The following is a 108,697-nucleotide window of genomic DNA, read 5'->3' as shown; positions in this document are numbered from 1 at the left end:
ACACCTCTCTTTGGGGCAACTCAGAGACCAGGGGCGGCAGCAGCGGCTGTCCAGAAGACTCCCAAGGAGAGAGGAGAGGAGACAGAGGGAATACTCAAGGGAGGATGTTTGAAAAAGGGTGAGAGGCTAAAAGCCTCTGATATATACAGATATTAGCCTAGTTCACAGTTGTAGGATTTTTGGGGTGGTGGTGGTGTTGCAGTGTTTTAATCAGGGTTTGGTTTCCTTAGAAATTGACTGGAGTTTTTTTTTCAAATTTAATTTTTTTAAAAATACATTTTTTTATTGGTTTTTATTGAGAGCCAGTGTGGTGTAGTGGTTAAGAGCAGTAGACTCGTTATCTGGGGAACCGGGTTCGCGTCTCCACTCCTCCACATGCAGCTGCTGGGTGACCTTGGGCTAGTCACACTTCTCTGAAGTCCCTCAGCCCCACTCACCTCACAGAGTGTTTGTTGTGGGGGAGGAAGGGAAAGGAGAATGTTAGCCGCTTTGAGACTCCTTCGGGTAGTGATAAAGCGGGATATCAAATCCAAACTCTTCTTCTTCTCTTCTTTTCACAATTTTATACATTTTAACTCTAACAATTTCAAACATTAAAATAAAGGGTTCTTTTTGAACCTTCGGACCTCCTTCCCTCCTTCCATGGGTTCTATATTTAAAATTAAATTTACTGCATCTTTTACCTTTGTCCATCTGTTGTATATCCATAGTTACCATAATTAATTCCACATTATAAGTGTCATTACATCCCTGCCAATGTTTTTAACTGTTTACAGTGGTCTTTTAAATAAATTAAAATTTTACTCCAGTCTTTTAAAAATACTTGATCTTCCTGGTTTCGGATGTTCCCCGTCAGTTTCGTCATCTCTGCATACTCCATCAGTTTTGTCTGCCTTTCTTCTTTTGTTGGTACTTCTCCTTCCTTCCATCTCTGGGCTAGTAGCATTCTCGCTGCTGTCATTGCATACATAAAAAGTATTTTATCCTCTCTTAGTATCTCTTCACCTATTATACCTAACAAAAAGGGTTCTGGTTTTTTAACAAATGTATTTTTAAACATTTTCTTTAATTCATTATATATTAATTTCCCAAAAAGCCTTTACCAGTGTGCATGTCCACCACATGTGATAAAAAGTACCTTCCTTCCCTTCACATTTCTAAAATAAATTTGAACTTGTTTTGTACATTTTTGCAATTTTACTCGGTGTTAAATAAATTGACTGGAGTTTTTGAATCACACACACACACACACACACACACACACACACACACACACACACACAAATGTGTGTGTGTTGGGCATAACTGGAGATCCCAACCTATTTTCATGGGGATTTGCCAACTGCTGGATTGTCTGTTGTGGTGGTGGTTAATTAAATTTGTATACCACCTTGTACCCACAGGTCTCAGGGCAGTTCACAGAATAAAAACACAGTATGAAAATACAAAATACATAATCAAAATAAAAACAAGAACAACCCAATAACACACACACCAATTTTAACAGAACATTGAATGTCAGTCATCCCAGGTATTTACAGGTATCTGTTGCAAAATGTGACAGAATTTAGGATTTATTTATTTAGTGGGTTGGTAAACATTTTCAGCAAGGCTGGATTATAAGAGGACACAACAGCGGGTGGAAAATGAGATCATCCCACATATGAAGAAACTCAAAATTGCCAGTTAGACTCCTGCTGATGCTCAAGAAGCCGTGGCAGTGCACTGGGATATGGAGCCCAGTTTGTTATCCGTGCGTATGTCAGACTCAAACTGAGGCTTACTAGGAAGAAGAAAGCAATAGTATAAATTGGAAAATTGCCCGCAACCCAGCTAGCTAAGCTCTTTGCACAAGCATAGTTCAGATTACAGTAATTAGAAGGAACTAATTGCAGACGTTCCTCGTAATATCTCCAGATGGGGTTTTTCTTTAGCTTTAGTGATTTTCAATTTTGAAACCACAGAGGAGATGAAATGCTTATTAAGAGGACATAATAAAAGTATCACTTCTCATAATGTGCAAAGCCAAAGAATAACCTAATTCCGCAGATGTAAGATGCAAATAAATTCCTTCAATACCTGTGCAGTGCTGCAAATATCTAAGGCGGGGGGGGGGGAGGGGGAAATAGAGTACAGCAAAATAGGACACTCAGTGAATATTCACATATGTGGACTTTGAAATCCCTTTCCATTGCAGAAGCCTGCAGAATGTCTAACGCTGTCATTTGTATCAAAGCTGCAACGTTGAATTGAATTGGGGTGGGTGGTGAAGTAGCTATTCTATTATCCCAACATGGCAGTGGAAGTTCTTGCTGTCAGTGATCTCCAAAGTATGCTCCTGATTACATTGTAATTTTTCCGCAAGCACCTCCTGATGAAACACTCAGCCCCAACAAGAGAGCAAGGCTTGCTGTGGGCAGAGCTGAGAGGAGATAGAGTGTGCTTGGGTACTTCCACAATTTTCTATCCATACTCAATTTTCAGTGATGAACATAGAGGTGAATGCTTTGCCGGTAATCTAAAATACTCCATACCTGTGCTCCTGTCCACTTGCATCATAGGCAGTGGAGTATATAGCGCTGCTCTAAGAGGCTGTCATTATAATGTGCACTCTTTTGCGTGGGTGGGTGTTTCCTGCTCTGCAGGGAGCTTTGTGTCAATGTATTTTGCATTAGCAATGTGGAATTCATACGACTGTTTATAAAAGGGGGTGGGGACCCTAAGCAAATCACCAGTGAAGAGGAATGAGACTTGCAAGTGGCACTGAGACAAACCACAAAACCATATTTATTTTGTAAAGAAAAATATCTGACATAGGTAGCCCAATGTTCATAGCTTTGGTTTTCTGATAAGCACTTCTGCCCTTCAGCAGAACAATGAGATTCTTCAACCTCTCAGAAGTGATAAAAAGTTAAAAGTAAAGGACCCTTGACAGTTAAGTCCAGTTGTAGACAACTCTGGGGTTGCGGTGCTCATCTCACTTTACAGGCCAAGGGAGCTGGCGTTTGTCCAGTTTTTCTGGGTCATGTGACTAAGCCGCTTCTGGCGCAACAGAACACAGAAACCAGAGCAACACACGGAAACGCCATTTACCTTCCCGCCAGAGCAGTACCTATTTATCTACTTGTACTTTTTGGCGTGCTTTCGAACTGCTAGGTTGGCAGGAGCTGGGACCAAGCAACGGGAGCTCACCCCGTTGCGGGGATTTGAACCGCCGACCTTCTGATTGGCAAGCCCAAGAGGCTCAGTGGTTTAGACCACAGCGCCACCCGCGTCTCTCATTCAGAAGTGATAGGATACAGCAATAAAACGTACACAATGCAAGACAGGTAGTAGTGCAGTGATAACCTTCATTACTAATGATGTCTTCATTTATTGGATTTGTATCCCACTTTTTTTCCTCCAAGCAGCGCAATACATGGTTCTCCCCTTCCTCATTTGATATCCACAACAACCCTATGAGATTGCTTAGGCTGAGAGGAAGTGACTGGCCCAAGTTTCATGACCAAGTGCAGAATTGAATTGTGGTCTCCCAGGTCCTAGTCTGACATTTTAGCCACTAACTTGACAAAGAGGAGTATATAAACTGGATTCATCATCACCACCCTCATTCAGCTCTTTACTCTGATATTCACAAAACCCTATTACATATAGCCAGTGCTTTTTTCTGGGGGGGATGCAGGGATACACATACCACTAAACATTTTGTGAATCTAAGTTTGGCTTCATTGAGGGGCAGTATTTCAATATGAGTAGGAAAATGAGTACCCCTAAACATTTTTTAAGGAAAAAAAGCACTGCATATAGCCCTGATTATCAGAAAAGATAGCAGAAGTTAAACTTTAACCAGAATTGTAAACTTCTGATACCTGAACAAAGCTTCCTGTTCAATCCTTGCAAAAAAAAAATGTCTAAAAAACTTTAAATGTCTATTTGTGTGGAAGATTGCTTGGTTGTTGTCAATGTCAAGAGCTCATTAAAAAAGCAAGAATGGTAAAACATATATGTACTTTTTGTGCTTTTGACATTTACCATGAACATAAAAGCCTGCAACTCTGAGGTCTGCTTCTATAAATCTGGCTCCATAACCGTTATGGTAGCTGCAGCCAGGGATTTTGTTGGCATCTCAGCCTTACACTGGGCATTTAAGTATTTTAGATGGGAAATTTGTTTGCCTTAACTTTTCCCTGCAGGATTCTATGATTGCTTTGCAGAGATTTGCACTGGAAAAGAAATGTAATGGTTCAGCTGTTACAAATGCTGCAGTTAGTAGTGATATTTGCAGTTCTTTCATAGGTATTTTGCTGTATAGCTATTATGCTACGGCACCTATTCATAAACAAACAAAAAAGCACTTGAAAAGCTTTGATTTTCTGTAGGATTAGTTGGAGGGGATCTGCAGCTGTTCTGCTAATTAAGATTCTAAAAGTAGATTCCAGTCCACCTTTTAAAGTACCGGTAGCTCCTTAATGAGGCATTGTCTGTGTTGCAGAGGTGCTGGAATCAGATCAGCACTGAGTGAAAGGTGTAGTAAAAGCACCAACACTTACTTTGCATTCATGTCATCAAAGCAAGAAGTGGAAGACACAGCTGGTTTCTAGCTGATGGGGAAACTTCCTTCTTAAAGTCCTCTAATGTTGGTCCTCTTTTGACTAGAGTGGGCCTGGAGCCTTCTTCTCCCAAGCAGCTCTGAAGGTATTGTGCAGGGATCTAACCTCTTCCCTCCACTCACCCCCAGGAAATTATAAGCAGGTTGTTGTTAAAAGATCCTCTAATCCCCCTCCATCGCTGTTTGGATGGCTGCTGGAGACCTTTCCATTTTGCCAGACTCTTATGAGGCAGACAATGTATTGGGGCAACATCTAACGCCCATCTGCTTGCACAATGGAAGCCCACTTGCTCAATGGGACTTCTGGTTTCACTTCTTTCCCTGCTGCAGGGAAAGTGATGAAGAAGCCTCACTGTGCAAGAAGATCCCTCTCTCACCACACTGGATCTGACCCTTCATGATTTTTTAACTGTTGACCCTGTCTTGTAATCATTTTATATAATTGTATTTTGTATGCTGCCGTGACTAGTGTATTTACATTAGGGGTCACATTAATGCTCTAAAATAAAACAAAATATTTTTAAATGTAATTTCTTCAATGAATCACAAACAAGGGGAAAGAGGAAGAATAATCCGTTATACAAATAAAATAAACGTTAGGAAAGGGGAGTAACAATACCAGGGAGGGAGGGAGAAGTTATGTTTAAGGCACATAAAATGGAAGAAACATTTACAGATGACACACACCCTTAGGTTAAGGCCTTTTGAAAGGCAACAGAACAGCATTGCTATAGTTTCCTATTACATTCCTCACAGATATGTCTACCTTATATTTGTCCAAGAACCCTCAATATAAACCAGGCTGCTTATCTAGGCAGATCCAGCTAGTCTTCTCAAAGATTTGAGGATACAGATGCTCTACAAATGGTTAGTCCAAAATGCTTACGTTGCAAAAACTGCTCAGTGGCTTGTTTGGTAAGCCAAAATCCTTTTGTACGTCTTGATCTCCTATGCTGGGTCCCTTAATAGCAGGCTTTTTCATTCGGGACAGCATTTAAAAAAGCATGACACCCCACCCCTGACTGCTTGAAGAGCAGCATGAAAGTGGCAATCTATTCTACCACCTCTTTCCACTATATCCGTGTAGGTTCGACCTCTGAGAGATAAATCTTAGTGGAGAGAGAAGACTACAGTAATTAGAAGTGCAAACCAAACATGTAAGACTATCCTAGTAGCTTCTGTATGTTCTCTAAATATTGATTGAACTTTCCTTCCTGGTTGAAATCACTTGGATATATAAACATATATATATGTTTACCAGAATAGAAGGCATCTTGGTTTTGTTGTGCTTGAAAATAATCTATGACTCAAGAGATTCGTGCATATAATTGCTAAGCTGTATGCAGTGTCTCTATCCAATTTAATACTAACAAAATGTCAAGTTTATATAGAACAGAATTCCTCAACATGGTGCCCCAGTTGTTTTGAACAACTCCCATCAAACCCAAAACCTATTTGGCTCTTTCATACAAAACATTTGGAGAGTGTCAGGTTGGGGAAGGCAGGTGTAGATGTGTGCCTTGCACTTAAATTGCCCAGAAGAGCCCCTTATTCTGTTAGCAGTGGCCAAATGGTTGCATGCTAGAGTCACAATGCACAAATATATGCTCAAAGCAATGTTTATGTAAATGATTTCAGACTTTATGCTACAAACACAAAAGTATCCCAGGCTCCAAGGATGATTTTTGAACCATAAAACAGTTGAGCTGTTAGAGAAACAAATTATTTGTTCTCATTGAAACATCTCACAAATTCAGCTGGAACAGAAAACCCAGCCTCTAAATAATTGATAGTTGTAGTGTGTGGGCTGGAAACAATTGCAACAAACTCTCTAAAAAGATGCATTTGGTAGCCAGAAATAAAAGGTGGGAGATAAAATATTCGCACCAATATTTCCAGTGTTGTTAGGCCAATACATAGCTGTGAGAATCAGGAAGTAGAGATGTCTTGTACCTGACTGCCATCTTGAAAGCTAACCAAACATGTGCAAGTTCTCTTCTAACTAAAATGTTAAATGCTGTACTTTTCCATGTATAAGACGCCCCCAATTTTGGGGTACTCAAATTTAAGAAAATGGGGGGGGGGGGGAAATGGCAGAGAGTTGTTGAGCTTTTTTGCGGAGGATTGCCCAGAGTAGTTGAGCCAATCAACACCATCCATTTAGCATGATTTTTAAAATAAAAATACCTAGTCTTATACACAGAAAAGTACGGTACTTAAAGAGACCAAGTATCAAGGAATGGTGTATTTTAAAAGTAGCTTGATACCTTAGAATTGGGAATGGCTGCCCTGAACCCAACAAAGAATGCCTCAGCAGCAGATAGGCCTCCGATCTCACCACCAGTGTGAGAATAGAACTATCAAGTCTAGCAACTTGTTTTACTTTGTGGCCAGATGCTTATAGGAAGTCCACAAGCAGGATGTGACAGCAGCAACTATCTCCTGCTGTTGGTAGCCTGCAACTGATACCGGTATTTCAATTTCAGCAATTTATAAAGCTCTACCCCCCAAACCATGTAAATGTTGAAACAATAATTGGAAGGAAACCAAGGCCTGTTCAAAGCACCAAACCAAGGGTCCAAGTCTATGGTTATATTTGCATGTTGTCATGATGTATCATGATTGCAGCAACTCAAAATCTTTCATGCGCCAATAAGTATTCAAGCTTCAAGTTGTTAGTTCCACAAGCTGGCTATATTTAACTTACATGGCTTATGAAGCCACCACTCAACACAGTTATCTAAAGAGTATTTATTTTATTCTTCACCGTGACTGCCTCCAAGAAATAACATTGGAAAAAACCCCAAAGAGGAGTACATACAGCGACTGTGGTAAAGCAGAATTGAACAATCCCAGGAGTGAGGAACAAAAATAGAACTGTCTATGCAAAGACAATTAAACTAATTGACCTGTGGAAGGCATATCCTTTCTTCTTTGAGTTTTAAACTGAGAAAGTCCCTTGGAATTCTAACAGATTTTGTCTCAGATACAGGCTAACAAGAATGAACAGGAGGACTACAATACAAAACTTTCACTACAGAACGCTGTACACACCTGTTGTCAAAACCCTTCCCTCAAAACCCCCTTAACCATGGTGTCTATTTGCTTGCTTGTTGAGCTTGTCTGCGGAGAAGGACATAGATCTTCTCCTTTATCCAGTCTTTATTGTATGGCTGGTATGTCTGAGTATCAGCACGATAACTAGGAGGGGAAAAGAACAGGTCAGTTAATATCGTTCATCATGCATTTCTTAAATGTCACAAAACCAATCAGCCTCAACCTCACAAGTTTTCGAACAGCAGCTTATATAACAAAAGGATGCTAGAACAGTGTCTGCCAGGAGTCAAAATTCAATAGTTTCAATCCAGCAGGGGTTTCCACACACACTCCTGTTGCCCATCAGTGCCTGCTGCTTCAGAGCTCTCATTTGCCCTATACAGATGGTAAGGGTACCTCAGCCATGTCCCATTTGCTGAACCAGAATATTTGTAAATAAAGAATACAGTATGTGAGGCTAAGCCAAAGTCAGCAGGTCAAAAATTCTTCTAGAATGAACCAGAGATTTCTAAGTGGAAGAGATACCTATTATCAGGATCCCATTTTCCAAGTATCTTGGAGGAATTTATATATTTGTAAGAGCTTGCTTCCAAAAGCACAGCCCAAATTGGTCTCCACTTGCTTCCAAATGCAATTATCTTGTGATGCTGGAACAATGCCTTAAGTGGTTACCATTAACACAGCACTAGTAACAAAGTTTCAGCCAAATATAAATCTCAAGTCTGTACCAACTCTGCGTCTCAACTTAATGAAAGGTATAATAACTGCAAGCTAATAAGCAGGTCTAAAAATGTCTGGCTGTGCTGAACTCAGTTGTGTGCCATCAGCATGTCTGTATGATTTTAATTTGTCATTGATAATATGCCATGGAAGGGGCAGTAGCAGAACCACCATCTAGACCTCTACAGCTAAAAAACACAAAATACTGTATGCTCAAAGTATGCCCTCTGGTGGCTTTATAAAATCTAAATAAATATTAATAACTATGATTTAACTGATTAATACTTCTGATCTAATATGCTCATACAGGCAAGGAGGGATGCGGCCTAACATTTTTTTCCCCCTAGACCCATACCCTTCATAGTTCACAACCTCAGCCTGAACTGTGAGACTGTACTTCCGGTTGGGTTCAAAAAGGAGATACCCTGGACACAAAGAAGGAAGTTGCAACACTACACCGTAAAATACCTGCCCTGAACCCAGAGGATTACAATAAATATCAGTTAGTGGCACAACTCCCATTTTCAGGCAATGTGCTTTAACAGGCAGTAGCCATGCAACTCCAGACACCATTTGATCAAACCAGAGGTTTCCAACCTTTTTGAATTCACGGTTCCCTTGACCAACTACCTTCTTTCTGCGGCACCCGTGTGGAGCTCAGGAGTCCTGTTAGGTCACCCCTTGTCTGCAGTTGGCAGCCTCTCACGCTTTTTCAAACACCTTCCCTTGTGGAGTGTTCCCTCAGCCTCCTCTCCTCTCCTCTCCCCTCTGCTTGAGAGTCCTCCAAGCAGTTGCTGCTGCAATCCCTGGTCTCTGAGCTGCCTCCCCACCCACCCACCCACAGAGAGATGCCTCCCAGAGGCACCATTCCCTTGCGAAATATGTAGCCAGGGCTGCTGCAATAAACAGCTTTGGGGGGCAGCAACGCGAGAGGGCATCAGAGGAGGGCGGAAAAGAAAGAGGGACGGAGGCCAATGTTGTCCACGGCACCTCTGGCCATCATTCAAGACACCCTAGGGTGCCATGACACACTGGTTGAAAACCACTATACAAATCCACTTCAATTCCTTCTTAGATGTAGCATTGAAATTGCATTGGTTACACAGCTGGATAACTGAAGGGGAAATCACTGGGGAAGTTGGTCCTTCCACAGCTCTGTAGCCTTTGATATCAGTCACACCACCTTTGGAATTGTCTGTCTTTCAGAAATAGGACACACAGCTCCTATTTTAGTTCTGTGGTATTTGTGTGGTTGTATTCCACAGGATCTTTTCACTAGCCCAGGCTTGTGTATAGCACCTCCTAGACAGCAATAGCCTTGAAAAAGTTATCCAGACTCTCGTGTTATCAAGGCTTGTTATACATAGGGCTACCCTTGAAGACTGTTTGGGAACTTCAATATAGCAGCAAGAATGTTTAAACATTGATTTGTCTTTTAAAGTATTATATAGCTTTGAACTAGCAGTATTTCTCAAACTTGGGTCTGCAACTGTCGTTGGACTACACTGCCCATCATCCCTAGTTAGCAGAACCAGTGGTCAGGGATGATGAGAGTTGTAGTCCAACAACAGCTGCAGACCCAAGTGTGAGAAACACTGTTTCTTCTCCAATCCTCTAGATGGAGCATCAGCTAGAAATAAAAGAAATCAGGCTAAGAAATGCTATTTTCACACAATGCAATACACTACCAATGTATTAGTATAATGTTGAATGCTACAGAAGAGTCAGATTCCATTGTTACAGTGTTTATTATTATTTCTCTTAAAAGTTTATCTGTATTTCCCCAACCAAGTAATGTTGAAATAAGAATGAAATCCAACTGAGGCTGCACTCCAAACTCCAGCTGCAATCTAAGGCTGCAATCCAAACCGCAGCTAAGGAGCAGGGTTGCTTAATGTGCCACCACTACACCCATAGCTCTGTTTGTGTTGACTGGTGTGAAGGCAGGGGGAAGTAAATTGCTGTACCAACTTGGACTTAGCAATGATCGGGTTCCGTGCTTGCCTGGTAGCTTGCTTTGCTTCAAAGAGCACTTTTGCAAAGGGCTTTAGCCCCCACCCCCCAAACAGGTGACGAGCAGTGATTAAATTCTGCTGCCTTGGCTACACAATCCTGTTCTCTGCTAAGAATACGGTGTGCCACAGATGCAAGATTAAACCTTGTTCTCCTGCCAATCAGCTGACATCACCAGTTATGCCAGCAGAGGGTGGGCAGATGATATTTGGGAAAATAGCCTCTCAGGCCAGAAGTTCCCCTTCCCTACCATAGGCCATTTGTACTGCTGCATTCCAACTGATTTCATTGGGACTGCAACTGTGAATAGTTTTTAAATTTGCCCCATATACGATGCAAGCCCTCTGTATGGTTTTGAAAAATATGGTGCCGTCATTCAATAGATCAGAGACAGGATTTGGGCTGCTACCACAGAATTGTAGAGTTGTAAGGAACCGAAGAATTGATGCTTTTGAATTATGGTGCTGGAGGAGACTCTTGAGAGTTCCATGGACTGCAAAAAGATCAAATTTATCCATCCTTAAAGAAATCAGCCCCAAGTGCTCACTGGAAGGACAGATCCTGAAGTTGAGGCTCCAGTACTTTGGCCACCTCATGAGAAGAGAAGACTCCCTGGAAAAGACCCTGATGTTGGGAAAGATGGAGGGCATAAGGAGAAGGGGGCGACAGAGGATGAGATGGTTGGACAGTGTTCTTGACTTCATGGTGACCCCAACAATTCAAGCACTCATTCTGCAACAGCTGATAAAATTTACAGGTGTTCAAAGTAGAAATGTGAAGGGTGGAAGGAATCAGAAAAGGGGGGAGGGATTGGGCAACAACTGGTGTTCCTCCATCTTTTCCCACCAACCTTCACATCTCTACCTCCAATGTACGTTCTGTGTGCAATGGAAATCCTTTTGTCCATCTCAAAATCATGTTACATTTCAAGTAACACTGATTCCAGGTGTATATTAACACCAAAAATACATGTTGCCATAGCTAACAGAACTTGCAGAGCTGTTGAAGAACATAAAAATCCCACTGTAAATATGCATACTTCAGAATACATGTGTAAGCCAATATATGCATCTTTACAAATAATAAGCTATAAAATACTTACACAAGGCAGCTGAGGTCAGCCAAGTCATCAATGAAATCAAATAACTGGCTAATATCATATGTAATTGAAGGGCTGTTAGGATTCATTCTCTTCAGATGCTCTTCATACATTTTACAGACTCCTAAGACAAGATTCAGGACTTATATTAGAAACATTTAAGGTTCCAGCTTGCTAAAGTTCTTAGATGTCAAAAAACATAGGAAAGGGGGATCAGTGTGGAAATAGGCTATCACAACAGCTTGAAAGAAGGTAGACTTTGGTTTATGTGGATACACCTACCAACAATGCAGCATTAAAATGTCTTCATAATTTGGTAAAAGTAATTCTTCAAATACATTCGGTACAGCTTAGGCCAGTAATCACTGTATCCTCATGATAATGCAAGAGCCCAAGACTTTTACTGGGTTGGGATTCCTTCTGCCCCACACAGTAAATGATTGAACTGGCCCAACCCAAGGATCTAAGCAGGTACTTGTTTGGCTTTCCATCTAGAGCAGTGGTACTTACCTTCCATGCATTCATTCACAGATTCATAATCAGCATAAGTCCGGCCTTCTGGTCGTTTGGTAGGTTGAACGAGCAAAATTGTGTGAGACTATAAAAAGAAAGTTAACATTTACACAGAATTGAATGATCTTTAAAAAGGGGTCAGGTGAAAAAAAAGATGATTTGTTTATGTGTAAGGAACTTTTTTGTATGGAAGCTGGAGAGGAGGGCTCTGTTTTCCTCCTGCAGGTATCTCTCCAATTTACAACAATGAGGGCAGGGAGAGAGAATTTGTTACACCAGCTCCAGTTTTGCTGTCAGTTTGTGGGCACACTGGAGAAAATAGGATACTTAGGAACCTGAAAGTTCATGTCCTTCTTTTACATGCCGCTGAAAGGCTCTGTTGTGGCTACTGCTGCATGTGGTTGGGGTGTTTCTGCCTGAAGATCAGCAATGGAACAGAACCTTCCATCGTCACACCTGGGCACTTGAGACTGTAAGTAGGGACTATGCTCATGTGATCAAATGCTCCTTCACGCAACAAAGGGGGAAACAAGCCCTCCATACAGGGATTAGTGTTCTGGCTTTGGATTCTCCCTAGCATGCTTGTTTTTTCTCATTTGTGCAAGGAGTTTATCTGTAAAAAGTATATTACGCTCCATCCAGTACCCTCAAATGATACAACTTCAGTGTGAGCTTCCATTCTCATCCACCACAGCAGTGACATCTGTGTGATCTTGGGGAGAAGGGTTAGGTGGGAGAAAGAAAGCCCCTCATAAAAAGAAATACGGGTGAGACAAGCTTGAAGCTGGTGCTTGAAAGTTATGTGAGCACTAAATGGCCTTTGTCATCAGCTAAAACAACTCACTCAAAATATACTTTTAGAACTCAGCTGACATTGATATGGTTTTTATAGAGCTATTTTTTAACATCACTGCTTCTTTTTACTTTGTTGTTAGGATTGCTGTTAGGATTGTTTGTTGTGATTCCTAGCCTTATTTTCCCGCCTTATTGAGTTTGCTTTTTATCATAGAAAGCATGCCAAAGGAAAAAAAATAATGAGAACTCCATATCATGCACTGCTATCTCCACGCACCAACTCGAGGCGCATCCCAAGCGCATAATGGAAAGCAAAGCACGGCTTTATGCATTATTAGCTCGAATTTGTTTGAGCAATTTTGGGGGGGTGGGGTGGGGGTCAACTGCGGCTGTTCCTGTTCTTCCTGAGATGGGAGCCTTCAAGAGAAAGCAGGCACTTCACATGGCGGCAGCCCAGCAGCCGCCTAACGGAACTTACTCCGGGGCCATGGCCATTTTAGGCCCGAAGCATAGAATGAGCGCGCCGGGAGACGCCATGCGGAGCGCCTCCCTCTCCTCCACGCTCTCCAAGCAAACCCTTTGGCGCTCCCGCCTGATGGAGACGAGAGGGCAGCTTCTCTGCCTTAACTCACCATGGCGACTCGTTCCGTTCGGCTCAGGCGCGAAGCACAAAACTCTCAACGTCTTCTCGACCACAATGCACCGCGACCACCGGAAGCACTACACCTACCTTCGCCCTCACACCCACCAGCACCTTAATAGTGCCATAGACGTGATTCGGCTCTCGTTCGGGTACATAACGAAAGTCTCGCGAGACTGTGGCTCGCCGTCATTTCTCTCCGCGCGGGAGACGGAAGTTTTGCAAGAACTCAGAAAGCGGCCATCTTTAGTGAGGGCTCGCTCGTTCCGTAATAAGCAAAAACCTCGGCCGTCTCATTCCGGGCAAAAAAAAAACCCAACAACGCATGGCCGCCCGTTACAGTGCCCAGCTCGCCTCCCCTTTCTCCGCCATCTTAAAATTGGGCAGGGAAAACGAAGCAGTCAAATGCAGCGTTGCTTGGTCAACGGGCCTCCTTTCAACTGCCAAGTGTCCCGGAAGTCGAGTGAGGGAAGAGGAAGTCGAGTGAGGAGCTGCCACTTGGCCTTCATGGCAACAGCTGAGGGAGCCGGGCATATGCTGGCGGCAGGAATGGTGGCGGGAGGCTGAGGCACAGGCCGTTTCTCGGGCTCCCTCGTAGCTTTCTCGCTCTGCGTTGGGAGCTGCGTGACGGGAGCCGGCCGGCCGGCCTGCCTGCCTCTCCGCTTGCACCGCAAGGGCGCCTGTCCTTCGAGCTGCCGGTCCGAGGGACGGGAGGCAGCCTCCAGGGGTTGGTTCAGGGCCTCCGAGCCTCTCCGCGGCGGGCGCTTTGGGGGAGTTTCCGGCGTCCCAGGCGCGCAGGTGTCTCGCGGGGTCTCGGCCTGTTCCGGGCGCGGGAAGAGGCGCCGCTGTCCCGCTCGCTGCTTAATGCGGTCCCTGAGGCTGGCTCCCTTTCCGCAGCCGGGAAGGCGAATCCTCTTGTGAGTCGGAGCCCCAGCGAGCAGCTCGGCCGAGGAGCAGAAGCCGGCCATGGATGACTTCTTGTCGATCAGCTTGCTCTCCCTGGCTATGCTGGTTGGCTGCTACGTGGCCGGGATCATCCCTTTAGCGGTGAACTTTTCCGAGGTAAGGAGGAGGCTCCCGCGTAACTGTCGGCCCGCTTCTGTAAGGGAGACGCGCAGGAGCGAGCTCGTCCGGTCGGTGTATGTGTGTGTGAGAGACAGACAGATAGAACCGTCTGCTTTTTCAAAAAGAGTGAGGCAGCAAATGAAAAACGTTGAGAGGAAGCAACTTAATAAATGGTAAACGGACGGCTAACCTGCAAACTTAGCCCACGTTTGAAATAGGGTACACGTCCCAGCTACCTCTGATCCACACGTCACGGTTTCCGTGCTCTGCGATGACTAGAGGGAAAGAACAGGTGGCAAAAACTGGAGATTTTTAGAAAAGGCAAAAGCATCGTTTTGAGTTCTCTCTGTGATTAACTGTAATTTTTACTTGACTAAGTTCCCTCTGATTTTTAAATCCCTCTGCTAAGTGTGTGTGTGTGTGTGTGGTGGCGGCAAATGTTGGTAAAGGTAAGTAGCTTTAAAATTTGTATTGTGTGGCTTGGTTTGTATAGCTTGCAGAAATGTCTTGTGAGATCCAAATTACTGAGAATTTGGTATTCTTTATACTAAAAATGTTGATATATTTTTATCGCTTCGTTATTGTCCTTTACTGGTAACTCAAACTTGAACAAGGAAACTTTCCCCCATAACCTCTACCTGTTGTCTCACATCGGTCCATTTGACAGACTATCTCTGATTCTTCTGATCTTATATGTAAAAAGTAAATGCATACATAGCACTAGGGTTGTGTTGTGATAAAAACTTCCTGAAAAATACTTTTTGAAGCTTCCATGTTTTTTGGGGGGGTGGGGAATTTGATGCTAAAGGTTAAATGTACAAGACAAACAAACACCCAGTGTTTCATGTATTAAAGGCAGTACTTGAGTTCTTACATGGGCTTTCATTTCTTCAGAAATGGCAGCATATTTAAAGGAAACATATATGCTAAATATCACTGTATTAGAAAAGTTTTCTATAGTATGTGGCAACTACTGTACTGTGTAATACATGAATGGCAGGGTTGCTTTTGGATACTTTTTACTGTACTGTTTTTTCCTGGTGGGAGAATAGACTGTGAAGTGCTGAGCTATATAATTAATTTGAAAATATTGCTGGTTTAGAACAAGTAGTTGGAGTAGGCAGCTTCCTCAGTTGTGTAATTTTTGTATGCCCACATTAGATTTTGGAGATTTGTAGGGTTTCTGTAGATACCTATGTGAATCAGTCCCTGGTAAAATGCCAGTTAAAATACATGTATTCAAAATTTCACTATTCGGTGTATCTTTTTTAAACAGTTATTTGCATTTTTGCTTTCCTGTTTTGCCAAGGTAAAAGGCAATGAGAGGAGGCCCACCCTTGTTTTCTAGCTTAGAGCTGGCAAGAAGTGACACTGCAATTGTACTGTGTTTCAGAATGCACATTGCAATGATCCATCCTGCTCCTATCCTGCTCCAAGCTACAGACAAAAGTTGGGATAGCCATTTTTGTGGTAAGGTGTGTAAAGTGCCACCACTGTCCATCACAAAAAAGTCCCAGACTTATTCTCCAGCTCCAGAGTTTAAGGATGGGGTTGGCAGTGGGCAGGCAAGATGCTTGAAGTGCCACATCTGGCTAGCACCAAAACAAGTTTCTGTTCCCCTCTCTCAATACTAATATCAAGATCTCAGGTGTATATTTGAGCAAACAATATTTATCCAAACATTATTTGTGTGTCATAATTTTGGTTCTTATGAAATATTCATTCTGAATTTTATTTGCAGGAAAGGTTGAAGCTGGTCACAGTCCTTGGTGCTGGACTTCTTTGTGGAACTGCCTTGGCTGTCATTGTGCCTGAAGGAGTACATGCACTTTATGAAGATATCTTGGAGGGTGAGAAAACAACACTATTATTCTGGTGCAGAGTATGTGGGTTAAACGAGGTAACTGTTAGATGCACTAGTAGCTGGTTGACTGACCGAACCCAAAGAGTACTCATTAATGGTTCCTCATCATCCTGGAAAAAAGTGACAAATGGGGTGCCACAGGGTTCTGTCCTGGGCCCGTTGTTGTTCACTGTCTTTATACACGACTTGGATGAAGGAATTGAGGGGATGCTTATCAAATTTGCAGATGACATCAAACTGGGAAGGGTAGCTAATGCCGCAGAAGACAGCATCAGAATTCAAAATGACCTAAACGGATTGGGGACAAATGTAAGGTTCTGTACTTAGTCAGGAAGAACCAGATGCACAAATAAAGGATGGGGGACATCTGGCTTACTAGCAGAACATGTGAAAAGGATCTAGGGGTCTTGGTGGACCACAAGCATAATGTAAGTCAACAGTGTGATGCAGCAGTAAAACAAGCTAATGCTATTCTAGGTTGCATCAACAGAAGTATAGTGTCCAGATCAGGGGAAGTAATAGTACTACTGTGTTCTGCCTTGGTCAGACCACACCTGGAGTACTGTGTCCAGTTCTGGGCACCACAGTGAAAGAACAATGTTGACAAGCTGGAATGTGTACAGAGGAGGGCAACCAAGATGATCAAGGGTCTGGAAACTAAGCCTTATGAGGAGCGTTTGAAGGAGCTGGGTTTGTTTAGCCTGGAAAAGAGGAGTCTGAGAGGAGATATGATAGCCATGTTCAAATATCTGAAGGGCTGTCACATGGAGGAGGGAGGATGCTTGTTTTCTCCTGCTCTGGAGGGTAGGACTCGAACCAATGGCTTCAAGTTGCAAGAAAGGAGATTCCAACTAAACTTTCAAAAAAAACCTTGCTGACAGTAAGAGCCGTTCAGCAGTGGAACCTCCTCTGATGAGATGTGGTGGACTCTCCTTCCTTGGAGATTTCTAAACAGAGGTTGGATTGCCATCTGTCATGGATGCTTTAGCTGAGATTCCTGTGTTGCAGGGGGTTGGACTAGATGACCTTTGGGGTCCCTTCCAACTCTAAGATTCTATGATTAAAAATTCAAGCACTGGTTACTACAGAAGAGAAACTTAGTTTGTTTGCAGTCCCAAGTTGTTGTCTTATAGACCATGAGGTATTTTGAATTGTAACAGTTGTAGAACAATTTTAAGCTTTCTATTTCCATCTTAATTAAAGGTCCAAAATAGATTAAAGATAATAACCAGGATCCAGACAACTTTGAAACTTAATTCTGTGAGCCCAAGGAGGAATTTTGATTTGTTTTTCTTGACTAACAGCACCTCTTGCCACATGGCAGTCTGTTCTTGAAATGGAGGGGGCTTTCAAAAGCAGCTTGTGATATACCATGGGGATTCAAAGATTATGGTATAATGTGAAAAATGGTTAAAATTCCGGACAGTTCTATGTGCTTAATAGGTTTTAATCTTATCCTTCCTTTGAGAAGACTGTACCTCACAGTGTGGTGGTGTTATTGCTGCTGCTAATTTTTTTTTTTTTTTACCTGCCCTTCACCTTAAGGTCCCAGGACAGGAAACAATATTAACAAAAATTTAAAACAACTTACAACCATAAGATTAAGGTGTTAGGCTGAGAGAACCAGCCTTCTTTGCACATCTCATTTAAATCATAATTTTAAATAAACTATGGTTTAATGTAAATTAGCATCATGCTGCTGCACCCTTCTCAAGAATTCCTTTGGAGCTGCTCCCTTCTGCCATGCAGAAGATGAAACGAGCCAGATTCTGACATGTCTCATCTGAACCTGGGCTTATAATTTGTTCTGGAGAGGGAAGGAACAAACCACAAGTTTGGGTTTGGATAACAGGACAAGCCAGCATCTGGCTTGTTTCATTTGTGGAGAACGTTTGAACAGTGTGCATCACCATGCTGCTCACCATAGCTTAGCTGTACAACAGCAGGATCCCAAAGCAGAGCAAGAGGATATTAAAACCATCTAAAAATCTTTACCTTTGCTAGCATAAAGACTGCATAGTTTCTCTTTATTCCAAGGAACCTATGTGTTTTGTCTGAGGATGGAGACAGAACTGTGTAACAGCTGGTGTTTGTATTTTCAGAGATGAGGAGTTGAGCATTATGTGTCTTGCCTTCCTAAAGTGTATTGGTGCAACCTGAAGCCTGTGTTACACATAAAAGAGTATTTTATGTATCTGCTGCCTCCTTCCACATCCCATTTTTAGACTCCTACCAGATATAGACACAGATGGTTTTACCATCAGACAGCCTCGCCAACCCCCCAAGCCATCTGGAGAACTCAAAACCTTGCACACCATCTTGCGACATTTGAGTTTGTCTAATAAAGAAATTACCTTAATAAAGTTTTTGGCATTCTGCTAATAGGGTTATAGGACTACCTTTACCTTAGATGAATGCTTCACTTTCCAATTGTTAATGGTTTGGAAACAGATATATTCACCCTGCAAATAAGGGTGAATAAGAATATATTCACTGTCCTCTTTGTTGCTCATTCCCCGTCTCCTTAACTGTCTCCTCTTTCCGTTTACTAACTCTTTCCATGTGGAAAAGGTGATACAGCTCAGAGAGCTGAGGAGGCAGATGACTGAGTCATGCTGGTGTTACATCCTGGGGCAGCCTTTTTCAACCTTGGGTCCCCTGATGTCGTTGGACTACAACTTCCATCATCCCTAGCTAGCAGAGCCAGTGGTTAGGGAAGATGGGAGTTGTAATCCAACAACATCTGGAAACCCAAGGTTGAGAGAGGCTCCCTGGGCATATAGTAATCTCTTCCTGGGATATAAAGAACACCACATAGTTATCCTGATTACCTCAAATGCTAGAGAGAATTTGGTTATCATTGCAGTACTCTATTTCCAAAAGGAGGAAGGAGTGCTTTGGGACTAGTAGGGCAAGAAATTGTTTAACAACTTTGACAATTAAAAATAAGTTGGGAATGTAATGTTTGAGGCTTCTGTGTTATAACTCCAGATTGTCCTGTTTTTGTTTCTTCTAGCAAAGCACCACCCAGCTAGCGAGACTCAAAAGATGGTTGAATCAGAAAAAGCAGCAGATGTGCCCGTAGTACATGACCATGTCCACAGCCATGACCATTCAAGGCTACATGCTTATATTGGTGTTTCCCTGGTCCTTGGGTTTGTCTTTATGCTTCTAGTAGATCAGATTGGCAGCTCTCATGTCCACGCTACAGATGGTAAGTCTTAACTTTTATGGACACATAACCAGAATAAATGACGAGGGCCTTGAAATATTCAAGTAACTGAATGAATATTCTGGTATTCACTCTTAAGTAAAACAATTTGTTAAACACTCACTGATGTAAAGAAAATGTTTCATAATGTTCCAGATTTTTACAGTTAAACAAAAAAGTACACAGAATCACAGGTCAGTTTTAAAGTACTGGGTAAATGCAGTCTTAATTCAGGAAATAATTGCAGTCAGTGAAAATGCAGCTACTGGTATTTTATTTATTTTAATAAATTTATATCCCACTTTTCAGAAAATGTCTATGCTAAACAAACAAATAACAAAAAGTATATGAAACAGTCCAATGAAACACAGAAAATTGATTTAAAAACCCATAGGTAAAATACTAGAAACAACAAGCAACAATTAATATCTATCCAGGGCCAGCTGCAGCAAACAGACCCATCACATAAAAACAGGAAGAGAATGGGCAATAGGAAAACTAAAGTTTAATGTCTCTCAAAGCTTTTTGGAATATTCCACCTTCCCTTAAGTCTAAACATAATCTGAAATAAAGAAACAGGTGCCCTTTTAAGAAGTTGTAGTTTGGTTTCAGTTGAAAAGTTGTGCCTTAATGCCTGTAATATATTTCTTTAGGGTTCTCTTCCTACTTATTTGTATCTTATTTGCTTAAGATTCCTTAATTATTTCAGACCCAGAAGCAGCAAGGTCGGGCAATTCCAAAATTACTACCACACTGGGACTAGTTGTTCATGCTGCAGGTGGGTTACTGTTTTTCATTTCTGCATAATGCCAAAGACCTTAATATATTGTCAGGTTACCTGGGTTAGAATTAGGGTTGCTTTTCTAAATGCGACACTAGTAATTAGTCCTTTGTATCCTGCTTGCTATAGCCAGCTCCAGGCTAACTGAACATTTTCTTGTATTGAATAAGAGAACGGAAAGAGAAGACTGTCATGAAGCTCAAGGAGATGTACCTAATGGGTACATGCAATTCAGTGCATAAGCAAGAAGCATCACATTTGCTTTTAATTTACATTTTTTCTGAGGGTTGGGGGAAGCTTCTGGTTCAGGTCTCTGGAGTGGAATAAGAGATGTGTTGGTACGCTTGTTCCTTGTGTAAATTGGTCCCAGTAAGCCTTCGATCAATGGGTGTGTTCACTTTTGTGTTGTTTGTTTTCCCCCATCCTCATTAAGCTGATGGTGTTGCCTTGGGTGCAGCTGCTTCCACCTCTCAGACCAGTGTCCAGCTAATAGTGTTTGTTGCAATTATGTTACATAAGGTAAGTTTTGAGTCTCAAACCTTTACATATTTCTTGTTTGCATGTTAAATTTATTACAGTTCTATAGCACCTTTCATCTGAGCACCACAGGGCAGTTTACAACACAAAAATGTGTAAGATAGTAAAAAACAAAAACAATACCCGCTACAGTTTAAAAGGCCATAGATTGGCTCACTAGCCAAAGGCCTGGGAGAAAAGTTGTTTTTGCCTGGTGCCTAAAGATAGGTAATGAAGACACCAGGCAAGCCTCCATGGGGAGAGCATCCTACAAACAGAGCCACCACAGAAAGGGCCCATTCTCATTTTGCTGGCCTCTGGATCTCTCATGGAGGAGACCTCCAGATCTGATCATATGGCAAGAAAAGGTCCTTGAGGTACTGCAGTCCTGAGCCATTTAAAGTTTTACTTCAAAACCAGCACTTTGAATTGGGCCCAAAAACTAATTGGCAGCTAGTGCAATCGGACCAGGATTGGCATTATATGCTGGAGCTATCTTGTCCCAGAGAGCAAACCGGCCACTGAATTCTGCACCAGTTGAAATTTCTGAACCATCTTCATGTATAGCGCAATGCATTAATCTACATATTTCACTATCGGCTATTGGGGATTTGAAATTGTAACAGAAATTCTCTCTGGTTGTATAAATTTTGATTCAATAAACTATGTGTGTCTTAAAGACATCCACACATTTTCTTAATTTTTCTTTAGTTTGCATACAATTATATATTGCATCCTAGTAGTAAATATATGCAGTTAAGTGTGTTGTATCTGACAACATTCTGATAGCCTAGGATGGAAAAGGAGTGATAAAAGGTTGAAATCGGAGTCCTTTCCCTGTGAGGAGTCATTTTAGCTTACTTTAAAAAGCAGAAAAGGGGTGTCATGCTAAAAGGTTCTAAATCTATGAGTTGAGAATTTCTCCTCTGTACTCCAGGTCACATACTGAAACTTCCTTGTTGGTAAGTTAGGAATAGAAGTGCATTTTCCAACAGAAACTCATGATTGATGCTGCTTTGAAGTTAATAAATATAAAAATGAGGGTGGAAAAGACCATTTATAGCTTACTTAATGTGATTTTGATGATTATGCAAACCTTTGAGCTGTGAAGTGCTAATAGCATGCTTTTTGAAAGGCAGTTTGTAAATCTAATAAGTAAAAATGAGCCGCTTGTAGTACACCTCATGCAGAGAAAGCTACACACAGTATGGCTACAAGCTAGTAGCAGTGTGGCTAGCTGAACATTTCATTTCACATGGGCAGAAAGAGGGGTGTCACCTTTTGTATTTTTACGTAAGAGTTTTGTTGACTGTTTTTTTCTCTTGTAGGCACCAGCTGCTTTTGGTCTTGTTTCCTTTCTAATGCATGCTGGTCTTGAACGGAATCGAATCAGGAAGCACTTGCTGGTTTTTGCACTTGCAGCCCCTGTTCTGTCAATGGTGACTTACTTGGGACTAAGCCAGGTAAATATTTCATGTCTAAGTTGCCAGAATACTGATTAATAGCTGAGGAGCATGGCCAGTGTTTAATCAACTCTTCAGAAGTGCTCTATCTACTCCTTTTGTCACTTTTATTTGTGAGCTTCTTAACACACTACCATCCAGTTAGTCGTACAGCTGAAAAAATAGCAGTATTTCTTCATGAGTGGTATTTTTACAAAACTGCAGCTAGAGAATTGCACAGTAACTAAAAACATAATGGATCTTATATGGATTGAAGGGGATGCCCTTGTGGAGAAAGTTAAGAGTGGAAACAATTTCTACTGATTCCTCCTTTCCTTTTTGCCTCCTGAAAAGTTGATTGGGGGGGGGTCTGTTTAAGAATAAACTAGGTTCTTTTATCTGTTTAGATGTTTAGCATAAATGAGATTCAGTAAGTTTTAGAGCACGGGTAGGCAAACTAAGGCCCAGGGGCCGGATCCGGCCCAGTCACCTTCTAAATCCGGCCCGCAGATGATCCGGAAATAAGCATGTTTTTAACATGAGTAGGAATAGGAATAGGAATAATAGGAATAATTTATTATTGGCCAAGTACATTTTCCAACATACTTGGAATTTGTTTCGGCTACATTGCAATGTAAACATACAGACACTGTTCCTCTCACAATACAAAGAAGTAAAGAAACCCCACCCATATTTTACCTCCCCTTAAGCTATACAACTACGAATTTAACAATTTAATGGCACAAGGGAAAAAACTATTCTTGTGCCTGGCCGATTTTGTATATGAAGTCCTGTAGCGACGTCCAGATGGAAGTAAATCAAGCAGATGATGACCGGGATGTAAAGGATCTGCTACAATTCTCTCTGCTCTCTTCCTTACTCGGGTAGCATAAATTGTCTCTATTGAAGGCAAGCTAACACCAATTACCCTTTCTGCAATTCTTACAGCTCGTTGGAGCTTTTTCTTGTCTCTCTTAGAGGCTGTACCGTACCAAGCTGTTATAGAATTACAGAGAACAGTTTCAATGATGCCTCTGTAGAATTGAATCAACACTTCCTGGGACAATTTAAATTTCCTTAGTTGACGCAGGAAATACAGCCTCTGGTGGACCTTTTTAATAATACTATTGATGTTGCTTGACCAACTTAAGTTATAAGAAATTATGGAGCCCAGGAACTTAAAGGACTCTACTATTACAACCATGTTACCAAGAATGGAAAGTGGTGGCAGAACAGAAGAGTGCCTTCTGAAATCAATTACCATTTCTACTGTCTTTTGGATATTTAGTACCAAATTATTTTCGGTGCACCACGAAACAAGATGGTCTACTTCCCGCCTATACACAGATTCATCGTCCTCCTGGATAAGCCCAATAACTGTTGTGTCATCAGCAAATTTCAAGATCTTAACCGATGGATCAGTTGAGGTACATTCATTTGTGTATAGAGAGAAAAGAAGTGGGGAAAGGACACACCCCTGGGGAGCACCGATATTGATGGTATTGTTGCTCGATATAATTTTCCCCAACCTCACCTGCTGCCTCCTGTCCGTTAAAAAGCTGTATATCCATCGGCAAACAGGGGCAGGTAAATTGAGATGAATTAATTTAGAAAACAATTTAGATGGTACAATAGTATTAAAAGCTGAGCTAAAGTCCACAAACAGAACTCGTACATAGGTCCGCAAGGAATCCAGGTGTTGCAGGATGTAGTGCAATGCCATGTTGATTGTATCATCTACTGACCTATTAGCTCGATAAGCAAATTGCAGAGGATCCAGCAAGGGATCAGTAACGTCTTTCAAGTAGGCCAGCACTAGTCTCTCAAATACTTTCATTACCACAGATGTTAAAGCAACTGGTCTATAATCGTTCATCACACTGATGGAAGGCTTCTTAGGTACAGGAATGATGACAGAATGTTTAAAGCATGAAGGGACTCTACACAACTCCAAAGAACGATTAAATATCTGTGTGAGGATCGGAGCCAATTGTGCTGCACACACTTTCAAGCAACGAGGAGTCACACCGTCTGCGCCTGGAGCTTTTCTGGTCTTCTGTTTCTGTAAAAGGCTCAGTACATCTTTTTCCCAGATTACCAGTGGGGTGGTTTCAGAACATGTTGAGTTGCTTATTGATGCCTCTGGCGCAATGTGTCCTTTTATTTAAAATGCATCTCTGGATTATTTGTGGTGCCTGCCTGGTGTTTTTACATGAGTAGAATGTGTCATTTTATTTAAAATGCATCTCTGGGTTATTTGTGGGGCATGGGAATTCGTTCATATTTTTTTCCAAAAGATAGTCCGGCGCCCCCCAAGGTCTGAGGGACAGTGGACCAGCCCCCCCTGCTGAAAGTTTGCTGACCCCTGCTCTAGAGAGAGAGGGCAAGTAAGCAGTCAGACAACCAATACATATTGGAATTATTCTATAACATTGCTTTATTGATTAACAAACATAACATATAATAAGATGAGGGAACATGCACTCAGTCTTATACACACACACACACACACACACACACATGCATACACACTCACCTCTCTCTTCACTAGAAGTGATCAAGTTCTAGTAAGAGTTATGGGTGGCAGACTTCAGGATCCCAGTCCGACACACAGCTTAGTCCAAGACGGTCTAATCTTATATGCTCTTCTTGCTGTGCATCTGAATCTCATATTCCTGAGTGACATTTTCCTGGCAGTCCTTAGCATGTTCTTGGCACATTGCAATACATATTGTTTGTACTTGATCTTCTGTAACTTCTGGCATAGTACGATACTCATTGTTTGTAACTAGCGTTGCATGGCCGGCGTTTCACGCTTCCTTGCAGGTATGGTACTTTTTGCCAGAACATGGAACATCCCATTAACTCTTTGATCAACACAGTTCAGAAATAGTTCATTAACAGCATCCAATTTGGGTGGTGGTCTTCAGCCAATCTTGTGGCTCATTCAAAACATGCCATTCATGACAGGATAACTGTCTAGAACAGTATTGGAAATGGTAATTTAAGGATGATTGGGTAGAAATTAACTGCCCCCACCCCCCAGCAGGCCAGCTCCACAGGATTAGAGTCCCTTCTGCAACTGGCAGGTGCCCTTTACCCACAGAAGAGCATATCTGGATCCAACTTGGTTAATGGTTCCTTGTGCAGACATGCTTTGAATGAAAACCATTGTTTGGCTATTTATTTCATAAAATTCATACATAGCTTGATTGTAAAAAAAAAAAAATCCTTCAAAGTGGTTTTACAAAGATAATACAAAACATTGAACAAAATAAAATCAGCAGTAAACTAAAAACCAGTTAAAACACACACCAACATACTATATATATGACGTATCTTCTTTGTCACATGACAATATCTGGGTAGGCTGTTTGAACAAAAATATTTTTAGCAGAAGCTGAAAAAAGGGCAAGCCTGCCTGGTGTCAGTAGGCAGGGAGTCAGTCCCAAAGTGTATGTGCTGCCACACTAAATACGGAAGAGGTAGTATGTGGCACCTGAAACAGCACTAGTTCCATATACTGAAGTGTTTGAGTGGAGTGCAACAAGTGCAGAATAAAGATCACTTCAAAGTCATCCTCAAAGTGTGCAACCAGTTAGTGACAGTAGGTCTCTCCCACACCAGGGCGTCAGTAACTTCCAGACTGTCCAAAATAACTATTATCGACTGCAAGAGGATGCAGTGCAAGCTGCAAAATGAGCTGCTGCTTTTTTGCAGCCCGCACTGCCACATGGTAGGCATAATTACGTGTTTGGTCAACTTCATAGCAGGGCTTCAGCCATTTGCGCTCTGGTCTTCATCCAACTTGTTCTGTAGCCTGGAGCTTTTCAGAATACCAAAGAGCTGCTTGGGCTCCACAATGCTAGAAAAGGACGCATGGGAATGATTGTGTCAACCACACGTTTCATTGCACAGTTCCATAGTGAGATCAAGAATCGTTAGCTTTCCCCACTGGAAAATCCCCCAGAGCATTCAGGAACACATCAGTTTCCATCAGTCTCTGAGTGCAGGCCATCTGAGTGGGCCCACCACCCTTACGGGGGGGAATTATGATTTCATAATCAATATTATGTGAACCATCTTTAGGCATTCTGTTTTTGCAATGACTAGTGCATGTGCATTAAAGATAATAATCTTTAGGGGGCAATGAGGGAAGATAGCTGTAAAGATAGTTTGGTTTTTTGATTGCAGAAATCCTTTTAGGTCAGCATTAACATTTCTTCAGAGTTGACTTCTTCTGTGGAATAAGTTACAAGCATTATTAAAGACAGATCAACTCTGTGTTTTCTCTCCCTTGCCACCCTCTTCTTTTACAGAGCAGCAAACAAGCACTTTCAGACGTTAATGCCACTGGAGTCGCCATGCTTTTCTCTGCTGGAACTTTTCTATATGTTGCCACAGTTCACGTTCTCCCTGAAGTGGGTGGAATGGGACATAGCCACAAACCTGACTCTGCTGGAGGCAAAGGACTCAGTCGCCTGGAGGTGGCAGCATTAGTTCTGGGCTGCCTGATTCCTCTGATTCTGTCCATTGGACACCAGCATTAAAGGTCTGAAGTGCAGCAATCCTCTCCTCAGTCTCTGATGTGAGCAGCAATCTGGTGTGTCAAGCTGCCCTTTTATCATTGTCTCTCTTACCCTGTTAACCACCCCATCTGTTTTAAGGAGTCAGAGAGAGAAGCAAAGGAGGATTTCTGGGAAAGCTTGTTAGCATAGGAGATGATACTCTCGACAGCCGGATATAAATTCTGCATAACTTCCCTTTTCTGAAGATGTTTTAATTATGACTTCCTGCCCTATTCTCAGGGAAGTTGGAATTTAGAGATTCTATGGCAGATGATTTGGGAAGGACTTTGTGGCTCATCATGAAAGCATAATCAAAAGTATTCTATATGTCAGCATTCACAGCTGACCTCTTGACATTGGACGCTGCTTTCTGACGTCTGGGACTAGTTTTCACCTCCAAGATAATGATGGCATAACTATCTTGGGAGATGCATCTGGTGAAGAAACATCAACGGGATAAAGTCCTAGAAAAGATCTGTACAAGTTTAACAGCTTGATAGGATTTTTATATTGCATTACTAGGAAGCACATTTATTGTGTCCCTTGAGTGTTATCATCTATATGGTAGAATCAAGGAGTCACATTGGGCTGAAAGTTAGGTGGTTCTGAGCGCAGAGGAGTATGTGCTTATTGAAATGGACACTGTGCACATCTACAAAGGCTTATTTTGTTAAAATAGACTAAGGTAAGCATGTTCATTAAGAGTGAAGGGTGCCCAAAGCATTTACCTATACAGAAGCAAGGACCTTAACATTTCCTGTTATTACAAACAAGAAACATTCTAAATTGTGAGCCTGTCTGAATTGAGCCTCCCTTTCTTTCTGAAATCTGATTCTGAAATATTTCAATCTGAAATATTTCAATCAACATCGAGTGTAACTGCAGTTCTGAAATGCAGTGCCTTTCCATGGAGAAGATCCTTCCTTTTGGCCTATAAACTTAACTTCATTGTGAAAGAAACTGTAAGAGCCATAGGGAGAAACCTAAAATATCTGGAAGTATATGTACATTCTTGGTGCACAATTTTTACTTCAATTTGAAACCTTCACTTCCATTGTTCTTCAGTTAATGGTCATTTTACCTTAAAACACACAAACACATATACAGCAAGAAGATGAATTAGCAGTTTTCTGTAGCACTGGTTATTTTGCATGACAAATGTTTTCCCATCTTTTCACAGCCCAATAGCTCTTACAATTCTGATCTCTTCCATGCCTTCACATGCTGTAGTTGTTTTGCATAGAATACTGGTATGATTCATCATGAAGGTTTTGTTTTAATGGGTGATTCTTGCTTGCTGGTATTGTCTGATATTGCTATAGCAGTGGCAGTCAAGATCAAGATTTCACCAGGGACCTTTAAAAAAAAAATGGGGGCACTTAACATTAAAAATGTAAGTGAAAAATCCACACAGAATCAATATTATATGTATCGTCTTTTCTGAAGGCTTATTATTGATCTAATTTAAAAGATCTCAGCAGGCCTCCTCAGTGTAATCCATTCTACCAGGTGTAGCCTATGCAGCTACATAAGGGGATCCACTAGAAGCTTGAATAAAACACCTGTTGTTGCTTTTTGCCAACCTGGGACTGTAAGAACCCACAGCTGCTGGGTTTGTGCAACACAGGTTATATAGGCCTGCTTTAAAAAGTAAAAATGCTTTTGTACTGATTAAGAGTCTCTTTTGAAGAAGAATCTCTTCTCTATGTTGAAAATAGAAATACTCTTAAATCTTGTAACAAAGAAAAGGTACTGACACCTGGTATGTGAACCAAGATGTGCACGTCATATCTTCATCGTTGAAGACCAAAGGTAAGTTGGGCACAAGTATAATTAAAGGCTCAATTTGGCCTACTGTGATGGGCAAGATGATGAGAAAGCTGTTCCTCAGCTGGCAGAGAGGAAAACCGCAAAAATGGGAACTTGTGGGTCAATGGCAAACTATCTAGACACAGAAGCAGTGGGTGTAGGAATGGATTTGAACCGCACTTAAAATATTTTTTCCTAGTATATTTAATATTTGAGAGTCTGCGTTGTGGTGTTGGTATCTTGAAAACCATGCTGTTGGCCGGAGTTGCCTTTAGCTGCTCGTTACATTTTGGAAAGTGGCCAGAACCTGCCTATATTGGATCACTTTGTATTTATGAAAACAAGGCCTGCCAATTCTGCCATCCCTGTTCACTAACTTTTGGCCCATTATGCCACTGGTAGGATGCCTTCATTGGACTTCTTGATTTATAGAGCTGCATCTAGAGCATTTGGGACAGGATCTAGAATTATACTGTATACCTATCACACTATAGAATTATACTGTATGCATCAATTTAAGAGCGACAAGTCATAGAGGCAGTATGTCAAGATCTTGAGAGGTTAAAATGTTGCCAGAAGCAACCTGATTTTCCACTCTGATGATGAGGGTGTCTAGTTGCTTCATTTGCTAACTACCACAAGAAAAGTAGGTAGCAAAAAGAGGGGAATATTTACATTATTAATGACAACCAGATGTTTCATCTCTTTTATCTGTTGGAATCCTAACTTTAAAGAATCTTCCAGATTGGTTATGGTAAATGTGGATTTCTTTGAATCTTCACTTGAAATGAGGGCTTTGTAGTCTAGTTCTGCTCTTAGTTCTTAGTAGTAAAATACAAATTCCAATCTAGGCTTCACAGTAGACTCCTGGGAGCCATAGACTGCTGAGGATAAAGGGATTTATTATTTGTAACTACTTACAAATTCATGTACTTCCATTATTCATGTCAGTTTTGGACTGAGTTGAAAGTGGAAATCAGTTTAAGTGGAAATCAGTTTAAGATGAGCTCCATCTGTGTGCAACATTGTTTGGTCATTTAATTGGCTAGCCTGCTATCATTCACAAAACAGGGACGACCTCTTGCCTGAGTTAAACTAAACTTGTTTTATAACAGCTAAGAGGGCAGCAGAGCAGACATATCAAGGGAACACAGAATCTTCAAATGGTAGAAGGAAACTTCTCAGGATAACTGAAAATGATAATTTGAAACAGCAGAAAAAAATACTCAGTTGCTCAGAGGGCTCAACAACTCAAACACTCAGAGCAAGCTTGCATTTGCAGCCATCTGTATTCAAATGGGGAAAACTTGAACTTGTGTATGTACTGTTGTTTTATGCTCTTTATGATGAACCACAGGAGACTTGGGTGGGTGGGTGTGCTTACAGAGACATTTGAAAATTGAATGTCTATTTCAAAAGGAGACCAGCTTTTCTGTGCTTTGGTTATGTTTCTGAGCAGCTCAGACTTTGTGGGCACAGCTGTATACCTGATTCTGTGTACAAAAGTGTAATTTTAATGTTTTTTTCCAAATCATTTGTACACATGAAATCATTCCATGGATGGCTGCCTTATTTTTGATTTTTTTTCACTTTGTGAACATTTTAAGAAATGTTGTTTTTATTATATTAAAAATTTTATTAGCTGCATTGCTAAAAGGAGTTGGCCTTATTTCATGTGAATAGTCTTGCTGTAGAGGTTTAGTAAGTCTCTTATACTTCAAGTGTGTGTGTAGCTTTTCTACCATATACTGGTATTTCATTTCAAGTTGCGCTTGTATTTGATCTTCTTTCTCATTGAATACAAAGCTTTATTTATTTATTTTTAAAAGATTATACCCCTCTTTTTGGATCTTAGGGTGGGGTACACTCATTCATAACAAAAATACAATGAAACTTAAGAAATGGACTTCTAACTAATTAAAAAGTATGCATAAGCAAACATTTTTGCCCAGTACCCAAAAAAACCACAACTTTCATGTTTCATAGCCAGGGTGCTACTGGTTTGTTTGTTTGTTTGTTTGTTTGTTTGTTTGTTTGTTTATTTATTTATTTATTTATTTATTTATTTATTTATTTATTTATTTAACTTATTATTACATGTGGTTCCTGAAGAGGTTTACACCACTAGATTCATTCAAAGTACATTCCCCCCCCCCTAGTTCTTCCCCCTCCCCTCCCCTCTGGACAGACCTTCCTTCTTCAGATCTTTATCCATGTACACAGTCTGTTCATTCGAGCTTGTATGTTTGGGTTGACTTCACCCCTTTCTATCCAATTCCTGTAAAATGCCCGTTTATTTGTAATTCTTTGGCATTTATTTTCCCAACTATCCTCTGCCGCTATCTGTGCAAATATTTCAGATTGTACGTATTCAAAAACATAATCATTCCATTTTCCATTTAGCCTTTTCTTTCCATCCCAGTGCAATAACTGCCATTCCGGCTAGAATCATAATCTTATACAGCTCTTGCATATTACTTTTTACTTTGTTATTTCCCAGTATTCCCGAAAATAGCAAATCCCTATTCACTTCTATATTTATTTGAAATAATCCAGAAATTACCTTTGTAATCTTTTGCCAATATTCCTTAACCAGACTGCATTCCCACCACATGTGGGAATATAATCCTTTATCCTGACCACAATGCCAACATTTGGGACTAAACCCTTTCACTATATACGCCATTTGTGCCGGAGTTCTATATCATTTTAATATAAATTTTCTACTTAGTTCTTTAAACTTTTCTATTTTAGTATTGTTTATATTCTTCCTCAGTTCTTGGACCGTATTTTGATGGATCATACCTTCCTGCTCCCATTTAATCTGGATTATCCTTATCCTTCTTTGGGTGCTACTGTTAAAGTCCATTTGCTGTTGAATTTCCTACTTCCAAGAAGAGAGGCATCTGGAAGAAGTTGTGTGTGCACTTTTATTCTGGTCCCGTTTCACTCTAGTGCACAGTTCTCAGAGGGGTGGCCAATACCAAGTGTGGCTCTTGGGCTAACAGGATTAGCAACCCCTGTGTTAAATGTTCATTCTTTGGACGTAGGCTTTGGTTGTTTGGTAACTCCATGGGGCTGAAGTTCTCAGAATCATAGAATTACAGAGTTGGAGGGGACCCTGAGGATCATCTAGTCCACCCCCATGCAATGCAGGAATATGCAGCTGTCCTTTATGGGGATTGAACCTGCATCCTTGGCATTATCAGCACCACACTGTCGCCAACCAAGCTATCTCCTGTTGTTCATTGTTTCTTTCTAAAATTGCCCGTAGAGATGGGAGTGGAACCATCTCACAGTGATTTCCCCAACTCCTAAATTCTGATAGCTGTTTGGAAGGATTTTGAAGAACCATGCAGTCTATTGTGAGAAAATAAGCTTAGATAAGTACGGTACTAGGGATGGCCCACACTGTTACCATTCCTAAACAGGTATCCTCATACGGTTTTTTATTTACTCTATTTTTTAAAAAAAATCTTAAAAGTTCTTTTATGAGGAATTTCAGTATTTTAAAATAATACATCTCCATTTCTAACTAATGTGTGCAATAATTTTTGAATTTGCTACAGTTATGCATAAATTGGTTTTAATGTTAGCAGCAACATATTTGTTGGGAACATTAAAATTTTTGTGTGATGCTGCATAGCAAACCTGCACTGACCAATCATTTGTAAACCCCTGGGAAACTGCCAAAATGTGTAGCAGAAATTGAGGCGTGCTGGTGTGGTGTAATGGTTAGAGTGTTGGACTACAACCTGGGAGACTTGGGTTCGAATCCTCACTCATCCATGAAGCTCACTAGGTAGCCTTGGGCTAATCAGTGTCCCTCAGCCAGTGTGGTGTAGTGGTTAAGTGTGGTAGACTCGTAATCTGGGGAACTGGGTTCGCTTCCCCACTCCTCCACATGCAGCTGCTGGGTGACCTTGGGCTAGTCACACTTCTCTGAAGTCTCTCAGCACCGCTCACCTCACAGAGTGTTTGTTGTGGGGGAGGAAGGGAAAGGAGAATGTTAGCCGCTTTGAGACTCCTTAGGGTAGTGATAAAGTGGGATATCAAATCCAAACTCTTCTTCTTCTTCAGCCTAGCCTACCTTACAAGGTTGCTGAAAGGATAAAATGGGGAGGGGGAGAACTGGAAGAGAAACTGCAACCCATTATGTTGAGAAATGTGTATAAAAATTATGTGATTTTTGTGTTATTTTTTTAAAAAAATGCATAGTAGTGGGAGGGTGGGGTGGGTTTTAGAGAAAGCGCATGCAAAAGTAACAGAGTGATTTATTTGTCCCTAGTTTCATGTGACCATTGGCTTAAGATGCTAACCCAGAGTAATGCTCCAGTTACTGGTTACTGCAAATAGAGGCCACAGTTCTAGACAGCAGTAGTGTTGTAGGAATGCTTAGTGTTAGCTTATATTTCAAACCCCTCTATGCAGCCCCTTCAGCCAGGGCCAGCCCACCCATGAGACAAGGTCAGGACTGCCTCAGGCGGCAGGATCCTCAGGAGCAGCAGATCCAAGGAATGCATCGTCCACTGCTGCTGCTGCAGTGGAAATGGGAATTGTGCTGTGCTCCTTGGAGGCCAGATCTGTCTCCCACACCAGGGGTCAGCAACCTAAGGCCCATAGGCCACAAGTGGCCCACAGGGGCCGTTTAACCAGCCCACGAGCCACTCCCAAGCCACCTGTTCAGCAAGTAACCCGCGCACTGTGCTATAACGGCATAGTGCGGTGTGGGGACTGGCTTTCGTGGCACCAAAAATTGCATCTGTGCAGATGCTGGAAATCACAGACACGCACGATCCGGCTCACAGAGGGATCTCTGCTGGAGTGAACTGGCCCAGGCAAGGTAAACATTGCCGACCCCTGTCCTACACCATGTTGCATTTATAGTGGTCTCTTGGCTAATAGGAGGCACTGCTGGTCTCCTCCCACCCTTGTTCCTGATGTAACTCTTCCCCCAACCCTTCTTCCCTGACTGGGAAGTGCTGTTGTTGTGGCCTGCCTCGGGTGCCAAAATGCATTGGGCTGGCTGTGCCTTCAGCTCACTATTTCAAGGACAATTTGCAGCGAGGTTGCCCCACGAGTTCTCCTTGCCATCACTGAAAAATGAGCAAGCCACTTTTCCACTCAAAACCAAACTGGAAAGAAACTTTGGTTTTGAATGAGCCAAAATGTATGGAGCAGGTAATATATTTTTTCTTCTTGTATTGCCAGTCAAAACCTAAAGCCAATGAATTTCTCCTGGCATAAGATAAAATAAAATGTGCCCTTTTGTTTTTCCTTTTAATTTTGTCTGACTGTAATGCATCTTAACACAGTTGTAAAAGCCTCCCCCGCACTTGGCTTCCTTGCCTGCAGTTAACTTTGCATCCACAAGGTGGAGTACATGGAAAAGAGAAGGTAGGAGTAGGGGGAGGTTTTGATCTTGCCATTACCACATTTGCAGAAGCAAATAAGGTGTACTGCTGGACCTTGGGATTTCTTTGCCGTGAGACCTTTAATCTCATCCTTTCCCAACTGCAACGTTGAATATGGCCTTATCTGTCCATGCAACCCTACAGATGAGTTTAAAAAAACATAGCTACCCTTATTCACATGCTAAGTAGACTACTGTTATATTTACTTTAGGACTGAAAATAGAGCCATTGCTCACCTTTGTAAGGGGAATGTTTGGAGCTTCGAAACATTTTAAACAGAGACTTGCCCCAGTGGGCAACAAAGCTGACAAGAAAAGAGACTACAGTAAGACAATACATTTTATTGAATTAAAATGCTGTGAATTTGCCCCACCAGCCAGCAAAAACATCAATTTTAGCTCCACTTCCAAAATGCGTTCAGACTTGGGATGCCTCCAGGCCGTCATGAGGCATTCAAACGCCTTCCAGAACTTTAGGTTAGCTCTGTTCCCCTTGTGCAACAAATCTGCTTTTAGAAAGAATGAGACTTTTTGAAGTTGGGAAAGTGAAAGGGAAATGCATTTTAAAAGTCTGGGGTGCACATCTGAGAAGCAAATCAGGATAACTTCTCAATAAAGAGCAGAGGTAACCTAACTTCCACATAAGCTTTGTGCAAGCAAATCAGGATGCTTGTTCAACAAACAGGTCATCTGGAGGGAGCCCTGAGACTTTAGCATGTGGCGGGGGGCTGGAGTACAAAGAGGAGCCGCTGAGGTTCTGTATTCATGCCTTTTTATACTGGTAATACATTGTATTTATTTACTTACAATATTTCTATACCACTTTATTCATATCTCTAAGCAGCGTAGATGATAAATCCACTGCAAATTAATTGGCAAGGGATGCATGAATCTGTCAATTTCATTTTCTCTCAGTTTCCCCAATCTTAAATTCCAATTCTACACATTTCCACAGCAATCTGTTGTTTTCTTTTTAAAAAAAAAAACAACTCATGAGAATGCACCAAGCTTTTAGTGTAAAGTTCCTGATAAGCAAATTTTTGTATGCAGTTTCGATGAATATACCAATTTTGCAAGTGATTCCCCTCCCCCCGCAATATGCATTTTGACTGGCATTTTCACTAATAAACGCATTTGTATGCACACTTTAGTAAATGTATTGGAGGGGGCATGTTTCAAAGAATATATGTGTTTCAGTTCATATACTGGTCTAATAATGCAAATTAGGTCATTTCTCTTTGTGATGCAAACAGAAACAAATCCCTTTCCCATACTGGATGTATCTTGGAGATCCAAATGGGTCCAGTAGAAAGAGTGGTGTCTCTCTAAGCTAAGCTGAGCCTAATGTATTTTTAATTATGCTCCATTATGGATGGACCCAAGTATGACGGTACAGCATACTTGGCACAATGCCTAATCTTGTTCTGCCCATGTTTAACAGCATGGTTTTTTGTTCCATGGTAGGCAAGGATATGCCACATTAATCGTAATAACTTTGGTTCTGCCCAGAAAGCCTTGAGTCAGGCCTTCCAGTTATAACCCGAGGGAAGGCTACCATTAACCTTCGAGCTTGTTAGCAAGCATGGCCACCTGCAGGGTTCTGACTTTTATGGCTTTTTGTTGAATAACCTTCCTGGCTTTTGAATGTAGCTTTGCTGTTTCCCCGCCTCTTTCATTTCAGGCTCTTAAAATTTAACAGGGCTGTGGGCTGAGCAAGAGTCATCAGAGTTGCTATTACCCAAGTAGGACCAGCTGAGTAGTGCTTTATTCTCGCCCACTTGGAAGACCTGAGCTCCTGGGGATTGATTCGGGTGCATAAGTCTGTAGCTACAGTACAGCTCACATTGTGGGTGGGTTGCGGGTTTGAGGATTAAGAAGAAAAGAACCAAGCGATCAAATAGTACAGATCCAAATCAGGCCAGTTTAAGCTACACAGGCTAAGTGTATCAAGGTTTTGCACAACTTTGGACCTGGCCATTATGGCCAATTATTGCCTAGTCTCAAATCTTCCATTCTTGGGCAAGGTGATTGAGCAGGTGGTCGCTGAACAACTCCAGGCAAGTTTTGAGGATGTGGACCATTTGGATCTCTTACAGTCAGCATTCAGGCCCCATCATGGAACTGAAACCATATTGGTTGTGCTTGCTGATGACCTCTGGCAGGCTAGGGACAGAGGTGAGAGCTGTTTCCAGGTTCTGCTGGATCTCTCAGTGGCCTTTGATGCCATCAACCATGACATCCTTCTGGACCGTTCTAGAGCAGGGGTTCAGCAACCTTCGGCTCTCCAGATGTTTCGGACTACAATTCCCATCATCCCTGGACCCCTGGTCCTGTTAGCTAGGGATCATGGGAGTTGTAGGCCAAAACATCTGGAGAGCCGAAGGTTGCCTATGCCTGGTCTAGAGGAACTGGGTGCTGGGGGCACTGTATACAGTGGGATCCTTCCTCCTGGGCCGTGTCCAGAAAGTGGTGTTGGGGGTGAGTGTTTGATCACTCACTTGTGGAGTACCTCAGGGCTCTGTTTCTCTCCCCCAGAAAAAACCCACCCACAAACCTATCGTCTGGCTACTTTTTCATCATCTTACAGGAGGCGGGAAATGGTTTTGTGTGCAGAACAGCAGACCTGGTTCACATTACATGTTCACTACTGCATTGCAAAATTGGCAAAGTGCAAATTTTAGCCATGCTTTGGTTTCCCTTGGGGGCGGGGAGCGTGTGATTTGATCAAATCAGCTTTAATTGCAAACTGAATTGAATTTCTCCCACAACCCTGGTTTCTATACACACAGTGCGCGCGCACACACACACACACACACCTCCCTCTCTCCATCCACACTCAATCCAGGCAAACCAAGCAAGCATGATCAAGGTTCAAGGGCAAACTTCCAGACAGGCAAAGACATTTGAAGGGGTACGGAGCAGGGCTAATGAGGGGTGTGACCTGAGAGAGGCCTGGGGGCCAGATGGAGAGGCCTGGAGGGCCACATTCAGCACACAGCCTGAGGTTCCCTACCCCTGATGTCTGCCAGTGTCTGAAATCGTACCCTGGGGTGTGTGAGGGAAACGCAGGCTCAGAGCTGGCTCTCAATTAAGCCGAAGAGCAACAACGTGATGGCAAGGCTGGTGTGGTTTCTAGAATCAGCTACTTGGATGTGAACAATATAATAACTTGCTCTCCTCCTCTCTCTCTTCTCTCTCTCTCTCTCTCTCTCTCTCTCTCTCTCAACGATGATGGTTACATGATTTCCTGGGATTGCTAAAGGGGAGCATAAATGACTTTCCACTATTCGGTTCACACCATTCATCAATGGCATGTTTAGTGAAGGAATCTTGACGTTGGCCTCAACGAAGTCAAAAACAGCACTAGGGGAACATGAGGGTTTTTATACCCTTTCAACAGCTCCAGACAATCTTTACCATTCCCCATATAATCAATCCCCCATCACCCTGGGAAGCTTTTATAGGGTACATTTCTTCCTCTGCAGTAAGAGCATTAGAGGTTAATAGGTTTTAAAAAATTAAATAAACTAAGTCTGCTTATGCAGTTAAAAGATTGAACAGGCACTACAGAGGCACAGAAGCAAGCCCAGTTATGTTTAAGGATGTTGTTGTCCAGCACGATCTGCGGGCACTGTGTATACCTTTGTATACATAGTGAGAAATAAATCCACTCACCCTGTGTCTACAGGACAGAAGCAGATGCATGCTAAGTATTAATGTGTGCCAGCCTCTGCTGCAGTGGGCATTTTGCCACCATCTCATGCACATTCAGAGTTTGGCCTGCTGTGCGATTTTTGGAGCGTTCATTCTGCCTCGCTTGTTTTCAGGCTGGTCTGGAATGTTGACTCACTCCATCTCTCCGGCACATCGGGAAGCGGGCACATGGAACGAGGAAGCTCTCATCATCATTGCATCAGGGAGACAGGTATTGACTGAGCACTGAGCAGTCCAGATATTGATTCAAAGCATAGCCTCCGTCTCTCTGGTGTGTGTGTGTGTGTGTGTGTGTGTGTGTGTGCGTGCGTTTCTCCCACCGGGGCGGCTGGTTACGTCCTTCTGGTTCATTGCATTTAATCGGATTCCCTGAGCTGCAGAGCAGAGGCAGAGAATCAGATCAAAAATCCATCTCCCTCCCTCGACAATGTTCACTTCAAAAGCCAACACGGTGTCTCCTTCGCCATCGATGGATCCTGCCGATTCGGATGCCTTGGATATCAGTACCAAAGTGCAGCTGTACGGAGTGCTCTGGAAGAGACCCTTCGGGAGACCCTCGGCCAAGTGGTCCAGGAGGTAAGTGTTTGGAAAGAGCTGCCGTTGCAGTGAAAAGGCTCCCTGGGGAGATGGCGGGGTGGTGGTGGGGAACAATAGAGTTTGTGCTGGAGGGGGAGAGCCAGAAAATCGAGGGAAGTCTCTGAGGAACACTGAAGCCAGGCATGAAAAACCATCCCATGACCAAGCAGATGGGTTCAAGAGTTGAGGGGAGAGCTCAGCAAGTATGCTAAGGTTGTGTTTGACACAGTGTTGTAAGAGATCAGCTACAGCTTCATAGCATCTGTAGGCTAGCAGGTATGTGTAGTGGCATTTGCCCTCCTTGGAGAGTTGCATGGTGTCTCTGTCTGCTGCCCTCTGTGCTCCAGGGAAGGAAAATTGGAGCTAGCATTGGGCTAGCTTTAAGAAAGAATATGTGTGGCCTTTTGAAGTTCACAGAACACTTGGGTTGGGGGGGGGGCAGGTGTTTTTTAGTGGATTGTTGTGCTGCCTTCAGTGGGGATTTTGGGGGAACGAACACAGTTGATCAGAAGTTGTGCCAGGAACTGAAGTAGCTGCTTTCCTCCCTTTTGGCTGAATGATATGTGAACTGAATCCCAGAATTCTTTTCTGGGTAACTGGTTGCATGACCTGAAGGCAGCGCATAGGGCAAGCATGGCAGGGAAGAGTTGTGTTGAGAGTGATGTCGCAGGTACTATCCAATAGGGGTCTATGACTTTCAGCCATGTTGCGTTTGCTCTCACAATTGCCACGCTAGCTGGGGAAGGTTGCGGTTTGAGCTGAGAATGTGTGGTGCCCCCATAACACAGACACTTTTCCTTTACAAAAGAAGACATCTTTGATGGTGTTTCCTGCTTGGCAGGGGGTTGGACTGGATGGCCCTTGTGGTCTCTTCCAACTCTATGATTCTATGATCTGAATGTCTGCAAAAAGTGGAGGGGGTTGTGTAGGCATTTTGCCCATTTTGGATGGGATCTGAGCATCACTGGTTCTGTGAAATGAGTATTTTGAGACGCCCATGACATTTTTTTAGGATACCAAATGTGCCCCTGGACCTACAGTAGTAATATCGTGGACCCCCATCTTGGGCCCAGATGGAACTTGCTCCTGAGTAAATGGGGAGTAGGAGTGCTGTGGGGACCTAGTGAGAGTCATGTGGAACCGGTCCTGCTTCTACCTGATGGATAAGGGATTTGACTACAAATACTCATACATAATTGAAGAAATTGTGTCTCCATCAACAGTAAAGTATCTTCATGAGGAAAAAAACTACTGTAAGCGACTTTTTTTTCCTTCCTGTCGTCTTTCCTTTTGTTTCATAAGTTCAGCATGACACAAGTTTTGTTAATCTGTTACGAGAAGAAAATGACAGCCAAGGTATTTTGTGTTTACAAGCAAGTCCTATTTAAAATTCCAGAGTCATGGTGTTTCTGAAAGGAGCCAAGGACTGGTGGTTTATCCCCTGTGAGAGAGAACGCTGAAGGGCAAAAGATTCCTTCACAGTTGGCAGAAAGTTCTCTCCGATGCTCATTTCCTTCGAACTAAATTGCTTACATGCAACTCCGGCCTCAGAGCGTAATTATTAATTCAGCAGTTTTATTGCTGGAAGTGGTCACTTTTAGCAGGTATCGCTACTCAAATACATATATGCATCTAAGCTGCAGGAATCAGGGGGTGCTAGTTGTAGGACAGGCATGGGGAACTTGTAGGTCTTTCCCAGAAATACAAGGGTCTTTGCTAGATCTATCTTAAGATGTCAGGAATGAAACAGGAGATTTTTTTGCTTGCCAAGCATGTGCCCCAAATCTGGGATTTGGGGGGGAGGATGGAGTAACTTCCTCCTGTAATGAAGGAACAACCACAGGAACCTATTCATCCAACCTAACATTGCCTACTCTGACTGGCAGCAGCTCTCCGGACTTTCAGGCAGGGGTCTCCCCAAGCCCTACCTGAAGATGCTGAGCAACAGATTTTCCCCGTTCTAAATCCTTCCCCAAAGTTCCTTTCTGACATACAGCCTCCCACCCCACCACTAGTTTGGTTAACAGCCCTTTTCACTGTTTTGATCTAACCCAGTGTCTGCTTTAGGATAAAAAGCAAAAGCACCAGGAGCTTCAGGGACATATCTCCAGCATCACACGACTGCTCCAGCCCTGAGTCATCATCACTTGTCACAGACTCATAGAATTTTAGAGTTGGAGGGGACCCCGAGGGTCATCTACACTCCAACCCAACCCCCTGCAATGTAGGAATTACAACTAAAGCATCCATGACAGATGGCCATCCAACCTCTGCTTAAAAACCTCCAGTGAAGGAGAGCTCACCACCTCTCAAGGGAGTCCGTTCCACTGTCCAAAAGTGTCCAGGGCCACTAAGATGAGCTTCGGACCTAATCAAAGAAATTAAGTTGAGTGTTTCATATCCCAACCCAATACTCAGCAGCCACAATACTGAACCACCTCCTGGCAAGGAAGGGAAGCCGTCTTCTGCCCATAGTGCAGCTGGTGCAAAGGGAAGGACAGGTTAGGTTAATCCAGCTGGTCTCTCTGGTGCATGTGTGACCCCCGTCATCCTCTGCTGTACTTTCCTTATAAATCCCTACCACCACCACCACCACCACCCCGGAATTAAGGCTTTAATGGCAAGAGAAGTTGGCACCGAAGAAGAATCTACCCAGGATCATCTACATGCATCCTCTATTTGAACAGGACCACCACAGAAGAGTCTTTCTCCTTTGAAGGCATCCTTGTTTGCAATGCTGTGTGGTCCAAGCCCGGTTTAGAGATAAAGACCAGAACAGAATGCCCGCCTAGATAGGCTTTCGGTCTGATCCAGTGGGTGGTATTTTCCATCCCATTTATTGAAGGAGAATGGTCACAAGGAATGCTGGTGAAATTTTGGCACAACAGTGCAGGAGGGCTTTTCGGTAGGGCGCCCGCCCTACCATCGGATGTCAGGAAAGAAAACAACTATCTGACTTTGAGACATCTGAAGGCAGCCCTGTTAGGCAGGTTTTAATGTTTGATCTTTATCATGATTTTAAATATTCTGTCGGGAGCCACCCAGAGCGGCTGGGGAAACCCGCCAGATGGGCAGGGTATAAATAATAAAGTAGTAGCAGTATAGGGAAGCAAGTTTTTAAAAAGCTCCTCATTGTTTGACCTGCCCAGACGTTTTTGGACCCATCTGTGACCCACACTTTGAGAAGCACTGCACTCTACTAAGGTTCCAAAGCCCATAAGAATCATTCATGATTACCCCTAAGGCGGACATACACCTGAACAAACTTTAGTTAACAATGGAGGATGGTCCAGTCAGAAAAACACTTCGGTTAACAAACAGGGACACAGCAACCTACCCTATCATTCGCCTCCACACGCAAATGTCTGTTGCCTGGGTGACGACTATTTAAATGGCTTTTTGGAAATCATCCGGGCTTTGGTTGATAGGAGTCGTAGTCCAGCACATCTGGAGGGTAGCCGGTTGGGGACGCCTGTCTTAGCCTTCCGGGCAGCACATGCATCCGACTGAGCGGTTTCAAAACTGAACCACCCTGGAGGCTGTCTTGTTCCACTTTTACTGCAGTATCCCCAGAGGAGGAAAGATCACCCCAACATCAATTAGTTGCTATACTTAGTTTCCTGGAGCTATTCCAAAAAAGCATTGTGGGCTCCAAGACCCAACAACGATGCTATAATCTGCAGGGAATACTTAACACAGCCCTTTAATGTTTTCAAAACGCGCTTATGAATATTACCTAACTAATCTCATTGACTGTGTGTATTAGGAACAAACATTTATGGGTGGAAAACAGGGCTTTGTGGAGTTGGTCCCACAATCTGGCTCTTTTCTTTCTTTCACATAAGCAGTCTCAGTCATGCCAGGTGTGTGTACAGAAAAAAAAACATGCTGTGTGAGTCAGCAGTTTGTGAAGGTTGTTGTTGTTCAGTCGTTCAGTCGTGGTCCGACTATTCGTGACCCCATGGACCAGAGCAGCCAGGCACGCCTATCCTTCACTGCCTCTCGCAATTTGGCCAAACTCATGCCAGTCGCTTCGCGAAACTGTCCCAAACCATCTCATCCTCTGTCGTCCCCTTCTCCTTGTGCCCTCCTCTTTCCCAACATCAGGGTCTTTTCTAGGGAGTCTTCTCTTCTCGTGAGGTGGCCAAAGTACTGGAGCCTCAACTTCAGAACTTGTGAAGGTAGTTCTCTGCAAAGAACACATGAGGCAGATCAGTGCCTGGATGTTATAATGGACTGGATGTCAGTTAAAAAACAACAACAGCACACCTGAGAATCCAGAAAAGCTGGAGATAGCATTAGTAACCTGGCTCATCTGTCCAGGTGTGTGGAGTTCAACCTGTTCTGAAGTGGGTTACCGCGCTCCCTAAAGCAGGAGTGTGGAGCCTTCCACCTGTGGGCAATCAACATAATAAAACACTCTCTGAAACATTATGTCCTTCCGGCTAGAATTAGCAACATTGTGTCAGTGGGAGTTTATACAATTGTCACCTGAACCCTGAGGTTTCTTTTGACATCATTAATGTGAGTTCTATACTCCCCTACCATGAACAGTTTTGTCTATTTTAGTTGTTGTTGTTTTTTTTAAAAAAGGAAGCTCCATCAATTTCTGGATATCTTCTGTACTGATCCTCTAAAAGGCAGCAGAGACACACTTATCTCCAGCTGTAGCGCTAACCTCACAATGCTTAAAGTTCAGAGAATAGAGATTCCCTCAGCTGATTTTTCCTCTCAAAGAGGGCTAGTTCCAGTATTGTGTGCTGTGAGGTGCTTTTTGCTGTCCTGCACCTCAGGCAATTTGGCATTGGGATAAGGATAAGTATTGCATAAAGCGTAAGGATAAATGTGGCTGTACTTTTATGGATACCTCCCATGTCTAATTCAGGAGGTTGGGCTCAGCAGGATGGAGGACTAGAATGGGAAAGCAATTCCACACAAGTGCCCTTTGAATGACTACACCTGATTTCTGCACTCTGGTATTGTCCTGAAACTTCCTGGAATCCATTTTATTATACCTTTAAAAATGAAGGGTTATATTTTTCAGGGAGTAAAAGTGAAATGCTAAAGACCATAATTTCTTGTGATGTGCGTTCTAGTGGGGGGGGGGGAGGTGTCCCACCAGTCACAGTCGAACAGGCTTGTCAGGTTCTTCTATTGCAGCAAAACAAACAAGTCCGCGCAGCATGGGCAGCGACCCTTTATCATGCCATCTTTCACTCATGGAAAAGCCACCATCCATCTCCAGAAAAGGTGTTCTGGAAGACCAAATGCCAAGAAATCTTTAACACTAGAAAGCCCAGAGTGTGGCCACAAATGAAGCAACTTTGCTTACTAGATGGAATGAAAGAAAAATCCCTCCTCCACCACCAACACCAAGTGCCCTGCTAAGTGGGTTCAAATATTGACAATAACAAGAAAAAGGCGACTGGCTCCTAATGAAGTTGGTAATAACAGATGTTGGTGCAGTGGCGATGGTGTCAGACTAGGACCTGGGAGACCAGGGTTCAAATCCCTGCTTGGCCCTTGGCGTTGTGGTCTAAACCACTGAGCCTCTTGGGCTTGCCGATCAGAAGGTTGGCGGTTTGAATCCCTGCAACATGGTGAGCTCCTGTTGTTCTGTCCCAGCTCCTGGCAACCTAGCAGTTCGAAAGCACGCCAAAAAGTGAAAGTAGATAAATAGGTACCGCTGTGGCAGGAAGGTAAACGGTGTTTCCGTGCGCTCTGGCTTCCGTCAAGGTGTTCTGTTGCACCAGAAGCGGTATAATAATAATAATAATAATAATAATAATAATAATAATAATATTTATTATTTGTACCCTGCCCATCTGGCTGGATTTCCCCAGCCACTCTGGGCGGCTTCCAACAAAAATCAAATACAAAGATATCACACATTAAAAAATTCCCTAAACAGGGCTGCCTTCAGATGTCCTCTAAATGTCTGGTAGTTGTCTATCTCTTTGACATCTGAAGGGAGGGCATTCCACAGGACAGGCGCCACTACTGAGAAGGCCCTCTGCCTGGTTCCCTGTAGCTTTGCTTCTCGCAGTGAGGGAACCGACAGAAGGCCCTTGGCGCTGGAATCTCAGTGGTCTGGGCTGAATGATGGGGGTGGAGGCGCTCCTTCAGGTATACAGGACCGAGGGCCGTTTAGGGCTTAAAGGTCCGCACCAACACTTTGAATGTGCTCGGAAACGTACCGGGAGCCAATGTAGATCTCTCAGGACCGGTGTTATGTGGTCCCAGCGACCACTCCCAGTCACCAGTCTAGCTGCCGCATTCTGGATTAATTGCAGTTTCCAGGTCACCTTCAAAGGTAGCCCCACATAGAGCACATTGCAGTAGTCCAAGCGGGAGATAACCAGAGCATGCACCACTCTGGCGAGACAGTCCGCGGGCAGGTAGGGTCTCAGCCTGCGTACCAGATGGAGCTGGTAGACAGCCGCCCTGGACACAGAATGAACCTGCGCCTCCATGGATAGCTGTGAGTCCAAAATGACTCCCAGGCTGTGCACCTGGTCCTTCAGGGGCACAGTTACCCCATTGAGGACCAGGGAATCCTCCACACCTGCCCTCCTCATGTCCCCCCCAAAACAGTACTTCTGTCTTGTCAGGATTCACCCCTTCCCTGCAAGACTAATTGCAGCCGTTTAGAGTCGTCAACAGGTTTTCCACACTTATCAGCCTATCACCCATTCCCACCACCCTTCTGAGTAATACCCCTCCCCACTCCCCCACTATATTAAGGATCTGGTGACTTCTGTTTCAGTGTATCTGAAGAAGTGTGCATGCACACGAAAGCTCATACCAGCAACTAACTCAGTTGGTCTCTAAGGTGCTACTAGAAAGAATTTTCGATTTTGTTTCAACCTCAATCTGTTAGCCGCCATCCATCCTCCCAACAGTCTCCAGGCACACACAGGACCTTCACGGCCTTCACTGGTTCTGATTTGAAAGAGAGGTAGAGCTGGGTATCATCCACTTACTGATGAACACCCAGCCCAAACCTCCTGATGATCTCTCCCAGCGGCTTCATATAGATATTAAAAAGCATGGGGGAGAGGACACATGCTGGCCACATGACCCGGAAAGCTGTCTGTGGGCAAACGCTGGCTCCCTCAGCCTGAAAGCGAGATGAGTGTCGCACCCCATAGTCACCTTTGACTGGACTTAACTGTGTCCAGGGGACCTTTACCTTTTTATCTTTTTTACCTCACCAATTTTTTGCGAGGGTAAAATGGACAGGGTAACCTCGAGTTTCCTGGATGAAAGATGGGAGTCATTACATATCTCTATGCGTCAGGCAAAAGACATTTTTCTTCTCCCAGGCCTTTGGTTAATTACTGGTAAACAATCTATGGCCTTTTAAACTGTGTGTGTGGTTATTATTATTGTTGTGGAAGGGGTTAATTAGCTAACCTATATATTTACCTGAATGTATTGTTAGTCCAGTGAATGTATTAAGTATAAAAGTGCCCCTGTTAAGCTTTTCTGTATGAAACTGCTCTGTAAAGCTGTGAACTTTGATCTGCATTGTACTTCTCTCTGGCAAGCTTTGCCTTACTAAGTGTCTGGAGATAAGAACAGCAGACCTTACGCAGAGAGTACTGTAGCTGTCCTTCATTGAGAGGAACTGTTGTCTAGGTCAAGAGATAGGATGGCCTTGCTGGAGTGCGCATGAACCAACTCTGGCTAAATGTCATTTGCCTTATATGTACAACAGGAAATGTTCCTTATATGGACAAGAGGAAGTTTTCTGGGGTGGGAAGAGAGCCAGAGAACTGTCTATAAGAACTGTCTGAAAATTGGCTAGTTTTGTACTTGCTTGGCTATCTAAACACCGAAGTACCTCTGCATGCAGAAATTAAATCTTTCTCTCTCTGAAGCCAGAAGCCTCAGGTTTTTTTTCCCATGTTTTCTCACCGGGCGCAACAATGGGAACCCGTAGGGGCAAATAAGGCTCCATAACGTGGTGCATTGGCCGGGAACCCTTCGCTGTTCCCCGGGATTGAGAAAACAGGGAGTCCGAGGCGTCGCTGCACAGCAAAAAGGCTCTCCTGGTCTGGCGTTTGCTGGCCCCAAGCGCGCTTCCTGCCTGTTTGTGGGAAGGGACTGGCTTACCCCAGGGGGAGAGCCAAACTGCACCGTGGCGACGGGAGAAAGAGACAAGCGGCCGCAGGGGGGAAGGGAAGTAAGATCTGCAGAGGACAGGTAAGCTCCACAGGGGGAGCAGCTTCCCAGGGAAGGGGAAGCGCAGGATGCGATCGATCCTGCAGCGGCAGTGTGCCGTAGAGGGCCGCCGCTAAAATCCGGTAGTGTGCAAGTGGATTTGCCACCGGAGCCTGGCCGTGAGCCATAGAGGGCCGCCAGAAGCCTGGCCGTGAGCCATAGAGGGCCGCCAGGAAGGAGCCAGCAGAGAGCAAAAGAGTGCCGTTGGCTGTGGGGAAAAAGAAGGGGGGTGCCCTCTCTGAGGAGAGAGAAGGGGGTTAAGAATTTTTCAGAGAGAGAAGGGGGTTAAGAATTTTTCTGTGATTTTACTCTGTGTATGGTGAATGGTGTGTGGGGACACTCCAATGGATGTATTGAGTGAATGAGACGCAGGAACTCAGTGTCCCTAGCGAAGCGGAGAGTGTGTGCATGAAAAAAGTCTGGTTAGGTGGAAGGAGTGTCCCAGGTTGAACCTGAGCTTGCTGAGATGGGGAATTGGAATTTTTGTTGCTGTGTAAAAATTTATGACTTGTAATAATTTTATGATTTTTCCTTCACTATGTGTGTGTTGTATGAGTTCTGTGTTTGCAGTGATTGTGCAGTGTGATTTTTGTGAGTTTGTCTGTGTCTGCAGTGCCTGTGTGTGTGTGTTGGTCCCTGTTTGAGGCTTATGCTGGAAAGGTGGTGCAGAAAGCAGCCCTAAAATGTGTGTTCCCAAACTCTGTGTTCCCAAAATTGTTTCATTTTTTGCTGCATTGCCAATGAAGTCTGGGAAGTCTGTTTTTTTCCTTGTATATGTGGCTGCACAGTTTGTATTTGTTGTTTTGTTTTGCTGTCCCTTCAAGGAATCTGTTTGAACCCCAGGGTTAGGTGAGTGTGTTTTGGAAATTGTTTGTGTGCCAAGGTATGTCCCTTCAATAGAATGGGCTGTAAAAGTATTTCTCTGCAATGTTAAGGTGAATGTAAAAGTGTGTCTGAAGCATTGAAAGGAGGGCTGCTCTTGCAATCAGGAATGTTTGTTAGTTTGTTTTTAAAGCTGGTACAGTCTTATTTTGTTTCTTAATTGACCTTTGGTAATGCAATGAGAGTGGGGAGATGGACAGAAATGGAGAGAAGCCTTAGTTTAAACAGCAAGGATTTTTCTCTTTGCAGCAGTGAATCTTGCAAAGGAAGGGAATTTGCCTCCCACAAGGGGGGGAAAGAAGATTATGTCTTCTGAGCAGTTTGATTGTTTCCAGCAGAAGTTGATTAGAGAGAAAAAGTTTTATTTTATATCCCAGGTTTTAAGTTTTTCAGGGAAGGTTTTGAAACAGAAGAAATGGCTTCTTGGCAGAAAGTTATTTGGGAATGTAGATGTAGGTTTGTGGGATGTAGAATGAAGGAGAAGAGAATGTTGAAGTAGAATGGGAAGGGGCTCATGGTTAGCAACTGACAGTGTAGCCCTGACAGTGTAAGTTAGGATTTGGAGTAAGTTTGAACCTCAGGAGGAAAAGGGGGCAGAAATTTTGGAATGATTGGAAGAAAAATTGATGATAAAGTGAAGATATACATATCATAGAATCATAGAGTTGGAAGGGACCCCAAGGGTCATCTAGTCCAACCCCCTGCCCAGCAGGAAACAATATTGAAGGCAATACACCACCCTCCATGCCAAGGTTGCAGAGCACATCTAGGGGGGTGAATCCATTGTCCAAACCATGGAGAGGACCACGAGGTTGTTGCCATGGAAGCATGAGACAATGAGAGAGGCCTGAAGATGGCTCTGCTTCAGAGGTGGTAGATATAGTAAGCCCTTCAAAGATTGTTTTAAAAAGACAGGAGTTTTTCCCTATTGCCTTGCCCATAATTTGTTGTTACCTAAAAGAAACCTGAAAATTGTCACTATTTGAATGAGCACATCAAGGGTTCAACTCCATTGTCCTAATGAAACACCGTTGTGAGGAGTTAGCAATTTTGCTAAGCTGGCCGCCATGTGTGAGATGATGAGAGTGACCTACCGATGGCTCTGAAGCGAGATAGGCCAAGTTCTATTCTGTCTGACAACCCAACTCTGTCAGAATTTGTTCACTACTGCCCTGTTCCCACCTTAAGTCCTCCTGAAGGTCAAAAAATAGGTTGGTGGTGAGTTAATTCTTGGACACAAGGTCCTGATAGGCTTGGTGAGGTGGTAAGTAGAAAATTAGGTACTGAGGATCAATGGCTGGTGCTTGTTTGCAGGAAAAAGAAGATAATATAATTGGGATGGAGAAATGGAACATTAGGAGAAAGAAGACAGTAAGGAGAAAATAGCTATACCCAAACACCCTAGATCATTTGTACAATGATATATTGGAGTGGATTAGTTGCTATGTAAAAGTTTTTTTAAAAAAGGAGAATGTTCTGAAGGATGTCAAGATAGTGAGAATTGCAATGGCTCTAGTAGTGTGTCTGGAAGGTGATGTTGAAGAAATGGATCTTATTTGGGGGGAAATTGTATCTTTCTGTTCCCTGACATTAGCAGAGTTTATGCTAAATTGGTCTGAAATTGTGGTGATACTAGTGATGATATTGTGTATGATTGTATTGTGTATTTGTTTATATTTGTGTGTATTCTAAGTTTAGAGTGTTTGCATGGATTGGAAAAATGAACTAAATTATTACTCTGGGCCCAAAGAGCTATGGGATAATCATTGCGGAAGAATATTGTATTTCGAGGAGATAGCGATTCGGCATGGTCAGTAATATCTTGTGAGTGTATGGGAGGCTGTCCTTATTTGATTGGGTTATTCTAGCTTGCCTCCAACAGGGAGGAGGACTGAGGTGTGATCAATATCGATACCTGTGAGGTTAATCTGTGAGGCAAAAGAAAAGCAGGAGGGGCCCAAGACACCACCCTTGGATATGGTCTCTGTAACTATCTCCTATTCTTTTAGCAGGTGCCCTAATGCCATGTAGCTTTGCTACACCAGTTTTATCCCTATGCAGAGACTCTGAAACCTAAGTGGCAAAGATCCTACACAGTCTTTATGACAACACTGCCAGTGGTGAAAGTGGCTGGTGTCTGCCTCCTCATGTAGAGACAGGACCTGCCACAGCGTGCTGAAACATCCTGTGAAGTTGGAGATCCAGGGAAGCAACAAAGGCCAAGAAGCAACAAACCTGCTGCCAAAGCGCATGCCAATAGAAGAAAGGGAAGGAAAAGAACACTGAATGGGAGGACTGAATGATCATATTGCCTTAATTTGTGTTGACCAGTTACCAGATAATGTGACCAGTTGAACAGTTTCTGTAATTAGTGTTAGGAATATTCGAAGTAAAAGATCCTTAGTTGTATTTGTTGTATCTGTTGGTATTGTATCCCCCATTGTTATTTTGCTACTATGCCTTTGTATTTTCTGTTTAATGCAATGCATGCATATGGTGATTTATAAAGTTGTGTCATGGATTCTTCAGCTCATTGCCCTTGCTAGAGAATATCAGTCATTTCCCAGGGACGCGCTGGAGAAAGAATTCCAGCGGTCCGAAGAAGAGGAGGGAATGGAAGGGGTTAATTAGCTAACCTATATATTTACCTGAATGTATTGTTAGTCCAGTGAATGTATTAAGTATAAAAGTGCCCCTGTTAAGCTTTTCTGTATGAAACTGCTCTGTAAAGCTGTGAACTTTGATCTGCATTGTACTTCTCTCTGGCAAGCTTTGCCTTACTAAGTGTCTGGAGATAAGAACAGCAGACCTTACGCAGAGAGTACTGTAGCTGTCCTTCATTGAGAGGAACTGTTGTCTAGGTCAAGAGATAGGATGGCCTTGCTGGAGTGCGCATGAACCAACTCTGGCTAAATGTCATTTGCCTTATATGTACAACAGGAAATGTTCCTTATATGGACAAGAGGAAGTTTTCTGGGGTGGGAAGAGAGCCAGAGAACTGTCTATAAGAACTGTCTGAAAATTGGCTAGTTTTGTACTTGCTTGGCTATCTAAACACCGAAGTACCTCTGCATGCAGAAATTAAATCTTTCTCTCTCTGAAGCCAGAAGCCTCAGGTTTTTTTCCCCATGTTTTCTCACCGGGCGCAACAATGGGAACCCGTAGGGGCAAATAAGGCTCCAGTTGTTTGTTATCATGTTATGTATTTTTGTGTTTTTATATTGTAAACTGCCCTGTGATCTTTGGATGAAGAGTGGTAAAGGAATGAATGAATGAATGAATATAACTAAACTAAATATTAGAGAGTCCCTAGACTTTGCATTTCAGATGGGGATGAAGAGATTTGCATTTAGCCGTGCCATTGTTGACGGGAGTGCTTCTGGAGTGATTTACTGAGGAACCGGAGAAAACACCTATCCAAGCAGGAGCTTCTGGGGATGATGAATCAAGAGGCCCTTATTCTGCTTAGACAGAAAGTGCCTTTCCTTTGCCAAGGCTGAGAATTGGAATTGCTCTGAAATATATTAGCAATTAAGGGCAAACCTATCATCTAAAGAAACATTGGGCGCTGCAAAGCTCTCAAGTTCCTTTTGTCACTTTGAGAACATTCAAAACAAATCTCCAGCCTGGATAATTGCATTTCACTTTAGGCTTCAAATCCCTAGACAATTTCAGTGGGATCTATATTCAGTTTTGTCATACTCTGCTGGTGTTGCTTTGCTCCTTTCACACATAAGAGCAAACATGGGGGAGCAGTGTATCATTCCAGTATTTGGCCTCCTGAGATTCTTAAGCCCTCCAGACTGCAGAGCTAAAATTTAAATGTACAGATAATATTCATAGAACACTCTCACTGCTGGGATGGCTTGCAGTAACGAGGGAGTATCCTTCATCCCATTAGAGGGTGAATTCGTAGTCATCTCTTTCGATCTAACTCCTTCGTTTGGTTTGCTAGTGAAAACCCCTCCACAAACATAGCCACCATCCACTGGCATGCAGTCAGTGGACCCTAAGGAGGACTAGACTAGTCCCCTACATGTTACCCTGGTGCCTGTTTCCCAAAGCCCGGGAAGCTTCTGCCCGGCTTGGGGAGGGAGGCTGGTTGCTCCATCACATGTGATGACCCCTCCCCAAAATAGCCCACGCACACCACTGCCACCACCCAAAGGTGAAAAATAACCACATTCAGTGATTCAACCAAATCCACCCCCGCTTTTGTAACTGTTTTCAGGTAGTATCTCTTGTTTTTCATGAAGTTATGTGTGTGTCTGTGTGTAAAACAATACAATTGAACTACTAGCAATAAAAGGCCTTCTCAAGTTATCTTCTGACTTGCTGACTCACAGTGTAGCAATTTCTAACGATGGATAAAATTGTTTTGAATTGTTTTGGCTGATTATGCCAAAATCTGCTTCTGTCTGCCACCATTTTATGCCTGGCTCTGCCCCTGTGCCACCATTTTGTGACTAGTGGGCCTCAGTAATTTTCAGCCATCTCAGGTGAGTCCTGAGGGTAGAAAATTTGAAAACCTCTATTCTAAACCTTTCAGGTCTGATAGTGTCAGGTTGGAAGCACAGAGCTGTAAGGGCAGCTACAATACTAGCCGATCAGCACATGTCATTGGAAGGAGAGAGTGTGGTGCCCATTGCTAGAGAGATCTGCAGGTCAAACACAAGGTCTGGTAATGTTAGCACTTTCCACAGAATCACGATACAGTCCACCTACAGTATTGTCATCCATACGAAATTATTGGGTAGCTAAGTGTTTCTATAAAATGTAGTATTTCTGTCTTCCTTTCTTTTCAGGTTCTTTATCATCAAGGAGAGTTTTCTGCTTTACTATGCTGAGAATGAAAAGAAGAACTTTGAAAACAATCGCTACTTTAATATCCACCCTAAAGTAAGCAGCACCTGCAAATGCGCTCCTCATAGACACCTGGAGCTAGACTCTTGTCTATCTTCTTCATAGAAGATATCCCTGGAAGAACCTAGGTGTGCTAACTGGGCATTAAAAACACGAATGTGTATATTTATGATTCTTGTCCCTTTTAAATATGAATGAGCACTTGAGCAGGGGTCAACCAGTGGGGCTATGGGAGATCTCAATGATTAAGCTGGGATATGAGGATTCAAGTGGACCCATAGGTAGGCTACTCTGGACCTTAGTTGTTCACGGCTTTGTGAATTAATACATGTAAATTCTATAGTTTCTCATAATGCACCAGGCTGTGTACACACTTGTCAGGAGTAGCCCAGCTACTCACGAGGAGAGGGAGAGAGGAAGCCCTGCTCAGGAGCAGGGCAGGGAGAGCTGCTCTTCAAGGGGAGACATCCAGCTTATCACAGGAATTGTCTCCAAACGAGGGAGCGGAGCAAGGGCTCCGTGACACTGCTGAAAGACCCAGCACCACCAGCCAGACAAGATCAGACAGAAGCCCACAGCTTCCGACACAGGCACAGCGCAGGGGGGCTAGAGGACCCAAGAGACATCGTTTCAGGGTGCCGAAAATCTGGTGTTGGCCGGGTAGCCGAAGGAATGTACTTCCGGATTCTGATATTGATTGAACGGTCATGTTTTTGACTAGCTCCGCTTGTAAATAGCTATGCTTAATAAATAGCTTCAGTTCTTCAAAAGAGGCTTTGTTGTTACTCATGAGCAGCACTGGGGAAGATCCTGACAACACTATACCTTCAAAGAACACTCAATGCACATTTCCTCTCTCAAAGAATTCTGGGCACTGTAGTTTTTTAAGGGTTGCTGGGAATTCAAAATTCTCTGTGCAGTAAACCACATCGCCCAAAATTCTTTGAGGCGAAGAACGTGCTTTAAAGTTATAACAGTCTAAGATTGATCAATATTATTATGACCGCTACTGCAGAGCGGCCACAGCTGGAAAAGAGTGATGTCGTCCGTGGCTGAGGGGAGATCTAAACGGGGGACTTTCTGGTTTTTCTCTAATCTCACCAAAGGATGAGCTAGAAACCACCATGATAGAGACCCATTAACCCTAACTCATTTTAAGCTGTACCGTGCTGCAGTTCAGTAGGGAGTCACACAAACTAGCCTAAATCTTTGGTGTGTCTCCGCAGGGTGTCATACCTCTGGGCGGCTGCATCGTTGAAGCCAAAGAAGAACCAAACATGCCTTATGCAATGAAAATCTCCCACGAGGACTTCCACGTAAAGACAATTTCTTTTTCCTCCTCAGTTCGCAGTATTTTTTCAAGCTGTTGCAAGCCGCCAATTAAGGAATAAGCTGAGTGTGCTGACAGATGGGACATGAATGTGATTGAAACTGCTGCATGCAGGAAGCTGCCTTATACAGACGCAGATCATTGGTCTATCTAGCTTAGTATTGTCTGCACTGATTGGCAGTGACACTCTGGGATTGCAGACAGGGGTCCTCCTAGCCCTGCCCAGAGATACTGGGGATTGAACCTGAGACCTTCCGCATGAGGATAAAATGCTCTACCAATGAATTACAGCCCCCCCCCCTCCATATATCTACACTGCATATTTCTTATGAGGAATGGAATGACCTCCCAGTTTTGTTTTCTATAACTGCAGCTTTTGACATAAGGCGCTGTGGTGTCAGAAGAAAGGCCATTTCTAGGCAATTAAACTGGTTAAACCAGGGGTTACCAGCCTTTCTGGGCTTGTGGCCACCTTTGCATATTGGAGAAACTGTTGTAGACACCACAACCTGCTATATTGACTGCAACATAGTTGAGCAAAAGATTCCTGCTTTGCAGGGGGTTGGACTAGATGATTCTCCCTTCCAGCTCTACAATTCTGTGATTCTATGAACAGAGCAACGCTTTCAAGCCTTATTCTAGGAGGAGAGGGAACCCTGTGGGTGCCAGGGAAGGCCTCTGTGGGCACATGTGCACCCACCGACTCCACAGTGGTGATCCCTGGGATTAATAGTTATTCTCTCTCCCCAGGGACCTCTGAGAATGGTTTGTGAGGGTGACTGGGTATCCCTGATCTAACCACAGTTCCCAAGACTGAGAAAACGATGCAAGTTACTTAGGAATATGCCTAAGTCAGGACATCTAGGTCAGCTTTACCTACAAGACTGGCAGTGCAGAAACTCCAGGGTTTCAGAGGGGGGTCTTTCCCCAGCTTTACCTGCATTCCCTCCAAGATTTCTCCGATGAAAATACATCGGAGAAATACAACCCACACTTCTTACTGGGCTGCCCCAGCCACTCTGGGCAGCTTCCAAGATATATAACAACATAACAAAACATTAAACATTTTTCTAAAAACCCTTCCAAATACACGATTGCCTTCTGATGGATCGGAGGGTTGGATAACTCCATACCCACCAACATTTCTCCAATGAAAATAGGGACATTCTAAAGAAAAGTGGGACATTCCGGGTTTAAATCAGAAACTGGGGCGGCTTCTCTAAATCAGGGATGTCTGGAAAATAGGGACATTTGGAAGGTCTGTACCTGGAGATGCTGATGTTTGAATTTGGGATTTTCTGCATTCAAATCTGATGCTCTACCCTTCTTCCCCTGTTAAATTAGCATAAAACTGAAGTGTCTAGTACAGATATATTCCCTGGGCACTCGTCATACACAAGAAAAGAGTTTTAGGTAGACCTGGGATTTGAGCCAGATCAGACTGTAAATGTAAAGGTAAAGGGACCCCTGACCGTTAGGTCCAGTCGTGGACGACTCTGGGGTTGCAGTGCTCATCTCGCTTTATTGGCCGAGGGAACCGGTGTACAGCTTCTGGGTCAGCCCCAAATCAGATTAGGTCCATTCCACCCACTTTTCGTCCAGACAAAAGTGGGCGCAGCCGTGTGTGTGTGTGTGTGTGTGTGACCTTCCTTTCTTCCCTTGCCGACCACATGCTTAATTGCATGACTGGGCAAGGTCCACAATCAGGATTGGGGTGGCCCCAGATCATCCAGGGTTGGATCAGGACCACTCTGAAACACTGGATTAGGCCCCAAATCAGATCAATGGGCCCATGCAACAGCCCTAATATTTTCATATCGCTTCTCTCTTCATAGCCGCTGTGTTTCTCTTTTAAGGGTACCATTGTCCTGGCAGCAGAATCAGAATATGAACAAGCCCAGTGGCTGGAAATGCTACAAGAGTCCGGGAAAGTGTAAGTATCTGAGGAGCTGCTCTATTAGGCTTGCGCTTACTTTAAAGCTACTACTTACCTAAGCTCTGGTTTCATTAATACTCTAATTGTTAGTATTAATATTATCTGCTGCTCTTTGGGGGCTGTGTCCCAAAATATATAATTTGTAGTAGTAAAGCAAGAGGGAAATGGAGATAATGGCAAGAATATGGCCACGGTCAGAAATCTGTGATGCGAATGAAGAGCTTGCATGCCCCTCTCCTCAGCCCGGCCACAAGGAGAAATTTTGATGCCTTTGCTTCAGTTTTACTTTAACCAGAATTCAGCATTTTGTTCAACCTCTCAACTGTGGTTAATGTTAACTGGGGTTTGTTTAAACAAGCCAGCTTCTGAAAACATAGTTTGAAGTTGTCTTGTTTCAAACAAACCATATTCAATGTTAACCGGAAAAAAAGAGAATCGAAAGCTCCCATACTCCTTGCAACTCCATGAGATGAGGAGAGGGAAGAACATGCAAGCCTGATGGAGCTTGCAGCAGTTTGTTCTCATCACGCTAAACAACAATTTAGTGGGGAGATTTGGGGCTGGGATCAAGTGGAAATTGGGTATGGCAACTGAAGTGGGGGGATAGGCAGGGAATAACAGCCCTGGAAAAGGGAATGGGAATTGTGGGTACAGTATATCCAGCCAGAGTTAAGAACTTAGACACACATTCCTAATTCTCCCAGTGAAATCAATGGCATTGAAAGGTACTTAACTCTGCCAGATTGTGGCTTTGACTCTGAGAATGAAAGCTGCCTTCTCCAGGTACCACTGCATCACCAAGTCCCAGATTTCGTAACTTAGTAGGCACATTGTTCTGACCAGCAGAACAATACATTTATGACTAGGGAACTTTACAAAGTGGCCTCTGTACTTAGGTTACCATGTCCAGGAGGGTTTATTATGGCACTTACTATTGTGGTTCTGTGGTCAGGAGATGAGGTCCCTTCGCTCCTAATCTAGATGCAGGCAACTAGGACCATAGATGCATTTCAAGAAGATGAATCTCATTACATTCTTCTCATCAGCAATCATGCAGCTCCCAGAAGTTCTACAAAGAAGTCTGTTACCCCAGGACTCTTACCCTGCTTTTGCACACCTGTAATATTCAGCAATATTCAAAGGGACCCAGGTGGTGCTGTGGGTTAAACCACAGAGTCTAGGGCTGGCCGATCAGAAGGTGGGCGGTTCGAATCCCTGCGACGGGGTGAGCTCCCGTTGTTCGGTCCCAGCTCCCCCCCCCCCCGCCTAGCAGTTTGAAAGCACGTCAAAGTGCAAGTGGATAAATAGGGACCGCTCCGGCGGGAAGGTAAATGGCGTTTCTGTGTGCTGCTCTTGTTCGCCAGAAAGCAGCTTTGTCATGCTGGCCACATGACCCGGAAGCTGTGTGCGGACAAACGCTGGCTCCCTTGGCCTATAGAGCGAGATGAGCGCTGCAACCCCAGAGTTGGACACGACTGGACCTAATGGTCAGGGGTCCCTTGGCCTTTTAAATATTCAGCAAGCCTGTTTTTTTTACTTCAATATTTGCTAAGGCTGCAAACCTTTGGACACTCAGATGTACATCCAGTGAGTCCAGTGCATAAACATAAGGACTGAGCTGCACACCTGCAATCCTATGTTGATTTAGGTGCGTTTTAAATTGTTTCGGTGGGTTTAGGGACCCCACACTGAGCATGGAACTGGACTGCAAGTGCATGCTGTCCTCCTGACCTTCATGCTGTGTTTCACATAATGAAAGGGGAAGCTCTTTCCATCTCCGAGAAATAAGCACTGCAAGGGCTACTGTGGGAGGCACTCCCAAAACAGATGGGGAACTTTTAGAGCCCTGTAATCGTCAGCTAAGCTGCTTAAGTTTTGCTGTTTGCTCCATACCAGCAGTTTATATCCAGCTAGAAAGATTTTGTTTCATTGAAGCTTACAGTGAACAATTAAAAAAACAAAAACCTTTTTACCCACCAGGGTTTATTCTAGGTGGTGTGTGTGTGCTCATACTGGGGAAGCAAGGTCACACGGCAAGTGCAATAGCAGGACGAAGCACATAATAACTTTTCATAAAAGGCGCCTATGCATCAGACATAGCATTGGCCATCTATGCAGAGCAGTCCTAGGCAACCTTCTTGGCGTGTCTGACTGAAACGGAAAACTGGCTTGTGAGTGAACATGCGCTGGATTGTTCTGCCAGTAGCTGCAAGCGTGAGTTTCCAGCTGCTCCATATTGACCTGGGACCCATTACCCCAGAGATAATAAACAATGGGCGGCTGGCAAAATCTCATGAGTGGACTTGCATGACATCCCATTCCTCTCGTTTGCCCTGCAGATACACTGCTTTGCAGGATCCCCCAGCCCCCCCATCCTAATTAGGCTGTGGAAGCTTCCAGCCTCTTATTGGTTCACAGTATAGTTTGTTGACTGGCTTGTTGTTCAGTCATTCAGTCGTGTCCGACTCTTCGTGACCCCATGGACCAGAGCACGCCAGGCACCCCTAGCAGGCCTTTAAAAAACAACAACCCTGGAGTCATATCAGACCCGGTCCTGTTCATTATGTCAATGTCCCCTAACCTCCCTATGTCAGCTTACCTGAACTTTCTGCTCCAGTCCTCCCTTGTCTTGCTTCATGGACCGCTACAGAACTTTCTCAGACCCCAACCTCCGTTTCCCCTTCCCCTCTTCATGGGACTTGCCTCACCCCTAAATTTACAAACTATGAAGTATGCCATCAAGCCAACCTGGATTCCAGCCTTCAGGCTAATAAACAAGCGAATGTCTGCAGGGCAACATACCCTCCAGAACTCTAGGCCTACAGCCCAGCTCAGTCACAAGTAACAATCTAGATTGCTGCTTGCACATCCTTGCTGCAGGAGCAAAATCACCGAAGAGCACATTTGCTGCCCAGGGGAGTTTAAAATAGCTCTGAGGAATTGCTCCACCAGTCATGCAGTTGCTTTGTTAGGAGAGAAGCAGAGAGCCCGTGGCTGTGAAGGTCAAGGAGCATTTTGAAAAATGTGGGCTTCGGCGGGACAGAAGCAAGCAAACTGGCCATCCGTAGCAGAGTAGGCACGTCCATTTTGCTCTCTGTGTGGCAATCTCAGTCCAGGGGCCTCAGATATGGGGAGGGACGTCATTCATCTAGTTCAGGGAATGCTTCCAGCATTGGGAGCTGCATTCCTGCACATGCTGGGGTGGGGGTGGGCAGAGGAAAAATCTGGCCAAGCAACAGGTGTGAATTATTTATTACTATTATTTATTTATTTATACATACATACATACATACATACATACATACATATACTGCCCTATACCCAGGGGTCTCAGGGTGGTTCACAGAATAAAATCAAGACATAAAACCACAAGATACCTAATAAAAATAAAAACAGCAACCCAATATTCCACCTGTCATGTATGTAGTTTTCACTCAGGTCCACATCAGTTAATTTAGGCGGGAAACCCCGAACTGTTGTTGTTACAATGTTGTCATACACAACACCCTGGTGACCAGAGTGAGAACCTCAATACATAACACCACCAAAACACACACACACACACACACACACACACACACACACACACATTTTAAAAGGGCATAGGATGTAAATTGGATCAACCAAAGGCCTGGTTAAAAAGGAACGGTTTTGCCTGGAACCTAAAGGTGTATAATGAAAGTGCCAGGCGAATTTCCCTGAGGAGACCATTCCACAGACAGGGAGCCACTGCAGAGAAGGCCCCGTTCTCGTGTTGCCACCCTCTGGACCTCTCGAGGAGGAGGCATACGAAGAAGGTGATCTCAGGGTCCAGGAAGGTTCATATGGGAAGAGGGGGTCCCTGAGGTCTTGCGGTCCTGAGCCGTTTAAGGCTTTATAGGTCAAAACCTCTTGTAAAGTAGATTGGAGCCACGCAAACAGCAGTGATTTCTACATGCACGTCCATGCACACAGGTAACCCTGCACCCATCTGGATAAGCAAGAAGCACCGTCACAGTTCAAAGACACATTCCGGCTGAGCAGAAGCACTCAGAAGCTGGTGCAAAGCAGGGGCAGTGTTGGTGTGCGAGAAAGGGTTTCGTCTGCAGAGCATCCTGAGCACCAAACCGAGAGGCCTGGAAAGTTCAGCCAACAGCAACAGAGAACTCAGGCTTCCGCAGCAGTTAATTCAAATTATTCACTGATCCTGAGCTCCAGTGCATGCTCTCTGGATCCATCTGTTGCTCTGAAATCTGGGTGTGGTCCTGGCCCACGTCTTTGGGCTTTGGGGTTCACATTTCCAGCCTGTTAGGATGTAGAATCTGCCTGTGGAGGGAAATCGGGAGGGCTGTGATTTGTGGGACACAAGGGGAGGTTTGGAGCTACGAGAGCCGCAAAAAGCCCAGGAAATTGAAAGAGATGGTTAAAAGGACTTGATGAATTACTTAGGCCCCACGCTTTTATTGCCATTTTGTTCTCTGGAGAGAAATGAGTTTCCTGGTCCATCGTCATGTTGGCGATTTGTTTTCATTACATCCAACTGGTACCCTATCTGTTCAGATTAATGTACTTGGGGAACAGTCTGCCCACTCTCGCCATTTTTTCACAGGCCATCTCTCTCCCTCTCTCTCTCTGTTCAGTGTTTGTGAAGAGGTTCTTCTGCTTTCGCAGCCACAGGGAGAGGGGAGGGTGCAAACTTGACAGCAGGCTGTTCTTTAAAAGGAGCTATTTCCATCCTTTCATTTGTTCTTTTCTTCAGGACCTGGAGAAATGCTCAGCTGGGAGAAGCCATGATTGAGAGCCTCGAAGCCCAGGGACTCCAGCTGGCCAAGGAGAAACAGGAGTATTTAGGTTGGAGCTAACAGCTGCTAGTCCTCAGGGAGGAATAGCCGCGTATCAGCAGCACAAATCAGTATATGATTAATGCATTTTATCATTTATAGAGCGGCATCAGTGTACAGCGTGCTTTATAACATGATGTTGGGGGTGTGTGTGACAGGTGTAATGCCCTCCCCCACCCCCATATGCATCTTCCCAAGTGCCTACCTTCTTTCTGTAATGACGGTTGAGTTAACAGTTCTGCCTGTGTACCTTCAAGACCTCATCGCCAGTGACCTCAATTAAGCAGCATGTTCTATGAAGCTATTACGGCAGACAAAAATAAAGCAGAGTTAATGAGTGCCTTGGGAGTGCAGACCGTTCCTAGGTTCAAAGATATTCGTTTGATGTTGTGATGGAAGCTTCCAAGTTAATGCGACTCTGTGGAGGGGGGGGGCATTTTCAGAACATTTCCCGCTCCTGTCGCAGCCTGACACCTGCTCATCGAGATCAAGTAGGGAGGGCCTTTGCTGTGCCCCTCCCATGTGGAAGCACAGGGACAGAGCATTCTAGACTATAGGAAGACAGCATAATTTATGCAGGGTAAATTATGGAAATGTAACTAATCTCTATCCCAAACTCTGTTCAGGAGTGGAGCTACTGACAGATGGGGGGGGCAGTTTGACTTACACCACCTTTTTTTGGCAGTGTAACTTCTGGGTTGCAAGGTCACATATGTCTGAGTGATTGGAGTTTGGAATGGGGCGGTGGTAATAAAATAATAATAATAATAATAATAATAATAATAATAATAATAATAATAATAATGGACTCATACCCCACCCATCTGATTGGGTTGCCTCAGCTACCCTGGGCAGTTTCCAACAGAATATTAAAAACTTCCTTCCCTTCTCCCAGAAGGTCTCTTCTTTAGGGATTCACCCTGGCTTTGGCTTAGTCGGCTTGGGCTGAACCCTGACTGAGCCCGGATGCAGGACTTATACCAGCATTTCTTTGGCCAGGCACCCCCAAACTCGGCCCTGCAGATGTTGTGGGACTACAACTCCCATCATCCCTGACCACTGGTCCTGTTAGCTAGGGATGGTGGGAGTTGTAGTCCCCAAACATCTGGAGGGCCGAGTTTGGGGGTGCCTGTCTTTAGCTGACAGAGGTTGGGGGACTGGTATAGCCCAGGCTCAGCCAGCTCAACCATCTGTCCCAAACTGTGTTCATCCTGGCAAATCTTGGGTTTGGATTGCTGGGGCCAGTTAGGGTAAGGGGCTGGGCTTTCTGAGTGGTGAATTAATAGACTGGAATCAGGCAATGGGAAACTTTAGCACCTCCCACTTGTTCTCAGGCAAATCCCACCCTGAAACATTTGCATGGGAGCTGGGAACACTGTGCTGTTGCTTCACAATGTGTGCTTCCTCCCCCAAATGTATTAACACAGTCAAAGCCCCTTAAGGACTAGGAGTGAGCCTCCTTTTTCACTGCTTTGCTGCTGACCTTGCTCAGTGTGTACTCTTTTTAACCATCCGTTAAATGAAGGCAGTGATGCCATCCTACTTGATGAGAGGGGTTGTAAATCTAGGTGCATTAGTGGACCATGACCCCCTTGGAAGGAAGGCACTAAAGGCTGAACAAGTCATTGTTGTCATTTATAATTCATTTGGCAGGAGACTGGTGGAGACAAGAACACATGAAAGCAATCTCATCGTAGTAAACTCAAATAATCACAGCACAATATGCAAGAAGCGAGGTTCTCGCTGTGTTGTGTTTCAGGGTCCATGCAGTTTCTGTCCAACTGTCTCAAGCAATTTGCTTCCATTCACTTTTCCCTGTCTGTTTGCAGATAAACTGATGGAAGAGACGGAAGAGCTGTGTCTACAGAGGGAGCAGAGAGAGGTTTATTCTCCTCCTTTTAACTTTCTGACTTTGTTTATTGACAACATGTGTAAGAGTAAGACTTATGCAATAGAAACAAGTTGCATTTTTGGCCTCCCCACCCCCCTCCAGAGGTTTAGAGTGAAGGGCATCTGGGGTTTTAAGGAAATCTGTGGTGATAAAATTAGGGGGCAGGGGCAGCTTGGGGTCCAGTGATTGTATCATGATCTCTTCTTAGGGTGAAGGCAGATGCAACACTTTTAGAGGCTTTCCTGGAAGCACACTAACTTCATTCTATCTGAATACTGTATAGATAGACTATTTAGGAGTATGTGTGTGGGGGGGGGGAGGAATAGTTCTGCAAGTTTTGAAGCACTAGCTGCTTTTCACACCATGCCTCATCTTTGCATCAATAATTTTCCCCCAGATCAGTTTGCACGTCACAAATGATTATTAATTTTTTTAAAAAATCAATCAATAAATGAATAGGCAGAAAAATACAAGAATGTTGTTCGTATAGTGCTTCAATTTTTTTTATTTTTTTAAAGTGGTCACCCTGGACAAACCTTGATGGCATCTCTTTAAAGCAGCGATGGGGAACCTGTGGTCCTTCACCTATTGCTGGACTACAGCTCCCAGTCATCCCTTACCATTGGGCATGCTGTTTGAGGCTGAGAGAGTCAGGCAGCAGCCGGAAAGCCACAGGTTCCCCATCCTTCCCTTAAATTATTTGTGGAGAGCACTTCTATATTGGAAATTATAATATGGTTGTCCCTACTGATCACTGAACATGTATTGTGCATTTGTTTCTGCATATGCACACATTGGCTGCATTCTCACATTTAACCTTAGTCATAGTTTGTTTTAACTATAGTTTGTAAAATAAACTGGATTCAATCTTGCACACAGGCAAAGGAACTGTTGCTTTATTTCACCCTATGCTGGTTTCGTTTTCCAAATGCTCTGGCCTTGCACCTCTGTAGCCTGGAAGTCATCTGGGGTAGGAAACCAGAACATGCCAAGATAGTGGGTTCAGACACAAAGAGAAACCAAAGTTATTTCAACCCTAAATTTGTAAGCCGTCTTTAAACCATGGTTTCATGGTTTGTTGGCAACAAACAAACCATAGTTAGCTGTCCAGAGTAGGTATAGTGATAATTCAGTTTCACAAACTATGGCTTAGATTCACTGAGAACCAGGCCACAGTGAAAGTGTGGTTTGCTACAACCTCCTTCTGTGTGACGATACCTGTGCAAGGTTTGTGTTGTCTTCTACATGGAAGTGTTTTCCACAGATAAATCTGTCATGTTTTGCACATGTGAGCACCTGACACATTATGAGATAAGGAACTTTGCAGCCCTTTGGGCTTTCCATGTACCTCTTCCTCTTCTCTTTTAAGGCTCTGGAGCACCTCAACCAAGTACTGGAGGCAGAGAAGCAGCAGTTTGAGGAAGTTGTGCAAGATCTGCGGGTGGAGCAAGAGCAGATTAAACGGTAATAGTACCTGAACTCTGAAACGGCCTGGTGAAAAAGTGGGTCCTTTCATTGGCAGCTGGGGGTGATTATCTTGAGAGAGTGGCCACCTTAGTAAGCCCTCACCGAAAGCCCTTATTTCCTGACACATCCCTTTGCTTCTTAACTATCCCTGTGTCCCACACTGGCCTAGTTCTTGTACATTGACCTCCATATAATATCAATACATGTATTCTCCTCCTTTGGCAATTTGGGCTCCTCTTTTGGATATGGCCTTCAGGTTATTCTTGTGCTCTGAATTACTTTCCTTTTTTTAACCTTTATTACTCATTTAAAATATACTTACATATAAGCATAAACATATACAAATTTAAAACATCACATATGTCTACATAGAAAGAAAAATAAACATTATTGTTGAAAGTAAAAAGAAAGAAAAAGAAAAAAGGGGGGAAAAGAAATTAGGAAAGAAAAGAGAAAAGAAAAGGAAAAGAACAAAGAAAATAAAATAAAATCATCAGGGAGAAAAGTTAAGGCAACAGAAAATCATCGATAAACATACACAATTAATCTTCTAGATGTACTTCCACTGCTTTCCTAATCTGAAGTTAATAAGCCTTAAATTTTGCTATTCTTTCAACCAGCATTTTTACCAGACGGTGTCTTTTGGCACACAGCTGCAAAATATTTACCAAACTCCAGTAATAGTTACCTTAGTTCTGTCATGGTGAACGTGCAACTTGCAAGGCTGTTTCTGCAAAGCCAGGCCCACCTGCCCAGACCCCCCAACCAGCTGGGCTGACCAAGGTTGATGGGAGTTGTAGTCCCAAACATTTGGAGGGCACTAGGCTGGTGAAGGCTGCACAAATCAAAATTTCTTCCTCCAACTGGTTGTTTTCCAGGGAGCTGGAGATGACTGCCCAGTCCCTCAAAGGAGTGGAGGAGGAAAAGAAAGGACTCCGAAACCTGACAGAGACATTGCAGAAGACTCTGGAAGTAGGTGTCTTACTTTCCACACCTCTCTAGATGACAGCCTTTAAGATCTAGCAACTGTTTTCCATGGAAATAATTTCAGAATGAGTTTTTAATCTATACAATAAGAACTAAAATCTTAAGGCTTCAAGGAAAGATGTTTTGCTTATACCGCAATTCCCTTATTCATGGCAGGGGTGTTTTAGGAGATGGTACAATGGACTCCTGGGCTTTTTGCAATACATTTTGTGACTCACACGTTAATACCCAGTTTTCACTTCCTGAACCAATACATGAACCAAAACTCTTTGAACATTTCATTCTTTGAAATGTTGCACTTCTCTAAATTTTGGAACGCTGCTTACCAATCACAAAAGGCATCCCAAAGTGTGTATACTTGGCAAAATTGCATTATTTTAAGAGAAATGTACTTGAAAATGCATATGAATTTTGATGACGTCTTCATTTTTAAAAACCACAAAGAGATGTGGAAATGGGAGGAACAGATGTTAAGACTGAAAAAAAAATAGAAATAAGACACTGAAATCAACAAAATCGTCTATCAACAAATTCATTTAGCTCTGATAAAACCATTTCCTCCTGGTATAATTGTCTTGGAAAGTCACTCTCAGAATCATAGGTTTTCTTTAACTTGGTTCACATGATACATTTCCCTTGTAATCTCAATGGTTGCCTGCCTAAATGCTGAACCGAGAAGCAGAAATTAGGCTGGTCAAGTTTCTTCTGTTACTGAGATGCAGTGATGAGAAAGGGTCACGCTGCAAAGTTTCTATTTAACAAGGGTGCTTTCAAAGGCACAGGACTGCTTTCAAGGGAATGGTGGTGACTCTAATTTTCATACTGCAACTAAAGGCTCATCGGCACTTGGCTTGTCCCATTCCTAGCAAGCAAGGATCCAAGAGGTTCTCTTCATGCCCTGTGCTTTTTTAGACACAGGTCAAAGTGGTTTTCCATATGCCCTGCCACTTTCCTCAGGAAAACCTGCTCTTTCCTGCTGAATCAGAGAAAACGTCAATCCACAGAAAACCCAATTGATGTTTGCCCCGATTGAGCGGTAAAGAGCAGATAGTGGCAGGGAAAGAGGAAGTGTGGACAGAATTTGAACAGAAAGTGTGTTTGAATTATTGTAAGGGGTAAACCAATCCAACCTATTTGTGTGGCTTGAAGGCGCTCTCCCTGGAAAAGCAACGGACTCTGGAAATGCTGGAAGAGAACCAGGGCGAGTTGCAGCCCCCGACCAGCCCGAGCTGTGAGCAACCTGATACTGCCGGGGGTCTGCAGAACAGCTTGCACCAGATCGAGGAGAAAATGCACCAGCTGCTGGAGGAGAAACTCCTGGCTGAGAAAAGGTGAGGTGGTGGTGGGAGGGGAGTCTTCCAAACAGTCAGGATTGCCTGTTCACAACCTGGTTGGTGGTTGAAAGAAGCAGGCAACTTGGCATCCGTGGCTTTTTGTACCCATTCCTCCCTTGGCTCTGTGGCTCCTGCCATCTTGTTTTATCCCACAGGTAGGAGAGGGAGTGGGAAGATGGGGGCAGAGGAGGGAATGGGCCAAAGAGGAGCCACTTCTGTCGCATGGAAGGATTTGAAGGTATAGAGTGAATCCGTGGGTTGCAACCTGGCAACTCTAGAAACACAAAAGGGTGAAACAGAGGAATGGGAACAACGGCTAAATGTGTCTGGTGCTGCTTTGCAGGATGAAGGAGAATGAAGACCGCTCCCGAGCTCTAGAGGAGGAGCGGGAGTTCTACTCTTCCCAGTCACAGGCCTTGCAGAATTCGCTCTCGGAGCTGACCGCTGAGAAGCAGCAAACCGAGCGAGATCTCAAGGTACTGATAGCTGGGGGTTCAGTTCGATCTGATTCAGCTTGCAATTAAAGGGGACTCTACCTAATTTGCCCTTTCCCAAACCATACGAGAGCTGAAACACAGCCATCCTGTGAGCCATTCAGAGAAGCTACACTTCCCTGAACGTTGCAATCCCAAGCAATGTGACAAAAATGCATATATTGAGCTAAAGTAAAATGCATATATTAGTGAAAATAACATTAAAAATGCATTATATTTGGGGGAATTGCTTTGCAAATATGCGTATATTGGGCAAAATTGTATACAAATATTGGCAGAAATTTGATCTTTAATGCTGATAAATGTTCATGAGGACTTTAAAAAAATATATGTATCAAAAACTAATGTGGAAATGTGTGTAATTGAACTTAAGATTGTAAAAATGAGAAACGGAAATTGACTGATTCACCCATCCCTACTGATAGAGTAGTACACCAATCTGGCTTCTGTTTCAGGCTCGGCAAACAATCTCATTATCCTTCGCTTTCTCTTGCCAACAGCTGAAGGTATATTCTTTGTTCAAAAAGTTATATGGCCTATTCCTACACACATAACGCATGAACTTCACAATGAAAGCAATATAAAAGAAAGGTATACATTGGGAGCCAAGTAACCTACCCCAGGGCACCAGACGTTATGAAGAACGCTCCTCTTTCCTCAAAGGTCTCACACAATTGCGTTCCTTCCAGTACTTGCACACAGAATGGCATGGCCCAAAAAAACATCTTTTAAATAGTTAAATACATACCCTAGAAGGTGAGAAAGAAAGAAAGAAAGAAAGAAAGAAAGAAAGAAAGAAAGAGAAAGTCCTTGCTTACGTTCTGTCTTTTGGTGTTTTGTTTCTTTCCCTGGGTTATTTTTATTGGTTGGTTGAGGGCTGCCTGATTTCCTCCCTGCTCAGGCAGAGGTGAAGGTTCGCATGGACCTGGAGAAGCGTTTACAGGAGGCTGAGGAGGCCCTGCAAAGCCTGGAGCAAGGCCTGAATTGCAAGCACCGTAACAAAGAGAAGGAGGAAAAAATGAAAGCCGACGTCAGCAATCTGAAAAGTAAGCGAGCCATAATTTATCTTGCCTTCCCCAATGGGTCCGGTACCATCACCCCAAAAATCCAGATGAACAACTGAGAGCAGAAGCCTATTGTTGATCCTCGTCAGCCGGAACTGAATCTCCTCAAGGAGATTTTTCAAAATGCTACATTCGCCTGAACTGAGGCAGCCTAAGGCGAATATTAACTGGCTCCCTTGGGTGTCTCTTCCCTGCAGAATTCTTTGAAGAGTGCATCCGGAACGCTGAATTGGAAGCCAAGATGCCCGTGATCATGAAGAACTCTGTGTACCTCCACAAGGCGGCCACTCGCAGGATAAAAAGCTGCCGTTTCCATCGCAGAAGATCCAGCAACTCCTGGCTCGACTGTAGGTGCTATTCCCCATATTCTCCTATGGCCTGTGGGATTGCGTTGTGGGGTGCCAAGTGCAGGTTTTGCAGGGGCCCTGCCTTGCAACACTTGGATGCAGTTGCTAAGACCAGCCCTGACACCCCTTTCCCTTGCATGCTCTGGGACGTACATCTCATGCTCCGGCTCTGATGGGCCTGTGAGCCCCTGTGGCTGAGTGAGTTGACCTTTCTTCTTTGGCCTTTGCACTGAATTATATGCACACAATGAGGTCTCAAGGCCACACTTCTGCTTGTCCTTTGCCTAGAAAGCATCGGTCCAAGAGGTTTTCTGCTTTTCTTGGGCTTCCTAGGCATGTGTCTGAGCAGTTTTTTGTGTGCCCCGCCGCTTTCCCCAGGGAAAACCCACTGCTTACAACTGAATTGGAACATATTTGTCAGTCTTCAGAAAAACCGATTGATGTTTGTTCTGATTCAGCAGGTTTACCCTGGGGAAAGTGGCAGGATAAGCAGTTGTGTGGACAAGCCCTTAGTCATTTCTGCTAAACACCACCTAAGTCGAACTTTGTCATAATAGCTTCCAGATTCAACAACCCCATTCCTCGCCTGGTGTGGTTCTCTACCGGCACTAAGTGTTGTGTGCTGTTTTCATTTTCAGTGCGGCAGTCCCAGTCATTCATGTATTCGGAGGCCGAGAGCATAGAAGACCTGAAGCAAGCTGCCAAGAGGCTGACTCAGGACCAGCACTTCCGGGAGACCATCTATCAGATCATGATATCGCGCCAGAGCTCCTCCTCAGGCAACAAAAAGTGAACGTTTGCTCCTTCTCTCGGGAGGGAGAGTCCAAACTCAGCTTGCCACCATTCCACTCGGCCCAAAACCGAATTGTTGCGACGAGGAGGCGGAAGTGAGCTGCCCACTGGCAGTGCGCTCTTTCTGAGGGAATGATGGGTGGTGACTAGAACACTCTCCATTGGTGGAGGTTGTGGTTTGCCGCCATTCCTGAGGGGAGAGGAGCCGTTTCGCCAAGCATGTTATGACTTTTCTGCCAGCTGCTCCTGTCCCATCAGCTGAGACTCCCGGTTAGATGTGCTTTGTCAATACTCCATAGTTGGCCTCAAATCAAAACCACAGCTTACTCTTAAAGAATGTTTGGTCAAACCTTTCAGACTAGGGGACTAGTTTGCCCCCTTTCCATGACGGACCTCCAATTACACGAGAGGAGAGTCTTTTTCTCATTGTGGTGAGAGGAATGATATTCCTATTCTGCTTCCTTGGGTTTCTGGTTGAATATGCAAGTATGGCCAAAACGCTCCTCAGCTTATGTGCAGGCAGTTCCCCTAAGCATAAGGTGGCCACTTAGAAGACAATTATCTGTATTTATTCCGCTTTGGCTGCAAAAACTACATGCTTCTAGTATACCATTTTTGTGCTTCCCACTTCCTCAGAGTGGCAGGAAGTTTCAAGGGCAGCCTTCCACAGAGTTGGTTCTCTTGCAAGGCAAGAGGTCTGAGGACTTAATAGGCTTTTTATAGTGTTTGTTTACAAATGCACAAGCAGGGCAGGGTGGTGGTGGCGGCAGATAGACATTGCTACACTTTTGAAGCTCTTTAAAACAATAGGATACCTTCATAGCTTTCCCAAGGCTGCTTCTTGCTAGCCAGCAGCAAAATTTACCTCGTCTTATTTATTGCCCAAATTCAGGTGACTCCCTCCCCTCCCAGCTTTCCTCAATACACACACAGTATTAGCATCTGAACACACTCTGCTGTCGGTGAGACCTGTACATCCCAGCACCTTGGAGTAGCCACCAGCTATCAAGCAAGTCAGCCTAGGCAGATGGCCGTAACATGACTTTGCCCTTTCATAAATCTCTTTTCATAATCATGTGCTGCTAATACGTTAAAATGCCTCCCGGATTTCTTTCTTTCTTGAAGACAGAGAGAGAAGTGTGGTAGTGGGGAGAAGTCTCCTTGGTGTGTCAAACTCATTTGCACGTGCAAGAAGTCGAAGGCAGGCCAAATTCTGGATTCCACTCCTGTATGGAGCCAAATGGTGTAATGGTTAGAGTGTTGGACCTATGACCTGGGAGACCAGAGTTTGGATCCCCACTCAGCCGGGAAGCTCACTAGGCCAGCCACCATCTCTTAGGGTGGTTGTGAGGATGAAATGGGGAGGAGGAGAACCATGTCACACCACCTTGAGCTACTTGGAAGGAAAAAGTGGTATATAAAAATAAGTAAGTAAGTAATTGCCACTGGCTTTTTACAGAAACTTTGCTCAAAGACAGTGAAAAATGCCTTTGAATATGCCCCATTCAAAAGTTTTAGTGGCTTGTGTGCGGCCAGTGGTCAATTGTGGTGACTGAGTTGCACAACCACTGGCCTCAACTTGCACTAATGCTGTTGGTGTCTGAGGCTAGGAATGTAATAATAATAATAATAATAATATTTATTATTTGTACCCTGCCCATCTGGCTGGATTTCCCCAGCCATTCTGGGCGGCTTCCAACAAAAATCAGATACAAAAATATTACACATTAAAAACTTCCCTGAAAAGGGCTGCCTTCAGGTATTTTCTGAATGTCAGGTAGTTATCTATCTCCTTGACCTGTGATGTATACACAGCATGACAGTACAACGTTCTGCAAGGAGGCCTGACCCAAAAGCTTGCTGACACGAACATCAATAGTTTCCTTGTTTCCTTATCTAACAAAAATAAAAAATAAAAATGGTCCAGGGCCATTGTTTCCCAATTTGATTTTTAAGAGGGGCATTTTGAAAATGAGTTATTCACAGTTAATGGCCTTTTAGGCTTCCTCCACATGAATAGGGCTTCACTTTTTGTACATTAAGAATTATATGGGGGGCATCAGGATTTTAGAGATGCTTAGGTGGGGCATGGCCAAAAAAAGGTTGGGAACCACTGGTGTAGGGGAAGAAGATTGCTGCAATTGAAAAAGAAAAGAGGAGACTGAGGAGATATGATAGCTACCTTCAAATACCTAAAGAGCTGTCACTTGGAAGATGGAGCAAGCTTGTTTTTTCCTGCTCCAGAGGGTAGGACTCGAACCGATGGTTCCAAGTTACAAGAAAGGAGATTCTGACTGAACCTGAGGAAAGACCTTTCTGACAATAAGAGCTGTTTGACAGTGGAACAGACTACATTGGAAGGCGCTGGGCTCTCCTTCCTTGCAGGTTTTTGAGCAGCGGTTGTATATCCACCTGTCATGGGTGCTTTAGTTGAGATTTCTGCATTGAGGGGGTTGGACTAGATGGCCGTCAGTGTCCCTATGAACCCCTCAATTCTATGATTCTGAATTAAGCCAATCCCATCCACAAATAACTATCAAGTTATTGTATTGAAGGAGCATGGGCTCCCTCTAGTGGCCCTTGGTAACAATGCAATTGCCACGAGACAGACTTGTGTTTCTTTCATTTATAGCCCCCCTTTTCCTCCAAAGAGCTCATGGTTCTTCCCCTCTACTCATTTAATCCCCACAACAGCCTCTAAGGTAGGCAGGGACTGGTCCAGGCCCTAGTCTGACCACTTCCCCACACTGGTTCCAGCTGTGAATTAGTAACTAATAAATAACAGATGGAGTTGTTCCATAAGAACCAAGAAATTCAGTCACCTAAGTACCTGTGAGGGATTTCCCTTCCCTTCCATTGTTTCCCACCTGTGTGAGATGTTATTTTCCCCCAAGCTCATCCTTACTTGAAATAGAATATATATGTCCAGTCTACTAAGGTATTATATACACCAGGGGGAGGGCATCTTTTTCAACCTGAGAGCTGCATTTGCCGGTGGTAGCCAGGGCCAGAGGCAAAAGCGGGAGAGGCAATGAATGCAAATTTACCTTTGTACTCTCATACGCCCCATATCCTTTTGTCTGTCTCGATATGTTCAACATTCGGCTCTTGAGCACCAGGCCTGCTTGAATGCTGTTTGTCCAACCTTGCTCCTCACTTCGCCCACAGCCATTCCCTCTTACATTTCCTGGTTTGCAGTAACTGTGATTACCGTTAACCCTAATTAGAAAACAAGGTTTGAACTGGGTTCTGGTTTGAAGGTCAGCTGTGGTCCATGATGACCCTAGTTTACCTCGTTTATTTATTTTATATTTATTTATTTATTGGTTTTTGTAGGCTGCCCCTTCGTCACAATATCTCAGGGCGGTTCACGAAACACAAAGTAGTTTCAAGGTCATGCCGAAGTGCGGTTACTGTGAACAAGGAAGTGAAGGTGGGAGTTGCTGGATATAAAGTGAAGGAGGAGGAGGAGGAGGAGTTTGGATTTGATATCCCGCTTTATCACTACCTTAAGGAGTCTCAAAGCGGCTAACATTCTCCTTTCCCTTCCTCCCCCACAATAAACACTCTGTGAGGTGAGTGGGGCTGAGAGACTTCAAAGAAGTGTGACTAGCCCAAGGTCACCCAGCAGCTGCATGTGGAGGAGTGGAGACGCAAACCCAGTTCACCAGATTACGAGTCTACTGCTCTTAACCACTACACCACACTGGCTCCAACAACAGCAACAACAACAACAACAACAACACATGCAATAGAGTTTAGCTTACCTGACAACAAATGTATTTCTGAGCCTTAACCACAAACTGAAAATTAAACCAAACTCAGTTATTTATGAGGGGGAAACTGGTTTTCAGAATTGGAGGACAGAAGAAGAAGAAGAAGAAGAAGAAGAAGAAGAAGAAGAAGAAGAAGAGGAGGAGGAGGAGGAGTTTGGATTTGATATCCCGCTTCATCACTACCCTAAGGGGTCTCAAAGTGGCTCAAATTCTCCTTTCCCTTCCTCCCCCACAACAAACACTGTGAGGTGAGTGAGGCTGGAAGACTTCAGAGAAGTGTGACTACCCCAAGGTCACCCAGCAGCTGCATGTGGAGGAGCAGGGAATCGAACCCGGTTCACCAGATTATGAGTCCACCACTCTTAACCACTGCACCACCCTGGCTCCCTACACCACACATGGTCCTGAAATCTAACCTGGACCATTAATATTTGAGACATTCTTTGTTTGGTCTGGTTTAGTTTTAAGATTACATGAATGACATGTGCATGCACACACACACCTCTTCGGGAACTTAGGTTCTGCAACTGTTTCACCATTTTGATTCCACTTTCCTTTGGCTTATTGCCTAATGGCAAAGGAAACCAAGTGATGTAACCGTCTCCTGAATTGTGGCGCTTATGAAAATACATGCATGCATTTTCAGTTTTAACATCTGGGATGGGGGACATGGGCAAATCAGTTATAGCATCTAAGAGTGAGGGGAATAAAGAGTCATGGCTCTATGATTTAGCACATGTTTTCCCCAGGATAGGTCCAAGTAGGGCTGCCTGGAGATTCACTGCCATCTACTGAGTAAGATGGATGAAAGCTGACTTCTCAGCTAGATTGGTAACGAAAAAGTGTTTTATATGCATTGTCTATGCGATATAACCCTGCGACATCAGATGGCGCTGTGGAGTCCCATCTTTCCCTACCAGATTTCCCCATATGAGTTTGCAACGCGTTTAACTGAATCACTTCTTTGACATGTCTAGATCCAGCCTCAGTATAAGGCAACATCCTCTGTTTCTAGAGTAAATGTGGAATTATTTAATATCAGCCCAACCAAGGTATACTCAGAAACTTAGGTATTTACCATACAGTGTTCACTTTGTGACAAATGAAGTAACCGTATTATCAAGAACAGAGTGGCTCAGCTGATCCTGGTGTGATATTGCCGTATGTGAAGCTAATAATCTCACCAAGTATTTGGTAAATGAATTAAAAGTTGTCTGATTTATCCCTTGAAAAATGGTGCTGTCTTGTTGTTTTCGTGCAGTTTCCCCCTTCTGTTTTCCTTTCCCCAATGCTATTTCCAGATGGAAAATACAGTCATGTTGGAATTCTGGTAATCCCCCATTATTCACTTAAATATATCTGAGATTCAGAGCCGTCTTAAGGGGATCTGCCGCCCTGGCGCGGCTATCCCTCCGTCGCCCCCGCCATGCCGCCTCTCCGCCGCCTCCCTCCCGCGCTTGCCGCCCCTTGGGAGGGGGGGGCGAGCGGGGGATGAGGGGCGTGGCGCTGGAGCGGCGCGGGGCTCTGCGCGCCCTTCCAGCGCTTCCGGGATGGGAGGCGAGGGCGGCCGGCTCGCGCTCCCGCGCGCATCCGGATGGCGCAGCGCGGCTGGGCAGCTTGTGCTCCATCGGGTGGGCGGCCGGCTGCGCGCGGGAGCGCGAGCCGGCCGCCCTCGCCTCCCGTCCCGGAAGCGCTGGAAGGACGCGCAGAGCTGTGCTCCTGTGCTCTGCTGGGCAGCCAGAGGGCGTGGCGTGGCCGGCCAGCTCCCTTGCCGGGAGTCAGAGGGCGCTGCCGGCAGGCGCTGCCAGCGGGGCTGGAGGACGGAGGCGCCCTCCAGGCCATTGCGCCCTGGCACGCCGCACCACCAGCCCCAATGGATGAGACGGCTCTGCTGAGATTGCTGGCACAATACACTTGGACTCCCATCTCGCCTGTTGGATTTTGATGGCGAGGTAATCAGGGCTCAGTAAACGTTTTCAGCAGGGGGCCGGTCCACTGTTCCTCAGACCTTCTGGGGGGCCAGACTATATTTTTTGGGGGGAAATGAACGAATTCCTATGCCCCACAAATAACCCAGAGATGCATTTTAAATAAAAGGACACATTCTACTCATGTAAAAACACGCTGATTCCTGGACCGTTTGAGGGCCGGATTTAGAAGGCGATTGGGCCAGATCCGGCCCCCAGGCCTTCGTTTGCCTACCCATGTAATATATGAAGCAAGGTACCGTAATGCATCACTGTTAGAAAAGGCTGGATCAAGACTCATGATCTGAACAGAGACCCATAACTATGGGATTTCTTTGTGCCTCGAATAAGAGACTGGCTCCAGATTTCAAGGTAGTAGAAAGTTGGATTTTTTAGGATGGCATAAAAGTTCCAAGGTCTGTGTCTTCATGCAGCTTCTAGGTGACCTGTGCGGCTTTTATTGGCTTGTAAGTAGGGTGTGGGTCTATCCCAAAGTTACCAGAGTCATGAACGGAAGCTCTGTAGGCAGTTGACTTCCACCTTATGGTTCCAGATGCTTCCACGTCTGCTCCTTGGTACATAAAAAACAACAACACATGCATGTTTACAAAGCAAATGTTTAGAACATGAAGAGCTGCATAGACTGCCTTCACTGCTGCTACAAAAGAACTAGTGGAGGAGGAGAAGTTGCCTTTAGGCCTGGGAGTCAATAGGGGAGCAATTGGCAATAAGGAAGAAGCCTTTTCCTATTCATTGTGTTTCCTTAAGAGTCTTGGCTGTGCACTTGCCGCAGGGAAGAGAAGTACTGTGTGAGTGATGGCAAATGGGAATGGAGGGGCGGAGTTGCTGAATGCTTTAGAAAGCCGGGAGTTGATGGGGCAAATCAAAATATCTTTGAAAGCTGTCAGATAGAAATACCTCTGGTGGGAGCAAACAGGGTCATTTTGCTCAAGTCCTTTCAGGGAAAAAAAATGCATGAGATTTTAATGGTGCAGCAACAGTCCAAATTAAAAGCTATACGCTGTGATTTGCTGTAAAAATCATAGCCCTAGAACACCCTACTGGCAATGTTACTATTGCACACGGGTGGCGCTGTGGTCTAAACCACAGAGCCTAGGGCTTGCCAATCAGAAGGTTGGCAGTTCGAATCCCCGCAACGGGGTGAGCTCCCATTGCTCAGTCCCAGCTCCTGCCCACCTAGCAGTTTGAAAGCACGTCAAAGTGCAAGTAGATAAATAGGTACCGCTCTGGCAGGAAGGTAAACGGCGTTTCCGTGCGCTGCTCTGGTTCGCCAGAAGCGGCTTAGTCATGCTGGCCACATGACCTGGAAGCTGTACGCCAGCTCCCTCGGCCAGTAACGCGAGATGAGCACCGCAACCCCAGAGTCGTCTGCGACTGGACCTAACGGTCAGGGGTCCCTTTACCTTTACCTTTACCCAAAAATGGTTGGAGTCTCAAAGAAGACATATAAAGCTGGGTGTTGTGCTTTATTACTTCTTCCACTTCTAATGTCTCTCACATCCAAAACACACACAGAGAGAGAGAGTTAAGAAAAGGGGACCTTGGATCTGTGACTTTCTGCCTCTTCCTTCCACCCCCTCCAGGATGGACAGGAAGAGGGATAGTCTGCGCTGGTGAAGGAAGAGGGGGTGCGGTGAGTGCGGTCCGCCCCGGGTGTCATCCCTGAGGGGGGTGACATCACCGCACTGCCCCCCTGGGACCCTCGCCACTTGCCCCGCCACCGCAGGCAGCTAGCCCTCCCTCTGATAGTCCAGACTGCAGCTGCATGGGAGGGATGGGGCGGAATGAGGATTGTTTTGGGGCCACTTTGACTCCTGTTCTGTGCACTTGGATCTTCTCTGGATGGGATTTCAGGGATCAATTTCTCTCACTCACACCCTGGCCCCAGGTTCTCCCACATTTCCATGCTGTGCATCTGTCTGTGTATCATCTTTCTATCTATCTGGGACTCACCTGAGTTTGTTTATTAGATTTGTTTATTAAATAAATACTTTAATTCCATTAATTGTGTATTTCATCATATATATTTAAATAAATATATTAACTTTGTGTATTAAATAATATGAATTATATTGCAAACAATTTAGTCAATGATACGGAAATTTAATTCAGCGTGTGGCCTGTGGGTTCTGGGTTGGAGTACTCTTGCGGCCCACGTAGTCTGAGAGGCTGGACCACCCTATCCTAGGCTATCCATTGTCTATGGTCAGGCCTTAAGGGGTCTTGTCTCAATGAGGGCCCTAGTCACAGAACCAGATCTGGAAGGGATCCCAGTGGATCATCCAGGCCAGCCAGGCCATGTATTTCATAGACGCTGACAGAAACACAACCAATTGTTACCTATTCTCAGCAAGATTTGTTTTTAGCATGCACCAGCACACACACATTTTGAAACAAACACGCCTTCTAATTAGTGACTGTCACAGGATACTGGCGTTACTCCTTGCCGTATGTTTGGCAGCATAAAGTCATAAAACTAAATTGCTGCAATCCAGCGTTTATTTCAGTTGGTGCCAGGACCATTGGGAAGATCCGTTAAGTATGTAACATACTAATGGCATTTGAATCTTCTTAGATCTGGACTTAATTTAGCTTTCGCTTTTACAGAGAAGTCCATCAACCTGCCCATGGAGTTACAATGAGAATAACCCCTTGGTGTTTAGAGACTCAGTCCAGAATAATCAAGGCTGAAATCCCATGCAAATGAATGTAGTGCTCAAAGGCCCTTAATGAGATCTTGCAAATGGCGCTTGATGACTCCTCCACCCCAATTTTAGCCCCTTCCACCCCCCTGCAGGCCTTTTATAGGGCTGTTACAAAACATAATGGAACTGTTCCCTGCTGTAATCTGTTTATTGCACCACATGCATAGTTGCAGGCTGCAAAAGTAGTGTGAGATACTTTTGCACACTGAAGGTAGCAATATTTATGAGTCGGTGTTTTAGTGCTCTGTTTGTTGGTAGTGCTGAAAGCATCCCAGTCCTACAGGCTGCACTCTCTGTTCAGGTCATACAGTGGCCCCATTCTGTCTGTTGAAGTTCTCTTTCTGTAAGTTGAACTCTTCACTAGTCAGCTGTGACTTAATTCACTTTATGTAACCAATTATTTCAGCTGCTACTTTGAAAGGCCAGGGCGTTCTGAGTCTCAGCTACTTCCGGAACTTGCGCTGGAGAGGAAAGGAAGAGACAAACTTAAGGAAATAACAAATGAAGCAATGGAGGCTGAATTTAAACTATGGTGGTCAGATAGAATCATAGAATCGTCGAGTCGAAAGGGGCCCCAAGGGTCATCTAGTCCAACCCCCTGCAACGCAGGAATCTCAACTAAAGCATCCATGACAGATGACCATCATCCAACCTCTGCTTAAAAACCTCCAGTGAAGGGGAGTCCACAACCTCCTGAGGGACATTGGAGGTATACCTGACCTTGTTGTAGATCCTCAAATGACTCTGCTTTTGGTAGTTGCCATCAATAATAAATATTTACCGCGTTTTTACCCTGATATTATTACATTGCATTACATTTTGTTGAAGTAGACCCCCTTCAATGGGGGCTTACTTCTATGAATCATCATAGCCATCAGCTACTTTAGTATACACGTCTGCTATTAGTAAGCTTGGACAGTGTTAAGTAGTGTCTACTTGCACCACAGGGCAGTGACCTGATTCAAAGTGAAAATCAAAGTTGCTGCAATTTATTTACTTTCTTTTTAAAAAAAAAATAAAAACCCTACACAATGCCCAGCATTCATGTCTGTGAGCTGAAAAGTCACTTCTGATGAACTACCAGTAAACTCAAGAAGCTGCAAATTTTCAGAGAATCTTTAAGCTGCTCCATGAAGTTCCCAACCATTCATTCAGTCTGGGTGGAGGGGACTTTAAAAAGTCTGCTAGAATTGAGTGGCAACAGAGCCAGAAGCCAGTTTCTGCTTCTCTTTGTGTGGACATCCTACCAGCTGTTACTGTGTTTACTCATAAGAATGTGGTGGCGATGATATTGAAACATCACTTTAAAAGCTGTATGCAAAGAATTTGTATTTCTTTCAGGGACTTGTTTTCTGCTTTCATTAATAGTTTAAAATGTATCTTTGCTGATTTTCACAAGGAAGAATGTGCCAGGCTCATTATCAGTCAAGAGAGCAGAAAGACTGCTGTTCCTCTCACTATTCTAAATCAGGACTCCTCTTTTATTCAGCCCAGGCTTCCAAGCCTGGTAAAGGACAGAGAAGAGCTCTTGGAGGCCACTCTGGCTCCATGTTTGTCACTAGACAGACTGGTGACGTGGCCTTCGGTAAGGGGACTGGAATTTTCCAAATAGACTGTGCTGGCTACATCATAAAAATGTGTGTCTAAAGCCTCAGTAGAATTTGTGAGCAATAAAATTACAAGTCAGAATGATTGTAAGTCAGATTTTTAAAACTGACCTTAAAATTTTTTTGTTCCTTCCAATATTTATCTGATGAAAATAGGGACGTCCTAAGGAAAAGCGAGACATTCCGGGATAATATAAAAAACCAGGACAGAGACTATCCCTAAATCTGGGACTATCCCTGGCGGGTCTGCTGTACAGAGCTCTTAGCTTCCTTGCAAACCAGAGGTTCCCAAGTCCTAAAACTGTCATGGAGACTGCAATACATTCTTGCTGGTGCACATCCACCAAAAGCAACTTCAGTTAGCATAGGTCTAGGACATTAAGACATTCCTGAATCAGTAATGGAGACAGGTACAGAATTTGAATAGGCACATTCATCTAAGGCACAATTTCAATCAGCATTGGAAATGGAGGAAATTTAATGCTGGCACTACCAGCATGGTGCCTATGGGTGCCAGGATACCCTGAGGGCTCTGCTTTTCTCTGCAGCATAGTTCCCAGAACATCCAACTAAAATGGCCTTCCTGTGCTGCTCCTCCAGCTGCTTGCAGTTCCTTGTTATGTCCTTGCTGCAAATGCCCACTTACATTCTGACTGGATGACAGCAGGTCTTGGGGTTGGTTGGATTAAGAGAGATGGTCTGGCAATTACAAGATGGCAATGATCCATCCTGGCGCCCCACCAACTTGCTGGAGGGGCTATACCATACCCAGTACATATCTCCACATGTGATGGAAATGTACAAAAATCCAGCTTTCTGGAATTAGATAATCCAATAAATTAATAAAACAACAAACAACAATTGGAAGACAATTGCTGCTATGTAGCCCACTTGTTACAGCATTGCCAAAACATCTCAATACACGCAGCCAAACTATACAAAGTTGCTCTTGCCCCTGTGCACCCTTTCCTTACCTATCATTTGACACAATTGTGTGTCATTAGATATGATGGTATTAGATACAGTATAATTTTATCTGAAATCAGATTTCATATTTGCTTTTAGGTGCATTCCTTTCTTATAATTTAAAGAAGATGATATATTCACAATTTATTATTTGTTTGCATTGGGACCTGAGACTTTTTTGGCTATTCAGGTGTATCATACTCCCCATTTTTGACATTGTTGTAACGAATCCCACTCCCACCACTTGCAACCCAGCAGAGGCTGTTGGACTGATCATTTTTAGCAGAATGTTTTTCAGTTCATGAGAGAATGTGGAATCTCTGGGGAAGTTCCCTGTGTGTGTGTGTGTGTGTGTGTGTGTGTGTGTGTGTGTTAAAAGCACTCATTTATCCATGCACTGTTGTCTGTCATGCTTAATGGGTCTCATCTGTGTCCTGGAGCTCAGCTCTCTGTTTACCGCTTGTTCTCTAGAATCTTGTATTGATTCCATGCATAGATTCTCCTCCATTGCTATTCTGTCCTCTGTTTTTAGCTGTGAAGGAAACGTTAGCTGGGGAAACCAAACCCAAAAGGTCATTGTTACCTTGCTTCTGCTTCCAGCTGTCTAGCTCTCTGAACTCTTTTTCCATGTTAAATCAATACCTTAGTATATTTAGCCCTATAACAACATTTAAGGAGCCTTAGATACATTTCCAGTGTTTTTTTTCCACCTGACAGCCTTAGATACATTTCCAGTGTTTTTTTTTCCACCTGGTGCTACCCAACCATTGCTCTTCTGCTGTAAGTTACAAATAAAATTTGAAATGGACTTTCCACAGGTTTGTGAGCAGTTCTGTGTGTAGTTCCCACTATCTTCCATTCACGCCAATGAGCATGACACAGGTGATGTGGGCAGGGTCATTTGAAGTTCAGTACCCAATTGAGTGTATGCCTTCTGGTGGTGCCTTTTCATGACTTGAGCAGAATGCAACCTTTTATTTGGCCAAAAGGACCTACCGGTATTTATTTATTTATTAGCATAAAGAACATAAAAGTGATGTGTACCTGATGTAACAGGCAGGTAAGTTGCATCTTACCTGGTGATATCAGAAGCACGGTGCAGATATACAGTAGGTTTGTGGTCAAAGTTCCTTCTTGCTGCCTTCCTGTCTAAAGAGGCAACATAGAATCTCTGGAGCAAAGCTTCTCTTCACTCCATCTGAAGATCCGAAACACAAAAATCAGCTGAATGGGGCATTGGCAGTAAAACTATCACAAGTGTCATGCCTGGAAATAATAGGAATGGGCACTGGGTTTCAGATCAAGGAGAGAGCAAGTCCAGGGTAAATCCCAAGGACACCCAATAATAGCAATATGCACTTAGAAATTGAGACATAAGGATACATACACTTTTTATTATTTTACATTATTTTACCTGTAGATCTCAGAGCGGTTCACAACATAAGAAAGACAAAATACACGATAAAAACAAACAAATAACTCCACAACACATTTAAAAGGTCATCAGATGTCAATCAGCCAAAATGCTGTCCCATATGTGTACCTCTTCTACAAAATAAAAATATAGGTCTCAGAATGGCAGAGCTTTCAGTTGTGCTCCTATGCGGTCAAGGGAGAGGGTCGGTCACATAGGGGTAGTATGTGGGGGGCCAACCATGGACTTGTGGTCAAAACGGGCTGCTCAGCACCAGGGCACTGACTGCTCCTGTAGGCCGAGGTCAGTGAACCACTTGCACCCATATATTCCTATTGATCAGACAGTTACATAAAGTACCACTACAAATTCATATACAGGTGTCACCTCTATGCCAAGAGCTTTGTTGCTCTAATCCTTACAAGCACAGAGTGGAGCTCCCTGATGGCAATACCTTGTCAAATCAGGTTTTTGCTTGTTTGCTTGTTTTAGTTTTGGTACGGTTCCTTTTTGTTTCAGGTGTTTGCGTTTTGTTTTTATCCTGTTTAATATTTAACTGCAAATTAGCGACATTTCTACATTATACGACAGCAAATTCAAACTATCCTGTCTGATGGGAGCACTAGAAAATGTACTGTGGAGACTGACACCCCCACTTAAGGCAGGATCCTGACCATGTACTTTGTCAAAGTCGTACAGGGGAGGAATCCCACTGGGGTGCCTGTTTTATGGATTGAAAGAGATGCTGGGAATTCGAGTCGGCAAGGACAGCAGCTTTCAGAGGCATTGCATTTTACCCAGCTAAGCCAAAAAACAAAACAGCCTGGTATCAGGTTCTTACCAGAAAACAGCTTCTTTCTTGCGTGTTCAAAGGCATAGAATATATATGTGCATGTGGCGCTAACAGTATTATAAAAATAATCATTTACACACGTGTTTAGGGTGTTTGTGCTGCTCTGAATTTGATTTAGAATTAATGCAAGATAATTGGATTCCAATAGAGAATTGCAAGGGAGGGGGGAGTGTTTAACAAGAACTGTGTGAATATATTTGGAAGTGAGGGATAAACTGTTGGGTTACCATAGCAACAATACCAAAGAGCACAGTTAAGCCTTAACAGTGAGGCATCAGGCTTTAGAAGAGCTGAGCACAAAGGCTGGTTTTTTGTTTTATTTGAGGGTTGGACTTTCATGCTACAAAGGCTACAATCCCAAGCATAGTTACCTGAGAGCAAATCCCATTGGAATCTAACTGAGATGTACTCCTGAATAAACGTGGTTATAAGGATGTATTGCCGCATCGTGTGCTTTAATCAAAGGAGAGGAAAATCTTAATATTTGTAGGAAAACAGCTAAGGACATGAATCATACAGAACACACTAAGTCATATTTGGGGTCAGACATGGAAAGAGTACGGTATGTAAGGCCATCTGCTCCTTCTTACTATCTTGCCAGAATATTTGAAAGCTGCTCAGACCAGCTGCTCCCTGGGTCCTGTAGTACCCCAAGGGAGAATAAAATGAGGCAGGTTTCCAGTTGTGTGGGGCAGAGAACCAGCATTTTGTATTGGTGCACTCCTGGTTTGTCCCCTTTCTTCGCCACCCCACCCTCCAACCCCATAGCAAAATTGGCTTCCTCTCCCTTCTGAGCAAAATACTTTCATTTGCTGTTGCTTGAAGAAGTCTCACACCTCTGCTGGGAATAATGCAGGCACGAATTTGTGAGAAAACAGCGTGGTGCAAACCATCATTTGCTGGATGTGAATAATGAACACACTGCTCCCTCTGCTTTCGACCAACACAAAATCTGCCTTAAATAATATATAATCCTTCAGCACCAGGGCTAGATCATAAATATCCGGCTAAAGACTTGCAGCTAAAGCTGTGATTAATTGAATAATTGAATAAGTGAAATGCAGTCTTCTACTTTACACTCAATACTTATGTCTCCTCTTGGCTCTATAGTTCAGACTATCCCCTTTTTGAAAGCTACCTTTGCTTGCAAACAGCACCTGGTCTTTATAAATCTTGTGGGAGCCCATTGAACAACATGCTTTTTTTTTCAAGGCCTCTGCTTCTTCTACCTTTCCTCTGCCATTCCACTTCAGACCTTTTCGCCCTGCCATCTGAGAAGTTATATTCCGTAACTCCTCAGCAGCAACAGAAGCCAATCCTCACACACAGCATGGGGCAAACATCTCTCTCTGCTCCCGAGTCCCATCACCCACACACCAGGAGCACAGGGGCTGCAGAAGAAGCCCCAGCTGGAATTCTGCCAATGTAGTGGAACTTCTATGGAATCCTGTATCCCTTCAGCTCACAGGTCATGTATAGATTTAGGGGTGTAAGAAGGCATCAGTTTCCATTCCGCCTCATATTCTTTGCAAGCACCTCTGTTTCATTTCACCTGCAGTTTGGCTTCTGACAAAAACAATGTTATTTGCCTAGCCGTCCGCTCGGGTAAAAAGTTATGTAGTCAGTTATATTATACAACACCATGCATTTCAATACAAAAGAAACACAATGTAAATTGGGAAAAAATGAACAACATAAACCATATTGTTGCACTGTGTGATATCCAAGCTGTGTGATATTCCAGACACTTACCCAGGGTTCATGTTTCTTTTTGGAAATGAGGCCCAGTGGAGACTGTGGGGTCTTTATGATATATGGTTTATTTACACATATATGCAACCCGAACCTAAGATGGAAGGGCTCATAGGAGGGTCTTGCTTCTCCCATAGACACAGCCTTGGATTACAGCAGAAATCAATCATGTCTCTCTCACAGGCTTCTGCCTGCAGCCTGCTTCTAGCTCCTTGCTCTCTCACACAGGTCTATGCTGGATTTTGTCCTACCAGCCAGTTCAGGGGGGAGGACCCACTCATTTGATTTATGGCACAAAGCCACTTCCTTTGTCACCTTAACGACCCATACTCAGGGGGGCATTGCCTCACCAAGAAGCTGCTTTGACTCTTCCAGTAATTTAACCCTTGCTGGATCCAAGAATTAGAAGGGGGCTCAGGCATACAGCCTAGTCTCCATCCACCATTCCCCAACAATATCATTTGCGGAGATGAAAATAACAACAGCAGCAAATATCAATATAGAGATTTTTGGCTGGATTGATTACCATTTTGGTTATGGGACAAATAAGTGAACCCCAGGAATTTCTGCTCCCATCTCAATTTTCATCAGAATTCTCTGACATCCCTAATAGGGTTACGTCCTAAATATCTCACTTTCTCCTGCTAGCTGGAAATAGCCATTTAACCTTTGCTCCTGTTTCCCCTCCTATTAGGAAGCCTTACTTTCTCCTTTGAGCCAGACCTATTGCTCAGTTATTAACCTCCTGCACTATTAAAGGCTCCCCCCCCCCCGTGAAGTATTATTTCTTGGCACACACTGCTAAATTCACTTGGCTGCCAAAAATAGTGATGGAGATGCATGTGTGGAATGGTGTGTGCTTTCTAGGTATCACGTCAATGGAGGGTGTGGAAGGCAGGAAGCTACAACCCCATTCACCCACCCCACTCTCTGCATATCCAGGGCTAGCTTCTCTTGAAGCATGAACTGCTTCCAGAAGCCGTGATGAAGCCAGAGACCACAGGACGAAGCCCCCTCCCTGACGGCGAGAGTTTAGCCTCTTGAGCATCTACTACGTGCTGGCTGTGTTATCTGCCAGAGGCAAATCCTTAAACTCGGGATCAAGAGATAAACGATTCACTTTGTAATTAAACTGCTGCATTAGGCAATATTTTCCAAATCTTTGCTGCGTGGCTTGGGTATGGCGGTTTTCCAGACTTCAACCCACCCATTCCCAGTAACCTACCAGTAAAGTCTGCTACCATGAGAACTTCAGAAAGGGTTACATTATTAACCCTTTCAGAAATCGCCATTATCTCCTCTATTAACAGCCTGGAGGATACTGCAGCCTACGTGGGGTATTTCGATTGTGAGTGTATGGAGCCATATGGCACAGACATTTACGCTGTGTGAAGAAGGCATAGGAGCATCAGCACCCAGCAGTATTTTTGTGTGACGTCCAAATATAGCTGATGTATGCAGCTAATGTTTGGAAAAGCAGTTCTTTCCCAGTTCCCTCTTTTCAGAGGCTATGTGCTGCTAAATTAATGTAATTGGAGTGAAATGGAGCAAAAAGGATCAGGATTGTGGCTAAGCCTTAACCCAACATTCAATTGTGAAGTTTCTGTTGGACTTGCAGTCCATCTCCCTAAAACCACATTAACTAATTGAGCCCTCCGCTGCTCCCCTAAAAGAGCTGCTCCAAAAGAACATTCCCTGGAAATTCAGATTCTGGCCTATGTCTATTTAGCCCAGTGTCCCAGTCTGTAGGCACCTATCTCCCCCAGTGAACTGCACATTTACAGGCTTCTATGGGAAGTACTTCTATGGTCATAATGAATTTCTGGCTAACATAGACATAGCGACTTCAATACCAAGCCAGCTTCTCTCCCCACCCAACCCTGTACCTCCATCCTCCTCCTTTGTTTAACATCCATGCTAATGAAGCATTCGGATGGACTGAAAAGTTAGCTTGCTAATTCATGACTTTTGGATTGGTACATTTGATACAGCGTCTTTGGAAATATAAGTGCCCAATTAACTTTCAGCTATGCTTGCTAATTTAACCTTCTCATTTCTCTGATTAGTTTATTTGGTGAGTTTCCTTTCTGAGAAAAGCTTGTTTGGCACGCAGAAAATTGGCAAATAGCACCCCAGGAGATAACATCATAATTCCCGCTGTGATATATTTGGCAGTACTTCTATGGGAAGTACCAAAGCCAGTTAGATTAGCAATTCATAGAAAAAAATTTGAAGACCTAAGTGATTTTGAACATGGTTGTACATGCATACACTAACAAAAATTCAGGTGGAAGGTGGCCGTTTCTGACCAGCTTCTTACTGTTCCAGCCTCTGTTAAACTGCTATCCAGGTAACCAGGATGATCATTACAGCAATTTAGGGCTCATCTACACTTCCATTTATCCCATGCCTTAAAAAACCCCAGATCTGAGCAGTTCCCCTCTTGCCTCGCTTCCCCCCCCCAGTGAAAACCTGCTCTTTAGCTTTAAATCAGAGCAAACTGCAATCCACAGAGCTAAAGAGTGGTTTTCCCCAGGGGAAAGCTGCAAGACAGGAGGAAGTGTGGATAAGAGCACTTCCAGATGTTGCTCTCTGTGGGTGAGATTCAGTTACATACTAGCAAATTTAGGTAAAGGTACCCCTGACCATTAGGTCCAGTAGCAGACACCTCTGGGGTTGCGGCGCTCATCTTGCTTTACTGGCCAAGGTAGCTGGCGTACAGCTTCTGGGTCATGTGGCCAGCATGACTAAGCCGCTTCTGGCAAACCAGAGCAGTGAACGGAAATGCCGTTTACCTTCCTGCCAGAGCAGTACCTATTTATCTACTTGCACTTTGACGTGCTTTCAAACTGCTAGGTTGGCAGAAGCTGGGACTGAGCAACGGGAGCTCACCCTGTTGCGGGGATTCGAACTCCAACCTTCTGATCATCAAGCCCTAGGCTCTGTGGTTTAACCCACAGTGCCACCCGTGTCCCAAATAGCAAATTTAGGTTACACAATTAAAATGGATTTGGTGCTCGTGCGCCACAAACTTGCTCTCCCCACCCTGGAAGTTTTACGGCATGAAACATGACTGGAAAGTGTGGCATAACAATTGCTTGGCGTGATGTGTGACTCATGCATCCCTGCAAACTTTGTGCTGGCAAATCTGGATGGACGCTCAATAAACAAGTCATCTGCAAGTGACCTAAGTAAAAAAAATGGAGTGCCACTTGCAATTTTAACAAAACAGCCTGTAAAAGTTGAGATTGGTGCCGTAAGTTGTTGCAGTTTCTTCAAATGCAGAGCAGTATGTAGATTTTGAGTTGTGTGGTTGACAGGGTATAAATTTGCTGAGAAATCAATTATTAATAAAGTGTGACCCGCAAGGGAGGCATCCGAGTGGAGCATCCAGGTTCTCCCCTTCTCTCCATTTCACCATCTGCTTTGTGCAGCTGTGCCTGGCCAATGAATGCTGAAGGTTTTTTTTTGCAGTGCTGAGCCTTGCATCTTTCCCTTATCTGCATCCACAGGGCATCCTTTAGTATTTGTATTCATAAAGGATGACCACTGCTACTTACTGCTGTGGCGGAGAATATATGCACAGGGCAAAATCCCTGGAGAAAAACTACCTCCTGTAGTAGGTAGAAGAATTAGTAGCAGGTCTATACAATGATACAAAGAACGTGAGACAGAAAGGCCTTAAGAACATATCGTCATAGGGAGAGCCTAATTGATTTTTGTCTCGGTGAAAAGCACCTTCCTGCATGAGGAATGAAGCTGTCATTATCTGTGTGTCAATATCCTAAATCCATCTTCCAAGGGCCAAACTGTGTGGTACACATATCTGCAGGCATCTTTTCCTCTAACAATTCCTTTTGTTTTAAAGCAAAACTGGCTGCAAGTTTCAGCAGAGGCTGGGGCACTGGTGGTGATCACCCTCCCATGCACACAACCTACTTTCCACTCTGCAGGCACTTATCTCTCTTCCCACTGTGCCTTCCCCCCAGAGGAAAAGCAATTGGGGAGCAATCTTGAGTAGGAAAATATCCCAAGGGGGGCGGGGGACAGGAGACTAGCCATTGCTCTCCTTCCTGCTAATCCTCCACTCAGGATTGCTGCCTCCTCCTGCTGCTGCTGCTGCTTTAAATTTAAGTCAGAGAAGATCTCATGTGCTGCCTATAGTGTGCAGTTTGACCCCGTGTGCCACTAAGGCTGCATCAGTGGCATAGAGGAGCAGGGACAGGCAAGGATGTAGCACTGCCACTTATTTCACAGCAGGGATTATCTCCTGGGGTGCTATTTGCCAATTTTCTGCGTGCAAAGTAAATATTATTATTGTTTTTATTATTGAATTTATATACTGCCTTATACCCGCAGGTTTCAAAATAAAATCAAAATATAAAACCATAAAATATATGATCAAAATAAAACAACCCAATAGCCAGCCCCACCCCACCCCACACCCCCAAACCCCCACCCCACATTGTAAAAGGTTGGTTTTAAAGCTTTTCTCAGAAAGAAACTCACCAATGGGAGAAATGAGGAGGATAAACTGGCAAGCATAGCTGAGAGTTGATTTGCCGTTTCCAAAGACCCTGTATCCTGACCTGACCAATCCAAATGTCATGAATTAGCAAGCTAACTTTTCAGTCCACCCGAATGCTTCACCAGCATGGATCTGAAACAAAGCAGAATTGATGGAGGTTCAGGGTTTGGGGTGGGGAGAGAAGCTGGCTTGGTATTGAAGCCACAATGTCTATGTTGGCCAGAAATTCATTTATGTTGTGTAGTCTTAGAAGGCAATGTGGATTGTCATGTAAAGTGCCTGGACGTTAGAATTTATCACTACACATCTAAGCTTTTTGGCTTCCCCTGCTTGTCCTTAACCATATCCTATAGCCAAGAAATAAATAAATTATGTATGTCTTCATTTACAAGTTTATACATTCCGTTACTCCCTGGTTTTATATTGTTATTATCATAGAATTGTATAATTGTAGAGCTGAAAGGGACCCCGAGTCATCTAGTCTGACCCCCTGCAATGCAGGAAACCACAGCTAAAGAATCCCTGGCAGATGGCCAGTCACACAACCTCTTAATGATACAGGTTAGATTATGCATAGCCAATGGGGTGTCCTCCAGAGGCTGCAGTCTACAACTCCCACAATCGCTAAGCACTGGCCATGCTGGCTGAAACCAATAGAAGTTGGGAGTCTAAAACATCTGAAGGACATCAGGTTAGCTACCTATGTGCTACTAGGCTGACAGGTACCTGAAACAGGGCCTTTTTGGTGGTTGCCTCAAACCTATGTAGCTCTCTCCTCCCAAAAAGGTGTGTCATCATTACCAAGTTGTGCTACCCCCCTTTTTTTTAAAAAAAGAAAACTCTGAAGACCGTTCTTTTTCAATCTCATTTTATTAACTGATGTGCTTGGATTAATTTGTACCGTTCCATTTTTTAACTGGATGATTTTATATAGCATGATATTTTATTCTGGAATTTTGTACACCACCTTGTGAAGGCGATTACGCCTCGAAAGGTGCTCTGAAATATTTTAATAAATAAGCAAATTAAATAAAATAAAAAAACTCCCTGGCATATATGCTCATGATGTTGTATAGTTTATGTAAAAACAGAATTGTAAAGCCAGTTCCGATGCATCTCCAACATTTAGCAATTCTGTTCTGTTTGGGGACATTACCATTCCTATATTAGCCCCTTCCAATACTGCAGAAGATGTCGCTTGCTAAGTTAAGTTGTTACGATGTTAATAACCAACCAGATAATGAACATGACAACTTATTTCTGAATAGTGCAATTTTCAGGGGGACAATCGGGCTTCCTTAAGAGACTCGTTCTACGATACTCAGAGAGAGGAATTCAGCATTGCACTACTATGATGGTTCTGCAGGTGCAAGTATTTCGGCTTGCCGGGTGAAACAATTTCCCTTTTCCTCCCCCTTCTCCCCATTCTTGGGGTTCTCTTGACCCCCACCCACCCAACCCCGCAGTGCCAATTTGGAGGGAGATGAAGGTGGGGGGCGGAGTTCCATTCTGCTAGTGGGACTCATTTTGCTGCTAACACAACTGTTTAGTTCAAAGTTGTAGAAATGTCTTTGAATCATAGAGTTGGAAGGGACCCTGAGGATCATCTAGTCCAACCCCCTGCAATTCAGGAACTGTCCCATATGGGGATTGAACCTGCAACCTTGGTGCAATCAGCACCACACTCTAACCAACTGAGCTATCCAGGCTGATATGATCCCATGCTGAGCAGAGATATTACAAAACTCATTTGGTTACAAGATATGTCTCCACACACCATTAATAGCCTCAATTGACAAACAAATGAAATAATTTGAATAGACCTTGTTTCAAACACTGAAGGAATTAAATTACCATCCAATATGTAGGTAGTTCATAAGCTTTCGCCTGCAGCTAGTTCCATTTGTGTATACACTTAGCTGCTATTAATGTTTTGGATAAGTGGAGATGTTACTTTCAGCATACAGCTCTCTGATCAGGCACGGTACTTTCTTCTTATATTGGGCACATTGGTCTAAACGGGTTTTATCAAATAATCTAGGTATGGTATTACAGGAATGCACCTGGAATGCAACAAGAGTTTCAATGTGGTTTTAAACACTTTGGTTGCAATTATTCCTACAGGTCAATATTTGCAACATTTGCCTATTCTTTCTACTAAGTTTCTTGTAAAAAAAATGGGTGGCATCCATTGGTGTCTGCCCATTGATGGAAGGCATTCAGTAGCAGAATGAGGGAGGCAAGCATTTTTTTGTGATTCCTACTACAGCTTCAGTTCTAGAGGAACCATGGGAGGCTGCATGAGGTGGGGGGGGGCTGCTGAAAATTGCCTCCCTTTCCTGTTCCACTGAGGATCCCTTCCTTCAGCAATGGACACAGCTGGATGCCACCCAATAACTCTCAGCAAAAAAAGTTAATGAAAGGAGCTGTAAAACACCTCCCATGTGTTTATAGTTTTATTTGCACCAGAGTTTCTGCATATTGCTTAATGCCATGGATCAGGCCTAATCAGAATTTTACTTGCATTTTTTGTCTAGAAATGTCCATTACGAGCCCCAGTGTTTCCATTCCAAGAGCATGGATAAAGTGCACCATATGAGCCAAAACACTGTAAAATACACTCGACTTTATATATTAAAGAGAGCGCAAGTCCCAGCATACAAATGCTGCAGCCTGGTCCAAAGCAAATGGCATCCAAATTAAGTGTGAGGTGTGTAAAAAAGGAAGTAGCTGCTTGTTTGGTAATTTCTGCAGGAGGAATTGAAATGGCCCATGATTTTCGGAGGAGCTTTTACTGCAGCACTAGGTTGTAGAAAATTTATTTGTCCCTGTTTTGAGCCTTGTAAACAACATTTTCTTCAGTGGAAGGTAAGATATACCTTTTCCTCTGTAGGAATGGCAGAAACAGGGGTCTGAACAAATGCAGTTTGAAAAAATTCTGTGAAGTAGCTGCCAAAGTTTCTGTGCTCCCCTGAAACAATAAATAAGGTTTTTAAAAAAAGGTTTTGCCACTTAACTGAAATAGAAAAAAAGACCGTTTATTTCTTAACCAGGCTGGCTTGCAATTCCGCCTCAAAGGCCATCCTGTCAAAGGTACGTATGTTCATCTCTTCCCGGACTTTTTCCCGGACATGGAACGATGCCCGAGCAACAGACCGGGCGTTTTCCAAGACATTTTTTTTCTCCTTGCAGATCTGTTCGCTCCGCTCCAGCTTCTTCTCAATGGACTGCATGATCTCCCTGCGACGGATGTCTTCGCTCTCTTCCACCTTCCTCTTGTTCACTTTCTGCACCTTCTCCTTCTCCAGCCGGCTCTGCACCACCTTCTGGGCCTTCTGCTGCACCACTTCCTCGGCCACCTGAGCCGCATGCTGCAGCTTCCGCTCGGAAGCTCTGGCCAAGGCCTTCAAGTACTCCTTCTGCTCCCGGTCCCTCCTCTCCGCTGTCCTCTTGGCCCTCTGGCTGTGCATCTCCTCCCGCTTGGCCCTCTCCCTCAGCTCCTGGTTCCTCTTCTCCACCAGCTGCTCGTACTTCTCCTGGGCCTTGTTGAGGCTCCCTTCCACAGAAGCCCTCAGCACTGCCTTCTCCTCGGCCTCCTGCTTGGCCTTCTCCTTGAGGATGATCTCGTGCTTCCGCTTCTCGGCCTGGTTGAGCAGCCGCTTCTCCCTCTGCAGCAGCTGCTCCTTCTTCAGCTTCTTCTGGGCCGCCAAGGACAGCTTCTCTTGCAGCAGCTGCACCTCTCGCTCCATGGCCTCTTTCTTGACCTCCTCCTGAGCCTTCAGGTTGTGCTCTTGGTGGCGCTTCTTCTTCTTGTCATCCAGGAGGGCCTTCTCCTGCCTCTCCCGCCTCATCTTCTCCTGCTTCTCCAGGTGCTCCCGCCACTTCTCCTCCTGCTGCCAGGTCTGCTTCTGCTTCAGCAGGGCAGCCGCCTGCTCCTCCTGGCTCACCTTGCTGCGCCGCCTCTCCAGCCTCGACTCCCACAGCTGGTGGCACTGCAGCAAGGCCCTCTGCTTCTGCCTCTCCTCCCGCTCCCTCCTCTGCTCGGCCTGCCTCCGCTGGGTGTCCCACTGCAGGTGGGCACAGTACCTCTGCTCCTTCAAGATGCTCTCCTCCTGCTGCTTGGCTATCATCAGTGCCGCGATCTTCCGGTCCCTCTCGGACACCTCCTTGAGGCCCTTCCTCCTCTTCACCTCCTTGACGATCCTCTCCACCTTCTTGGCTGTCTGGGGCGAATGGCTCAGGTCGCCCAAGCTGAAGCTGCGGCCCACTAGGGCCGTCATGGTTGCCACCGTCTTAGTCCTGGGCAGCTCCTTGGACCACTTGTCCCGGAAACTGTCTCCGCTGTAGGAGGAGGAGGCCCCGGAGTCGGAGGAGGTTTTGGTGGAGCGGCCATCCCTCCTCTTCTGCAAGGAGTCCAAGGAGTGGCTCTTCTTGGTCCTGGAGCCTGTGGGAACAGCAGAAGCAGCAGCAGCAGGAGGAGGAGGAGGCAAGCAGCCGGTTCTGGTCTGCCCTACTGGGGTGCAGCTCCCGCTGGCGCTTTTGAAGGAGATCCTGGGCGCCGGCGAGGAAGGCAGGCTGCCGGTGAGGTGCGGCGTGAAGAGCCTCCTCTTCTCCTCGCGGATAATCCTTTCCCTTTCCTCCCGGCACTGCTGCAGCTTCCTCTGCCGGTCCATCTCGTAGACCTCGTAGAGGCCGGCAGCCACCCGCATGGAGCGCCCAGGAGCCTCTTTGACCAGCTCGCCCAGCGAGCGCGGCAGCAGCTCCACGGGCTTGACGGCGCAGCGGGCGCACGCCTCCAGCGAGCGCGGGCTCGTGAGCACATAGCGGCTGCCCTCGGCCTCGGCGCAGTCGAAGTTGTACAGGTCCAGGTGAAGCATCGGCGACTCCTCGCGCAGCTGCCCCGCGTCTCCGCCAGGAGGAGCCGCAGCTTCCGCCGCGGACGCCGTAGAGGCACCATCCGCCACCGAGGAGGAGGAACTGGCTGCTGCTGCTGCTGTTGCTGCCGGTGCCGCCGCCGAGGCCTCGTCTCCACCTGCTGCTGCTGCTGCTGCGCTCCCGGGCTCTGCGTCTTTCTCCTCGCCCGCATCCGCCACCGGATCCACCATGCCTGGCTTCCTGCAGGATCTGCGAGGGAACGAAAGCAAAAACAGAAGCAGCGAAATCAGGAGGATCAATCGTAAAAATAACCTCGCCGGGATTTAATCTGCTGCCATCGAGGGATTAGCCGGCATCTGCGTCTCCATGGCCGGGGCAGGGGGGGGGGGGCGCAGTGGGAAGCAGCGGAACCCACAACCTTTCTCTCCCCACCCCCCACCATAGCACCCAGGCAAGATCCATCCGGAGAGACACCCCCCCCAACCGTGGCAGGGGTGTCAACTTGAATAAAATATTTGGGGGGGGGTGCGATAAGCCCGCCCCGCATAATCGATCACAAGACGTGGTGCAGGGAGGCACACTATTTGAATGGCAATGCCCGTCAGCTTGTGTGTGTGTGGTGTGTCAAATATTTTATTGGGGGGGGGGGCGAAGGGACCTCGGCCCCTAGGAGTTGGGCTTCTATGCACCGCGGTTCTTGCCCCAGTGACTGAAAGGAGAAAGAGTGCGGAGTTTTGTGAGAAGTTGCAAAGTCGTCCTGAGTAACGGGAGATCAAGGGGAGGGGAACCTAACGGCGGTGTGTGTTTGAATGGGCGGGATCCCGACCGAAGCTCCCCCGCCCCAAACGCTTCTCCCTCCGCCGTGGGCAACGTGGGTGATTAAGGTTAACCTCCCCCATGAGATGGGAGAGAGGGGCGCCGAAAAGTACCCCTCCCTTCAGTCGACCCAGCCCCTTCGCACCTGCTCTGCTGTCTATCTAGCAGCACCAGGGAAAGGGGAGGGCGGGCAGGTGTGGGGAGAACAGAGGGGATCAGGATCCCAAAGCGCCTCTTTTTAACGCAAGCTTGATTTTCCACCGGGTCCGGGCGGCGGTCCCGTGAGACCGACCTCTCCGCGGTTTCCCTGGTTCTGGACAAGCCTCCGCCCCGTCTCCCTGCCGCTGGGATGCAGCGCCGCTCCCCAGAAAACACCCTGATGGAGAACAGCCATCCTTGGAAAGCCTCGGACACTCTCCTCCAGCGATAACGGTGAGCTGCCTGCCCCTCCCGGCGACCCTTCCGATTCCCACCCGCCCCATCGCAAAACGTGCATCAATCGATCAGTCCCTCCGCCGCAGACAAAAACATCTGGGGGGGGGGCGAAGAGGGGGAGGGGAAATGCCGATCACTCACCGCTTTGGCTTTCGGGGGCTCCGCGGGCTTTCGATGATGTAGCACCAAACCGGTATGTATTGGTGTGTGTGTGTGAGTGTGTCGTGTGTCGTGTGGGGGGCAGATCAGGTTACGGGCGGCAGCAGCAGCAGTGGCGGCTGCGGCGGCCTCTCCATGGCGCCCGGCAACCCCCGCGCAGAGCCTCTGCCCACGGCCGGGAGGAGGCAGCTCGCAGGTGCCTTGGGCTGCGCAATCCCCAGCATTTTGTGGCTCCTAAGATGAAGGTGGAAGCGGACAGCGACTGTCCATCTCCGCCGCCACCGGCCTCGCTTGCGGTGCTCCTGCCTCCTTCCCTCGCTCCCTCTCTCCCTCCTCCTCCTCCTCCTCCTCCTCCGCCGCCTTCGGAGCTCCGCCTGCGAGGATGCGATGGAGCCTCCGCTGCTGCGTTGCTGCTCCGTGGGAAGGAGAGACGCGCGGGGAACGCTGATCCGCGCCACTTGCCGCGAGACGGGGGACGCGGGGAGGAGGAGGAAGGAGGGGTCTGAATAAGAGAGGAGGGGATGGAGCTTACTGTGAGTTTTCTTGCCTTTGCAGTATTTCCCCATGTGCCTTTTGAATAACCCTCACGCCTGCCCCTACAGCTCAATGCGAGTGATAGCCAACAGTGGGTCTCTGAGTATGACTAAGGTTGGACATCACTAGGATCTTAGTAGGTAAAAACTTGTACCTGAGTTTGTTTAGTTCCTCCTCCCTCCCAATCTGTTTTCCTTTTGTGTCCTGTAAGCAGGGACTGTCTTGTTTGTAGTGATGCACTTTGAGAACCTTTCTTGGAGAAAAGCTATTAAAATAAAATAAAGATGTGAAAAATCCCTATTGTGAAAAGCTTCATACATAGTATCTCAATAACCCTTACAACAGCCTTGTAGGGTTGGCCAGCAGCACTATCTCCATATTGCAGATGATGGCGGGGGTGGGGGAGACCACAACTCAGATGATGGGGCATGTAGCACGTGGACTATGTCTCTGAGGCATCGTGCTGTGGCTGTGCACACTTAGAATTTGTGGGGGGGGAGTGGGGGGACTTGGTGATGGGGAAAAGTGAGAAAGGTCACTTTGCACATGAAAGGATTGTTGTGTGTGAAACAGCCTCCCAAATACCCAATGCAAAACTCAATTCAAGCAACTGGGTGTTCTAGGATAGGCCAATTAAGCAAGGGAAGGGGCAAACATGCTGGAATATGGCTCACTCCCTTTCTCCTTTCTCCTTTATACAGCAAGGCTCCCTCTGTTGGCAAAGGACACTGTAACCAATGTCACAACTGGATAAATATGGGTAAGCATCTCACAGCAGTGGCCAATTTTGGGCTTTAAAATTTGGTGCAATGCCAAAATTCAGCTCACTCCGTCTTCCCCGCCTCTTGTTTTGTTTGCCATTGTTGCAGTGCCCTCTGTGAAACCCTTTTGGCTCTGCTCCCAGTGTAAGCGAACTGGTCACTCTCCCCTAAATCCACCTCTACTCACAGCTTGAATGCACAGAACAGACAACCACTTTGCACACTACAATCCCAAGGGGGTTGGGGGAGGACTATTATCGCAGTCTCTCTGGGGGCAAGGGGTGGAGGTTGAGACATGAGTGCTGACAGAGCACCCATTTGATACCATTCCCTCTTCCCTCTCACCTCCTTGCAACACCTTTGTTTCTAAGTCCAGGAACCATCTGCTCCAGCTGCTGACTATTGCTCATCGCTCTCTGTGAATCTACCCCTGCTCATCGTGGACTGCTCTCTCCCAGGTACAGGATCCATCCCACCACTTGTTCTGTGCTAACCTTAAGAGCAGCCCAGCAGTAGTCGTCTGGATGCACCCAGCTGTTCTTCCAAAGGGTTGTTAACCTGCTTCTTGCTCTGTTAGCCCAAAAATGGAAAATGAGCGAGGTCCCAACTAAAGAAGAATGGCAACTTAAACTGATGCAGCGTATTTTAAATTGTAAAACAGAAAATCATGTGTGTGTGTGCGTATGAGATTTTCTGTTTTACACACACACACACACACACACACACACACACACACACACACAATATAACCTGCTTGCTCTGGCTGTTTCCTCTATTCTTGCAAGGTTCACGAGAGAAGGTGTGAAAGTTGATGGTGTTCCTAACATGAAGTAACAGTATCTCCCATCTGATCCCACTTGTAGGCAATAAAATAGTTTGGGTTTATTGTTACAGGATGCAGTAGAAAGCATTAAGTAATAACTTCAAACTGATCAGAGAAATATTGAGCATGATATTTCCTACATACACAGGTTGCCCTTGGCTTCATGAAGGTCTGCCCTGCAACATACCCACTGGCTGTGCTGCCAGAAACACCTGGGCAACACAAGTTCAGACAACACAACTTTGAGCCTTTTTGATGTTGCAAATGGATGCTAAGATTTATTTATTGTTCTCAACTGGATCTACATAACCGCCCTATAGCTTAAGTTCTCTGGGCAGCCTGCAAAATACACAAAAGATCATACCAATAACAAACTTAGTTGGTCTCTAAGGTGCTACTGGAAGGAATTTTTATATTTTGTTTCTACTATGAATAAGTCTCAGTGAGCACAGCTGCACTTTCAAGGAAACATCAGTAGGATCTGACTGTTAGTTAAAGCAGTGGTTCCCAATTAGAGGTCCGGGGAACACACCCAGGGCGTCCGCGGTCCCATCCTTTGCCTCCCCCCAACTAATTTTTTTGGTCATTTTTGCATGGTAACATCACAAATTTAATGGTCTGTTTTAGCACTGTGCGATTTTTCAATATATTGGCCAAAATCGGTTTTGAAATCACACTGTGAAAACGACTTTGACCTGGCAATATGCAGCAATATATCGCTCCTTGTGTGAGGTAGAGCAGGGCAGCCAATTTCAAGGCACCTCCGATCTCAGCTGATAAACACTGCTGATCTGAGCTGCCTTCCCTCAAGCTGAGGGAAAACAGAGCTGATCGCCCTCACTTCAAGGCACCATGGCACTTACCTTCGATCTCTGAGGCTACTTCTTCCCTCATCCCCACACCTGATCTCAAATTTAACACATTGTGATATATCGGAATATCATAATGTTTAGTCGCTGATACCTGTTTTTCAGCATCGTGATATATCACTCAGCCCTAGTCTGTTTTTTAGTATGCTTAAAATCCTTTAGGGACATGGGTGGCGCTGTGGTCTAAAGCACTGAGCCTAGGGTTTGCCGATCAGAAGGTTGGCGGTTCGAATCCCCGTGACGGGGTGAGCTCCCGTTGTTCGGTCCCAGCTCCTGCCAACCTAGCAGTTCGAAAGCACGTCAAAGTGCAAGTAGATAAATAGGTACCGCTCTGGCAGGAAGGTAAGCGGCTTAGTCATGCTGGCCACTTGACCCGGAAGCTGTCTGCGGATAAACACCGGCTCCCTCGGCCTATAAAGTGAGATGAGTGCCGCAATCCCATAGTTGTCCACAACTTTTACCTAAAATCCTTTGCTTATTAGGGGCTACTCCACATCTTGTTCAAAAAAATTGCTTTGCATAGGTAACTACCATAGAGTTATCAACATTTTCAAAGGTAGGGGGTCTGTAGATTGGCTTTTGAAAAATAGGGAGTCCTCGGTATTTAGCTAATTGGGAACCACTGAGTTATAGGATAAAACAAAATTGCATGCTGCTGATTTTGTCATTCACATGCTAAGAACAAGATGCACATACTGAGTTTGCCATGGGGAAGCTTCCGAAATCTACTATTTTCCTGAAATGTTAGATATTTTAAAGTCACAAGAAAGTCAATTTTGACTTGTCAGCGTTTGCATAGACAGGCTTCCTCAACCTTGGCCCTCCAGATGTTTTGAGACTACAATTCCCATCATCCCTGACCACTGGTCCTGCTAGCTAGGGCTCATGGGAGTTGTAGGCCAAAAACATCTGGAGGGCCGAGGTTGAGAAAGCCTGGCATAGAATCTATTAGTTTCAGGGTGGTTTGTGTAGGACAGTTTGCCAGTGGATTGTGAGAGCACTTATTCTGGCTGGCATGCTTGTCTGTGTGCGCATGCATGCGTATACCACATGCTTCATTTTCATTCCACATATCTGGGATTGTTGCCAGCATTGGAGATTGCTGGAAGAAAAGCTTTTGAACTCTGATAATGTTTGGAACAAGCCTCAGTGCCAGATGTTGAAGAGTTAATCCTGTAGAAATACAGAAATCAGCTGACCCAATGAGCTGCCCTTGAAATTAGCATGTATTAAGCTTTGCATTGATGTTAATTGGAGATTTCCTCTTTCCTGGGTCCTTTCAATTGCTATATGTGGGTTAACCAGACCAAAAAACAACAACAAAAAACAACAACCCCACAACAAACCCCTGAACACAGAGCATATAGTTTATACCAACAGAAAAAAATGTTGTCTTGACACATACTTTTAAAGCGTTCTCTTCTAATTACAAGGCAAAGTAAACAAACAGAAACATCTGCCTTATTAACATAATTTCAAAAATGGCTGGAAGTGAAAGCCTTTACAGTTCGAATTGAAACTGACAGTTTCTGCAGCAGTGTGTAAAATCATAGAGAACAGAAAATATAGTTGCCATGTTAAGAAAGGAGTGCCACAGTTTAGGAGCTGGAGGGCCACACATTCCCCATTCTTGGATTAGGCAACGATAAAAGCTACTTTGAAAGCTCACGTTCAGTGTTGACAGGAAGGAAGTAATTTGCAGAGCAACTCATAACTATAATTATGCTTTGAGAGAAGATAGTGCTGTTGGCTGAATGGCCACAATATCCTGGACAAGCTTATCATAGGAAGGAAGGGCAAAGTACACAACCAGAAAATACAAAAATGGTATAAAAGGGACCGATATGCCCCTGGCAACCCACGATACACCACTAGTGGCAACCCACCATGGACTCAACGGATGATAATGCTCATATGTTGTCCATAGAGAAAGAGCCTATGAACTCATGGCGATGAGGACACTGTCAGGGACTGGCTGGATGATGAGGAATGGTGGGGGGCTCCAGCCAGAGGACCCCCTAGGGAAGCCTCAGAAGAGAAGAGCTCTGAACTGGGAGCGTGGTAGTGGGGCAATGAAGACAGAGGAGGAATGGTGGGATGCTGAACAAGAAACAGGCTTGAGTGAGAGAGAGACAGAAAACACTGCAGACGTAGAACAGGCTGCTGAGGAAGAGGTGGGGGCTGAAGCTGAGACAGATTCACAGGAGCAGGCAGGTCCTACTGTGTTTAGCTCTCCTCCCCGCTTGTCCCTGAGGAGGACTCAGAGGGTGTTGCATGTTACAGAGCAGAGAGCTCAGAGAGCCCCTCCCCAGTGGAGTTTAAGACTGCTGGGAAGACAGCCGGGCAGCAAGGAAGCTTAGGAGGAAGTGGGAGACCCAGATCATTAGCTCTGTGAATGTCTTTACCAGGGTCAGTCATACTGTAGCATACCTTCCAACATCCCTCCAAATAGGGATGTCCTATTCCATGATGATAATAATCATCATCATAATTTTACTATTTATATCCCATCCATCTGACTGGGTCCGTATAGTTAAAGCTATGGTTTTCCCAGTAGTGATGTATGGAAGTGAGAGCTGGACCATAAAGAAGGCTGATGGCCGAAAAATTGATGCTTTTGAATTATGGTGCTGGAGGAGACTCTTGAGAGTCCCATGGACTGCAAGAAGATCAAACCTATCCATTCTGAAGGAAATCAGCCCTGAGTGGTCACTGGAAGGAAAGATCCTGAAGCTGAGTCTCCAATACTGTGGCCACCTCATGAGAAGAGAAGACTCTCTGAAAAAGACCCTGATGTTGGGAAAGATGGAGGGCACAAAGAGGAGGGGACGACAAAGGACGAGATGGTTGGACAGTGTTCTCAAAACTACTAGCATGAGTTTGACCAAACTGCAGGAGGCAGTGGAAGACAGGAGTGCCTGGTGTGCTCTGGTCCATGGAGTCACGAAGAGTCGGACATGACTAAACGACTAAACAACAACATCTGACTGGGTTGCCCAGTCACTCTGGGTGGCTTCCAACATATATAAAAATAATAATAAAGCATCACATATTAAACATTAAACTTTTTTTTTTTAAAAAAAAAAACCTTTCCTATGCAGGTCTGCCTTCATGTTAACTCTCCAACATTTTCCTGATGAAAATCCTACCATACCCTCCAATATTTCTCTGATGAGAACAGGGACACTCTAAGGAAAAGCGGAACATTTCAGGATTAAATCAGAAATTGGAATGGCTTCTGTAAATCTGGGACTGTCCCTGCAAAATAGAGATACTTGGAGTCTCTTCTGTAGGTTTTTGTGTGTTCTGTTGCCTTTAATAACCAGCACCTCAGCACATGTCATGCCACTAGTCATGCTATGTTCCCATTGTCATGAGTTCATTGTCTGTCCCTGCATAGGCAGCTTGTGGGCATTATTGTCAGTATAGTTCCTGATTGGCTTCTGCATTTTCTGCTAGGGTGTTTTCCTCTTGCCCCGGATGGAGCATGGATTGGATATAGCGGCTGTTCTACCAGTGCAGTGATGGCATATCTCCTGTGCTGGGTTAATATGAATATAGGATTGCTCAGCCCAGCTTGCATTTGTACATTGTGCTTAATTCTGGAGGAAGAAACACATATTTTATACTGAGTCAGATCCAGATAAGATTTCACATTTGGGTTTAAAGGGTTTAAAGCGTGGTGCTTAGAAACTGTAAACAGGCAGATGTCATAGGGAATTTCCAATCTATACCTGTAGGCAGAGGATTTAAATATTTTTCATCACTAGAGGGCACTCACTGATCAGATATTAGTTACTTTATTTTTAATTTTTCAATCAACCAACTGTCAAACAATGAACAAGGGCTGAAAGGTGAATAGGTTTGCCACCTGAGGAGCTCCAAAATAAGAAACTCATGGTGAGACCTTGAACAAATGGCATTATCGTGCCACCACATTAGTACTTTGTTAAAACGCACTGCCATTGTCATGCATTACATTAAAGTTCCTTTTGGTTGTTATGAATGGCAATACCATTCATCTAGGAGGAAAGCTCAAGAGCCAACCATAGCAATTGCTTCCAAGGCTTTGAGAACACTCCCCAAGCAGTGTGCCTTTTCCCACACTGAGATCTGAAAAGGCTAAATGTTTATATTAGTCTTTATTTGCTAAAAATAGAAGGTGAATTGACAAAGCGGGACTGGCATGGTTAGTAGCACTTTTGCACAGTTGACGCCCATGAAATAGCTTCCTGGATCAGGTTAAGCAGTTAGGGGTGGGGGGAAACCTCAGATTTTAATCTGATTTCCATCTGAAACATTGACTACACTTTCAGGGATGTCTCCCAATACCAGTTTCTGGGAGGAGTGCTGTTGCATTCAGTTCCTGTTTGTGGGATTCCCTGAGGCCACGGTGAGAATGGGATGCTGGATTCAATAGACCTCTGGACTGACTCAGCAAGGCTCTTCTTATTTTCTCATATTCTTCTGTACATATAGCATGTGTTTAGCCTTTTGCCATTTTTCTTTTATCTTGCCACTGCTTATGGGAATGGGCAGAGAAGATAGGAGTAGTGAGCTACTCAGAATCCCTCAGAGCCAAAGGCTGTGTTTTGTTCCTCTAATGGCCTTGGGGCATTGTGAAAACTTTCAGGAAACTTTTGGGTTGGGTGGGCCAGATCATGGGCCAACTTTGTCAGGTGGCCAGGACAACACACCTTCCAATCAACTGGTAAAAAGGTAAAGGTAAAGGACCCCTGGATGGTTGTTGTTGTTGTTGTTGTTGTTGTTGTTGTTGTTGTTGTTGTTGTTGTTGTTATCAAAAGCAACTATGGGGTGCAGTGCTCATCTCACTTTTCAGGCCAAGGGAGCCAGTGTTTCTCCAGCATGACTAAACCATTTCTGGCACAAAGGTACACTGTGACAAGTGCCAGAGCACACAGAAACGCCGTTTACCTTCCCGCTGCAGCAGTACCTATTTATCTACTTGCACTAGTATGCTTTCAAACTGCTAGGTTGGCAGAAGCTGGGACAGAGCAACGGGAGTTGACTCCGTCACTCGGATTCGAACTGCTGACCTTCCATTCGGCAAGCCCAAGAAGCTCAGTGATTTAGACCACAGCACCACTCACATCCTGCCAATCAACTGATATCATTGACAGGTTGTTCTGAATGTGAACCTTCAAGCATTCCCTGCAAGACCAATTTTCCCACACCCCCATGAGCCTTTACATTCCAAAATGGCAGGCCTCATTTCACAGCTTAAAGCATTGGTCTCTGACAGGAGTGTTGCAAGCCAGTACAGGGTTGTGGCCTGACCTAAGATGGGTCAAAACCACCATTCAAATATATGTATAGCTGTCAAGTTTCGGATTTGAAAATAAGGGATCAGCACCCTCACCTGTCCCTGTCACCTGTCACACACACACACACACACACACAGAGAGAGAGAGAGAGAGAAATGGGTCCCCAAATGTATGTGAATTACAGTTGGGTTCCAGGTCTGAAAATGCTGATGAACACTGACTTAAAGGGTCTGTTTGGGTGGGAATTTAGGCTTGGAAGATAGGAGGCTGTTTATTTTCCACAGCCAGGTCCTTTCTTCCCCGTTAGGCCCCAAGCTAGAGGGAAGCAAGTGCTTGTCTGCTTCATTGCTTTCCTTCAGCCTAACTCCCAGTGCCAGCTGGCTGACAGCTTCTGCCTGTGCATCTCTCCGCTGCCATGGTTCCCTTCCTGGCAGCATGAGGGCGGCACGCACGGCCAGCCGTCAGCCTTGGATGGTTTTGGATGTGAGGCAGGAGGTAGTTTTGTCACCCCCATTTTCCCTGCAAAACCTAGGGAGTCTCTACAGGTGGTAGAGAGACCCCCTGCAGTCCTCTCCTTTGCATTTATGCATCTTGTTGCAGAAAGAAGACACAAATCAAACTAAAGCATATACTGCTTACAACAGACCATCCAAGTGTCCCTATTTTCCAGGGATGTCCCTGATTTGGAGAAGCTGCCCCGGTTTCTGATTTGATCCCAGAATGTAGAATGTCCCACTTTTCCTTAGGATGTCCCAATTTTCATTGGAGAAATGTTGGAGGGTATGGAGTTATCTGACCCCCTAGCTGTCTAAAGCCAATCCTGTATAGGGAACTGTTTTTTTTAAATGTTTAATGTTTTATTATGTTTTTATATATGTTGGAAGCTGCCCAGAGCGGCTGGGACAACCCAGTGAGATGTGTGGGGTATAAATAGTAAAATTATCATTATGGAATGGGACATCCTTATTTTCATCAGAGAAATGTTGGAGGGGAAATCTTGTGCAGCTCTTTCACCTTTTGCTTTCCTGTCTCAATAGAAATCATCTAGTGGATAATACAGCTGTTTCCTGCCTCTGAATAGATGCTGTTTATACACAGAGCATTTTGAATAGGTAATGTGTTGTTGACAGCTAGCATGTAGTCATGTTCTTGGACCAAATACAAGCAAGCTTTCTTTATATATATATATATATATATATATATATATATATATATATATATATTTAAATTTAAAGGTTTTATTGGTTTACAAAAGTACGTGCGTTGTCTCTTTTTTCAAAGAAGCAAACTTCCTGTGTGTTACATTAGCCTTCCTTACCTTGTCATTGCTAGTTATACTTCAGTCAGGAACAACAACAACATTTGTACCCTGCTCATCTGGCTGGGTTCCCCAGCCACTCTGGACGACATACACAACACACACACACACACACACTCATTTCATTTATAAAGGCTCAGGGTGTTTTTTAAGCAGGCACCTGTGAATTTGACGCTATCCTAGAAGGTGCACAGGCTGACATTGTGTCACCAAGGCTGTTAAAAGGGCAGCACTTACAGGCGATCTGTCCTCTCCCTCCCTGCCCCCTGGTCATTTTTAGCATATGTTTTTATGTTTGCAATACACATGTGTAAAATGCAGGAAATGACTGGTTTCTAAAGGGCTGCTGAATTGCATTTGGCGTGTGTTTATTATTAAGAGACAAGCAAAGTGCGTGTCAGGAAGCCAAATGGGAGGAGTCCTCTTAGCTTTCACTGAACCATATCCATATGTATCAAACTTGCACTTTGTTTGCGCCTACTGTTCTTGAAAGTTTGAACACTTATGGGAACAGTACCATCCAAGACTCTCTTCCTCCTTCCAAGGGGCAGATCTACGTACTACGAAACTAATGAAGCTTAAGCTTCAGAGCCCCTAATCCCGGAGGGGCCCCAGAAGCGAATTTACCGTAGTCCACATTGCTTTAATATGTTGGGTCTAGTAGACCCAATTTGAGTCACACAACTCAAATTGATTTTTTTTTGGTATATATATTTCAACAATCCCAACGTTTGAGAGCCAGTAGCACAGATGTTGTAAAGGTTTGGTGGTCTGTTGTGGAAAAACCACATGGAAGAAGGCAACAGTGGTTGCCCAGACCTCGTTGCTTGTTGAGAAGGGGGGCCCTGTCAGTTCAAGTTTCAGGGCTCCAAACATGTAGGTCCACCATTGCTTCTTCCCGTAACTTATCTGCTAGGAAAGTAAAGCTTTGCTGCTGGGGATAGTGGCAGGGTCAGTCCTTGTCATCAGACAGAGTGATGTGGCCAGAAAGCGGATGCTGTAAGGAAAGTGGTGATGAGGATAGAGTTCTGCACTTTCAAAACTAATCTGCTGTGGCAGAGAACACTGTCCCAATGCCAGGGCTGAAGTGAGACTCAGCTGCCAGTGAGACTGTGATCAGCCTCTGCATGTGGAATGTGTGGGAAAGGAGAGCAACCATCTTGTCCTTTGCTTCAAATAGCACAGTATCTTAGGCCAGCCCTGGAAAGGCACAAGTTCGGATTCAGACATAACTGGGTTGGCTGCTTTTTAAAAAAAGATATTGTTATGAAGATATTGCTAGGAAGGAGAGAAACATGTCTATAACTTAGAGCTCCTTGGAGGAAACATGGGATATAATTTATAAATGTAATAAGAATAGTGAATAGATTAGATTAGACAGAGCTAGTAGTTTTAATATTGCTTGCTGATGTGAAAAGATGCAAACATAGTGGAAATATTTTTGATGCTTCCAAGTAATTATATTGGGGGTGACAGGTAAGGGACTCACACCTGACCTTAAGTAAGTCAAGTGTTTTGTTCTGTACCTTAGTGGAAACTACCGTATTTTTCTGGCGTATAAAATGACTGGGCGTATAAGACGACGCCCAACTTTTCCAGTTAAAATATAGAGTTTGAGAGATACTCGACCGCAGATTCTCCACCCGGCGTATAAGATGACCCCCGACTTTTGAGATTTTCCTGGATTAAAAAGTAGTTTTATATGCCAGAATATACAGTAATTGTTTAGGAAATCCTGATGTGCAGATGGCAGAACTGGTCTTTAGACTTCAGATTATCTAAATAAAGCCTTAAAAACAGGGGCGTTCTTAGCTCCTTGGCTGCCGGGGGAGGGAAGCCAAGAGACACCCCTGGGGGGCGGGGCGTGCGTGCGTCATGACGTCATGACGCATGCGACGCCCCGCCCCCGGGGGTGCCGGGCGGCGGATTCAGGAGTCTTTGCGCGCTGCAAAGACTCCTGAAGAAGCCTCCGCCTGGCGGCAGCACCCCTTCTTGCCGCGGCTGCTCGTGCCTGCGGGAGCAGCCGCAGCAAGAAGGGGTGCCGGGCGGCGGATTCAGGAGTCTTTGCGGGCCGCAAAGACTCCTAAATCTGCCGCCCGGGCTCCCTTGGCGCAGCGCAAGTCAGGGCAGGGAGAGGGACGGGCCACCTTGCTGGCCTGCCCCTTGCTTCCATGCCGAGCTGCGCCGCTGCAAGGGGGGGCTATTTTCGGCGCTGCTGGGGCGGAGCCGCAGGGGCGGCCAGCGAGGGGGGGTGACACCCCTCCTCGCTGGCCGCCCCTGCGGCTCCCCCCCCCCGGCAGTGCCGAAAATAACCTAATTTTTTTTAAAAAAATTTTTTTTAAAAAAAATTAAAAAATCCCAGTGGGCGGGGCTGGCCCCCCGATGTGTCACCCCAACAGGGTTGCTGCCCGGGCCCCCCCGCCCCCTCCTGCGACGCCCCTGCTTAAAAATACTGATTATTATTGGCCATGTGTGTTTAAGGATATAAATACTGGAGTCAGTTTAGAGAAAACAACAGGAGGCTTTTGACACCTTATCCACTGACATCATCACAGTTTTTCCTCTTCCCCTCCTGTGGGACAAAATCAGACCATTTTGATAAGGCTTAAAAATAAAAACTAGCTCCTGAATAATTCTTAGATATCCAGGCTGATTGTCTGTACAATACCTGTCAAGACCAACATGAAATACAGGTGTCTGTTCTTTATTAGTATTTTTTCACAGTCTGCTTAATACATGCCACCCTGAGTATGCTTAGTTTATGAGAGCCAGTGTGGTGTAGTGGTTAAGAGCGGCAGACTCGTAATCTGGGGAACTGGGTTCGTGTCTCCGCTCCTCCACATGCAGCTGCTGGGTGACCTTGGGCTAGTCACACTTCTCTGAAGTCTCTCAGCCCGCTCACCTCACAGAGTGTTTGTTGTGGGGGAGGAAGGGAAAGGAGAATGTTAGCCGCTTTGAGACTCCTTTGGGTAGTGAAAAGCAGGATATCAAATCTAAACTCTTCTTCTTCTTCTAGTTGTTAAAATATTGGCCTCATGCACACCATACATTTAAAGCACCATGATACTACTTTAAAGCATAAATACTGAGCCAGATAATGCCAGAACTATGTTTTAGGAGAGATGAACAAGACAAAAGGAGAAAGAATGAGGATATATAAAAAAAGAAAACCTAGTTCATGCCATGTTGTAATCATATGAAGTTAATAGACATGACTAATTTAGGTTTATTAATTTTAAGTCTACCCTTGGGATGGACATAATTGGATACAGTGCCAGGTTGGCCAGTGGCTAGGAATGATGGGAGCTATAGTTTGGGAGAATATGGAGACCACACATTCTCATCCCTGGTACAAAGAATCTGTGGGCTTCTGATTTTGCAAAGGCTTGTTGTGTACTTTCAGATTGTCAAGCCTTAAGCACTTGTTTGAGTTTGAGATAACAGGAAAATAAAGGGGAGGAACAAATGTGTAGTCTTTCAAAACCAGTATGAAAAGTGCCTCAGAGGGCGTCCTGCTGCACCTCTTTGAGAAATTAGTGACAAAAGCAGCAATTATTAGTGTTGGCGGTTTCTCTCACAAAAGTGTGTTTCTGAATGCAAAAAAGTGTTTTATTTAGGTAGGGGAGGGGCTGCAAGAATCTGAATTTTTATTTCATAAAGCAGGGAAATAACTTATCCAGAGATTTTACTTTCTACAGCGGAAGTCCAGTCAGGGTAAGGATGGGTTGCGAGTAAAGAATGGGGGGGGGGAATGGGGATGGGATGGATATTTAGGTTGATCCTATAAAAGGGAAGAATACAAAGTGCCAAAAGAGAAAATGGAGAGGACAGAAAGCATAGGGCAATATTGTGGAAAGGGTGGGGTTGGCGAAAGAAACCACAATTGAAAACTTGTTCTCTAGCGTATATATAACATTTTGCATTCGGAAGCTTGTCTCATCTGACAACCCTGGCCCATTTAACGCTGAAGAGGAGAAATAACTAAAACGAGGGCGGGGTGAGAGGGAGAAGTCAAGTCCCCCTGCGCTCAGAGTTAAGGCACAATACTAGAAGGGACGAAAATACCTCAAAGCCACAGAGCGCAAGCTGGGCAACATAGCACATGGGAAGAGAACGGACCCACTCCGCTTCCTCCTGCCTGTTTCTCTTCCTTCAATATTCCCCGCCCCGGAGGAGGGAGCTGCTCCTCCTCTTCTTTCTTCCCACAGTCGCCGAGGCCGCGCGAGGCGGCAGTCCACGTGCGGGAAGGCGCTGGCTGATCTCTTGCCTTGTTAAGGCCGGCCGGCCGGCGAGGCTCCTCCCCTTCCTTGTATTCCTCCGGTCTGGGGAGCCTCGCCCCGATCAACCCACCCATCAATCCTTTCCCTCCCCCGGGTTCTCACTTCGACCCTGCAG

At 44.6% G+C, this 108,697-nt stretch overlaps 4 protein-coding genes and 1 long non-coding RNA gene across 7 annotated transcripts; 3 read left to right on the top strand and 2 right to left on the bottom strand.

Annotated features, from left to right (window-relative positions):
• Window positions 1-7,345: 7,345 nt before the first annotated feature.
• ERH (ERH mRNA splicing and mitosis factor) lies at window positions 7,346-13,561 on the bottom strand. Its single transcript, XM_033146921.1, has 4 exons — window positions 13,439-13,561; window positions 12,009-12,096; window positions 11,502-11,622; window positions 7,346-7,810 (listed from the first exon to the last, which is right to left on the bottom strand). Exons 1-4 carry the CDS (start codon window positions 13,439-13,441, stop codon window positions 7,708-7,710), a joined length of 315 nt encoding a protein of 104 aa, XP_033002812.1. The 5' UTR covers window positions 13,442-13,561; the 3' UTR covers window positions 7,346-7,707.
• A 636-nt stretch (window positions 13,562-14,197) lies between these two features.
• On the top strand, window positions 14,198-27,987 carry SLC39A9 (solute carrier family 39 member 9). Its single transcript, XM_033146911.1, has 7 exons — window positions 14,198-14,508; window positions 16,253-16,361; window positions 19,392-19,589; window positions 20,296-20,364; window positions 20,801-20,886; window positions 22,212-22,346; window positions 26,645-27,987. Exons 1-7 carry the CDS (start codon window positions 14,413-14,415, stop codon window positions 26,873-26,875), a joined length of 924 nt encoding a protein of 307 aa, XP_033002802.1. The 5' UTR covers window positions 14,198-14,412; the 3' UTR covers window positions 26,876-27,987.
• A 10,133-nt stretch (window positions 27,988-38,120) lies between these two features.
• On the top strand, window positions 38,121-70,207 carry PLEKHD1 (pleckstrin homology and coiled-coil domain containing D1). 2 transcript variants are annotated; one of them, XM_033146888.1, is made up of 13 exons: window positions 38,121-38,405; window positions 52,319-52,412; window positions 53,603-53,692; window positions 55,563-55,639; window positions 60,381-60,472; window positions 62,292-62,344; window positions 63,723-63,817; window positions 64,699-64,792; window positions 65,957-66,138; window positions 66,485-66,617; window positions 67,537-67,681; window positions 67,897-68,046; window positions 68,685-70,207. In XM_033146888.1, the coding sequence occupies exons 1-13, from the start codon at window positions 38,257-38,259 to the stop codon at window positions 68,837-68,839; spliced, it is 1,509 nt and encodes a 502-aa protein (XP_033002779.1). In that variant the 5' UTR covers window positions 38,121-38,256; the 3' UTR covers window positions 68,840-70,207. The 2 variants fall into 2 exon arrangements, with proteins under 2 accessions (XP_033002779.1, XP_033002788.1); XM_033146897.1 differs by lacking the exon at window positions 53,603-53,692.
• Window positions 70,208-90,843: 20,636 nt separating this feature from the next.
• On the bottom strand, window positions 90,844-95,018 carry CCDC177 (coiled-coil domain containing 177). The gene is made up of 2 exons (XM_033146862.1): window positions 94,695-95,018; window positions 90,844-93,551 (listed from the first exon to the last, which is right to left on the bottom strand). Exon 2 carries the CDS (start codon window positions 93,530-93,532, stop codon window positions 91,466-91,468), a length of 2,067 nt encoding a protein of 688 aa, XP_033002753.1. The 5' UTR covers window positions 93,533-93,551; window positions 94,695-95,018; the 3' UTR covers window positions 90,844-91,465.
• LOC117045634 lies at window positions 94,397-96,548 on the top strand. Of its 2 annotated transcripts, none has more exons than XR_004426449.1 (3): window positions 94,397-94,550; window positions 95,948-96,006; window positions 96,466-96,548. It is a non-coding gene; the product is annotated as an uncharacterized LOC117045634 (long non-coding RNA). The 2 variants fall into 2 exon arrangements; XR_004426450.1 differs by lacking the exon at window positions 94,397-94,550 and adding an exon at window positions 95,095-95,386 and having other exon boundaries at window positions 95,952-96,006.
• The last annotated feature ends 12,149 nt before the right edge of the window (window positions 96,549-108,697 follow it).

This window comes from Lacerta agilis, chromosome 1 (assembly GCF_009819535.1).
Source record: "Lacerta agilis isolate rLacAgi1 chromosome 1, rLacAgi1.pri, whole genome shotgun sequence".
NCBI classification, from domain to species: Eukaryota; Metazoa; Chordata; class Lepidosauria; order Squamata; family Lacertidae; genus Lacerta; species Lacerta agilis.
This window is presented reverse-complemented; position numbering and strand designations above follow the sequence as displayed.

Bases quoted from the DNA above. Each gene is read 5' to 3' on its own strand.
- ERH (XM_033146921.1), bottom strand. The intron at 11,623-12,008 runs GTAAGTACCACT...ATCTTGTCTTAG, and splicing joins TGTGAATGAATGCATGGAAG to GAGTCTGTAAAATGTATGAA. The intron at 7,811-11,501 runs GTAAGTATTTTA...TTCCCCTCCTAG, and splicing joins GCTGACCTCAGCTGCCTTGT to TTATCGTGCTGATACTCAGA.
- SLC39A9 (XM_033146911.1), top strand. From the start codon at position 14,413: ATGGATGACTTCTTGTCGATCAGCTTGCTCTCCCTGGCTATGCTGGTT. The intron at 14,509-16,252 runs GTAAGGAGGAGG...TTTTATTTGCAG, and splicing joins TAGCGGTGAACTTTTCCGAG to GAAAGGTTGAAGCTGGTCAC. The intron at 19,590-20,295 runs GTAAGTCTTAAC...TAATTATTTCAG, and splicing joins TCATGTCCACGCTACAGATG to ACCCAGAAGCAGCAAGGTCG.
- PLEKHD1 (XM_033146888.1), top strand. From the start codon at position 38,257: ATGTTCACTTCAAAAGCCAACACGGTGTCTCCTTCGCCATCGATGGAT. The intron at 52,413-53,602 runs GTAAGCAGCACC...GTGTCTCCGCAG, and splicing joins ACTTTAATATCCACCCTAAA to GGTGTCATACCTCTGGGCGG. The intron at 63,818-64,698 runs GTAATAGTACCT...GTTGTTTTCCAG, and splicing joins GAGCAAGAGCAGATTAAACG to GGAGCTGGAGATGACTGCCC.
- CCDC177 (XM_033146862.1), bottom strand. From the start codon at position 93,532: ATGGTGGATCCGGTGGCGGATGCGGGCGAGGAGAAAGACGCAGAGCCC.